The 130,694-nt window shown below is 41.3% G+C and overlaps 3 protein-coding genes and 1 non-coding gene across 20 annotated transcripts; 2 read left to right on the forward strand and 2 right to left on the reverse strand.

Annotated features, from left to right (window-relative positions):
• The first annotated feature begins 14,831 nt into the window (after positions 1–14,831).
• LOC131757927 (U6 spliceosomal RNA) lies at positions 14,832–14,938 on the forward strand. Its single transcript, XR_009336072.1, has one exon. It is a non-coding gene; the product is annotated as a U6 spliceosomal RNA (small nuclear RNA).
• A 13,837-nt stretch (positions 14,939–28,775) lies between these two features.
• LOC131757323 (acyl-protein thioesterase 1-like) lies at positions 28,776–29,468 on the forward strand. Of its 3 annotated transcripts, none has more exons than XM_067035364.1 (2): positions 28,776–29,141; positions 29,238–29,468. In XM_067035364.1, exons 1-2 carry the CDS (start codon positions 28,776–28,778, stop codon positions 29,466–29,468), a joined length of 597 nt encoding a protein of 198 aa, XP_066891465.1. The 3 variants fall into 3 exon arrangements, with proteins under 3 accessions (XP_066891465.1, XP_058920676.2, XP_066891466.1); XM_067035365.1 differs by having other exon boundaries at positions 28,889–28,904; positions 28,945–29,468; XM_059064693.2 differs by having other exon boundaries at positions 28,776–29,468.
• A 3,192-nt stretch (positions 29,469–32,660) lies between these two features.
• On the reverse strand, positions 32,661–63,674 carry NFKBIZ (NFKB inhibitor zeta). Of its 3 annotated transcripts, none has more exons than XM_067034718.1 (12): positions 63,350–63,674; positions 41,196–41,335; positions 40,643–40,673; positions 40,417–40,520; positions 39,538–40,319; positions 38,733–38,838; positions 38,197–38,343; positions 37,941–38,004; positions 37,481–37,650; positions 36,476–36,586; positions 36,178–36,345; positions 32,661–33,869 (listed from the first exon to the last, which is right to left on the reverse strand). In XM_067034718.1, exons 2-12 carry the CDS (start codon positions 41,322–41,324, stop codon positions 33,816–33,818), a joined length of 1,866 nt encoding a protein of 621 aa, XP_066890819.1. In that variant the 5' UTR covers positions 41,325–41,335; positions 63,350–63,674; the 3' UTR covers positions 32,661–33,815. The 3 variants fall into 3 exon arrangements, with proteins under 3 accessions (XP_066890819.1, XP_058920653.1, XP_066890820.1); XM_059064670.2 differs by lacking the exon at positions 63,350–63,674 and adding an exon at positions 43,470–44,024; XM_067034719.1 differs by lacking the exon at positions 63,350–63,674 and adding an exon at positions 42,615–42,688.
• A 3,680-nt stretch (positions 63,675–67,354) lies between these two features.
• Positions 67,355–120,270, reverse strand: NXPE3 (neurexophilin and PC-esterase domain family member 3). 13 transcript variants are annotated; one of them, XM_067034723.1, is made up of 8 exons: positions 119,227–119,339; positions 117,696–117,731; positions 115,809–115,996; positions 112,941–113,230; positions 91,233–91,987; positions 86,636–86,709; positions 72,492–72,698; positions 67,355–68,896 (listed from the first exon to the last, which is right to left on the reverse strand). In XM_067034723.1, the coding sequence occupies exons 4-8, from the start codon at positions 113,031–113,033 to the stop codon at positions 68,346–68,348; spliced, it is 1,680 nt and encodes a 559-aa protein (XP_066890824.1). In that variant the 5' UTR covers positions 113,034–113,230; positions 115,809–115,996; positions 117,696–117,731; positions 119,227–119,339; the 3' UTR covers positions 67,355–68,345. The 13 variants fall into 13 exon arrangements, with proteins under 13 accessions (XP_066890824.1, XP_066890825.1, XP_066890821.1 ...); XM_067034724.1 differs by having other exon boundaries at positions 115,809–115,993; positions 117,696–117,728; positions 119,227–119,302; XM_067034720.1 differs by having other exon boundaries at positions 115,809–115,993; positions 119,227–119,281.
• Positions 120,271–130,694: the final 10,424 nt, after the last annotated feature.

Raw genomic sequence — 130,694 nt, forward strand, 5'->3', positions numbered from 1 at the left:
GAATATATATACATATCTTCTTTTTCGTATTCTTTTCTATTATAGTTTATTACAGGTTACTGAATATAGTTCCCTGTGCTATACAGTAGGACCTTGTTGTTTATCTATTTTATATATAGTAGTTTGTACCTGCTAATCCCAAACTCCTAATTTATCCCTCCCTCACTCCCTTTCCCTGTTGGTAACTGTAAGTTTGTTTTCTATGTCTGTGAGTTTGTTTTGTAAATAAGTTCTTTTGTATCATATTTTAGATTCCACATATAAGTGATATCATATGGTATTTGTCTTTCCCTGTCTGACTCATTTCACTTAGTATGAAAATCTCTAGGTCCATCCATGTTGCTGCAAATGACATTATTTCCTTCTTTATTATGGCTGAGTAATATTCCATTGTATATATGTACCACATCTGCTTTATCTATTCCTCTGCCAATGGACATTTAGGTTGCTTCCATGTCTTGGTTATTGTAAATAGTGCTGCTATGAACATTTGGGTGAATGTATCATTTTGAATTAGAGTTTTCTCTGGATGTATGCCCAGGAGTGGGATTGCTGGATCATACGGCAACTCTATTTTTAGTTTTTTAAGAAACCTTCATACTGTTTTCCATAGTGGCTGCACCAGTTTACATTCCCACCCACAGTGCAGGAGGGTTCCCTTTTCTCCACACCTTCTCCAGCATTTGTTATTCGTAGACTTTTTAATGATGGCCATTCTGACCAGTGTGAGGTGATACCTCACTGTATTTTTGACTTGCATTTCTACAATAATTAGTGATGGTGAGCATCTTTTTATGTGCCTATTGGCCATCTGTATGTCTTTTCTGGAGGACTGTCTATGTAGGTCTTCTGCCCATTTTTTGGTTGGGTTGACTTTTTTGTTACTGAATTGTATGAGCTGTTTGGATATTTTGGAAATTAAGCCCGTGTCAGTTGCACATGACTCTTTACTTTTGTAAAAACTCATAGACCTATATACCAAAAATAATAAATTTTACTATATGTAACTTTTTTTAATTGGAGGGAAAGGCAAAAAAATTATGCAATTCTCAAAGAGAAATCAGTTTATAGCAACATGAGAAAGGAAACTTACTTACCCTTGTACATTCATTCATTGATTCAACAAATACACATTGGGCTTCCCTGGTGGCGCAGTGGTTGAGAGTCCGCCTGCTGATGCAGGGGATACGGGTTCATACCCCGGTCTGGGAAGATCCCACATGCGGAGCGGCTGGGCCCGTGAGCCATGGCCGCTGAGCCTGCGCGTCCAGAGCCTGTGCTCCGCAGCGGGAGAGGCCACAACAGTGAGAGGCCCACGTACTGCAAAAAACAAAACAAAACAAAACAAAAACAAATACATATTGAGCACATACTCCATGCCAGAAACCATGCTATGTGTTGGAGACATGGTGGGAAACAGGCCCCATGCAGCCTACAGACCAGTGGAAAACATACCCATTAAATAAATATTTCTGTAAATTCAATTACAATAGTGATAGGAAGAAATAAAGAATAACATATTATGAAAGCGTGTAACAAACATCCTTGAAGCAATGATATTGAAGTTAAACATTGAAGGATAAGATTGAGTTGACTGAAGGTGAAGAGGGGTAGTCAAGGGAAAGAACAGCATTTTGGAAGACCCTGAGATAGGAGCCCTCACATACACACACACACTCTCACATGCTCACATGTGCCCACAAACACCCTCACAAACTCATCTACTCATTTACACATTAAGACACGTGGTGTTTCTATGAAACTGAGTTGTTTGTAGTGAGGTGGATGGACCTAGAGTCTGTCATACAGAGTGAAGTAAGTCAGAAAGAGAAAAACAAATACTGTATGCTAACACATATATGTGGAATCTAAAAAAAAAAATCGTCCTGAAGAACCTAGGGGCAAGACAGGAATAAAGATGTAGATGTAGAAAATGGACTTGAGGACATGGGGAGGGGGAAGGGTAAGCTGAGACGAAGTGAGAGTGGCATGGACATATATACACTACCAAATGTAAAATAGCTAGCTAGTGGGAAGCAGCCGCATAGCACAGGGAGATCAGCTTTGTGCTTTGTAACCACCTAGAGGGGTGGGATAGGGAGGGCGGGAGGGAGACGCAAGACAGAGGGGATATGGGGATATATGTATACGTATAGCTGATTCACTTTGTTATACGGCAGCAAATAACACAACAATGTAAAGCAATTATACTCCAATAAAGATATTTTTTTAAAAAGACATGGTGTTTCTAAGATCCTTTATGCTGTATAACATTTCTATGATAGAAACTGGCAAAGGCTTTCTATAGACCTCCCATATCTACCACTTACCAGATGTGTCACCTCAGGAAAGTTTTTTAACCTATTAGTACTTCAATTTTCTATCTCCAAACAGGATTATTAATTACTAATTATAATATTCAGGTACTAATTAGTAATTAGTACTTGAAGATTGGGTTATTATAAAGAATAAATTGGTTAATAAAAATAAAGCCTTAAGAACAACATCTAGGGACTTCCCTGGTGGTCCAGTGGTTAAGACTTCACCTTCCAATGCAGGGGGGGGCAGGCTCGATCTCTTGTTGGGGAGTTAAGATCCCACATGCCTCTCAGCCAAAAAACCAAAACATAAAAGAGAAACAATATTGTAACAAATTCAATAAAGACTTTAAAAATGGTCCACATGAAAAAAAAATTTTTTAATAAAAAAAGAACAACACCTAGAACATTAAGTACTCAATAATAGTAACTTATTATTACCAAAACTACTACTACACAATTATTTTTAGAGACCCTCTTTCTATTTCTTAGAGAGAATAGATGGCTTTTAGACTCAATTTTTGGAAACAACATAGAGAAACTAAACTCGACCCTACTAGACTAACTTCCTGTGAATAGGGTCAGTGTCCTGAGCCATATGACGGGATTCATGACTATTAAAAATGCTTTTGGGGGAGCGAGAAGATGGCGGAAGAGTAAGACGTGGGGATCACCTTCCTCCTCACAGATACATCAGAAATACATCTACACGTGGAACTTCTCCTATAGAACACCCACCGAACGCTGGCAGAAGACCTCAGACCTCCCAAAAGGCAAGAAACTCCCCACGTACGTGGGTAGGGCAAAAGAAAAAAGAAAAAGCAGAGAGAAAAGAACAGGGACGGGACCCGCACCAGGGGGAGGGAGCTGTGAAAGAGGAAAGGTTTCCACACACTAGAAGCCCCTTCGCGGGCGGAGACTGCGGGTGGCGGAGGGGGAAGCTTCGGAGCCACGGAGGAGAGCACAGCAACAGGGTGTGGAGGGCAAAGCGGGGAGATTCCCTCAGAGGATCGGTGCAGACCAGCACTCACCAGCCCGAGAGGCTTGTCTGCTCCCCCGCCGGAGCGGGCGGGGGCCGGGAGCTGAGGCTCGGGCTTCAGTCGGATCCCAGGGAAAGGTCTGGAGTTGGCAGAGTGAAAACAGCCTGAAGGTGTTAGTGCGCCATGGCTAGCCGGGAGGGAGTCCGGTTGAAGTCTGGAGCTGCCGAAGAGGCAAGAGACCTTTTCTTCCCTCTTTGCCTCCTGGTGCGCGAGGAGAGGGGTTTAAGCGCGACGCTTAAAGGAGCTCCAGAAACGGGCGCGAGACAGCCACGGACAACAGAGATGGCTGTGGGACGTTAGGGTTGCTACTGCCGCCACCAAGAGGCCTGTGTGCGAGCACAGGTCACTCTCCACACCGCCCCTCCCGGGAGCCCGTGCAGCCCGCCACTGCCAGGGCCCCGTGACCCAGGGACAGCTTCCCCAGGAAAACGCACGGTGCGCCTCCGGCTGGTGCAGCGTCACGCCGGCCTCTGACGTCGCAGGCTTGCCCCGCATCCGTGCCCCTCCCTCCCCCCGGCCCCGGCCTCTGCCAGAGCCCCCCAATCAGCTGCTCCTTTAACCCCGCCCTGTCTGAGCGAAGGGCAGACACCCTCGGACGACCTACACGCAGAGGCGGGGCCAAGTCCAAAGCTGAACCCCAGGAGCTGTGCGAACAAAGAGGAGAGGGGGAGGTCTCTCCCAGCAGCCTCAAAAGCAGCAGATTAAAGCTCCACAGTCAACTTAAAGTGCCCTGCATCTGTGGAAAACCTGAATAGACAGCGAAATATCCCAAGTTGAGGAGGTGGACTTTGGGAGCAAGATATACTATTATTTTCCCCTTTTTTCTTTTTGTGAGTGTGTATGTGTGTGCTGCTGTGTGAGATTTTTGTCTGTATAGCTTTGTTTTCACCATTTGTCCTAGGGTTAGACCGACCTGGTTTTTTTGTTTGTTTGTTTTTTCTTTAATAGAAATTTTTCTTCTTAATAATTATTTTTTATTTTAATAACTATATTTTATCCTACTTTATTTTGTCTTCTCCCTTTCTTTCTTCCTTTCTTCCCTCCTTTCTTTCCTACTTCCCTCCTTCCTTCCTTCCTTCCTTTCTTCCTCCCTCCCTTCCTTTCTTCCTTCCTTTCTTCCCTCCCTCCCTCCTTCCTTCCTTTCTTTCCTTTCTATTTTTTTCTCCCTTTTATTTTGAGCCGTGTGGATTAAAGACTCTTGGCACTCCAGCCAGATGTCAAGGCTGTGTCTATAAGGTGGGAGAACCAACCTCAGGACACTGGTCCACAAGAGACCTCCCAGCTCCACGTAATATCAAATGGCGAAAATCTCCCAGAGAGATCCATCTCAACACCAAGACCCAGCTTCACTCAAGGACCAGCAACGAACAGTGCTGGACACCCTATGCCCAACAAAGAGCAAGACAGGTCTACAGCCCCATCCATTAGCAGAGAGGCTGCCTAAAATCATCATAAAGCTACCAACATCCCCAAACACACCACCAGACATGGACCTGCCCACCAGAAAGACAAGATCCAGCCTCATCCACGAGAACAGAGGCACTAGTCCCCCCAACCAGGAAACCTACTCAACCCACTGAACCAACCTCAGCCACTGGGGACAGCCACCAAACACAGAGGGAACTACGAACCTGCAGCCTGCAAAAAGGAGACCCCAAACACAATAAGATAAGCAAAATGAGAAGGCAGAAAAACACACAGCAGATGAAGGAGCAAGATAAAAACACACCAGACCTAACAAATGAAGAGGAAATAGGCAGTCTACCTGAAAAAGAACTCAGAATAATGATAGTAAAGATGATTCAAAATCTTGGAAATAGAATAGACAAATTGCAAGAAACAGTTAACAAGGACCTAGAAGAAATAAAGAGGAAGCAAGCTACGATGAGCAACACAATAAATGAAATGAAAAATACTCTAGATGAGATCAATAGCAGAATAACTGAGGCAGAAGGACGGATAAGTGACCTGGAAGATAAAATAGTGGAAATAACTACTGCAGAGCAGAAGAAAGAAAAAAGAATGAAAAGAACTGAGGACAGTCTTAGAGACCTCTGGGACAACATTAAATGCACCAACATTCGAATTATAGGGGTCCCAGAAGAAGAAGAGAAAAAGAAAGGGACTGAGAAAATATTTGAAGTTGAAAACTTCAAATGGAAAGTTGAAAACTTCCCTAATATAGGAAAGGAAATAGTCAATCAAGTCCAGGAAGCACAGAGAGTCCCATACAGGAGAAACCCAAGGATAAACACGCCAAGACACATAATAATCAAACTGTCAAAAATTAAATACAGGGGCTTCCCTGGTGGCGCAGTGGTTGAGAATCCGCCTGCTGATGCAGGGGACACGGGTTCGTGCCCCGGTCCAGGAAGATCCCACATGCCGCAGAGTGGCTTGGCCCATGAGCGATGGCTACTGAGCCTGCATGTCCAGAGCCTGTGCTCTGCAATGGGAGAGGCCACAACAGTGAGAGGCCCGCATAGCACAAAAAAAAAAAAATTAAATACAAAGAAAACATATTAAAAAGCAGCAAGGGAAAAACAACAAATAACACACAAGGGAATCCCCATAAGGTTAACATCTGATCCTTCAGCAGAAACTCTACAAGCCAGAGGGAGTGGCAGGACATATTTAAACTGATAAAGGAAAAAACCTACAACCAAGATTACTCTACCCAGCAAGGATCTCATTCAGATTTGATGGAGAAATTAAAACCTTTACAGACAAGCAAAAGCTGAGAGAGTTCAGCACCACCAAACCAGCTTTACAACAAATCGTAAAGGAACTTCTCTAAGCAAGAAACACAAAAGAAGGAAAAGACCTACAAGAACAACCCGAAACAATTAAGTAAATGGGAATAGGAACACACATATCAATAATTAACTTAAATGTAAATGGATTAAATGCTCCCACCAAAAGACACAGACTGGCTGAATGGATACAAAAATAGGACCCATATATATGCTGTCTACAAGAGACCCACTTCAGACCTAGGGACACTTACAGAGTGAAAGTGAGGGGATGGAAAAAGATATTCCATGCAAATGGAAATCAGAAGAAAGCTGAAGTAGCAATTCTCATATCAGACAGAATAGACTTTAAAATAAAAACTATTACAAGAGACAAAGAAGGACACTACATAATGATCAAGGGATCGATCCATGAAGAAGATATAACAATTGTAAATATTTATGCACCCAACATAGGAGCACCTCAATACATAAGGCAAATACTAACAGCCATAAAAGGGGAAATCGACAGTAACACAATCATAGTAGGGGACTTTAACACCCCACTTTCACCAATTTCAAGCTTTAAATGATACATTACACAAGATTGATTTACTTGATATTTATAGGACATTCCATCCAAAAACAACAGAATACACATTTTTCTCAAGTGCTCATGGAACATTCTCCAAGATAGATCATATCTTGGGTCACAAATCTAGCCTTGGCAAATTTAAGAAAATTGAAATCGTATCAAGTATCTTTTCCAACCACAACGCTATGAGAGTAGATATCAATTACAGGAAAATATCTGTAAAAAATACAAACACATGGAGGCTAAACAATACACTACTTAATAACGAAATGATCACTGAAGAAATCAAAGAGGAAATCAAAAAGTACTTAGAAACAAATGACAATGGAGACACGACAACCCAAAACCTATGGGATACAGCAAAAGCAGTTCTAAGAAGGAAGTTTATAGCAATACAATCATACCTTAAGAAACGGGAAACATCTCGAATAAACAACCTAACTTTGCACCTAAAGCAATTAGAGAAGGAAGAACAAAAAAAAACCCAAATTTAGCAGAAGGAAAGAAATCATAAAGATCAGATCAGAAATAAATGAAAAAGAAATGAAGGAAACAATAGCAAAGATCAATAAAAGTAAAAACTGGTTCTTTGAGAAGATAAACAAAATTGATAAACCATTAGCCAGACTCATCAAGAAAAAAAGGGAGAAGACTCAAATCAGTAGAATTAGAAACGAAAAAGGAGATGTAACAACTGACACTGCAGAAATACAAAAGATTATTAGAGATTACTACAAGCAACTGTATGCCAATAAAATGGACAACCTGGAAGAAATGGACAAATTCTTAGAAATGCACAAGCTGCCGAGACTGAACCAGGAAGAAATAGAAAATATGAACACACCAATCACAAGCACTGAAATTGAAACTGGGATTGAAAATCTTCCAACAAACAAAAGCCCAGGACCAGATGGCTTCACAGGCGAATTCTATCAAACATTTAGAGAAGAGCTAACATCTATCCTTCTCAAAGTCTTCCAAAAGATAGCAGAGGGAGGAACACTCCCAAACTCATTCTATGAGGCTACCATCACCCTGATACCAAAACCAGACAAAGACGTCACAAAGAAAGAAACTACAGGCCAATATCACTGATGAACATAGATGCAAAAATCCTCAACAAAATACTAGCAAACAGAATCCAACAGCACATTAAAAGGATCATACACCATGATCAAGTGGGGTTTATTCCAGGAATGCAAGGATTCTTCAATATACGCAAATCAATCAACGTGATACACCATATCAACAAACTGAAGGAGAAAAACCATATGATCATCTCAATAGATGCAGAGAAAGCTTTTGACATAATTCAACACCGATTTATGATAAAAATCCTGCAGAAAGTAGGCATAGAGGGAACTTTCCTCAACATAATAAAGGCCATATATGACAAACCCACAGCCAGCATTGTTCTCAATGGTGAAAAACTGAAACCATTTCCACTAAGATCAGGAACAAGACAAGGTTGCCCACTCTCACCACTCTTATTCAACCTAGTTTTGGAAGTTCAAGCCACAGCAATCAGAGAAAAAAAAGAAATAAAAGAATCCAAATAGGAAAAGAAGAAATAAAGCTGTCACTGTTTGCAGATGACATGATACTATACATAGAGAATCCTAAGGATGCTACCAGAAAACTACTAGAGCTAATCAATGAATTTGGTAAAGTAGCAGGATACAAAATTAACACACAGAAATCTCTAACATTCTTATACACTAATGATGAAAAAGCTGAGAGTGAAATTAAGAAAACACTCCCATTTACCATTGCAACAAAAAGAATAAAATATCTAGGAATAAACCTACCTAAGGAGACAAAAGACTTGTATGCAGAAAACTATAAGACACTGATGAAAGAAATTAAAGATGATACAAATAGGTGGAGAAATATACCATGTTCTTGGATTGGAAGAATCAACATTGTGAAAATGACTCTATTACCCAAAGCAATCTACAGATTCAGTGCAATCCCTATCAAATTACCACTGGCATTTTTTACAGAACTAGAACAAAAAATTTCACAATTTGTATGGAAACACAAAAGACCCCGAATAGCCAAAGCAATCTGGAGAACGAAAAATGGAGCTGGAGGAATCAGGCTCCCTGACTTCAGACTATACTACAAAGCTACAGTAATCAAGACAGTATGATACTGGCACAAAAACAGAAATATAGATCAATGGAACAGGATAGAAAGCCCAGAGATAAACCCACACACATATGGTCACCTTATCTTTGATAAAGGAGGGAAGGATATACAGTGGAGAAAAGACAGCCTCTTCAATAAATGGTGCTGGGAAAACTGGACAGCTACCTGTAAAAGTATGAAATTAGAACACTTCCTAATACCACACACAAAAATAAACTCAAAATGGGTTAAAGATCTAAATTTAAGGCCAGACACTATCATACTCTTAGAGGAAAACATAGGCAGAACACTCTATGACATAAATCACAGCAAGATGCTTTTTGACCCATCTCCTAGAGAAATGGACATAAAAACAAAAATAAACAAATGGGATCTAATGAAACTTAAAAGCTTTTGCACAGCAAAGGATACCATAAACAAGACCAAAAGACAACCCTCAGAATGGGAGAAAATATTTGCAAATGAAGCAACTGACAAAGGATTAATATCCAAAATTTATCAGCAACTCATGCAGCTCAATAACAAAAAAACAAACAACCCAATCCAAAAATCGGCAGAAGAACTAAATAGACATTTCTCCAAAGAAGATATACAGATTGCCAACAAACACATGAAAGAATGCTTAACATCATTAATCATTAGAGAAATGCAAATCAAAACTACAATGAGATATCATCTCACACTGGTCAGATTGGCCATCATCAAAAACTCTAGAAACAATAAATGCTCTAGAGCGTGTGGAGAAAAGGGAACACTCTTGCACTGCTGGTGGGAATGTAAATTGATACAGCCACTATGGAGAACAGTATGGAGGTTCCTTAAAAAACTACAAATAGAACTACCATACGACCCTGCAATCCCACTACTAGGCATATACCCTGAGAAAACCATAATTCAAAAAGAGTCATACACCAAAATGTTTATTGCAGCTCTATTTACGATATCCAGGACATGGAAGCAACCTAAGTGTCCATCAACAGATGAGTGGATAAAGAAGATGTGGCACATATATACAATGGAATATTACTCAGCCATAAAAAGAAATGAAACTGAGTTTTTTGTAATGAGGTGGATAGACCTGGAATCTGTCATACAGAGTGAAGTAAGTCAGAAGGAGAAAAACAAACACCGTATGCTAACACATATATATGGAATGTAAGAAAAAAAAATGTCATGAAGAGATTAGTGGTAGGACGGGAATAAAACACAGACCTACTAGAGCATGGACTTGAGGATATGGGGAGGGGGAAGGGTAAGCTGTGACGAAGTGAGAGAGTGGCAGGGACATATACATACTACCAAATGTAAATTAGATAGCTAGTGGGAAGCTGCCGCATAGCACAGGGAGTTCACCTCTGTGCTTTGTGACCACCTAGAGGGGTGGGATAGGGAGGGTGGGAGGGAGGGTGATGCAAGAGGGAAGAGATATGGGAACATATGTATATGTATAAGTGATTCACTTTGTTGTAAAGGAGAAACTAACACACTATTGTAAAACAGTTATACTCAAATAAAGATATTTTTTAAAAATATAAAAATGCTTTTTCAGTCCAAACAGAAGCTTTGGGGTCCCTTTGGGGATAAATCCATTCATCTTTACCTAACTGAATCCTTAAGAGCACATCTTGTAAATTTTCACTTCCAGATGTGGAGCAACTCATATTGGACTAGCCCTTCTGTTATAAAGAATAAAATTAGAGATGGTGCATGAGGCAATTGTTTTTAAACATTGGACAATAGAAAACACCATGCTGTGACCCTTGAGAAAGGAGAAATTCATAAAGTGAGCCCCATGATTTCCCTGGATCTCTACCTGGGTACAATTATCCAACCAGGACATAGCAAGCTAGAATCTAAGCAGAGCACAACGATCCTGCTGACCTGAAGAGGCAGAGGTCAGAGTTCAGGAAAGCTGAAGTAATCAGAATCTGCAGGGCAAAGCATCAGAAAGTAAAGCAGGTATGTAGGTGCCAGAGAGAAGGGAGAGACCCAGAAATTGTGCAGGAGGTTCTCTATGAATCCTAAGATGCACATGCCCATGGCAAGAGTACTTGAGGCTTGTAATAACTATACAGAACAGTCACCATAGAGACAAGAACAGAATAAAGATACTAGATACAAAAGAATGTTAGAAGACATGGAAGTTCTGGCCAAGCCAGAGTGGCAAGACCTTGTTATCAATTTATTAACACAAAAGGCATCTATCTAAGACACCAGAGAAGACTAGAAACATGCTTTAGGGTAAGGCCCACTCCATGCCCACCCTAACAAAGTCTAAAACCAAGCCTTTAAAAGATCTTCAGTGAAAGCTGAATTTAAAGGTTGAGACCTCCAAAGATAGAAGGCCTTGGGAAACATATTGAGTTTTCCAATAGGTGTCCCCTAGCAAAGCATAAAGACAAGCCTACAGAGTGCAAGGTAATCAACCAGTAAATGAGCTGCCTAATAGAAATGGTAACACGGGGCTTCCCTGGTGGCGCAGTGGTTGAGAGTCCGCCTGCCGATGCAGGGGACGCGGGTTCGTGCCCCGGTCCGGGAGGATCCCGCGTGCCGCGGAGCGGCTGGGCCCGTGAGCCGTGGCCGCTGAGCCTGCGCGTCCGGAGCCTGCGCTCCGCAGCGGGAGAGGCCACAGCGGTGGGAGGCCCACGTACCGCAAAAAAAAAAAGAAATGGTAACACTTCTCAAAGGAAGATAACAAAAGTACAGAGCCTATACAATGCACCAACAACAATGTGCAGTACACAATTTAAAAAATTACTAGACATAAAAAAGAGTCATGTACCACAATGTTCATTGCAGCTCTATTTACAATAGCCAGGACATGGAAGCAACCTAAGTGTCCATCGACAGATGAATGGATAAAGAAGATGTGGCACATATATGCAATGGAATATTACTCAGCCATAAAAAGAAATGAAACTGAGTTATTTGTAGTGAGGTGGATGGACCTAGAGTCTGTCATACAGAGTGAAGTAAGTCAGAAAGAGAAAAACAAATACCGTATGCTAACACATATATATGGAATCTAAAAAAAAAGGTCATGAAGAACCTAGGGGCAGGATGGGAATAAAGATGCAGACCTACTAGAGAATGGACTTGAGGACACGGGGAGGGGGAAGGGTAAGCTGGGACAAAGTAAGAGAGTGGCATGGACATATACACACTATCAAACATAAAATAGATAGCTAGTGGGAAGCAGCCACATAGCACAGGGAGATCAGCTCGGTGCTTTGTGACCACCTAGAGGTGTGGGATAGGGAGGGTGGGAGGGAGGGAAATGCAAGAGGGAAGAGATATGGGGACATATATATATGTATAGCTGATTCCCTTTGTTATAAAGCAGAAACTAACACACCATTGTAAAGCAATTATACTCCAATAAAGATGTTAAAAAAAAATTACTAGACATGCAAAAAACAAAAACAAAAAAAGGCAAAGTAACCCATAGTTAAGGGAAAAACACCAGTCCCAACATTACTGAGATGATGGATTTAGAAGTTAAAGGCTTTAAAGCAAGTGCTATAAATATGTTCAAAGAATTAAGAAAATAGGGACACATGAGTTAAAAAGTAGGGACTCTCAGCACAGAAATGTGAACAATAAAAAAGAGCTAAATGGAAATTTTAGAACTGTAAAATGACAAAAAAAAATCACAGTAGATCAGAGATGAGAGGAAAAAAGTCACTGGTGAATTTGAACATAGGAAGGCAAATCTATAGCAATTATCCAAGCTAATGAATAGAGAGAAAATAGATTGAAGAAAAATAAACAGATCCTTAGAGACCTGTAGGACAGCAGAAAATGGCCTAAATATATGTAGAGACCTGAAGGAGAAGGAGGTGAGAAGTAGGGCAAAATAGACCTTTTTAAGAAATGACAGGGGCTTCGCTGGTGGCAGTGGGTGAGAGTCCACCTGCCGGTGCAGGGGACACGGGTTCGTGCCCCGGTCTGGGAAGATCCCACATGCCGAGGAGCGGCTGGGCCCCTGAGCCATGGCCGCTGAGCCTGCGCGTCCGGAGCCTGTGCTCCGCAACGGGAGAGGCCACAACAGTGAGAGGCCCGCGTACTGCAAAAAAAAAAAAAAAAAAAAAGAAATGACAAAAAGGCAAGCTACAGCCTGAGAGAAGTTTTTGTAATATCAATACGTATATGACACTGGGCGTATAGCCAGAATATAGTTTAAAATTTTTACAACTCAATAATAATAATACAATCTAATTATTTTCTGATGGGCAGAAGACTTGAACAGACACTTCACCAAAGAAGATACATGCGTGGCTAATAAGCACAAGAAGAGATGTTAAACGTCATAGTTATAAGGAAACTGCAAATCAAAGCTACGATCAGATACCACTACATATTCATTAGATAGATACCACTCCACATCCTTTTAAAAGGCTGACAATACCAAGTATTGAAGAAGATTGAGAACAGTTGGTTATCTTGCTATTGAGGATGGACAATAGTACAACCACTTTGGAAAACAGTTTGACATTTTCTTTTAAAGTTAAACATACTTATCATATGAATCAGCTACTCCACTCCCAGGTATTTACCAAAATGAAAAAAGAACATATATCCACCCAAAGACTGTTCATAGCAACTTTGTTCATAATAGCCCAAAACTGGGACAACCCAAGTATCCACCAATAGGCTAACAAATTGTGTTATTAACACAGTTAAATACTATTTGGCAATAAAAATATAAATTACTGATAAGGCAACAATGTGGCTGAGTCTCAAAAATCTCATGCTGAGTGAAAGGAACTCAACACAAAAAATATGCATACTGTCTGATTCCATTTATATGAATACTAGAAGAGGAAAAACTAATCTATAGTGATAAAAATGAGATCAGTGGTTGCCTGGAGCAGTAGTTGGAAGCAGAGACTGACTGCAAAGGATGTACATGAGGGAGCTTTCTGGTGTGAGGAAATGTGCTATATCTTGATTATGATGACGGTGATGTGAGTGTATACATTTACTGAACTGTACACTTAAAATATATGTATTTTATTATACGTAAATTATATCTCACAAGGTTGACTTTTAAAAGACTATTTGCATAACTTTAAATTAGAAGGCTTATTTTCATCATCATCCTGTAATTAGTCATTTAACAATAAATTTTATAAGGAACAAGTTCTTTTTGAATCATACACAAGCACCCCAAATGAATGTCTAACCATTCGTTTTTGTTAACTGTGTGCGGCTGGAGAAACAGAAGCCCGTAAAACTAATAAAGCTCCTGCCCATCATCTCTGATTCTAAGCTTCAGAAGAAACTGTAACTTCAGTACTCATCTTTCTAAGCATCCTCAGTAACTATTTGTTGACCGGTTCCTAAAGTGAGTGTCTGGATTTATTTTATAAACAAGTTCCACCATCTAAAACCTTGGCTGCTGCAGAGTCTAGGGGAACGTTTCCTACAAAATCTGCGCCAGTCTCATAACAGAGGTAAATAGTCAGGGTCTGCATAGTGAACCAGTTCTACTGCTGCTCAGATAGGCTGTCCTAATCACCCTCCTCAAGGACCCTCTTATAGGACCTTCTTATACACTTTTTTGGAAACATAGGCAATAGGGAAGCTGGACTTTCCTTTTCTTGAAATTTTCCTATTTGTAGTGGGAAATTGAGGGACAAGAGAGAGGTGTCATAAACTAAGGGCACTGCTAGCCTGTGCAGTGACCGTGTGTGTTAAAACAAGTGCCTTAGTTTACTGGAAAACCTCTCTTACTGATTTGGAGCCTTAATAAAAATAGCAGGGGCTTCCCTGGTGGCGCAGTGGTTGAGAGTCCGCCTGCAGATTCAGGGCACGCGGGTTCGTGCCCCGGTCCGGGAGGATTCTGCGCGCCGCGGAGCGGCTTGGCCCGTGAGCCATGGCCGCTGAGCCTGCGCGTCCGGAGCCTGTGCTCCGAGACGGGAGAGGCCGCGACAGTGAGAGGCCCGCGTACCGCAAAAAACAAGAACAAATAACAACAACAAAAAATAGCAGGATGCTCACTTCAGCAGCACATATACTAAAGTTGGAACAATACGGAGAAGATTCGCATGGCCCCCGCACAAGGATGACGCACAAATACATGTAGCGTTCCATATTTTTATATATGAAGTCTAAAAAAAACCCCAGACTCATAGAAAAAGAGAACAGATTTGTGGTTACCAGTGGCAAAATGGTGGGGGGTAAGAGAACTGGGTGAAGGTGGTCAAAAGTTACAAATTTCCAGTTATAAGATAAATAAGTACTAAGGATGCAATGTACAACATGATGACTATAGTTAACACTGCTGTATGATATATTAAAGCTGCTAAGAGTGTAGATCTCAAAAGTTCTTATCTCAAGGGAAACCAAAAATTTTTTATCACTATATGAGGTGATGGATGTTAACTAAACTTACTGTGATAATCATGTCCCAATATATGTACGTCTAGTCAGTATACTGTACACTTTAAACTTATATAGTGCTGTATACCAATTATACCCCAATAAAACTGAAACCCAAAAAGAAAGAATAGCAGGAAATGTGTAAAATTTCACTACAAGATCAAACCCTGTGTTACCTACTGTATTCATTTTCTATTGCTGCATAACAAATTACCACAAACTTAGAAGCTTATACCACCCCCCATTTATTATCTCACAGTTCCACAGGTCAGAAGTCTGGGTGGACTTGGCTGTGTTCTCTGCATGGAGTATCACAAAGACAAACTCAAGTGTCAACTGGGATGAGCTCTTATCTGAGGCTCTGGGGAAGAGCTGCTTCCAAGCTTATTCAGGTTGTTGGCAGAATTCATGTCCTTGGGCATGTAGAACTGAGATCCCATTTTCCTTCTGGCTATCTAGAAACTACCTGGATTTCTTGGCTCATGGGCACCTTCCTTCATCTTCAAAGCCAATAATTGTGGGTTGAATCCTTCTTAGACGTAGAATCTCTCTGACTCCCTCTTCTATGACCAGCCAGAGAAAACTCCCTGCTTTTAAAGGGCTCAGGTGGTTCGATCAGGTGCACCTGGATAGTCTCCCTAGCTTAAGGTCAACTGATTAGCAATCTTAGTTACAACTGAAAAATTACTTTTGCCATGTAACACAATATAATCACAGGAGTAACACCAGGGGCAGAGGTCATGGGCATCTAGAATTCTGTCTACCATACTGATGCTTCATCTGTCCAGCACCACTGACCTTCATTATAACCCTAGTGATACCATTCACCCAAACATTGTAAAGTTATCTTTAAAAACAAATGCTGCTAGTCAGTGATTCTGAGTCCACTTTCCAGGTTACAGTAATTAAGACTGGGATACCATAAAAATATCATATTTAAAGTTATAGGAATTGAGTTTAAATTCCAAGAGTTCAGAGAAAAGTCAGTATGAACTGCGGAAAGCTTCATAAAGGAAGTGGCAGCCAAGCAGAGCTTTCAAAAATGCACATAATCTGGGGAGGCAAGAGCATGACTAGAGACAGGAATAAAAAGTGCATCTATTGAGCAGTGAGGAGACCCACCTGATAGCTTGTTGGGGAATAATGGAAGGTAACGTTAAACAGCTGAGGGAAGCTAAAGTAAGATGGCTTTGTGAACCAGGACAAGAGTGTGCACTTGATTCAACGAGAAATACTGAGCCTTTGAAAACCCTTTTAGGTTTCTGTAGGAGTATGCTAAATGGTTGGAAATTTTTGGATTGGTGAGAAAAATGAGATTACAGAAAGAATAATTAGAAAGCTATGGGGGACACAAATTTCTTACCTAGTAGAGACACACACTGACATTCTATGATGAGTGGGTTGGGCTTTAACATATTCCAGAAAGAAAATAAGGGGGAAGAATGGCAAAATGTTTATAATTGATGAAGCTTTATGCCAGGTACATGAGCATTCAGTATAATATTCTCTCTACTTTTGAGTATGTTTGAATTTTTCCATAATAAAATGGGTTTTTTTTTAAGCCAATTGTAGTAATCTGGGAAAACCTAGACATGGGTGGTGACAGGAAAAATAGAAAGAAAAAAAAAGACTGACTAATTCAGCATACATTTGACCTTGATAACAGATTTGATATAACAACTTCAGCTGAGGGAAGAAACAAAACTGACTGATTCCTATAGCCTTGGAAATAGAATAATGTCATAAAAGAGAACCTGTCAACTGTCTATAAATTCCTGAACTTTAAACAATGTACCTCATTGGACTGTATGATTGGAATGTGTATGGAAATTAATAAACTATGTGAGTTAAATTTCTGTCTATGGATCTCTTACTCTGTCTACTGCACCACATGGAAAAACTGGACAGATTTTCATCAAATTTAGAGGGTCTGTTTGGAAAAATCTACCTACCTAATATAGCCCCATTTGCTCTATACAAAAAATCATTTTGTGGGACCCTTTTTATTCTTAAGGTAATATAGTATATTATTTTTCAATTTTCTACAAGTTGAGTCCAGGAATTTACCCTTTTTTGTGTGTGTGTGGTACGCAGGCCTCTCACTGTTGCGGCCTCTCCCGTTGCGGAGCGCACGCTCCGGGCGCGCAGGCTCAGCGGCCATGGCTCACAGGCCCAGCCGCTCCACGGCATGTGGGATCTTCCTGGCCCGGGGCACGAACCCGTGTCCCCTGCATCGGCAGGCGGACTCCCAACCACTGCGACACCAGGGAAGCCCCAAGGAATTTACCTTTTTAAAAAGTTTTCCAGGGACTTCCCTGGTGGTCCAGTGGCTAAGACTCTGCACTCCCAATGCAGGGGGCCTGGGTTTGATCCCTGGTCAGGGAACTAGATCCCACATGCCGCAACTAAGAGTTCACATGCCACAACTAAAGATCCCACACGACGCAACAAAGATCCCATATGCGGCAACAAAGATCCCATACGCGGCAACAAAGATCCCGCGTGCTGCGACTAAGACCTGGTGCAGCCAAATTAATTAATTAATTTAAAAAATAGATAAATAAAGTTTTCCAGGAACCTGGAAAGATTTGAGTAGAAGCACCCAAAAGGTTCAAATCCTTGCTTGTTTTCCCAAGTGATATATTTAAAATTTTTTTAGATAGACATAAGAAGTTACACCAGACAAAATTGCTATCCTGAAGATTAATAATTCTCATTTCCATATATGCAAGAGCCTAAAAAGGATAATTTTTTGACAATTTTAAAGTAATTCTGGAAGGAATACTTCTTAGGAGCAGAAAGGGAGAGAGAGACTTTTTTTTAAATGAATGAAAGTGATATCTAATGTAAAAAACATTTGGAGCCGATTTGGAAAGAGAACCAATTTGGAAAGAGACAGGTCTTGTGGGCAGGCTCCCACTGAGATGACTGCCCAAACTAAAGAAACTTAAGTCCACAGAGAGAGGAGCAGTTCACGTGCAGAGCGGTGAGTCCCCAGAGGCTTCCAGGAAAGCCAGTCAGGAGGGACTCCACACCCTCATACAAGTACTTGAAACTAAAATCCTGCCTGAGAGACACTGGCTGCAAATACAGAGAGAAGGACATGTGAATTAAGAGACCAGGAACTGAGAAAATAAATAGCAATTTCAAGCTTAAGCCCCAAATCAATTAAGCTAAGGAATCTAGTAGTATTTCACAGTCTGAAATGTGTCCCTATTGTCAAGCCCAAAGATACTAAGCTGTTGCAAAAGGAAGTACATGCTGGATCTAACTACCATGTCCACAGAACCACTGAAATCTTTATTTAGAATAATAAGCAGAATCCTTTTCACTTAAAAAAGTAATATCTAGGCCTAAAAAAGTATATTTTATGGAACTTGGCAAAATGGATCAATATTTATTGTCTGAAATCATGGATTTCCTTGATACTTCTCACTTCCAAGCTTCTGCAGTTTCCAGTAAGTGCTTACTCTGGTGTTATCATTACAAGGTCAGATGGTCTAAAATGCAGGCATTTCATCTGGGATCATGTTGCTTCCCACATGGGCGACTCTAGATAGTGTGATCCAAGGTGAAGAGTAGCAGGTTTATTCATATGTGTGCCAGAGAGTAAAATGACTAATGATCATCAAAGAAGATTTGTTATAAGTTTCAAACAATTAAAGCTCTTTAAATCATTATGGGGGCTTCCCTGGTGGTGCAGTGGTTGAGAGTCCGCCTGCCGGTGCGGGAGACACGGGTTCGTGCCCGGGTCCGGGAGGATCCCACGTGCCGCGGAGCGGCTGGGCCCATGGGCCATGGCCGCCGAGCCTGCGCGTCGGGAGCCTGTGCTCCGCGACGGGAGGGGCCACAGCAGTGAGAGGCCCGCGTACCACAAAAAAAAAAAAAAAAAAAAAAAAAAAAATCATTACGGTAATTTTTAAAATTTTATCTCAATAATTATTTTATTGTTTCTATTAAAGTTTATCAATGGTAAATGAGTCTCCTGGTCAATGCCAGGTGTTACAGGTAATAAATGAAATGGAGATGACATATCATACATTCAATCAAAAATTATGTATAAGAGATATTCATAGATTCTGAAGACAGACTACAGGATTGCTCAAAAAGAAGTAGTCATCTCAGGCTTCCCTGGTGGCGCAGTGGTTGAGAATCCGCCTGCCGATGCAGGGGAGGCGGGTTCGTGCCTCGGTCCGGGAAGATCCCACATGCCGCGGAGCGGCTGGGCCCGTGAGCCATGGCCGCTGAGCCTGCGCGTCCGGAGCCTGCCTGTGCTCTGCAACGGGAGAAGCCACAACAGTGATAGTCCCGCGTACCACAAAAAAAAAAAAAAAAAAAGTAGTCATCTTAATCATTTTGAGAGAAATAATAGTAGCAGAAAAGATTATAAAAGCTCTTTCCCTAGGGGTTAAATGGTACCCCCCCCCAAAAAAAAAGATATAGTCATGTCCTAATCCTTAGAACCTGTCAATGTGATCTCAATTGGAAAAAGGGTCTTAGCACATGTAATTAAGCATCTCAGAATGAGGTCATCGTGGATTATCTAGCTGGGCCCTAAGTCCAATGACAAGTGTCCTTATAAGAGACACAACAGTGGAGGGACTTCCACGGTGGTCCAGTGGTTAAGACTCAGGGCTTCCACCGCCAGGGCACAGGTTCCATCCCACATGCTGCACTGTGCAGCCTAAAAGAGAAAAAAGGAGACACACAGTGAAAAACACGGGGAGAGGAGGAGAAGGCCATATGAAAATGGAGACAGAGATTGGAGTTATAATGCTACAAGCCAAGGGATGCCTGGGGCTGCCAGAAACTGAAAGAGGCAAAGAGGGATTCTCCCCTATAGCATTTGGAGACAGCACGGTTCTGACACACCTTGATTTCAGATGGCTGGCCTCCAGAACTGTTTTAGGCCACCAAGTTTGCGGTAATTTGTTACATAGTCCTAGGAAACTAGGACTAAAACCTGTGTATTAAAAGCCAGATGAGGGGCTTCCTGGTGGCGCAGTGGTTGAGAGTCTGCCTGCCGATGCAGGGGACACGGGTTCATGCCCCAGTCCGGGAGGATCCCACGTGCCGCAGAGCGGCTGGGCCCGTGAGCCACGGCCGCTGAGCCTGCACGTCTGGAGCCTGTGCTCCGCAGCGGGAGAGGCCACAACATTGAGAGGCCCGCGTACCACAAAAAAAAAAAAAAAAAAAAAAAAAAAAAAAAAAAAAAAAAAAAAAAGCCAGATGACCTTAGAAAAGTGTTTTCTGAGAGAAAAAAAGTTAAAAAAACAGCTTAGGTGACTCATGATCTCTCCTTCACAGCTAGTTTCTATACCACAGGATCAAACATGTCTGGCAGGTAGCAGGCATTCCTCAGTTTGCCACTTCATCCCCATGGGCATTCCAGAAACCCATTCTGTTACCACCATATAGCTACCGCCCAGCCACAGGTACTCTCCAAAGTCTGCATTTCCTAATTAATTTAGACTAAACTGTGCACTAGAATCATCTTCACATGTACCTGCTGGAAGCCCTAAAGACCCTGGAGATTCTGATTCAGGGCATCTGGGGTGGAGCCAAGGGATTTGCACAATTAACAAGCTTCACAAAAGCTTGGACTAACTGTCTAGCTACTCTCTACCCCAAAATCTTCTTGGGCTGATAGGCAAGAGGAATAGTGTAATGGAGGGAGCAGGGGGCAAGGGGTTGGAGGAAAAAAGGACACACATAGGAAAGCTAGACACACTGAGAGAAATCTCCACTTAGTCCTCCTGGAAATGGGTCACCCATGCAATGTTTCTGAGTCTGCAAAGGTAGAGTGAGGGGACTGAGAAGATAAAGTGAAACCAGACTTGGTGTATAGCTGAAGATAAGTCTTCTGGGATTAAATCATAAACTCCATGTGAATGATAAAATGTTTATACATTGAGGTATAAAATATACTGCGAAAATATAAATTAAAAAGGAAGTCATGAAATTAAATTCAATTTAAGAAGTATTTATTGAACATCTCCTATGTGTCAGATACTGTGCTAAGTACGGAGCCTCTGATGAAAATAAGATGGCCATTCGCCTCCTCTCAGGGACAAGTCCAGGGCACTAGCAGGAAAACCAAAAACCCATTAGTCTGGTTCTAACTAATGTAAAATCTTGTACCCAGGCCTGATCTCAGAGAGACAAACAAGAACTTAGTCATTGAAGTTGATTTCTTCCTGGAGTCCTGTTCAATACAGAACTGATGTTCACAGAAAATGAAAGTCGGTGGTACTGAGTTTAAGAAGTTGACATTTACTAAAGGTTAGAGGAATTTGAGGAAATTCTCCACTCCTGATTAAGTAAGAATATAGAAAGGATATTAAATGCGACTGATTTGATTAACAAATAGAGCTGAAGATTTGGTCTCTGACACTTGAGGGAATTCCTTAGTGAAACACCAAACTACATTATTAGAATTAATCCTTTGCACAGAAGGACTACCTGATTTTTTTTTTTTAAAAAGAGTGCCAGCTATTCCACTTTTAACATATCATTGATATCATTGTTATATGGCTGAGTTAAGTTAGGACGATGATAGATAGTCATTAACTCATTACTACTTTATAGTATATCAATGGCTTGAAACACTACTTCTCCCAAAACCAATGATCCCAACCAGGATTGGCATACATTCATTCACTCATTTAACCAGTACTTTATAAGTTCCTACTCTATGCTAGGCACTCTGCTAGGCACTGATGTTGCAGCAATGAGCTTGTAGTCTTGGCTTCTATGGGGGGGTCATTCTTTTTTTTTTCTTTTTTTAAAATAAATGTATTTATTTATTTATTTTTGACTGCTTTGGTTCTTTGTTGCTGTGCATGGCTTTCTCTAGTTGTGGAGAGCGGGGGCTACTCTTTGATGCGGTGCGCAGGCTTCTCATTGCAGTGGCTTCTCTTGTTGCAGAGCACAGTCTCTAGGCACGCAGCTTCAGTAGTCGAGGCACACGGGCTCAGTAGTTGTGGCTTGTGGGCTCTAGAGCACAGGCTCAGTAGTTGTGGCGCATGGGCTTAGTTGCTTCGTGGCATGTGGGATCTTCCCGGACCAGGGCTTGAACCTGTGTCCCCTGCATTGGCAGGCGGGTTCTCAACCACTGCACCACCAGGGAAGCCCTATGGGGGTCATTCTTTAAGGCACATTCCATTAAGAACCACCCTCTATACCCACACAGCAGATATGCGCTAATCAATTACAGTACCCTCTCCTGCCAAACCCCTAGACTGCCTGAAGATCTTTCTCAATGTGCTACTCATGAGAATATTACCAGTTAGAGGTAGAACACAAGATGAAACTTACTGGCCATCCAAATGCTAACCAAGCTACAATGAATCACTTGTGGTTTCTCCCAGAATACTATTGCCTTGGTTCATGTCGTTTGCTGTTTCATTCACCTCCCTCTCTGCTTGTATGAACATTCAAATGGACTCTTCTGAAGATACAGCTCAAATGCTCTACCTTGAAGTCTCCCTAGTGCTCCCCTTTCAGATATAAAGTCTTCCTCTTTAGAATCTTTATATTTCTTCCTCTTTTTTTCTAATATAGTACATGCCATGTCTCCCACATATGTATCTTAAGGATGAGAAATATGCCTTTTATGTCTTCGAATACCTCATACTATCTATCAGACAGCTTTGCGCGTACGCGCCTACACACACACACACACACACACACACACACACACACAATCACATACTTGCTAAGTACTGGTTCAGTTAATTAATTATGAGAAAATTTGAGATTAAGAGAGAACATATAAGCTCACTTGGGAAAAAGCTCACAGTATATCTATGTTCAATGGAGGTATGTCATTTCCACTGTTCTGGTAATCAGGTTGCATTTGCAATACAAACTGCTCTTGAGATTTCATTATAAAATTCATTATAAAATTATACTTGATGTACAGAAATAGAACTACAGTACATTCTTTTTTAAAATAAATTTATTTATTTTATTTATTTATTTTTGGCTGCATTGAGTCTCCGTTGCTGCACACGGGCTTTCTCTAGTTGCGGCAAGCAGGGGCTACTCTTTGTTGTGGTGTGTGGTCTTCTCACTGTGGTGGCTTCTCTTGTTGCAGAGCACGGGCTCTAGGCATGCAGGCTTCAGTAGTTGTGGCTCGCGGGCTCTACAGCACAGGCTCAGTAGTTGTGGCGCACGGGCTTAGTTGCTCCGCGGCATGTGGGATCTTCCCAGACCAGGGCTCGAACCCGTGTCCCCTGCACTGGCAGGCTGATTCTTAACCACTGCACCACCAGGGAAGCCCTACAATACATTCTCAACCTAGGAGTCGTGGGCCCCTGGTGGTTGTGAAACCCCTGATATCATCGTAAACAGCATTTGTGCGTATGTGCACACCAGATTCTCAAGAGTTTACAGGAACTAGAATACATGTGCAGTGATTGACTGATGTTGACAGATGCTGATGTGTTTACTCTCACTTGTCAAAATGGCATGTTGGGAAATGGAGGGACCCCATTTACTGCCCTTCCCAGGTTTACAACTCTCGGAATGATCCTGGTAATCTCCAAATCGTTTTTCCTATGTTCACTGCTCCCACAAAATAAAGTATGAAAATACAGTCATAAACATAAAGACATCTTTTTTAGCACATAAACTTCTATAGATCAACAATATCTTTTAAACTTCCATGATATTTTCAGAACCTAGAAAATCTCTACTACCGAACTTGGCAAAGAGATTTTTCATGTTAAATATTATATAACTTCAGGAAACTCATTCTAAAAAAAACCCAAATTAATATATATTGGCTAATTTAAAGGATTTAGATTAGTAATTAATAGCACTTTTCAACCTTGGGAAACATAAATAACGGAATAGGAAAAGAAAATGCATATCCTTAAGAATAATAGTATTACAGAATTAATGTTTATTTAAAGCCATGCATGAGTTTTTCCATGAGTGTGAATGGACAGATTCACATCATAGCCATACTTTCAGATACCAAATAACTATAACTAACTTTTTTCCATAAAAAAACCAGACATAACTGGGTCAAACAAAGTGATCAATCCAAAGGTTATCTTTTTTTCGAAGGATTTAAGCACTTAGCTACAAAGATGATTAGTCAGTAAATTGCTTATGAGACTTCTCATTTAAAAGAAAAAAAGGAAGGTTGAGGAAGATGGCAGAAGAGTAAGACGCGGAGATCATCTGCCTCCCCACAGATACATCAGAAATACATCTACACGTGGAACCACTCCTACAGAACACCTACTGAACGCTGGCAGAAGACCTCAGACCTTCCAAAAGGCAAGAAACTCCCCCACGTACCTGGGTAGGGCAAAAGAAAAAAGAAAAAGCAGAGAGAAACGAACAGGGACGGGACCTGTACCAGGGGGAGGGAGCTGTGAAGGAGGAAAGGTTTCCACACACTAGAAGCCCCTTCACGGGCAGAGACTGCGAGCGGCCGAGGCAGGGTGCTTCGGAGCCGCTGAGGAGAGCGCAGTAACAGGGGTGCAGAGGGCAAAGCGGAGAGATTCCCGCACAGAGGATCCGTGCTGACCAGCACTCACCAGCCCAAGAGGCTTGTCTGCTCACTCGCCGGGGCGGGCGGGGGCTGGGAGCTGAGGCTCGGGCTTCGGAGGTCAGATCCCAGGGAGAGGACTGGGGTTGGCTTCGTGAACACAGCCCGAAGGGGGCTAGTGCGCCACAGCTAGCCAGGAGGGAGTCCGGGAAAAAGTATGGAGCTGCCAAAGAGGCAAGAGACTTTTTCTTGCCTCTTTGCTTCCTGGTGCGCGAGGAGAGGGGATTAAGAGCGCTGCTCAAATGAGCTCCAGAGACGGGCATGAGACGCTAAGGCTGCTGCTGCCACCTCCAAGAAGCCTGTGTGCAAGCACAGGTCACTCTCCACACCTCCTCTCCCGGGAGCCTGTGCAACCCGTCACCGCCAGGGTCCCGGGATCCAGGGACGGCTTCCCCAGGAGAACGCATGGCGAGCCTTAGCCTGGTGCAATGTCACGCTGGCCTCTGCCGCCGCAGGCTCGCCCCGCATCTGTGCCCCTCCCTCCTGCCGACCTGAGTAAGCCAGAGCCCCCGAATCAGCTGCTCCTGTAACCCCATCCTGTCCGAGCGAAGAACAGACGCCCTCCGGTGACCTACACGCAGAGGTGGGGCCAAATCCAAAGCTGAACCCTGGGAGCTGTTCGAACAAAGAGAAAGGGAAATCTCTCCCAACAGCCTCAGGAGCAGCGGATTAAAGCTCCACAATCAACTTGACGTACCCTGCATGTGTGGAATACCTGAATAGACAACGAATCATCCCAACTTCAGGAGGTGGACTTTGGGAGCAAGATATATTATTTTTTGCCCTTTTCCTCTTTTTGTGAGTGTGTATGTGTATGCTTCTGTGTGAGATTTTGTCTGTATAGCTTTGCTTTCACCATTTGTCCTAGGGTTCTGTCCGTCCGGTTTTTTTTGTTTGTTTTTTTACTTAAAAAAATTTTTTTTTCTTAATTATTTTTTATTTTAATAACGTTATTTTATTTTATCTTTATTTTATTTATTTATTTTCTTTCTTTCTTTCTTTCTTCCTTCCTTTCTTTCTTTTTTTTCTTTCTACTTTTTCTCCCTTTTATTCTGAGCCGTGTGGATGAAAGGCTCTTGGTGCTGCAGCCAGGTGTCAGTGCTGTGCCTCTGAGGTGGGAGAGCCAACTTCAGGACACTGGTCCACAAGAGACCTCCCAGCTCCACGTAATATCAAATGGAAAAAATCTCCCAGAGATCTCCATCTCAACGCCAAGACCCAGATTCACTCAACGACCAGCAATCTACAGTGCTGGACACCCTATGCGAAACAACTAGCAAGAAAGGAACACAACTCCACCCATTAGCAGAGAGGCCACCTAAAATCATAATAAGGCCAGAGACACCCCAAAACACACCACCAGATGTGGACCTACCCACCGGAAAGACAAGATCCAGCCTCATCCACAAGAACACAGGCACTAGACCCCTCCACCAGGAAGCCTACACAACCCACTGAACCAACTTTAGCCACTGGGGACAGACACCAAAAACAACGGGAACTACGAACCTGCAGCCTGAAAAAAGGAGACACCAAACACAGTAAGATAGACAGAAAAAACACAGCAGATGAAGGAGCAGGTAAAAACCCAGCAGACCCAACAAATGAAGAGGAAATAGGCAGTCTACCTGAAAAAGAATTCAGAATAATGATGGTAAAGATGATCCAAAATCTTGGAAATAGAACAGACAAAATGCAAGAAACAGTTAACAAGGACCTAGAAGAAATAAAGAGGAAGCAAGCAATGATGAGCAACACAATAAATGAAATGAAAAATACTCTAGATGGGATCAATAGCAGAATAACTGAGGCAGAAGGACGGATAAGTGACCTGGAAGATAAAATAGTGGAAATAACTACTGCAGAGCAGAATAAAGAAAAAAGAATGAAAAAAACTGAGGACAGTCTCAGAGACCTCTGGGACAACATTAAACGCACCAACATTCGAATTATAGGGGTCCCAGAAGAAGAAGAGAAAAAGAAAGGGACTGAGAAAATATTTGAAGAGATTATAGTGGAAAGCTTCCCTAATATGGGAAAGGAAATAGTTAATCAAGTCCAGGAAGCACAGAGAGTTCCATACAAGATAAATCCAAGGAGAAACATGCCAAGACACATATTAATCAAACTGTCAAAAGTTAATTACAAAGAAAACATATTAAAAGGAGCAAGGGAAAAACAACAAATAAGGTTAACAGCTGATCTTTCAGCAGAAACTCTGCAAGCCAGAAGGGAGTGGCAGGACACATTTAAAGTGATGAAGGAGAGAAACATACAACCAAGATTACTCTACCCAGCAAGGATCTCATTCAAATTTGATGGAGAAATTAAAACCTTTACAGACAAGCAAAAGCTGAGAGAGTTCAACACCACCAAACCAGCTTTACAACAAATGCTAAAGGAACTTCTCTAGGCAAGAAACACAAGAGAAGGAAAAGACCTACAATAACAAATGCAAAACAATTAAGAAAATGGGAATAGGAACATACATATTGATAATTACCTTAAATGTAAATGGATTAAATGCTCCCACCAAAAGACACAGACTGGCTGAATGGATGCAAAAACAAGACCCATATATATGCTGTCTACAAGAGACCCACTTCAGACCTAGGGACACATACAGACTGAAAGTGAGGGGATGGAAAAAGATATTCCATGCAAATGGAAATCAGAAGAAAGCTGAAGTAGCAATTCTCATATCAGACAAAATAGACTTTAAAATAAAAACTATTACAAGAGACAAAGAAGGACACTACATAATGATCAAGGGATCGATCCATGAAGAAGATATAACAATTGTAAATATTTATGCACCCAACATAGGAGCACCTCAATACATAAGGCAAATACTAACAGCCATAAAAGGGGAAATCGAAAGTAACACAATCATAGTAGGGGACTTTAACACCCCACTTTCACCAATGGACAGATCATCCAAAATGAAAATAAATAAGGAAACACGAGCTTTAAATGATACATTAAACAAGATGGAGTTAATTGATATTTATAGGACATTCCATCCAAAACCAACAGAATACACATTTTTCTCAAGTGCTCATGGAACATTCTCCAGGATAGATCATATCTTGGGTCACAAATCAAGCCTTGGTAAATTTAAGAAGACTGAAATTGTATCAAGTATCTTTTCCAACCACAACGCTATGAGACTAGATATCAATTACAGGAAAAGATCTGTAAAAAATACAAACACATGGAGGCTAAACAATACCCTACTTAATAACGAAGTGATCACTGAAGAAATCAAAGAGGAAACCAAAAAATACCTAGAAACAAAGGACAATGGATACACGACGACCCATAACCTATGGGATGCAGAAAAAGCAGTTTTAAGAGTGAAGTTTTTAGCAATACAATCCTACCTTAACACACAGGAAACATCTCGAATAAACAACCTAACTTTGCACCTAAAGCAATTAGAGAAAGAAGAACAAAAAAACCCCAAAGTTAGCAGAAGGAAAGAAATCATAAAGATCAGATCAGAAATAAATGAAAAAGAAATGAAGCAAATGATAGCAAAGATCAATAAAACGAAAAGCTGGTTCTTTGAGAAGATAAACAAAATTGATAAACCATTAGCCAGACTCATCAAGAAAAAAAGCGAGAAAACACAAATCAATAGAATTAGAAATGAAAAAGGAGAAGTAACAACTGACACTGCAGAAATACAAAAGATCATGAGAGATTACTACAAGCAACTCTATGCCAATAAAATGGACAACCTGGAAGAAATGGACAAATTCTTAGAAATACACAACCTGCCTAGACTGAATGAGGAAGAAATAGAAAATATGAACAGACCAATCACAAGCACTGAAATTGAAACTATGATTAAAAATCTTCCAACAGGAGCACACGCCTGAGCGTGCGCCTGTGGGCAGGCTGGACTCAGCGCTCGCACCCCCTTGGGCCGCGGCACGGTGCCCGCTCTGCCTTCCGCTTCCGATGCGTGGTTGGTGGACCGGGTGTATGTGCGGCAATAACATGTCGGCCCCACTGCCCGCCATTGTGCCCACCGTCCGGAAGGCCACTGCCGTGGCGATTTTCCTTCATGGATTGGGAGGCACAGGGCATGGGTGGGCAGAAGCCTTTGCAGGTATCAGAAGCGCCCACATCAAATACAGCTGCCCGCACGAACCAGTTATGCCTGTAACATTAAATATGAACATGGCCATGCCTTCTTGGTTTGACATTATTGGGCTTTCACCAGATTCACAGGAAGATGAAAATGGAATTAAACAGGCAGCAGAAAGTGTAAAAGCTTTGATAGACCAAGAGATGAAGAATGGCATTCCTTCTAACAGAATTATTTTGGGAGGATTTTCTCAGGGAGGAGCTTTATCTCAGTACACGGCACTGACCACACAGCAGAAGCTGGATGGCATCGCTGCTCTCAGCTGCTGGCTGCCCCTGCGGGCTTCCTTTCCACAGGGTCCTATCAGTGGCGTGAATAGAGACATTTCTATCCTTCATTGCCATGGAGATTTGGATCCATTACTTCCCCTAATGTTTGGTTCTCTTACTGTTGAAAGGCTAAAGACATTGGTAAATCCAACCAATGTAACCTTCAAAACCTATGGAGGCATGATGCACAGTTCAGGTCAACAGGAAATGATGGATATCAAGCAGTTCATTGATAAACTCCTACCTCCTATTGATTGATGTCACTAAGAGGCTTTGTGGAAAAGTACATACCAGCATCATCGTCATAGAGTATAAAGATTTTTCTGTGCCCGATCTTGAAACCTCTGATGTGTGCAGTGTTAAAATGTTTTGCAAATACACACCAATGACACAGACTAAGTAAATCTCCTCATGGGAAATTTATGATCTTTTAAATTTCTATGTATGTATTTGTATAAAATGATACAGAATATATTAGTATTAAAATAGGTGAAGCAGCTAGCTTCTTTCTCTATGTAATTCAGCAAAATAATAAAATACTGCAACCAGATTTTTTATTATATCACTTGAAAATTATTAGTATGCTTAATGAAAACTTGTTCAGGTATAAATGAGCAGTTAAGACATAAAAAGTCTATGCATGCTGTGACTTAGACTTTGGACTTATTCCCAAATTACTTAGTCACCATGCAGTATCTGTACTTTTATATATGTGTTCATATGTACTTAATGATTATGATGCATAATAAGAATGAGGTGTTATTACATTATTCCTAATAATAGGGATAATGCTTCTAACTGTCAATAAAAAGAAATATTGCTGTCCTAAAAAAAAAAAATCTTCCAACAAACAAAAGCCCAGGACCAGATGGCTTTACTAGCGAATTCTATCAAACATTTAGAGAAGAGCTAACACCTATCCTTCTCAAACTCTTCCAAAATATGGCAAAGGAGGAACACTCCCAAACTCATTCTACGAGGCCACCATCACCCTGATACCAAAACCAGACAAAGATGTCACAAAGAAAGAAAACTACAGGCCAATATCACTGATGAACATAGATGCAAAAATCCTCAACAAAATACTAGCAAACAGAATCCAACAGCACATTAAAAGGATCATACACCATGATCAAGTGGGGTTTATTCCAGGAATGCAAGGATTCTTCAATATACACAAATCAATCAACGTGATACACCATATTAACAAATTGAAGGAGAAAACCCATATGATCATCTCAATAGATGCAGAGAAAACTTTTGACAAAATTCAACACCCATTTATGATAAAAACACTACACAGAGTAGGCACAGAGGGAACTATCCTCAACATAATAAAGGCCATATATGACAAACCCACAGCCAACATCTTTCTCAATGGTGAAAAACTGAAACCATTTCCACTAAGATCAGGAACAAGACAAGGTTGCCCACTCTCACCACTCTTATTCAACATAGTTTTGGAAGTTTTAGCCACAGCAATCAGAGGAAAAAAAAGAAATAAAAGGAATCCAAATCGGAAAAGAAGAAGTAAAGATGTCACTGTTTGCAGATGACATGATACTATACATAGAGAATCCTAAAGATGCTACCAGAAAACTACTAGAGCTAATCAATGAATTTGGTAAAGTAGCAGGATACAAAATTAATGCACAGAAATCTCTGGCATTCCTATACACTAATGATGAAAAAGCTAAGAGTGAAATTAAGAAAACAAAATTTACAAGCAATTCATGCAGCTCAATATCAAAAAAAACAAACAACCCAATCCAAAAATAGGCAGAAGACCTAAATAGACATTTCTCCAAAGAAGATATACAGATTGCCAACAAACACATGAAAGAATGCTCAACATCATTAATCATTAGAGAAATGCAAATCAAAACTACAATGAGATATCATCTCACACCAGTCAGATTGGCCATCATCAAAAACTCTAGAAACAATAAATGCTGGAGAGGGTGTGGAAACAAAGGGAACACTCTTGCACTGCTGGTGGGAATGTAAATTGATACAGCCACTATTGAAAACAGTATGGAGGTTCCTTACAAAACTAAAACTAGAACTACCATACGACCCAGCAATCCCACTACTGGGCATATACTGAGAAAACCACAATTCAAAAAGAGTCATGTACCAAAATGTTCATTGCATCTCTATTTACAATAGCCAGGAGATGGAAGCAACCTAAGTGCCCATAATCAGATGAATGGATAAAGAAGATGTGGCACATATATACAATGGAATATTACTCAGCCATAAAAAGAAATGAAACTGAGTTATTTGTAATGAGGTGGATAGACCTGGAGTCTGTCATACAGAGTGAAGTAAGTCAGAAGGAAAAAAACAAATACCGTATGCTAACACATATATATGGAATCTAAGAAAAAAAAATGTCATGAAGAACCTAGGGTAAGACGGGTATGGAGACGCAGACCTACTAGAGAATGGACTTGAGGATGTGGGGAAGGGGAAGGGTAGGCTGTGACAAATGAGAGAGTGGCATGGACATATATACACTACCAAACGTAAAATAGATAGCTAGTGGGAAGCAGCCGCATAACACAGGGAGGTCAGCTCGGTGCTTTGTGACCACCTAGAGGGGTGGGACAGGGAGGGTGGGAGGGAGGGAAACACAAGAGGAAAGAGATATGGGAACATTTGTATATGTATAACTGATTCACTTTGTTATAAAGCAGAAACTAACACACCATTGTAAAGCAATTATACTCCAAGATGTTAAAAAAAAAAAAGTCATGTACCAAAATTTTCATTATAGCTCTATTTACAAGAGCCAGGACATGGAAGCAACCTAAGTGTCCATCAACAGATGAATGGATAAAGAAGATGTGGTACATATATACAACTGAATATTACTCAGCCATAAAAAGAAACGAAATTGAGTTATTTGTAGTGAGGCAGATGGACCTAGTGTCTGTCATACAGATTCAAGTAAGTCAGAAAGAGAAAAACAAATACCATATGCTAACACATATATATGGAATGTAAAAAAAAAAAATGGTCATGAAGAACCTAGGGGCAAGATGGGAACAAAGACACAGACCTACTAGAGAATGGACTTGAGGATATGGCAAGGGGGAAGGGTAAGCTGTGACAAAGTGAGAGAGTGGCATGGACATATATACACTACCAAACGTAAAATAGATAGCTTGTGGGAAGCAGCCGCATAGCACAGGGAGATCGGCTCGGTGTTTTGTGACTACCTAGAGGGGTGGGATAGGGAGGGTGGGAGGGAGGGAGACGCAAGAGGGAAGAGATATGGGAACATGTGTATATGTATAACTGATTCACTTTGTTATAAAGCAGAAACTAACACACCATTGTAAAGCAATTATACTCCAATAAAGATGTTAAAAAAAAGAGTAGCCCCCACTCGCCACAAATAGAGAAAGCCCGTGCACAGCGACGAAGACCCAATGTAGCCAAAAATAAATAAATAAATAAATTTATTTTTTTTAAAAATAGGTTTTTCATGAATCAAATTTATTACAAAGAATTAATGTACAATCAAAGCCAAGTACATTCCTCAGGGTATGCCAGAGATAAGCAAAATAATATTATTAGAAAAAAAGTTACTAAAAAATTAGGCATTTATTTTCTGAATGGTAATATGAAGCACCATGGTACGTTATCATTATTTGACAATAGAAAACCAGTAAAACATGTTTCAATATTGACTTTTTGTTGTTCTTATAAAGGTAAAACAAACATTCCAACAGAGCAAGTAAATCATAAACTCTAGAAAGTGAGTCATAAAGAGGTGTTCTCTTTAACAGCATGCAATTCCCTACAAATAATGTATCTCATCTCAAAGCATATTTACAATGCAAACAGAGCTCTGCCAGCCACTAAAGGAACTACTCTCCATCTGTTTCATCTACAGAGATGGTGATTACACAGCTCCTTTGAATGCATATGATTTTTTTAAATACTGAAAATCCACTTGTTCTTTTCTAGTTTATTGATTTACACATTTCAAACGTGGCCATGTTAATGACCACATGTACAAATATTTGTACAAATATTTTAAAAGACAAAAATAACAATTATATACAGTTTGCAAAGATCAAACTTTAACCATGGTACCTTCCATCTAGTCCAAGGACTAGAGCCTTTCCAACACCAATAACTATCAGGTACTGCATCAGGCCAAACGAAGCCTCAACATTACATCCAGATTTATTTTTTAACTTCCAAATGCTTTCATTTTTCTTTAAAGAAAAAGTTTACAATTCACCTCCTTTTAAACTGGCAATAGCTACATAAGCAATGCCTTATGCCACAAATCAAAGCCTTCTCCTACCCAAAAGCTACTGTTAATTGAAGTCAATTTTACCACTCAGATTAAATTCAAATGTCTAGATCCCAGATACCTGGGTATGAAATATTAAAATCTGCCAAGAGGAATTAGATATTTTTCTTCTCTTCTTTTAACATAACCCACTATATAATAGTGAACTAAATATGTTTGTTTCATAGAAACAACTTACATCTGCCAATACAGAGCAAATGGTCTATGTACAGATACATTAGGACTGCCTAACTGACAGTGAGTATTGCTGACCAGGCTCCCAGCCAATGGAGCTAATACGGTGGAGCTCTCTGCTGAATGGACTTTCCCTTCAGGATACGTCGGATCTGGAAAGGAAACGAATAGGATTTGTGAGGGTGTTTTTCTACGATCAAAGTACCACATCTCCTTCAGTTTCTTTGTAAGTAAGTATATGAAGAAATATGCAACAGTACGTGTGAAGATTTTAAGGGGACAAAAAAAAAATACTACAACTCCTTTTAAAGTTTACTACAGACCTGCTATAATGATCTTTTTTTTTTCTTTTTTTTTTTTTTTGCAGTACGTGGGCCTCTCACTGTTGTGGTCTCTCCCATTGCGGAGCACAGGCTCCGGAAGTGCAGGCTCAGCAGCCATGGCTCACGGGCCTAGCCACTCCGCGGCATGTGGGATCTTCCCGGACCGCGGCACAAACCCGTGTCCCCTGCATCGGCAGGCGGACTCTCAACCACTGCACCACCAGGGAAGCCCTATAATGATCTTTGAGTACAAGAAAGTAAAGCATCTCCATTAAAAATTATCTGAGGTTGAAAATCTCCAAAAGTTTAACTAAGACCTATGTTCTTTTCCTAATCTTTACTCCTGTTATTTGTGAGAACATTTAATATAACACACTAATCATGGTTATTATAATATCTCACCTACCTTGATGTCAGCCTCAACCAAGAACCGAGAGCCCACCTTATACACACAAGTAAATTATAATGCCCTTCGAGTCAAGATAGCTGTCATGACATCCAAGAATTAAAGCATCTGTGCATGACTATTTGGATCACAGGAAACCCCCAGGCTCATTCAGAGTCTAGTAATTGATTTTATACCCCAGCCTGACAAATTTTATGATCTGTCTCTCAGCCCACAGCAGATTAGAAGCAACAAATTAGAAGAAAGAAGACTGGAGTAGGGGATGCAATTGACAGCTGCTAGAAGGAGACACAATGACCGTGGTCTGACAATAAAAGGAAAGGAAAAGACCCTCCCTCCACACACAGAGACGCAAAAAATACAAAAGCAGGAAGGAGAGTAATCCAAGAACATTTAGCAAAGAGTTAAACAGCTCTCCATGCTCAATACTCCCTGAGAACATCACTCTATGACTGCACGCCACAAACAGCAAACCAGAAGTGAACAGTGCGCTTAGGACTCTGCCATTTACTATTTAATGATGGTCCCTATGCCTGGACCCACTCTGAGTCTCAGTCTTCCCAGCTGAACCTTCACTCTGCAAAGTTTTCCTAACTATTAAGTGGTATAATATACAGGAAAACTCTATAAATCATAAAGTGATTCATTTTAAGCTACAAAGAGCTCCACAAATATGAGTTACTATATAACATTATGGTCAGAGCGAGGGCTGTAAATCAAAGGCAAGGCTAAATTGCATTCCATATATTTTATTTTGTGATTATTAAAGTATGTAGTGACCCACAGCCACAATCTCTCGTTTCCTCCAGGGAAAGAGTTTCATCAAAAATATTTTAAGTTCTTCCAAACGTATGGACACCAAGGGGGAAACTGGCAGTGGGGGGTGGTGGTGGAATGAACTGGGAGATTGGGATAGACATATATACACTAATATGTATAAAATGGATAACTAATAAGAACCTGCTGCTTAAAAAAATCAATTTAAAAAATATATTTTAAGTTCTTAAAAAGAGTCAGTTTTTGTTATCAAGAAAAGTTTAGTCATATGAAACTGTTCAATCCCAAATATAATACATTGGGTTGGCCAAAAAGTTCATTCAAATTTTTCACAACAGCTTACAGTGAAAACCGAACGAACTTTCTGGCCAACCCAGTAGAACCATGATGAGAAAAGCATAATTTTATTTAAAGTATAAAATATTTCTAGGTTCTAAATTACATAAATAACCTTCCAATTTTTTATTTAGGATCAGTTAGTAGATAGAAATCATTGTTAACAGCTAATGTTTACTGAGCAGCACCCACTTATGTGCCTGGGACTATTCTGAATACTCTACAGATACTGACTCATTTAATATGCACAATATTTGAAGGCTCATCACTTACTCACAAAACTAAGATTCTCTTTCTTTAGTGTGTGCAGGAACCTTGGTTCCTCCTCTTTCATCAACTTCCAAATGTCAAACCATTCTGACTTAACCCAAACCCAAGTTTGTGTCTTGGAAGAAAAAGAAAGACTACCTGACTTCTGACCATTTGGGGTCCATGGATAAACCCTCAAATTTCTTACTCTTCCTTTGGAGACAAAGCAATTGACTCTAAAGGGCTGCAGTGACCACTGTTGAGACACAGATGTTGATAAAGCTCACCTGAAGAGTGCCAGCTGGCCCCTGCCCCTTATGTTTCGGAACAATGCCTAAAAGTATTTCTTCTCCCTTATGTGGCCCTCACCTGTTCTCCCACAGGGCCATCAGGAACCAAATGCACTGGCTGTTCGTTCTCCAGGTTCCGAGTACTTGGGTCTGCTCCCTTCCTCATCAACAGGCGGACTGCATCCAACTGTGTCACCCGATATTGCAGGCTGGCAGCAACATGGAGGGCGGTGTTTCCATTGTAAGCCTAAAGACAAAGAGACAAAACGACACTCATAAGGAAGGGAGACTTTCATGAAAGCAGCTCAAAAGCTTGAAGAAGGTATAAAGAAGGTTATTCCAACTCTTGTGCAGTTCTTGAATACTTCTAAAAGTACCTTTGCATTCACAAAAGACAGGCAACTGGGCAGTTCCAAAAAGAGGCGAATGAGTTCCAGATTTGCTTCTTCAGCTGCCAAATGCAGGGCTGTGCGGCCACTTTTACGATCCTTATCAAAGGCAAGAGGGGGAAAAAAATGAACATCCAGAAACCATGCCCTGGATATGCTTCTCACCCAGTCTCTCATATGTCTGACTCACCCTTGAAGACTCACTCGGAGTACCCCCTTCTCCACAAACCCTTCCTTCAACCCAAGCTCCATGGAATCTTTCATTCCTCCGAATTCCCTTTTATCACATCTACCCTTGTATACCGGGTGGCCATAAAATGTAGAAACATAGACTATAACGTTTTATCATGTGCTATAATATAAGAAATCACTTACTGTGTATTCACCTATGTTTCCAGACTTGGTGGCCACCCTGTAGACTTATAATTAGCTATATCTCTCACCATTTCTACTAGACGGTAAGCTCCCCAAGGACCCAAGTGGCTTATGATTCAGGCATTTTCCCCTAGGGCCCCTAACTCAGTACCTCAGCCTTCTACATAGCAAATACTCAGCAAATAAACCTCAAATTTAAAGATAATAAAATATTTTCCAGTTTAAAAAACAGAAGATTAAGTCCAGATCCAACAACAATGAAGAAACCCTTACAAAATGCACTACCTGTAGTATCTGTGTATAACAATGGAAGCAAAATGAAAATATTAATTTCAAGCATTTTCTTTTCCTTTCAAATAAAGACATTCGTTTCACAGCTAAATGATCTTTTGAATAATAATCCATAGATTAAAAGCAAATCAAGAAAGCAGATGAGGTGATCTTTTAAAATCTAAGCTTCTTAACTATCCATATATTGCTACTCACTTCATTAATTTAAAAAGATGGCAAAAATAAAATAAAAAGGGGAAAAGTTTTAATCTATACTTGGGAAGAAGGTCTTCAGCTATAACCACGTCTCTCCCACATCCCATTTCCAAGCTCTTCTGTGAATTTTACCTTAGCTTCCACTGCAGCTCCCATTTGAATCAGACACTTAATTGTATCAACTAGACTCTTATTCTTCAGCAAAAGCTCCTGAACTTCAGGTGAATGGGGCTGTTGATTTCTCTGGAGTTCGTGAACCACAGCATTGTGGGCCACAACTGCACAGTGTAGAGGGGTCAAGCCTAGAAAAAAGCATAAGAAAGCAGTGGTTAAGCATCCCATCAATTCTTTTAGTTGTTCTATAATTACAAACCTTGAGGGTGGCCTCTCACATGACCTACATATGGGCTCCACAAGAACTAGTAAGGTAATCTGAGTAATCCCGCCATTGGGTCTTAGTGCTAATTTTATCTATAGAATATTTTAGCTTTAATTACCTCCCTTCCTTATTGGTATTGAACTTAATACCCTTAGAATTAATGGGCCCCTCTCTCTGAATGTTTCTTCACCCAATAATGCGTCAATCACTTACCATCATAGTTAGTTGCCTCCAGATCCACAAACTGATTGCTCCCCGCTGCTCCCTTCTGAATTGCCTGCAGAATTTAAAAACAGACATCTATCAGCAAAAGACAAACTACACAAATACTTATCTACTACTGTTCCAAGAAAGGAGTAGGTCAACTCAAAAGACAACATTGCTTCAGGCAATCTACATCCAACTCCTAATATCCAAGCTGTACCCCTTTGGCCCTGTGGTAATGGGAGCCTGGCTCGCTGCCTCTTACCTGAAGCACCTGGGAGTGGCCCTTCTCTGCACAAACATGCAGGGGGGTTCTTCCCCAGCAGTCAGTTGTATTCACCTGGGCCCCGAGGTTCACCAGATCCTGCACGATGAGGTGCTGATTGGCAGCCACTGCCACCTGAAAGGCACTCTGTGGACATTCAAAGCAAAAATATATTTTTTAAAACCCATAACACTATAGTAACAAAGAATATGAACCGAAACTAAGACTGAGGGGAAAAAACCACACACAGAGAAAATAAAGCCTGTTAATAAGCAATAAGATACTGTAACACAAGGAAACTAAAATAAGCTTAGGGTGCAGCTTTATTATACCCAGTTAGTCTTTCATCAAATAACTACAAAGTTAACGTTAATAACTTCAAGGTTGGCAGTGACAAAGAGTCAACATCCAGAAGTTAATATTAACTAAACTCTCTTGGTCTGGAACTCTGAAATGATCTACACATAGATATGAGACCAGCCGTCATCTTGTTCCCATGACCACACTTTGCCATTTTCCTCCGTCAAGATCCTCACCTGTCCATTGTGCTCTTTAATATCCAGCATGTGAAGCGCATTCATCTTTCTTGCAAGGACATAGGAAAGTGCCCTTCTCCCCTGGGCAACAGCAATATGGAGGAACCTGGGGGAGAAAAAAAGGAAAAAAAAGAAGTGAATTATTTATTTCACTAAGTTCATCCTTTAAAAAAAAAAATTCTTCCTTTAGCCCTTTCTTGATATGTTGGTGTACTCAAATCAAACAGTACAGAGCATAATTTGTCTTTTCTGCTATGCTGACAATACATCTGAGTTGCAACAAGACGAATTAGGTTACCAGAAAAAAGAAGTACGCCAGGCACCATGCTGATTGCTTTAAATCCATTATTTTTAATGTTCATAAAAACCCACTGAGGGAAGTATTATCATTTTACATGCCCAGGAACTGAGGCATAGAGAGATTAAACAACTTGCCCAACACCACAAAGATGTCAGGACATATCAGTATTCAATCTACAAATCAACTCACAGTTGATCATGACCAAAAACTAACAATGATCTAACTGATTTTGCTCTACAGACACAATCTATGCTAATCTTTCAAAACCAATTATTCAGACACGTACATTTTTATTAATTTAGAACAGGTAATTTGTTCAGCCAGAAAAAAAAAGGAAAACTCTCGCTTGAAATATGAGCTATCATTCTACGCCCACTAGTCATCTTGTTTAGCCAACCACTTACTCAGATCTAAGCTGGCATCCCCTAGAGAAATTCTGTGCCCACTGTGTCCAGCAAGCATGGCTTACCAAATTAGCTCAGTGAGATAAAGGGACATACTCACGTGTCACCATCTGCATCCTTTGAAAGAAACTGGTCTTGGGAGATATGTGCCAATTTCCCTTCTTCCTGCTCTACTTGCCACTGAAAAAATGACTTCCCTAACTGTGTGGTGTTCATTGGATTTCCGACAATGTTCGGGAAGGGCGGTGGTGTGCTTAAAGGGGCAGAGCCTGCATCATGCCTCGCCAGGGCCTCACAGGCACTGTGTGGCATCATGTTGAAGTTCTGCACGTGGGCATCATTTTGCTGCTGAACGCTGGGGGCAGTCTGTGGGGGAACAGCAATATTCTCAGATTCCCTGGGATCACTTAGAAGGGATGAAAAACTTTGGTTCGTGCAGAACTGTGGTTCTTGACCATCAAAGATGTTTGGTCCATAGCTGGGGGACTGGGAAGTTCTGGAATAAGGACTGTATTCCAGAGCTGGGTTGTGGGTGTAGTGCTGTGGTGGCAGCTGCTGCAGGTTCTGGTTCTGTGGAGAATACTGGTACATGGAAGCCTGATCCATCATGTGTGGGGAGCTGCTGACTTGGATGGGCTGGTATTTCTGAGGTGGAGAGAAGATCTGCCCTCCGTGGAAGTCCTGACCCTGCTCGTGGGGGGAGCTCGGAGGGACCCCCACAGGGCTCATCCAGCTAACTTGGACAGTGTTCAGGGAAACCAGGCTGCATTCATTCTTAATGTTGATAATGCTCTGAAGCAGATCAGCACTGCTGTCCTGTTTGGATTCATTGTGATGGACATCTTCCATGCTTTCCGCGGGTGTGGGTGTTTGAGGTGGCGTCTGGAAAGGGAGAAAAAATAAGTTGCGCACTCCCTTCCAAAATTATTCCGGGAATAATTTCCAAAGGGTATTCAGAGGAAAATAGTGAGATACGTACCAAAAACTGGGTATGTAACAAAGCTGGTCTTTTGCAAGCTGGTCCATCAGACAATAAATCAGGGCCTTTCCTTTTCCCAGTATATGATACTGTGTTCTTCAATTCTATACCCAAGAAAGGAATATGGAATCTGTGATAATTTTATTTCACAAATTTTTACGCATAATCATACTACACTGTTTTACCCTACAGCCCGTATGATATTATAAATAGAGGTAACCCTTACCTGTGAATTGCTCTCTGTTCACACCTTGTGTCTATAAGGAAAAAAAAGTTTCCAATTTAGTGTGTGATAAATGGTTTCCTGATTAACATACATCAACAAACAGACTTATCTCTACCCCTCTTTACAGTTCACCATAAACCTCTGACATAGCTATTCTAGCAATATTTATTTTCTATGTTAATTTCCATCCTATCTTGCAACTTCCCCCATTTGCACTTTCATCTTAGTTCAACTCAGGTCAAGATAAAATTAATAAGGCCACTTGAGTTTTCCCTTTCTAGTCAAAATGTTCCATTTTAACTGAACCACATTAATTTCCTTGCCCCCAACTTGCCTTCATTTATTTATTCATTAAATTTCTCTTGCACACCTGCCAAGTACCTAGCAGTGGGCCAAGTGACAGCAATATAGCAGACAGCAAGACATATATGTTCTCTGTCCTATGGACTTTGTGGTCTACAAAAGACTTGCCCAACCTAGGTTAGCAGAGAGTAATACACTGACAGGCTAACCTCCCTACCCCCCAACCCAAAACAAATAAATTAGATGCCACCTTAAAATCATCAATAGCTTGTCCGGAAGCCTTCTGTTTATGACTTCGGATGTGCAACAGGAGTTCTTTCACCGAGTTCTTCACGCGAACACCTTGAAAGGGTCCTCTCTGCTGCCTTCCAACCCCCATATGGGGCTCAACTGTTCAAAAAACAAAACAAAACAAAACATATCCCAATTAAGTGTCTTCACAGACATGAATATTAATAACCTCAAAAGCTTAGCTATCCCACGTGATAAATTTCCCAACCGACAGACCGCAAAGCCTTTTCAACTCGCTTGCCTGATACCTTTTCCTACCAGGAAGCCTAAGGAATTAAAGCTCATAAAAATATCGTTTCAGGGAACCCCAGAGCCGAGAGATAAACCCAAATTAATTCTCTGTCTCTCAGCCCTATCCACCCATGAGACAGGATCACGGATTTTGCCACCCTGACTCTCATAAATCTGTAATTATTCTAGACTTTTGAAAAACCTTGGGGGAGCAAGGAATAAATGATGAATTTTTAGCTTTTCAAACCAAAGGCTTTATGTCCACAAAGAAATTTTAAAGTCTATCAGTTCCACTCACCTAAGAAGGTACAAAACAAACTTCTTCCAAAGATCTCAATATACCAAAGCCTAACATTTAACAACGTCTCAGTTTATTATTTCCCTCAGTTCAGCTACGCCAAGAAAGCTACATAAATTCACTGAGCTTAAACGCATTTCCACATATACACACAGGATTTCCCCTCACCGACTGTTTTTGGATTGTTCACACGGCCCTTCTAAGTAAAAAGGAAATCATCTCATTTCATATTTAAGCTTTAAAATACACTTTAAAATGTAGTACATGAGTACAGCATTCTACTCTGACCACTAGTATGTCACAACCTCTTGGGATGAGTTGAACACAAAGTAAACACACAAAGAGTCAGGAAATGAATGATTCAGCAACTCCATTGAGAGTGGAAAAAAATAATATGGGACAAAAAACAAGGCATAATTTTAAATATATAGATATATACACATATATATATAAAATCAAATACATGAGAGAAACAACTCAATGATAGGGCAAACTAAACACTAGTTAGTTTTAAGTTTAAGTCTAAGAATATCTTGCCAGAATCTAACACGGCATTCCTCTGGAATGACAGTAGTTAATAACTCAACGTCACAGGGAGAAAAATTCAGTTTCAGAAATCCCCTATGGTAACCAAAGAACTAGCAAAATAGTTTCAGCCAGATGAAGGCCAAATGTGGAGGAAAAAAAGGGTCTAAATACACACAAAATTTTGGCATTTGCTACACACTTAACATACATGGAGCATGTTATACAACCTAGTGGTTTAAATCACTTTTTAAAATAAAAATGACAAATCACATTTTAAACTAAAACACAAACAAAACAGGAGTGGCCAGCCGTGGAGAATACCTGAAAGAGAACGCTCTTTAAAATCATGCTGATTAGATTTTCCAAAATTTGAGATTATCCAGACGTTCTTTGGTTCACCTACAGCGGCATCCTGTTTTCCCCCAAATTATGCAACTCCGTTCATTAAGAAAAGAAACAAACAATTCACAGCCGCAGAACGGAAACGTTACACCTTTCTCCGCTACAGACGGCTCAACTATTCTAAAGCACACAAAACAAAGACCGAAGAAATTCTGGGCAGACTTCGGAAAATCACAGACTCAAGGTATAAACTGGTTTTCAGTCCAGCTTCACCTTAAATCTTAATAATATCGGTTTATTTTCTTTATAAAGTCCTTTTACTTAAAATTTCCACAAATGCGTACTTAGGAAGAAATAAATCACGACCTTCAACCCAGTACCCAAACCCTTATCGCCGGCTACAGCCTTTCACTAAAACAGCCACAAGAAAAAGGTACACCTACATCAGATCCAAAACCTCGCCATAGTATGTGAAATTATAGCTTAATAAAAGTGTTTTTTTTAAAAAAGAGAAAACCCAACGTGGTCCATTCCCCCCACCCGAAGTCAGAGCTGTGTGTTTCAAGCTACCAGACCAGCTAGACGGCGCCCAGATTTCACAGACGATCAAAGGGCATCGAATGATATTCAACGCCCAGCACGGGGCAAGGCATCCAGTAGTGGCCTAATAATGATGGCCAGTGTGATTATGTACCGCCGCTAAAGCAGGCGCCGAGACCACCTAACACCTGGCCGAGGTACTACGCTCCTGGGCGGCCCAGACCCCCCACTCCCCGCGGGTAGGCCGCCCGCAAACGGGGGTCCTGGGGCCTCCCCACCGGGGCCGGTGGGTACCTTGCAGCCGCTCGGCACGGGCGCCGCCTCTCGGCCGGGACTCCACCGCCCCGCAGGAGGACACTGACGAGGCGGAAGAGAAGTCGGAGGAGTCGGAGCCGGGCGAGCCGGGCGCCGAGGGACCAGACGACGAGCAGCTGGCGTCGCAGGCGCCGGGGGCGGCGGCGGGCGGCGACGCGCCGTAGAAGTAGGCCAGGTTGAGCGGGCTGGTCATGAGGCCGCAGTCGCCGGCCGCGTCCAGCAGCCCCTCTCCGCCGCGGCTGTCGTCCAGCAGCTTGTCCACAATCATGCTCCCGGGCTCGGCACTCGGGGACCCCAAACACCTGCGCTACCGGTTCGCTGCGCGCGGCTGCCTCCCGACTGCGGCTGTGACTGTGATGGGGTCGAGGACCTATCGGCTGGAGGACGGCGCGGGCACGGGCGTGGCCCGGGGCTGCCCGACTATTTAACCGGCCTTCGAGGCCAGGGGCGGAGAGAACAGGCCACCGCCTCGCTGGCCTCCCCCGCGCCCGGCCGGGCCGTTGGCGGCTTCGGGGCCGCCTCCTGGCCCCTCCTCCGGATGCGCCCCGTTTCCAGTAAAATGTACAGGATGAGGCAATGTGCCCTCCGCCCTCGCTCCGCCCTCTCGGCCCCGCCCAGACCGACCGGTTGTTTTCCTGCCCTTCACCTAGAAACCCCGATGGAGCGCGGCTTCTTGGCCCTCGGTCCCCCTCCCCGGCTTCCCGCTGACGGATGTCGGGGCCGGCTCTGCCAGCCTGGCCTAGGCGCCCGGGAAGAGGACGCCTGGCGTGCGCCTCGCCCGCACTGAGCAGCGAGGAGGCGGGAGGCGGCGGTGGGAACGGGTTGGCGTGGTTCCGTGGCGTAGGAAAGTGCTGGAAGGTGCGCGCCGCGCAGCCCTCCCGCCGCCCTGCGCCGAGCTTCTTGCCAGCGCCAGCCAAGGCGTCTCCCAGACGAGGAGTCTCCTCTCAGTTTAGTAAGCGTTTGCCAACGTACCTTTTGGCCAAATCCCAAACTGAAAGAGATGTTGAAGACATTTTTTTCTATCCTCAAATTATAATCCGGGCAACAATTTTTTTTTGGGGGGGGGTGCAGCCCAGGAATAAAAAGCGGTTTCCTGTAAACTTCCATACTGAAACAAATACGTCTTAGCAAAATGACAAGTATACATACATGTATCTGTCTGTATTTACATATATGTATTTTTTTATGCTGCATAACTGTCCATTGTGTCGGGTAAGTACAGGAATTTTGCTCTTTCCTATCTTAAATACTTTAATTTTTGTAGTGAAGGCCAATTACTTGCTAAAACCGTGGCTAGGAGTTAGCAGGAGCTAAAGATGAATGATTATGTCTGTCCTTTAAAGTGCATTATAATCTTTTAAGAATGATAAGGTAAGTACACACATGCTATATTAAAAGAAACCGATTATGATTAAATATCATGAGGGATACAAAGTTCAGTGAGTGTCCTAAAAAGACAACGTCTAGCGAAGGGCAAGATGAGGTCATGAGGAAAATCTTTGCAAAGAAGGTGACATCTGAGATAGGCCCCAAAGGATGGGTGAGGTTTTAACCCACAGCATTTATAGGAAGAGGGAACAACATGAGCAAAGAATTAAAGAAAAGGGGTCAGATAAAAGCTTACAGTCCCTTCTAGGATAGTCAAGGGAAGACCATAACATTAAATGTAAAAGGTAACTTGGTGTTTTGGGGTGGACAGTAACAGGCTGACACACTGGGTCTTTAATAAACATTGAGTGAACATGAAAGAATTTGGGGAGGGCAAAATTAATCCGGAAGCAGCTCAAAGGAGGAGAGAAACCACTGTAACGGCCCAAGAGAGAACTGACCTGACCCTGGGGCAGAGGCAGTGGGAAAGAAGAAAGTAAACCGAAAGAAAACAGACCTGGGCAGCATTGCTAAGGCAGAATGCGCAGGTCGCACCGGGTTGGAGGTGGGCAGCAATGAAGGGGTCCCCAACCAGGCTATGGTTCGGGGCTGGATGACCATGTGAATAGGGATGCCAACTTCAGGTCACAGGGAAATCAGGGCAAGCAGACTGTTAGGGTCCCAGGAGGAAGAAATGAGGAAGGCAGGGGAGGAGGGAGACAAAGAGCTTGAATTGTTATTCAGTATTGATAGGTGGTACAAGATCCTGGTGCGGGTGCTAAAGTAAATATTTCCTTGTTTCTCATAAATGTTGTATTGACCCAGGAACTTCTTGCTGCCTTTCCCTCCTGCCAGTTTTTGAGTTTTGTTAAATTTTTTTAAAAATAAAAAGAAAACAGCTCCCCTGATGTATCTGCAGAAAACAAGGCTCCAGTAATCGCAGTTCCTCAGAAACCGAAATCACTTGAAAGATGCTCCAAATTAGATATTAGGCTTTCTCAATAAAATCTATTTGAATTTTTTTCCTTCCCACTAATATTTTATGTATAATAAAGGCCTTAAATGGCCATCCAAATAAATTCACGGCCAATATTATTTTTTACAAAATGAATTCTCCCCCTAAAATTATTTCCTGTTTCACTTGGTGTATAAAAATTCAAACTTCAAAATCATGGCTTCTGGAGAACTTAATATAGATAAATACGGTCAGTAGACTAATGTTACAAAATAAAGTTTTCTACGAAATGTCAAAGCAATCATACTGGTTTAAAAGACCACAACCCCCAACACACAGTCAAGAATGGTTATTTGTTAATATCAGTACAAAAAGTAACTTTAAATGCTCATTTAAATGTTGAAATATAAACTCAGTGTGGTCTATTAGGTTGAGTGATAGGACACTGCCACTGTTCTAATCAAACATAGTGTACCATTCACGCTGTGGAGATGACTAACCATGTTATGAGGACTCTCTGGAAAAGTCCACTGAGGCCAACAGCTATAGCACTAACTTGCTAGCCATGTGAGCGAGCCATTCCAAAAGCAGATCCTCCAGCTCCACATCTGGCCTTCAGATGACTACAGCACTGACCAGCATCTTGAAGGTAGTCGTATGAGTAACCTTGAGTTAGAAACCCCTCTTTCAAAGCCACTCCCAGATTCCTGACCACAGAAACAGCATTTGAAAAATGAGCCTTTAAGAATTTACACAGTTTACACTGCTCATCATAGGTGGAGAAGAGATTAAAATCCTTATCTGAGTCTCGAGCCCAACCTTTTGCTTTAGAAAGGGAGATCAGAAGACTCATCTCCTCAAGGCTCAGATGCACTGTCTACATCTAAAGATATAGAAAAAGATGAAAATGACAGATCAGAGAGTTCCCTGACTCATAAAAGGAAGAAAACTATTCCAAAGCAATTGGAAGGAACTATAAGTATAAAATAAAAATATGACGATGCTATCTTTTCCTTGGCTTTATAGATGTTCATAATTTACCTTATTGTGTCTTACATGCAACAGAACATTTCTGCATAGTAATATGATGCCAGTTAAGTTGTAACACCATTTTGAGACCAGTCATTCGGAGTTTTTAAAAAGGAACTGACGTTTTAAATGAAGATGTAATGAACTTTTGAGACGCCAAAAATTGTTTGGTGCAGCTTTTCAAACCTGAGGAGAAAAATCCGGTGAAGTATCTTACAGCATAACTGGCTGAAGAAGTGAACATCATAGGTGAGAGAACAGTAAAGCCTGGCAGAGTTTATCTCGCTGAATGCCTTCTAGAGGAAAAGTCAGCAAAAGAAACCATGGCACTGCCACTTTTCAATGTTATAGTAATTCATCAAATTAAAGATTTGACTGCAAACTTTAAAACTGATCTTTTCTGCAGAACTGCACTTTTGCCTTAGAAATGGATAGATCTGCTGACTGTCTGGACTTGCTATTTTGGTTGTGTTCATCAGGTATCAGCACCAGCTAATTATCAAAGATCTTTCATATGAATACTTGACAACAAACAAAGAGGTGCTGAATCGGGGTTTCCCTGGTGGCGCAGTGGTTAGGGATCCGCCTGCCGATACAGGGGACACGGGTTCGAGCCCTGGTCCGGGAAGATCCCACATCCCGCGAAGCATCTAAGCCCCTGTGCCACAACTACTGAGCCTACGCTCTAGAGCCCGCGAGCCACAACTACTGAAGCCCGCGCACCTAGAGCCCGTGCTCTGCAACAAGAGAAGCCACCGCGATGAGAAAACCGCGCACTGCAACAGAGTAGCCCCCGCTCGCTGCAACTAGAAAAAGCCCATGCGCAGCAACGAAGACCCAACGCAGCCAAAAATAAAATAAATAAATTTTTTTTAAAAAGAGGTGCTGAATCATTTGAAGTATACAATAATTGTTTTGAATCTCATCATTTATCCTGTAACAGTTGTGTTGACATTTGCACTGATGGTACTAAAACAATGGTGGGTAAAATTGCTGGTGCCTTACAACAAGTGAAGGCAATGGCAACAAAATGAACTAGTCATCATTGTATTCTTTACCACTACCCATTTGTAGAAAATAGGGGGAAAAGGAGAGAGAGAAGCCAGTTTCACTTAAGAAAGTCATAGATGAAACAGTAATAATTACTAACTGTATTAAGACTTGACCCTTGAAATATATATCTTTAATATTTTATGACAATTGTCTGGAAAGGCATTTGGTCTACTAGGTTGAATGATATGATATGACATTGCCATTTGTTCTAATCAAATACTGTTTGAGTTGTGAACTGAACTAGTCTCTATATTTTATGGAACACCAATTTTACTTGACTGACAAACTGGTTATTCAGATTTGGGTATGTATCAGTTTTCGGGTTTTTTTTTTTTTTTATGAACAAAGCAAGCCTGTCAAGAAACAACTGACAGTATTTATTCCCAATGATAAAATTCAAGCCTTCAAATGAAAATTAGAATTTGGGAAACTTCTGACACCCGAAGCTTGAGAGCTTCCCAATATTAGAAGACATTTTTGATGTGGTCAATTGTGATATGTTACCAACAAATATGATTTTTTCTGTATTATATAATGAAAGGCAGCAACATTACAAAATTTGAGTAACTCAATAGAGTAATATTCTCCAAATGAACAATGCAAGACCTTAAAAAAATCACACGTGGGTAAAAGATCCATTCAAGGTGCAAGAGAGACCAGTAGATATTAATGTATCAGAGTACAAAAGGTTCACTGATATGGTTTCAGATTCCATAGTGCATTTGTCCCTTAAGGAATTACCACTTATTTTGGTATAATATTAACAAAGAATATCCACAATTATCTTAAGTGACTATTAAAACAGTTCTTCTTTTTCCAACTACATAGCTGTATGAGGACAGATTTTCTTTATATACTTCAACCAAAACAACATATTGCAACAAATTAAATGCAGAAAAAGATTCACTCTGTTTTCTATAAAGCCAGACCTTAAGAGATTTGCGAAAATGTAAAACAATACTGCTCTTCTCACTATTTTTTCTAGTTTAGAAATTACAGTTTTTTAAATAAATTAGTAAGTAATGATTTTTTATTTTATTGGTAGGATGTATACAATATATCATTCAAACTAATAGTTCCATATTGGACCAACAATTGTTGAACACCTGACTCCAGAACCTTCCTCTCTTCTCCATTTCTATTTAAACTGTCCAAGACAGGACTTAATCTCTCACCTGAGCCAGATGATTGCCCATCTAGCCTATCCACCTCTAGACTGCCATCAGCATGCCATATATACACCCAAATCTAAAAATTCCTCAAATCTACTTAAAGATCCTTCAAATGGCTCCAATCATCTTTAGCATCGAGTTCAACCTTCATAGGATGGCAGGTGTCCAAGCCCTGCCTTCCTCACAAGCCTCATTCATCTTCCTCATTACTTGCAGTATTGCCAAACTGAATATAGTTTCTCACATATCTGGGACTTCGCTTCCACTGTTCCTTCTGTACAAAATGCTCTACCCTTCCTCACCTGGCCAATTCACACTCATCTTTCCCAAGACTCATTAATATACAACACCCTGGAGCCTTCCCTGACCCTCCCTCCTCCCCACCCTCACTCTCACCCCCAGACTGGCAAAAGGGCCCCTATTCTGCATCCACACACAGACTTCCATCATAGCTCTTAAGCTGTGCTGAAATTATCCATTTGGGTGAGTCTGTCTCTTCTGTTCCACTATAAATTCTGAGGATATGTACCCCTTGTAAGTAGCAAACAACCTTTTATGTAGTACACATTTAATTGACTGGTAGAAACAAATGTAAATGCTTCCAAAATTACTTATGTGCAACACCACAGACATCAAAATAGACACTTTTGCCCCTGAATTAGAATCCCTTCATTCTCAGCACCTGGATACTATAAAACTATTTCCTATATCTTACAAATATAAAAAGCTCAGCTCTCTTTGCCCAGGATTCTTTGGTTCATATCAACTTTGTAAAGAATGTAAAATGCTTTCAGGAGCTTTCAAAACAAATATATTATGTAATATATTGATTTTTTGGTGCTTTCTCTGAAAAATAATAATGTATTATCTCCATAGTAATGTAAAACACTATTTAACATCTCAGGAAACATTTAAACTTCTGGGTATTCGTTTTTTAATGCAGAGGAACAAATTAGACCATATATTTTTAAATTTCATTTATTCTTCAATATGATAGTGCCCTCTAAATGGCAGGTACTTTTCTAGGCACTGGGGCACAGTAGTACCTCAGACAAAAAGTCCTGTCTTTGTGGAGCTTATATCCAGAGGTATAAACATTCTGGTCATACACTCGGATGCTATTACTGAGATACATATACTCAGTTCTACTGAGACTCACATACTTCCTAGAAAACCTACAACATCTGACCTACCGAGCTATGGTGCAGACAGCTGTAGTTAGTAAGAGCCATAAACTGCTTCCTTACAAATGATGTCACACATTATTTTGTGTGTTTTTGCCTGGGAAGATGAAAAAATTATCTCTGGAAATAGTTTCCTAGGTCCTGTTTGCAGCAAATTATTAACATCTGATATCAAAGCACAGTATACCCTTATATTTCTGTTGAGGAAATTTCTCAAAGCAGGTAAATATACCTGTCTAGTAACCTAATCATTATGAGGATGAATTAGCAAAAGATATGCACATCTTGGAACACTCCTCAGTGCTGACAGAATGAACTTGTAACGCCTCTAAATACTGTAGGTACAGTATGCCCAACTTTGCATATTACGCACCAATTGTGTCAAGGCAAAATTAATGCTAGAGTGTCCCTGCAGACATCTCTCTGGAGCTTTTTCTTGCCTAAAGTACCTATGAAATGTGCCATGTACCACTCTGTCCCACAAATATTTTCTGAGTAGCTATGATGTCCATGATGTAAAGTAACTCCACTGCTTTCCAGTAGGTACCCAAGGCCTGTCCTCTAATGCATGGGCAGAAGAGGCTGCTTGTACAAAGCCAGGTCACACAGCTGAACATCTCAATCGATTAGATGCCCTGTAAACAGAGGTTGAATCACAGCAGTGCTACAATACCCTGAAATACCTTCCAGTCTAGCAACAGATTGAAATCCCAGTATGTAAACTGGAAGACAAATTTGTCTTCCCCCTTTTTTTTTTAACACTTCATTTCCAAAGAAATGAAAATTTTGTCCATTGGATTCGAGGAAATATTCACATACTATAACTGTGTGTATGAGTTGTGCAAAATCATATGCTATATATGATGGAGTAACGTTCAGTGTTGGTCTGAAGGGCTAGCTGGTATACTACAGTCTCTGATAAGTAATTATCCAAACTCACATAAAACACCCACATGAAACAAGTGCACTCTCCTAAAATTCACCCTTAGAGTAAATTGTTCTTAACTCATGAGGGTGTTTCCTGGTTTCTATTTATAATAATGAACTTTATCCATAATAGACACACATAGAAATATAAGGTGAGCTTTGTCTAAAAGGGCAGAGAATTACAAGTTCTGTGGTTGCTTCTGCTTTCTCTGCCTTGTTGACAATTCAGATATTTCATTTCCACACATACAAAAGAAACCACCGTCATATATACTGGATGGGGAATATTGTCAATTCTTGCCTGCCTTAAAGGTTACTAAAATCTGAGCTGCATGAAACAGAATGGTGAAGAAAGAAGAGTATCTTCACACGACTCCCCTTTTTCCTCTCCATTTTCCTTTCTGCCACTCTTTTCCCACACAAATCTATAGACTCCAGATGGTAACACATAGTCCAGAATTATCCTTCCCTATATATCCTTCTACTGTAAAAAAACTTCCATCCTCTGGGAAGTTAGCTCAGCTTTCAGGAAGAAAATGCTGATAACCGAATCACTTTGCTCTGCACCTGAAACTAACACAACATAGTTAATCAACAATACTCCAATATAAAATAAAATTTGTTTAAAAAAATAAAATGCTGATAAACTGATTCACATTGTAATATAAATAAATAACTTTGTTACCTTTCGTGGGAATAATTACTTTCTAAAGAGAAAAAAAATCTGAAGGCAATTAATTAAGCCCAAAGGACTGAACGTTTCATAGTTGAATAATTATGCAAAGAAGATTTTTGAGAGAAAAACCCTTCACTCTTTGTGTAAGATATTGGCCCATATGCATCTGCAAAGGCGTGAAGCTACGAATCTTCCCAGCATTATTCTACTTTCCTTTAGTTAATGACGTAAACCTTCTCTTTTCCCAGAAGAAAAGGTTAAATTTGAAAGGTGGGTTAAGTTGAGCTTAATGCCTTGTTAATATAGAAATAGGATACCATACTTCTAAATGCTCAGTACACAGTTGTTTAAAAAAACATGTTGATTGCACAGATTTATATGTTGACTTATCTTTTTCAAAATTTTCAGTCATAATCTTCTTTTCCCTTCCTTTTAAAACACAGGTGACACGTTTGTCAAATTAGATTAGGGCCTTATATGAAGAAGAATTTTATCAAGAAGAATTTTTCTTCTAGAACTTTTCATTCGGAATTTAAAACTTCAAGTTTGGGGGCTTTTGTTGGGGGAGGAGTTGGGGGGCTTGGTTTTTTCACATAAGTCTACAGGGATTTATTTTGAATTTCTATAAACAAGGACAGTAGTATGTACCAAATAGAAAGACTAATTATAAAAATGTTTAAGAGCTGAGAAGAAGACATTAACCTAGACCATGTACGGGAGAGACATCATTACCCCCCAAAATAAAAAACAATTATAGACCCACAACATAATAATACTTTCATTTACTGATAAGGTTAATAGTAACTACACCATGTACTGAATACTATGTTAGGTATTTATATATACTTTATCTCTTATGTAGTTAATGCCTGGGAGAATGGCCAAAGATTAAGGTGAAATACGCAGTTATGAAATTTTCCCGACCACCATCCACTTTAGCAGACAAAATATAACAAACATGGATTGCTGTGAATTGAAAGGATAATTTAACATTGGAATTCTTTAATGAGGAAATCTGAACTCTCAGTTACTAAAAGACTATGCAAATTTCATATAACATTAATGACAATTATTCATTCAAACAATCACCTCACCTCCCCCCAAATTGATTTTGCTTACTACTATGGCCTGCGGGCCAAACTGGCCTATTGCACAGCCTGTCTCTTAAGAATGGTTTCTACATTTTTTTAAAGTTACATTTTAAATGGTTATATAAGTGCTTACATAATATCCTCTATCTTGTCTCTTAGTCCACAAAACCTAAAATATTTACTATTTGGCTCATTACAGAAAAAGTTTACGAACTCTTGCTTTAAACAAAAGTGCTCAGAAGCACTGCAATGTCATGGCTTTGAAGCCTGCAAACTCAGCTCTAGCACTGACCAGCTGTGTGTTTTGGGGCAAGTCCTTCATCTCTGAGCCTCAGTTTACTCACATATAAAGTGGACTATTATTATCTAAATCAAATTGCTAAGACCAAACGAGGTAATGTACAATGTGTGTAAAGTATCTGACACATCCTAGACACTTCATGTTAGTTCCCTTCCAGTTCCCATAAATTATTATGACCACTGAGTGAGTCTCCAACCTACTTGTATGTGTATGGCTGAGAGAAGCAGGGAGAACAGATTACATATTGAACAAAAACTTTTCATACCTTTTGTCTGCATAGCATTTCCCCACAGAGTACTTTCCCACTGTGCAATCCAACTGTTAGGAAGAAACTCAATGTATTTTTTTTTAATAATAACTGTAGAAGTTGTAGGTCAGAAAACTATTATAATGAACAAAGATACACTAAATTAGACATGAGGTTCAGTAGACAGATTCTCCTGTTAACATCCTTCCACTTTTCTCTATTTCCAACAAGCATGCTCAAATTTCATCTCTTAACCTCATTCTGGATTACATGTTGCCCTGCAGAGTTTCTTCTTCCCATCAGCCTACATCATCCTATACAGTTTAAACATTCCATAAATGCTAGCAAACAGGGTCTGGGGGACCAAAAGACCAACCTGTGATAAAGAGTAGAGGATAGATAGAAACAAAGTCATCTTTTAGTTTCATGTGTTCTGTTCTAACTCTCAGAATCTTTGACCAGTGATTCTCAACCCCTTTCTTCCACCAGCACACCTGAGAGGTATGATATACTTCCACCAGAAAGGTTTTCTCTGGCCACTACGATTTTCAAAATGGGGTTGTATGGCCCTTGAAAACACCTCCCCAGTGATTGTGATAGACCATTAAGGAGAAATTCCGGATCTGTTGGACAACTATTGCTTTAAATTACTTTACCCAATAATTCTAGTGCCATAGAACACTCTATGACATAAATCACAGCAAGATCCTTTTTGACCCACCTTCTAGAGAAATGGAAATAAAAACAAAAACAAACAAATGGGACCTAATGAAACTTAAAAGCTTTTGCACAGCAAAGGAAACCATAAACAAGATGAAAAGACAACCCTCAGAATGGGAGAAAATATTTGCCAATGAATCAATGAACAGAGGATTAATCTCCAAAATTTACAAGCAGCTCATGCAGCTCAATATCAAAAAAATAAGCAACCCAATCCAAAAATGGGCAGAAGACCTAAAGAGACATTTCTCCAAAGAAGATATACAGATTGCCAACAAACACATGACAGAATGCTCAACATCATTAATCATTAGAGAAATGCAAATCAAAACGACAATGAGATATCATGTCAAACCAGTCAGAATGGCCATCATCAAAAAATCTACAAACAATAAATGCTGGACAGGGTGTGGAGAAAAGGGAACCCTCTTGCACTGTTGGTGGGAAGGTAAACTGATACAGTCACTATGGAGAACAGTAGGGAGGTTCCTTAAAAAACTAAAAATACAACTACCATACAACCCAGCAATCCCACTACTGGGCATATACCCTGAGAAAACCATAATTCAAAAAGAGTCATGTACCACAGTGTTCATTGCAGCTCTATTTACAATAGCCAGGACATGGAAGCAACCTAAGTGTCCATCAACAGGTGAATGGATAAAGAAGATATGGCACATATATACAATGGAATATTACTCAGCCATAGAAAGAAACAAAATTAAATTATTTGTAGTGACGTGGATGGACCTAGAGTCTGTCATACAGAGTGAAGTAAGTCAGAAAGGGAAAAACAAATACCGTATGCTAACACATATATATGGAATCTAAAAAAAATTTTTAAATGGTCATGAAGAACCTAGGGGCAAGATGGGAATAAAGACACAGACCTACTAGAGAATGGACTTGAGGATACGGGGAGGGGGAAGGGGAAGCTGGGACAAAGTGAGAGAGTGGCATGTGCATATATACACTACCAAACGTAAAACAGATAGCTAGTGGGAAGCAGCCGCATAGCACAGGGACATCAGCTCCGTGCTTTGTGACCACCTAGAGGGGTGGGATAGGGAGGGTGGGAGGGAAGGAGACGCAAGAGGGAAGAGATATGGGGACATATGTATATGTATAACTGATTCACTTTGTTATAAAGCAAAAACTAACACACCATTGTAAAGCAATTATACTCCAATAAAGATGTTTAAAAAAAAAAAATTCTAGTGCCTTTTATACCACTCAGACTACCTGAAAAAGAGGGACTAGATTTAACAAGTGTCTTCACCTGTATGAAATACAAGCAGATTCAGGTTTACCTTTGATTATGATTCCTTAGAAAATAGAATTAGGGTGGATTTGGTTTCAATGCCTAGCCTACCTATAGCTGTATTTTATGAGACACCATACCATAACCAGCAGCCCTCCTGTAGAAAATTATACAGAAAGGCGATAGGCTTACGTTTGAATGGACTGTTAGCACCCACATAGGTACAATGAGAGGTGAATTTTTTAATACAGGTGTGATGAGGAAAAGGAAGAGAGATCTGAGAGAAACAAAGGACTAGACAAGTAACCTTAATGAAAATTACAACAAAAAGAGTAGATGCAAACAGATAATCTGATAAGAGTAACCAGATTGCTGAAACACCTGGATTTTTAAAGAAAGTCACACCTACTTTCTCATAACGAGATTCTACTGCAGAGAAGGGACTATGTGATCATGATTTGCGGAAAGCAGAATTTAAGGAAAAACAGAAACAAAGCTAAGTTTTTAGCCTGTATATTTCAAGAGTCTCAAATACATGCGTCTGTGTGTTCATTTATCTAAAGATATTTGTTAAGGAAAAAAGTTTTATTTTAAGAGAAGATAAAAAGGCAATATCCAGCAATCTATCATCAGTTTAAATTCTATTGGACAGGACTTCCCTGGTGGCACAGTGGTTAAGAATCTGCCTGCAAATGCAGGGGACACAGGTTTGAGCCCTGTTCTGAGAAGAACCCACATGCCACAACTACTGAACAAAAACAGTCTATGCCCTCATGGAGCTTACATTCTACTGGGAAAGACAGACAATAATAAAATAGCTATACAAATATAAAAGGGAATTCCCTAGTAGTCCAGTGGTTAGGACTCCATGCTTCCACTGCCAGTGGCCAGGGTTCTATCCCTGGTCAGGGAACTAAGATCCCGCAAGCCGCATGGCATGGCCAAAAAAAAAAAAAGAAAAAGAAAAAGAATAAGAACATTTAAAATTTAAAAATATATATATAAAGCCAGGTTGTGATAATATGCTGTGAAGAAAAACAAAGCAAGGCAAAGGGAGACAGCCAGAGACTCTATTTTAGCCAAAAACGTCCTGGAAAACTTCTGTATTATCTTCCAAACCTATGTGATGGCAAAGCAGTTTGAGACCTGAGCGTTCTTGTCTCCTGTCTGTTTTGAACTCTGAGCAAGCTTCCCCACTCCCACAGGTTCAACTCTGACCTGTATTAAAAACTCCAGATTCCTATCTCCAGCTCTGACCTTTTCCTCTGAGTTCTAATTCCAGGATGCCAAGAGTATAATCGACAGAACAAAAACCGAACTAGCTCCCCCTTGGCTCCTTTACTCCCCACCAAAAGACTATCTTCATTTTTCTAGAACTGTCTAGAGGACTTAATGTTTTGTCTCTTTCTGCTCCTTTATTCCACTGTTAAAAAAAAAAAAGTACTGGGCTTCCCTGGTGGCGCAGTGGTTGAGAGTCCGCCTGCCGATGCAGGGGACACGCGTTCGTGCTGCGGTCCGGGAGGATCCCACATGCCGCGGAGCGGCTGGGCCCGTGAGCCATGGCCGCTGAGCCTGCGTGTCCGCAGCCTGTGCTCCGCAACGAGAGAGGCCACAACAGTGAGAGGCCCGCGTACCACAAAAAAAAAAAAGTACTAAAAGTTCCTTCTCCAAAATGCTTCCCACATATCCTGTAGTCCTCATTCTCACAAGCATCACATTTAAAAGCAGCTGGAAGTTTGTTTGGGAAAGCCCTGCTCGACCACAACTGGACCCTATGACCTCCCATATCAAAAGTAAATCCCTATGCGTCGTTTTCATACCCTTCAAAATGCAGCTGCCTCAGATCTGTTATGGACTGAATTGTGTACCCCCAAAATTCATATGTTGAAGCCCTGGTCCCCAGTATCTCAGAGTGTGATTGTATTTGGAGATAAGGGCCTTTAAAGAAATAATTAAGTTAAAATGAGGCCATTAGGATGTGCCCTAATCCAATCTGACTTATGTCCTTATTAAAAGAGAGACACCAGGGACATATGTGCAGAGGAAAGGCCATATGTGCACACGTGAGAAGGCAGCCATCTGCCAGCTAAGGAGAGAGGCTTCAGGAGAAACCTGCTGGCCCTTTGATCTTGGGCTTCCAGCCTCCAGAACTGTGAGAAAACAGATTTCAGTTATTTAAGCTGCCCAGTCTGTAATATTGTCATGGCAGCCCTAGCAGACTAATGCACTATCCCTTCATAGTTCTATCTACTACTCAACATGCAGTCTTACAAATGATCCTGGAAAACACTACACTAATTCTTGTCCCAAACTTTTATCCAAGCTAGAATTCTTGCCTGTAATATTCTTCACCCCTTCTTAAAAGCACAGGGTTTTGAAGTCAAACAAACCTAGATTCAAATCCCAGCTTCATTCACTTAACAGCCATGTAGCTTTAATTAATTTCTCTAAGGCTCTGTTTTCTCATCCATAAAATGGGTACATCACTGAATTCAGTCAGTATGTAGGTTAAATGAGGTAGTGTACATGACATGCCCAACACAATACCTGGTACACAGCATACATTCAATGGTGATAGTTGTAGTTGATATTCATTTTTCAAAGCTCCATTTAATACCAGATTGTTAAGCATTCTGGCCTCTTTGGACCACCAGCCCAACTTGAAGAGAATATAGAAGAGGAGAATCATGGAGTCAAGCTTGGAGCCCAACCCTACAGGGCCAGATGCCACCTGAGAATATTGGAGTTAATGTGATAAGCCACAGGGAGCCAGTCAGGGTTTTTGAACCGAGGAAAAGCATGATCGAAGCCATGCTTTAGGATGGATAAAGTGACAGCTGTGTGTAGATGATCAGGACAGACACCATGCAATATTAGAGGTGACAGGTCATAAAGAACTAAACTTGAGTGGTGCTTATAGGAATGGAAAGAGGGGAGAATTGTTTAGAGAAATATTTCAAACATATAGTCTACAAAACTGAACACTGAAAGGGAGGACAGAGTCAGAGGTCACCCCAAGAAAGGCCTTGAGATTGCTAGAGTGCTAGCACCATGAACAGAAACGTGGAGGCTGGGTGAAGATGCAGGAGCACAGGGGAGGCATCGAGCTTGATTTTAACCCTCACATTTCATTCCCTGTGCTTCTCCTGCCACTGCATCTCACCCCATATCTGCAGTCTGATCAGGTGCCCTTCTCTTCCAGTAAAACTGCAAGAAGGGATTTCAGAATTAATTTACACAAAGATATAAACGGTAACCTTTCTTAAGGGCTAATCTTCATTTTAAGACAGCCCCCGCTCCAAAGATGAACAAGAAACGTGGATAATTGACAAACATAAGTGAGGCATGGGATGGAGATAGCATGTCCTTTAGCAACTATTATCATTACACATTCCACCTCCTGCTGCTATGAACACTTTGGCTGCAATCTGGGGCCATCCCTAGATTTTGACATTAGTGTTGTGTTTAAGAACCACTTTCTTGGGCTTCCCTGGTGGCGCAGTGGTTGAGAGTCCGCCTGCCAATGCAGGGGACACAGGTTCGTGCCCCGGTCCGGGAAGATCCCACATGCCGCGGAGCAGCTGCGCCCGTGAGCCATGGCTGCTGAGCCTGTGCGTCCGTGAGCCTGTGCTCCGCAACGGGAGAGGCCACAACAGTGAGAGGCCCGTGTACCGCAAAAAATAAAAAAACAAAAACAAAAAAAAAGAACCACTTTCTTATCTTAATGCTGGATGCTGTTCAACATTGCAAAAAAAAAACAAAATTGTTTTCATTGGCTGTTTAAAAGCTGAGAAACATCAGCACAGAACAGCAGGGCTGGGAAGGTCCATGATACATCAGCATCGGCCATCCTTCAGATAGTTCCAGTTCCTCTACCCTGACACTAGAGATGCCAAGGGTAAATTCGGCAGCCTTGCCCAGTGCCCGTTTTCCATCTCTCCAAACCTTGTCTTCCACCGCTAATTAAACCCACCTCCTGGACTTCTCTGGTGGCGCAGTGGTTGAGAATCCACCTGCCAATGCAGGGGAAACGGGTTCAATCCCTGGTCCGGGAAGATCCCACATGCCGCGCAGCAACTAAGCCTGTGCGCCACAACTACTGAGCCTGTGCTCTAGAGCCCACAAGCCACAACTACTGAGCCCGCGTGCCACAACTACTGAAGCCCGTGCGCCTAGAGCCCATGCTCTGTAATGAGAAGCCACCGCAACGAGAAGCCCACGCACCGCAACGAAGAGTAGCCCCCGCTCGCCGCAACTAGAGAGAGCCCGTGCACAGCAACAACTTAGTGTCTCCAAGTATCCAGAAATTGCCATTGTAGAGATGATATAACATCTAATTGATTAGCAGGTTTTTGAGAAGTTTAATTTAGATATTTGGTATCATGTATAGAGAATGTAGCATTACCATTGTAATGGTAACACAACCATGACATAGTTTATTTTTCTACCTGGTAAAATGACATATGCAGATTTTATAGAAAAACTCCATAATTTTTCTTATTACCTGGAATTTAAGGAGCCTTATAATTTTGCTACTCAGAGTGTGGACCTTGCAACATCAGCATCACATGGAAGTTTATTAAAAATGCAGAATTACAAGCTCCACCCCAGACTGACAAACAGAATCTGTAATTCAATGAGATCGTGAGGTAATTCTTATGCACATTAAAGTTTGAGAGGGCTTCCCTGGTGGCGCAGTGGTTGAGAATCCGCCTGCCGATGCAGGGGACACGGGTTCGTGCCCTGGTCCGGGAAGATCCCACATGCCGCAGAGCAACTAAGCCCGTGAGCCATGGCCGCTAGGCCTGCGCATCCAGAGCAAAAAAAAATAAAGTTTGAGAAACACTGCCTTAAAAGACAAATACCATCCAAGTAGATTTATTTATTACTCCACTCATCCTATACTATGGAGCCTATAGGAAATGCAAACTGGAAAAGAATCATGCAAAATTTTTTAAAAAATCTCCAGATACAAAACATGCAAGTTTCTATCCTGGGGCCTACCCCCTCAAAGAAGTTAGTTCAGGCAGTTAACTCACTCTGCAATAGCAGGGATGGTTGAGAGCAGGTGAACGGGTTTGCCAGATGCCCGCAGCTCCTCTCTTCAGAAGCAGTAGCAGAGGGCCCTTCACCAGAGGTGTGATTAGGAATGTTCTTCCAAGCCTTAGCTTTTCGGCATGGAAGAAAACATCCTGACAGGAGCAAGGTGAGCAAGCAGCAGGGTTCCCCTTTCTTTATAATCCCAGCTCTTGTGTCCAAAAACGACTCAATAACTAAGAGGCTGCCTCTCCCCAAACATTAGCGCAACCACTCCCATTAATTCCACCATATAGCTTCACTCTTTGAGGTCTGAAAGATTTTCCCTGGGATCTTCTTAAAATATGAAGGGTTATGGTGGTTATCAACTACCCTAACTAACTACCAGTTAAAACTGAACAGGGAGTAGATGGTAGCCAGGTGTGAGCTAGGGAAAAGGAAGGACCCTAGGGAAATCAGAGCCCTGGAAAGAGGCTGACCTCTCCCCATTGTACCTCCGCTAATATCCCAGTGGCCTGGTGGCAAGGGCACCGGCTATGGGGACACAGCCCCTCAGATTCAAATCCAAGCTCTGCCACTTACGATCTGGGGGATCTTGAACCGTCGATCCCTCTGAACCTCAATTTCCTCATCTAGAAAATAAGACTAATTTGCCTGCCTCAGATGCCATTATGAGGGCTGAATGAGATCCTGCTTGTCAACTCCCCAAACGAGTGTTTAATAAATGTTAATTCCCCATCCACTAGCTCCCCCAAGAAGCAGTAGCGTATTTTCATCCACTTAGTTTGGAAGGAAAGTGTTTTACCTCACAGACAGTCCCAAATTCAAGGAACAGGAAGTGCTTTAATCAGAAACCACGTATGCAAGCTTTAATGACGGGCTTCACCAAAACTGTAGGGGGCATGATGCTCTCTGAGCCTGTTAGAGATTACATAACCCCGAAACTGCCAGTCAGCAGAGAGGTGAATTCCCCTCTTAGATGTATGCATGCGTCCTCTTCTCATGGAAAAGAGTGGAAATTCAAAATGGTTAAAAAGATGCTAAACCATCAAAAAAATCTTAGTGCACAAGAAATCACAGTAAAATGCCTATAAAGTTCATAGTAACTTTGAGGCAACTTCAAAAATTGATTAAGAGATCCAAGAATCATAGAAATTTTAGAAACTGCCCACTCTGACTACATCAGTCAAGGCCCAGGTAACATCTGGAATTAGGAATATCCACCTTTCTCACCATCAGGAGTTCAGCATCAGGCCAAGAAAGCCAAAAGGTGAAGTCAGCCTCCTGATCTTCCTATTAACCTGGGGGGAAAAATCAAGAGGCCACCAGATCAATGTCAGCTAAGAGCCAAAAGTAAATGGTTTTCTCAGCAGCAGTTCACTGTGCAACTCAGAATATTTAGAAAAGCCTCTCTCTCAGTAGTGCTCTCCACAGCTCTTTAACTTCTGAGAGGGTTTCTTTTGGTTCCGGACTTCTTTCAGGACAAAGTAGAATGAGAGAGGTTTGCCTCAACTTCCTCAATGAGGAAAAGTCTGTAGCTGCACAACTAAATCATACTGAGCATGGTCATCACCTCCATGCTGGGAAGGACAGTGCTAAACGTTTAACACGAGGTTTGTTGAGCGCCCACCTTTTTTTTTTTTTTTTTTTTTTTTTGCCATGCCGCATGGCTTGTCGGATCTCAGTTCCCCGACCAGGGGTTGAACCCAGACCCCAGCATTAAAAGCCTGGAATCCTAACCACTAGGCCACCAGGGGACTCCCGTGCACCCAGCCCTTGTGCTAACTCTTCCCAGACTGTCTCTCCTATAGCCTCTGTACCCTACCCAACTGTGTCTTTAGCCAAAGCAAAGTGATGTTATAATGAAGAGAGGTGGTAGATCACACATTGTACTCTGAAGCCAAATAAAAAGACTTTAGGGTTATCTGAATGTTTAAATGATCTGTGTGGTTGATCTCCTCATCTATCAGGGATTGTTGAGGGGAATGAATAAGGCTTTGAAAATTTTCTCCTCTTTTATTGTCTAAACAACCTACTGACAGGAGATGCAAAAAAAAAAAAATTATTCCACCTGATCAATAATGTATTTCTTTAGATGCCAGATTTAAAGTGAGGGAATATATATTACAAAGTGCTTATAATTTATATAATAAATGTCATCCTCTGAGACACCTCCATCCCATACGGCCAGTTCACTAATCTTCCTGGAGACAATCTCAATCCATCCTACCTAGAAAGGCACTTTTATTCACAGAAAATCCCAGATTGTAATAGATCTGGGGGTTCAGCCAAGTCATCAAACTTCAAGATTTCCTTTGTTCATACAATGGTCTTGTAATACATGTCTTCCATCTTACAAAGGTAATATAAGAACTACATGCTATACAACATTTTGATCTACTCAGATATATTTTTCCATAAAGATATAGTTCTATGCCTACCCTTGGTGAGAAAGTATACCTCTAAGCCCACACTCAAACTTCCTGGGAGATTTCTACCTAGGAGTATCAAAGGCTACTTCACTGGCTAAATAAAAGTTTTTACATTAGATTTATGATACTTTCATCACCCATCCTACCAACCTCTTCCATCAGCATCTTAGTCTTTCTGGGCCTTCAAGGCGAGCAGACACAATTCATAGTCATTCGCAAACTATAAAAACATCCCAAATTTTCCTTCCCCAAAATACTGCCCCCTAATATTTTTCCCCCAAACAAGTATGATCACCCAAATATCAGAAAGTGACTCCAAAGTAAAGAATCTGAATATGGGAAAAGAAAAAAAAAAAAAGCATTTAAGATACTTTTTCATACTAAATATCAAATAATAAAAATATACCTTTGTGTTTGAAGAGTCACGTCATACAAATACGTAAAGGCAAATCAACTGTTTCCAGCTGTAATCAGCGATAATAACCCAAGTACGTGAGAGCATGAGAAAGATGATCAGTTTCCCTTTGAGGTTACGTGAGAAGCAGCAGCGACAGCTAAGCAGCCTTTTTCTCTAAGAACTCGCCGGCGTCTGACCTCTTGGCAAGAGAAGGCCAGGCCCTCTCCCTGGCCCCCTTTATAGCGTTCGCTTGCTGCTCGCCGCTCTAGAAAGGGATGGGGGCAGGGGACGCTAAGGACCTGTTTCCTAAAATACAGAATACGGTCCAACTCTCATTCGAAAGGGGCTGCGTGGGCACAGAGGAGGGGCAGAGGAGGCGGGAAGGGAGCAGCAAGGACTTAGTGCGTGGACTTTTTTTTCTGCACCCTGGAAATTCCCAGGCCAGAAAGGTACCGACCCTAGTTCCGGACAGTCCCCTCAAGGGTCGGCTCCAAGACCTGGACTGGAACCGCGCAGAGGAATCAGAAGCAAATCTGTAAACAAAACGTGTTTTTTTAGGGATGCCTTTTTTAAACGTCTCAGTGAACTTACTGCCTGCTTTGGCCTTGCCCCCTCCTTACTGAGATTGACCTTCTCTGCTTCTTTCGCTTTTTCTGTAGAGCCTTTAATTGCGGGGGCTGAGGAGGGGGATGCTTTCTACAGCGCGGCTTTTCAAATATGGCAATCAGAAAGTAGTGTCTCCATCGTGTGCCTTCACTGACAAACTAAAGGACAAGGAATCTGCGATGTAAATAAAGCAGTGGTCCCGTAATATGAAGATTACATTATTTTCATGTGGGGTAAATTTAAACAGAGAATGAACCATTGCGCAACAGTGAAAGGATGTCTTCTACGACATTAGGTTTCACTGTGGCTTCTTTCTCTTTTGGGACACTTTCGACTGTCATCTCTGTACTGCTTCCCCTCCCCCCCCCCGTCCCCCCAAGGCAGTCTTACAATCCAGCTTTAGAATTAGACAGGAAATGTCTGCCTTTCCAATAGGAATGGGCATCTAGACCTAAACACCAGAAGATCCTTAAAACTTTAAAACAGCAGACGGTCCTACTTAAAAGAAGCCTGACTTCCTCTCATTTCATGCAGAATATTAAAAAGCAAAATGTAACACACTTAAGTTCACACGTTTTCTAAAAAGTTAAGCTGTAAGTGCACTTCTGAGACAAAGTGAACTTGAAGTGCATTTTGTGCCCTTCTACCTCCTGCATCCTATAAACTGATGCCCTCAACAACCCTCGGATTTTCCACCCTCACCCCCGTCCTCCCCCAGAATTCCTAGGCGCCCCTAGTACTCTGGGACTGTGGTCTCACTTTCAAAGAGGAAAAGAGCGCTTTCCAGACCTTATTTATTTATTGCACACTGAGGAGTCAGGCAAATGCACTCCACTGTAGACATAAACCCTGGAGAGAATAATGTTTAACACAAGAGAATGAATACACTTGGATTTCTGGCATGAGCGACTAGCTAATCTTTAAAAGCTGAATTTACCCAGATCTACAAAGATAATGCTGAGCAGCTTTTTTGGGGGGGTGGAGGGGGGAATGGAGAGGGGAGGTCTTATTTCTGTTGTTTCCCTTGGACGTTTATTTCCTAGTACTTTCTGGGTAACTGTTATTTCCTTTAATAGGGCCCAGAAGCAGACTCACCTCTGGCTTGCAACACAGGGATATAAAGGCTTACCATACACATTCTTGGCAAGCGCCCAGATGTATCAATCTGAAACTTAATACCTGAAGCTGGGAAGTATCAGTCAGTTGGTATTTAACAAAATGTTGGTTGTTCAGAAAGGTAAAATGGATCATATTGGAACAACAAACTTATATTTGCTAAAGAAAAGTTACTCTTAACTTTTAAAAATATAATTTTCATAGAAGAGCCTTATTATGGATACTCCCTTTCACAATTAGCATCAAATTAATCATTTAAGTTCTAGAATATGAGGAGATCCACTAAATGAAGTTAATGATGTCATTCCAAACTAGAAATTGATATTTAACCCAATGAAATTAAATATTAATCACCATTTTAATATTTTATTATAAATCTAAATGGCCAACCTATGTAAATAATGATATCATTTAGCTAAACTGTTAGGCAGACTTTTATAATTAAGTCATGAAAACATAGAAAAATATTTGTATGTTAAATTTAAAACCACAGATAAAAATTACATGACCTCTGTGATTACAGCTATGTGATTTAAAAAACCTAGAAGAAAATAAACCAAACTGCTAATGCTCATCACAGATGATAGAGTTACGGATTCTATCCATAGATTTTCTTTTTCTAGATTTTACAATATGTTTATTTAATATCCTTTACATTTATAATGGAAAATATATTTAAAATAAACTATATTATTTGGCTGGCATGCTAATAGTCACAACTCTGTGATATTGGCTTAAAATAAACTTTCCAGAAGAAATTAAAATATTGTATCTAATTGTTCTGAGAATGATTTAGGTAATATTCCAAACTCTACACTTAGCATTTTTTTTAACTTCCACACGAGCATAGAAAAACACATTAGAAGGATAGAGTGAATGAGAATACTTTAAGAAACTATGTCATCAGATCTTTAGGACATGTCACTAAATCAAAAATTAACGGGATGAGATCATGAGAAATCATTTGCACAAACAAGTAGTACCACTCCAAAACTCTGGAGAGGCAGTGGAAATTGAAATTCTCCTGGGAAGACATGACTCAGCCTCCTCCAGTGATCCTTGAGTAAATGCTCAAAAGTTCTTTCATAAAAAATAAAACCTCTTTACAAAGTCCAAAAAGTTCTACTTGAAAAGGGCTATGGACTCTCACATACCTTAGTTCAAATCTAAACTCAAGTTCCTCATCTATAAAATGGAGCTATTATCTGCACTATTAGACCATGATCAGAATTAAATGTTATGGGAAAAGTTCCTAAAATGATAGACAAAAAAATATTATTTCCTTAGTTCTATCTTCCCTCTGTGTTTCTCAAAATGTAGAATACCATCACAGCATCAGAACTCCTGGGCATTTGTCACTAAGATTGATTCCACAATTCCCAGAGGCATAGCCCCTAATTCTGCATTTTTATCAAATATTCCAAGTGAGGGACTTCCCTAGTGGCGCAGTGGTTAAGAATCCGCCTGCCAGTGCAAGGGACACGGGTTCGAGCCCTGGTCCAGGAAGATCCCATGTGTCACAGAGCAACTAAGCCCTTGTGCCACAACTACAGAGCCTGTGCTCTAGAGCCCGCAAGCCACAACTACTGAGCCTATGTGGCACAACTAATGAAGCCCACATGCCCAGAGCCTACGCTGAGCAACAAGAGAAGCCACCACAGTGAGAAGCCCACGCACCGCAACAAAGAGTAGCCACCGCTCACCGCAACGAGAGAAAACTCACACACAGCAAGGAAGGCCCTACGCAGCCAAAAAAAAATTAATTAATTTTTTAAAAAACAAAAAAAATTCCAAGTGATCCTTAGACACTAAAGATTAAAGGCCATTAAAATTAAGCCATCTTAATATATTTAACTACCTGCTCCACTTCAGACTCAGAAAATAATTTAAAATCATATTTATTTATTTTATAAACTTGAAGGTGGCCCTCAAGGCTAGGAAAGAAAGATCTTAAACTTTCTGTTTTAAGTTAAAAACCCAGATTCTTTGACCCATTTTTCTAAGGGTGTATTTTTTCATGCTTTAGGCATCTGTCTTCAACTCTAAAGCCTCCTCAGTTTCTTTACATGTTCATTTAGGGATAAACAAAAGTATATCTATTGTAACTCAAAAAGAAAAGAGTACTTACTAAATGGCACAAATTAATTTAAAATTAGTTAAAATTAATAAGGTAAAGACAGTCAAGTAAAATTGATAATTCAATTATTTTAAGAGAGCCAATAGGAACAGCACCTTTTACTTCCAAGCATGACAGAATGTATGTACCTTATGCCCAAATCAACCCATCACAGATTTCAATATCTAAATTTAATTTTTAATTAGATTTTAATTTCTAATTTGGGTATGCAATTCAAAATAACCTCCAAAAAAGAAATACTCGAAATGGATGGAAATAATTTCCACAACTTTATAACAAACAATAGCAATCTTTACATAAAAGTCAATTCTTAAAACCCTCAAACTTCAGAAGGCAAAAATAAATTTTTTTTAGATTTTCCGCTTCCAGCTCCAAAAGTGGTTATTTTAGAGTAAGTATTCATCCTGTAAAATTTAGCTGAATCAGATAAGTAGCAATTACCCAATGCAAATATCAATTCAATGCACAGATTTTATATATACTGCTTTCATATTTCCCTTTTGCTTCTTTCCTAGATAAAAGCTGGACACTGTAAATATTCTCATTAGAAAGTTCTGACCAAGGACACTGGCCTTTTCAAGTAATCCAGAAAAAACTGGATCATCAAGAGAAACTTCTAAGACACAGCAGTCTTCAGCGTGTTACAGGAGCCACTGATTACAAGCCTTGGGGTTAATTCACTTCCCGCTGAAGATGTACCAATTACGCTATTCATGTAGATGTGCTCAATTTCCTTTACCAGACAAGATACAAACACTCCAGTGCCAACCAAACTTGCCCCGTCCACTTAGGTCACAACATTTTTCACACTTTTCAGCACAGTATCCCCTCCCCTCCCAGGAGAAGCTAGTTCAAACACACTCATTAGTATCTTTGGTTACAAGGGCAATATAGTGTGTAAATGCTGTTAATAATCGTTCCCCCATGGATAAGTCAAGATGGGAAAAAATCCTATAGGTAGATATAAATGTAATCTGCATTTTCTAAGCTCCTTACAAGTCATTATATAAAGTCCAGCTCTTTTTTAAAATTTTAAATACATATCAATGGCAGCCATCTCTCCATAGCGCCACCCATAAACTTCCCGTAGTGCAGGTGATAGAGAAGGTCACTGAATGTGATTCCTCCAGTCCCCTGCAGGGCAGACTAACTCTCCAACGGGCACACAAAGGACAAGAACATGTCCAGTTGGTTCTTCACAATAACTTCATCTGGATGTAGCTTGTGGGGCAGATAATGGGCCAGGGTCATCTCCCAGGCATCAACGAGATATACTCCAACTCCTGAGAACATCTTCCGAAGGATGGTGTCCAGCTGAAAGTTATACCAGTCGCTGTTGAAAAGGCTCACTTCAGGTCCCAGCTCTTGGGCATTGGCTGTCCGGATGACTACCACAGTCTTAGGGCTTCGATCCAAGAGCTGGACCACGGCTCGACGGATGTTCCTGAGCCGCCGGATATACACTTCCAAGGGGAAGGTGCTGAAATGAGACCACACAGCTATGGCAACCACTGTGTTCTTCCCTCCCACGATGCCATTCAGCTCATTCGCCACATAACGGAGGTCATTGCTAAAGACGGTCGTGAAGCGGATCGGTGGACCGTGGCAGCGGTATTTGAGCAGGATGTTGTGCTTCTGGTCCACCGCAAGGAAGGGACCCACATTCTTGGGGCTACCCAAGTTAAACTCCACTAAATCTGAAACGAGGAAAACTCAGATTCATAAGAATGTTTAAACCAAGCGATATATTTTGATTATTCTTTAGTTAGTGGCTTCAAAGAGCAATTTTTTTAAATAAAACAACAAAAAGGTACAATACGAATGTAAAGGAAACACCTATTTCACTTCACCTTGGCCCCCTTGGCTTCAATGGACCTTTATATTTTAACATTTATTACTTAAATCACTCCATAAGCATGACATTACAAGTAATACCGTCAGCAATTGATTCTAGACCTGAGAAACAAAATAACCTGTTTACCTCTAATTATTAGGCCAAGAAATCTTCCTGTTTGCACTGACTGTTGAATATCTAAACATCGATTTGGCATTTACACATTACTGTTCTAACAGAGCAATATTATTTCTTCCAGGTCAAGAACTATAACTTCTGCTTTTTTACAAACACATAATAGTGACCAAATACCTCTTTTTGAAATAAGCAAAAGAAAGAAGCAACCATGCTTCTTTTGACTTTCAATTTCACCCTATGGATGGAAAACCCTGTTTATGTCTTAGAAAACTTCTCTCTCTCTGTCAGAACAAACACAGCAGCACAAGTTAGAATTCCCTTCTTTCCCTCTACTTTATCTAAGTTGTGTTTCCAAGTCCTGCTCCTCTGAAGATCCCAGGAATCAATAATTATTCTCCCTTATTACTCCTCAAAAAGGCTGTACAGGGCTTCCCTGGTGGCGCAGTGGTTGAGAATCCGCCTGCCGATGCAGGGGACACGGGTTCGTGCCCCTGTCCGGGAAGATCCCACATACCGCGGAGCAGCTGGGCCCGTGAGCCATGGCCGCTGAGCCTGTGCATCCGGAGCCTGTGCTCCGCAACGGGAGAGGCCACAACAGTGAGAGGCCCGCGTACCACAAAAAAAAAAAAAAAAAAAAAAGGCTGTACAATTCATCACTGAACATTTACCCCATGAGGAAAGAGGGTCTGTCTCATATCCCTAAATATTCCTATAAGTGCCTTATACAGACCAGATTAAGTCACGCTTGGCAGCCAAACTGAATTCACATTTCCTAAGCACCTGTTCCGGCCAGCACTATTGTGCTACAAGCCAGCAATGCAGGACTTTGCTGGCGGTCCAGTGGTTAAGAATCCACACTTCCACCGCAGGGGCCATTGGTTCAATCCCTGGTCAGGGAATTAAGGCCCCTCATGGCACGGCCAAAAAGAAAAAAAAAAAAAAAAAAAATCGAATAAAAAAATAATAAAATAAATTAGAATAGTTTCCCAGCTTTAAAAAAAAAAAAGCCAGCAATGCTCAGATGGGTAAGTCACAGTCCTTGCCCTCAAGGAGTTTACAGTCAATTCTGAAGAAGTACCATCAAACTGTAATTGTCTCATATTATTTACTCTTAAGGGTTAAAGTCAAGGTTTCACTTTTTTCTCCATGAGTTCCCAGGCTCCTCTTCTAGATTCTCATACCTAATTCATTACTACGTAGCATGTGGCCCCACTTAAATTGAATAAAAGCTCAATTAACCATTCTTTCTTTTGATTAAGATCAAGCCCAACACAAGGCTTTATAAAGATCTGTCTGCAAAGGGTAGGGTGGAAAATGCTCAAGACACGCAATGTGATCATTGCTATGAAAGGAAATACCAAGCTACGTCATTAGAACTTAAGAATCAAGCAACTGGGGCTTCCCTGGTGGCGCAGTAGTTAGGAATCCGCCTGCCAATGCAGGGGACACGGGTTCGAGCCCTGGTCCAGGAAGATCCCACATGTCACAGAGCAACTAAGCCCGTGCTCCACAACTACTAAGCCTGCGCTCTAGAGCCCGCGAGCACAACTACCGAAGCCCATGTGCCACAACTACTGAAGCCCGTGTGCCTAGAGCCTGTGCTCTGCAACAAGAGAAACCACCGCAATGAGAAGCCCTCGCACCGCAACAAAGAGTAGTCCCCACTCACCACAACTAGAGGAAGCCCGTGCGCAGCAACGTAAGACCCAACGCACCCAAAAATAAATAAATAAAATTAATCTATTAAAAAACAAGAAAAGAATCAAGCAACTACAGGCTCCTGGAGGGCCCTGCCTGGTCAGCACCGAACTGTGCCTAGCATCATGCCATACAAATGATTTCCCTCCTCCTGCTTTTTAACTTACGCTTCATCAACTAGAACTCTGCTATGTCTGTTTCAATAAAAAAGCAAGCAATTCAAAAATGGAATTAACTTTCTATTTCGGGGGGGTCATATCTACTTCCTCCTTTCCTTCTAAAAATTAAATCTGAAACTAAGTTGATGTAATAAATAAAAGAGAAAAAAGAAAAACATCACACACAACCACTCCCAACTGTGGGAGTTTTTTCATGAAAAGCCCTGTCCATAAACAGCCATCAAAAAAGCAGCCACTGGGCTTCCCTGGTGGCGCAGTGGTTGAGAGTCCGCCTGCCGATGCAGGAGACACGGGTTCGTGCCCTGGTCCGGGAAGATCCCACATGCCGCGGAGCAACTAAGCCCGTGAGCCATGGCCGCCAGGCCTGCGCGTCCGGAGCCTGTGCTCTGCAACGGGAGAGGCCGCAACAGTGAGAGGCCCGCATACCGCAAAAAAAAAAAAAAAAAAAAAAAAAGCAGCCACTGAGGCCCTCTGCCTCAATGTTATGTGGCAGCCTGGATGGGAGGGGAGTCTGGGGGAGAATGGATACATGTATATGTGTGGCAGAGTCACTTTGCGGTGCACCTGAAACTATCACAACAGTGTTAATCAGCTATACTGCAAAAATAAAAAGTTTTTTAAAAAATTAAAAACACACAAACCACCAAAAAACCCCGTTCCCACAGAACTATTCATCAGCTCTCTAAATTCTAAGCGGGGCCTTTAGTCCTGCTGCCCCGAATCCATCCCTCCTCACTCCATCCACACCACTTCCAGGAAGACGAAAGGCCCACTGTGAATAAGGGATGGCCCTCCAATGAGTGGGGTTTTATTCCAAGTCTGGCGAGCTGCCCCAGGGCCCAGCAGGGAGACCAAGAAGCTAAGAAGACTGAGACCGACCAGAATCTCCCTTTTGCTGGGAGGCAGCTCCACCTCAGAGTCACACCAATGTACGGCCCAAGGGGTGAGCAGGGATGGCTCTGCTGCATGGATGCATTAAAATGGGCGACAGTTTTGCCGCCTCCTTCCACTTAAATCTATGATAAACTTGGAGTTGGACCAAATAGAACTAGAAGAGAAACAACTGGAAATGTTCGCTTCTATCTCACAGCCCAGAATGCTAGAAGTGAAAGACACCTGTGAGGTGAGCGTGCCCTGCTGCCTCAGCTCACACTTGGAGAAGTGAAGCCCTGAGAAGCAGATGACTCGTCCAGGGTCACACAGCTCATGAGTGGTATGAACTTCAACAAGCAGCCAGTGCTTTCATCGATGCGTCACAGCCCCACCATTGATCAGAAACTATCACTCAACTCTCCAAGGTTAGGACACCTCTTCAGTCCTACAGAGAAATAACTGCTTCCTCATCTGATGCCTTTCTTCAGGCACCGGACTGGGTCTGCTTATTTCAAAGCTGAATTTTGTATGTGTGGGAAAGAGTTATGAAACAAAAAGCAAAGTACCAACCTGGAACAAATGTAGTGAGGTATTCAAACCATTGCCTGATTGTCGAGTCACCAAATAAATACACCACTTTTCTCTGTAGGCATTCTGTAATGTTGTCAGGGTCATTAAACTGGCGCATCTTAAACTTTCTGGGCCTCCACTGATTTTTGTAATAATAGCCAGAAGGATAAGTTCCTAAGCCTTGAGATAGCTCTAGGTTGTTGGTTTCTGGAAAAAAAAAAAAAAAAAAGATATTCTGAAATTCTCCTCCAACAAACCATACATAAAAAATGTTCCAAGAAACACAATTATGGCCCTATGTTTGTTAGCTTGCTGGCTACGGATAACATTTCCTGCCATCACATCTCAAAGAAATCCCAGACTTTCCCTCTCCTACAAAAAGTTCTCCTTTGCACAAAAATAGGAAGATCTGAAGTGGGTGTGAAGGTGTTTGTGGACACCCTCAAAGGGGAAAGGGGACATTGATCATTCCCTCTGATTATGCATGTTTTTCTCAAAGCCAAAAATAAAGGCAGGCAAAAACTAAGGAAATGTGTAGATCTAAGCATTGTCCAACATTATCCCAGAACAGGAGAAGAACTTCTCATCCAAATGCCTGTGAGGCAAGTAAAAATTTTAATTCATATTTTACATATGCATAATAATATTAGTACACACTGTTTCTCAGCCCATTAAAAAGAAAAGTTTCAATCCATGGGTCCTACAATCAAATATTAACTCAGAAAACCGCCATTGAATACAGAAAACAAACCAATGACACACATTCTAAAGATTTACTGCCCACAACACAAAAGGTTCAGAAGTCTTTATGCACAATGAACAATATTAAAATTGCCTCAGCAGTGTGTTTCATGGTTGTAGCCTAGCTACACATGATAACACAAGTGCCAGGATACCTTTCACAGGGAAAGTCAACACCTTTCTGCCCTAACACCTCCCTCAGAAAATGCCACTGCGAAAATGGCACGCTTTACATGCTTCAACAGGGATGCCTAATATTTCTTGCAGGTTTACTCTGCACCAGACACTGTTCTGAGCAATTAAATGTATTATCTCATGGGATGCTCACAATAACCCTTTAAGGTAGGTCCTGTTATCCCTACCTTTCAAAACATTTAAGCAACTTGATCCGGAGCTAGTATGTAGCAAAGCCAGGATCTAATCCAAGCCTGTGAGCCCCCAAGCCCATGTTCTTAACCACTGTGTTACATTGCCTCTCAAAAAGAGCTGTTTAGGGCTTCCCTGGTGGTGCAGTGGTTGAGAGTCCGCCTGCCAATGCAGGGGACACGGGTTCGTGCCCCGGTCCGGGAGGTTCCCACGTGCCGCAGAGCAGCTGGGCCCATGAGCCATGGCTGCTGAGCCTGTGCCCCGCAACGGGAGAGGCCACAACAGTGAGAGGCCATAGATATCTTTCTTTTTGGCTTTTTTCCTTAAAGTACATTTATTCATTTTTAACACTTATTATTCAAATCTGCAATCTTCAAAAAACCACCAATCATTTTATATCACTCCCTTACACAGACCAAAGTTGAAATCTTGATCATAATCCAGTAATTTTATAGTCTCACCTGTTAAATCACAATTTAAAATCCAAATGCTCAGAAATTTAAATTTAAATTTAAATATGACTCAGAAATTTAAATTTAACTGAGTCTCCTATTTGTGACAGTTTTCAGCTTCTTTGACTTCTTGATATTATCTCTATACTAAAAATTATTTTGGAAGGAGACCTTCAAGATGACGTTGAGGTAAGACGCGGAGATGACCTCCCTCCCCACAAATACGTCAGAAATACATCTACATGTGGAACCACTCCTACAGAACACCTACTGAACTCTGGCAGAAGACCTCAGACCTTCCAAAAGGCAAGAAACTCCCCACGTACCTGGGTAGGGAAAAAGAAAAAAGAAAAAACAGAGACAAAAGAACAGGGATGGGACCTGCACCAGTGGGAGGGAGCTGTGAAGGAGGAAAGGTTACCATACACTAGAAGCCCCTTCACTGACGGAGACAGAGGGTCGCGGAGGGGGGGAAGCTTCGGAGCCACGGAGGAGAGCGCAGCAACAGGGGTGCGGAGGGCAAAGCGGAGAGACTCCCACACAGAGGATCAGTGCCGACCAGCACTCACCAGCCGGAGAGGCTTGTCTGCTCACCCGCCGGGGTGGGCGGGGGCTGGGAGCTGAGGCTCAGGCTTCAGTCGGATCCCAGGGAGAGGTCTGGGGTTGGCTGCATGAAGACAGACTGAAGGGGGCTACTGCACCACAGCTAGCTGGGAGGGAGCCCAGGAAAAAGTCTAGAACTGCCTAAGAGGCAAGAGACCATTGTTTGGGGTGCACGAGGAGACGGGATTCAGAGCACCACCTAAACGAGCTCCAGAGACGGCCGTGAGCCATGGCTATCAGCGCGGACCCCAGAGACGGGCATGAGACGCTAAGGCTGCTGCTGCCGCCACGAAGAAGCCTATGTGCGAGCACAGGTCACTCTCCACACCTCCCCTCCCGGGAGCCTGTGCAGCCCGCCACTGCCAGGGTCCTGCGATCCAGGGACAACTTCCCCAGGAGAACACACGGCACGTCTCAGGCTGGTGCAATGTCACGCCAGCCTCTAACGCTGCAGGCTCACCCCGCATTCTGTACCCCTCCCTCCCCCTGGCCTGAGTGAGCCAGAGCTCCCTAATCAGCTGCTCCTTTAACCTTGTTCTGTCTGAGCGAAGAACAGACACCCTCAGGTGACCTACACGCACAGATGGGGCCAAATCCAAAGCTGGACCCCAGGAGCTGTGTGAACAAAGAAGAGAAATAGAAATCTCTCCCAGTAGCCTCAGGAGCAGTGGATTAAATCTCCACAATCAACTTGATGTACCCTGCATCTGTGGAATACCTGAACAGAAAACAAATCATCCCAAAATTGAGGTGGTGGACTTTGGAAGCAACTGTAGACTTGGGGTTTGCTTTCTGCATCTAATTTGTTTCTGGCTTTATGTTTATCTTAGTTTAGTATTTAGAGATTATTATCATTGGTAGATTTGTTTATTGATTTGGTTGCTCTCTTCCTTTTTTTTTTTAATATATAGTTTTTTTTCCTTTTTCTCTTTTTGTGAGTATGTATGTGTATGCTTCTTTGCGTGATTTTTCCTGTATAGCTTTGCTTTTACCATTTGTCCTAGAGTTCTGTCTGTTTTTTTGTTGGTTTTTTTTTTTAGTATAATTTTTAGCACTTATCATCATTGGTGGATTTGTTTTTTGGTTTGGTTGCTTTCTTCTTTCTTTTTCTTTTTTTATTACTTTTTAATTTTAATAATTAATTTTTTATTTTAATTTTTTCTTTCTTTCCTTCTTTTTTTCTCCCTTTTCTTCTGAGCCGTGTGGTTCACAGGTTCTCAGTGCTCTGGCCGGGTGTCAGGCCTGAGCCTCTGAGGTGGGAGAGCCGAGTTCAGGACATTGGTCCACCAGAGACCTCCTGGCCCCACAGAATATCAGTCACTGAGAGCTCTCACAGAGATCTCCATCTCAATGCTAAGACCCAGCTCCACTCAACAACCAGCAAGCCACAGTGCTGGACACCCTATGCCAAACAACTAGCAAGACAGGAACACAACCCACCCATTAGCAGAGAGGCTGCCTAAAATCATAATAAGGTCACAGACACCCCAAAATACACCACTGGACACAGTCTTGCCCATAAAAAAGACAAGATCCAGCTTCAACCACCAGAATACAGGCACTAGTCCCCTCCACCAGGAAGCCTACATGATGTACTGAACCAATCTTACCCACTGCGGGCAGACACCAAAAACAACGGGAACTACGAACTTGCAGGCTGCAAAAAGGAGACCCCAGAGTAAGTTAGGCAAAATGGGAAGACAAACAAACACACAGCAGATGAAGGAGCAAGCTAAAAACCCACCAGACCAAACAAACAAAGAGGAAATAGTCAGTCTACCAGAAAAAGAATTGAGAGTAATGATAGTAAAGATGATCCAAAATCTTGGAAATAGAATGGAGAAAATTCAAGAAAGGTTTAACAAGGACCTAGAAGAACTAAACAGCAAACAAACAATGGTGAACACCACAATAAATGATATTAAAAATTCTCTAGAAAGAATCAACAGCAGAATAACTGAGACAGGAGAACAGATAAGTGACCTGGAAGATAAAATAGTGGAAATAACTACTGCAGAGCAGACTAAAGAAAAAAGAATGAAAAGAATTGAGGACAGTCTTAGAGACCTCTGGGACAACAGTAAACGCACCAACATTCAAAATATAGGGGTCCCAGAAGAAGAAGAGAAAAAGAAAGGGACTGAGAAAATATTTGAAGAGATTATAGTTAAAAACTTCCCTAACATGGGAAAGGAAAGAGTCGATCAAGTCCAGGAAGTACAGAGTGTCCCATACAGGATAAATGCAAGGAGAAACATGCCAAGACACATATTAATCAAACTATCAAAAATTAAATACAAAGAAAAAAATATTAAAAGCAGCAAGGGAAAAACAACAAATAACATACAAGGGAATCCCCATAAGGTTAACAGATGATCTTTCAGCAGAAACTCTGCAAGGCAGAAGGGAGTGGCAGGACATACTTAAAGTGATGTAAGAGAAAAACATACAACCAAGATTATTCGGGCTTCCCTGGTGGCGCAGTGGTTGAGAGTCCGCCTGCCGATGCAGGGGACATGGGTTCGTGCCCCGGTCCGGGAAGATCCCACATGCCGTGGAGCAGCTGGGCCTGTGAGCCATGGCCGCTGAGCCTGTGCGTCCAGAGCCTGTGCTCCATAACAGGAGAGGCCACAACAGTGAGAGGCCCGCGTACCGCCAAAAAAAAAAAAAAAATTGTCAGAAGACCTAAATAGACATTTTTCCAAAGAAGTATACAGATTGCCAACAAACACATGAAAGAATGCTCAACATCACTAATCATTAGAGAAATGCAAATCAAAACTGCAAGGAGGTATCACCTCACACCAGTGAGAATGGCCATCATCAAAAAATCTAGAAACAATAAATGCTGGACAGGGTGTGGAGAAAAGGGAACCCTCTTGCACTGTTGGTAGGAAGGTAAATTGATACAGCCACTATGGAGAACAGTATGGAGGTTCCTTAAAAAACTAAAAATTGAACTACCATATGACCCAGCAATCCCACTACTGGGCATATACCCTGAGAAAACCATAATTCAAAAAGTGTCATGTACCACAATGTTCACTGCAGCTCTATTTACAATAGCCAGGACATGGAAGCAACCTAAGTGTTCATCAACAGATGAATGGATAAAGAAGATGTGGCACATATATACAATGGAATATTACTCAGCCATAAAAGGAAACGAAACTGAGTTATTTGTAGTGAGGTGGATGGACCTGGAGTCTGTCATACAGAGTGAAGTAAGTCAGAAGGAGAAAAACAAATACTGTATGCTAACACATATATATGGAATCTAAGAAAAAAAATGTCATGAAGAGCCTAGGGGTAGGACGAGAATAAAACACAGACCTACTAGAAAATGGACTTGAGGACATGGGGACGGGGAATGGTAAGCTGTGACGAAGTGAGAGAGTGGCATGGACATATATACACTACCAAACGTAGAGTGGATAGCTAGTGGGAAGCAACCGCATAGCACAGGGAGGTCAGCTCGGTGCTTTGTGACCACCTAGAGGGGTGGGATAGGGAGGGTGGGAGGGAGGGAGATGCAAGAGGGAAGAGATATGGGAACATATGTATATGTATAACTGATTCACTTTGTTGTAAAGCAGAAACTAACACACCATTGTAAAGCAATTATACTCCAATAAAGATGTTAAAAAAAAAATCTTACTTGAAATTCTCATAATCAAAAAAAAAAAAGATGTGGCACATATATGCAGTGGAATATTACTCAGCCATATAAAGAAACAAAATTGAGTTATTTGTAGTGAGGTGGATGGACCTAGAGTCTGTCATACAGAGTGAATTGTCAGAAAGAGAAAAACAAATAACGTATACTAACACGTATATATGGATTCTAAAAATAAAAATAAAAATATGGTTCTGAAGAACCTAGGGGCAGGACAGGAATAAAGACGCAGAGAATGGACTTGCAGACATGGGGAGGGGGAAGAGTAAGCTGAGACAAAGTGAGAGAGTGGTATGGACTTATATATACTACCAAATGTAAAACAGATAGTTATTGGGAAACAGGGAGATCAGCTTGCTGCTTTGTGACCACCTAGAGTGGTGGCATAGGGACGGTGGGAGGGAGAAGCAAGAGGGAGGAGATATGGGTATATATGTATATGTATAGCTGATTCACTTTGTTATAAAGCAGAAACTAACACACCGTTGTAAAGCAATTATACTCCAATAACGATGTTTTAAAAAAAAGGAAACAATTATTTTGGTTTTACTCCCTTCAAAGAAGATGCCCTATTTAACAGTGCATACTTAATCTTTTTTCTTAGGTATCTGCTAATGCCTTGCAGGTTCAGGGTCTAAATCGAAAAGTAAACAGAATTTTAAATGCTCTTTTGGCCAATGTGATTATCAAAGAAAAATGGGGGTTAGGGTAAACACTTGTTTGGCTTATTCAAAAGCAATTTCTTAACATGCTACCAAGTGTGGCTTTACCATGTCACCACACCTTGCCCAAAGCTCCTCACTGTATCATCACATCAAGGCTGCACAGGCCAGAGAGCTCCTGAGCAGACACCTGGGGCCCAAAGAAAACATTTACTGGAATGGGAATTAAAAGTGATTCTGAAGTCACAATATTTACCACAGTTAAGTCTGTAGACTCACCTACTGAGTCTACTGTCAAATAAGGGTCATAAAGAAACGGGTATATCACACAGGAAACAATTACCATTTCCATTCAAATGTTAATTATATTTACTATCAGAGTTAAGTCAAGCAAAGCAAATCAATTACTGAACCTGACATTAATTCTTTAAACATGCAGCGCTAGATAACAGAACATACTTTTAATGTGAAATGTGTTTACCTACATTGCCCTCTTATGGTCAACTGGGACAAAAACATTCCCTGGGCTTCCCAGGTGGCGCAGTGGTTGAGAGTCCACCTGCCGATGCAGGGGACACGGGTTCGTGCCCCAGTGCGAGAAGATCCCACGTGCAGCGGAGCGGCTGGGCCCGTGAGCCATGGCCAATGAGCCTGCGCGTCCGGAGCCTGTGCTCCGCAACGGGAGAGGCCACAACAGTGAGAGGCCCCGCGTACCGCAAAAAAAAAAAAAAAAAACAAAAACAAAAAACGTTTATTTCCTGACTAATATGATTTCAAGCAGTCTGAAGTTGTTTAAAAAGTCAGTGTTGCTTGGAGCTCAGAATGCATTTTCACATAAGATATCTGAGATATGAAAGTCCCTTAAAACAATAATATAACTCGTACTGTACAAGTGGAATGAAAATAATTAAAAAACAAAAATGAGTTATTACTCAATGTTATGGTTGTCTTGAACATTGACGGTGAAGGAAGTTTACAGGCAGGCGATTGTAAGAGCAAATATAAAGATCTTTATGCAAAATCAGGAGAGACAGTTTTGATTATTTGCAAGTAAGGTCCCCGCTTCTCTAAAATGTCCTGGCTTCTCTTTAAAAGCCCACAGCTTACATTTTCCTCCGGAGGGCACCATCCCATGTCATTCATTAGACATAATAAGGGCTATTTGGACCACAAATGGGACAAAATGAGAGAGAAAAAGGCAGAGATATATTTTCCTAAATGATCTAGAAAGAGCTGGATGAGAGGGATACTGTGAATTATGGGTGGGAGGTGTGCGCGCATGTGTGAACACAGGTCCCTTAATTTTCTGGCACGGAGCTAGAAGTAAGAACAGTAAAAGGCTGGTCAAAGGGAGAACGTGGTTCATGACGGGAAGGAAAGACAAGTCAGAGAAGAAATGGAGGCAAACAATCCCCTGACCGGGGAACGTGAGCACAGGAGTGCCCGGGCACCACCTCGGGGAGGTTAGGAGTGAGGATAGCGTGCCAAGCTCTGGGCATGCCCTGTCCAGTGCTGGGAACGTGAGGAGGTCCTCGCTACTCAGCCACCATACTGGCTTGAGTTTCCCCCCACAAAACCTTGGGAAATTGATTTTTTTTCCGTTCCATTTTAGTCCCCTAAAAACTATGCATTTTACAAAGGAAAGATAAAAATGCTATGTAAGGTAGAAACACCTGTAGATTCAGAGAATGTTGAAAGGGACCTCAGAGAATAGCTAGTCCAAATATCTTTTAGAGGTAAAGAAAGCAAGTCAGGGCTTCCCTGGTGGCGCAGTAGTTAAGAATCCGCCTGCCAATGCAGGGGACATGGGTTCGAGCCCTGGCCCAGGAAGATCCCACATGCCACGGAGCAACTAAGCCCATGCACCGCAACTACTGAGGCTGTGAGCCACAACTACTGAGCGCATGTGCCACAACTACTGAAGCCCGCATGCCTAGAGCCCATGCTCTGCAACAAGAGAAGCCACCGCAATGAGAACCCCACGCACTGCGACGAAGAGTAGCCCCCGCTCGCTGCAACTAGAGAAAGCCCACGTGCAGCAACAAACACCCAATGCAGCCAAATAAATAAATAAATAAATTTATTTTTAAAAAAGAGAAAAAAAGCAAGTCAGAATGACTTGCCAAAGTTTCTCAGAGAGTTGAGAGAGGAGGTAGCAGAGATAGGACCATTTACAGAGACCTACATTTATTATTGAAACGGCTGTGGGCTTCCTTTCCCCAAATGATATCAGTTTGCTGGATGTTATGTGTAGGATGTGAGTCCTTTGATTTCCTAAGTTAACTGGACCTGGACCTTGGTTTCTTTATCTGTAAAAGGGACAAACTACTAGTTATTCTGAAGGGCTGTTGTGAAAATTCGATACTGTAATAGTGTGAAAGTGCAGTTGTCACAATAAGGGGCCATACTGGAACGCTGGAAATATTCTATACACTGTAAACATTCTATATCTTGATGTGGGTGGTAGTTAATTAGTTTTCTATTGCTGTGTAACAAATCACCACAAACTTAACAGCTTAAAAACAAGAGGCATGGGCTTCCCTGGTGGCGCAGCGGTTGAGAGTCCGCCTGCCGGAGCAGGGGACACGGGTTCGTGCCCCGGTCTGGGAGGATCCCACATGCCGCGGAGCGGCTGGGCCCGTGAGCCATGGCCACTGAGCCTGAGCGTCCAGAGCCTGTGCTCCACAGCGGGAGAGGCCACAGCAGTGAGAAGCCCGTGTACCGCAAAAAAAACCAAACAAACAAGGGGCATTTATTTTCCCACAGTTCTTCACATCAGGAATCTAGGGCCTGGTATGGCTAGGTTCTCTGCTCAGGGTCTCACAGGTGGAAATCAGGATGTTAGCAGGGCTTTCTGAAGGCTCTGGAGAAACATCTGCTTCCAAGTTTGTTCAAGTTGTTAGCCAAATTCGGTTCTTTGTGGTTATAAGATTGAGTTTCTCATTTCCTTGCTGGTCGTCAGCCAGAGAATGCCCTTCAGCTCCTAGAAGCTGCCTACATTCCCTGCCCCATGGCCTCCTTCATCTTTAAAACCAGCAATGAAGAATCTCCCTCACATGGAATCCTTCTCACACTTTCAATCTCTTTCTTCTGGAAGAACCTGGTCTCTGTTAAGGACTTATCTGGTTAGGTCAGATCCACCCAGGAAAATCTCTCTTTTTTTAAAGTCAACTTTGTCATATAATTGAAGGGAAGGGTTTATATAAGGGCATGGATCACTGGGAGTCACCTTAGAATTCACCCTACAAATATATGTACACATGTAAAACTCCATCGTACTGTATGCTTATGATCTGTGTGCTCTATTGCATACAAGATAAATTTCAATAAACAGAGAAAATAGTAAAAAGCTCTAAAGATGTTGATATTTATTCTATTGCTATTAAACCTAGTCCTATCCTAAACTTTCAGTAAACTCCCCCCAAAATATGAGCTCTAGTTTAGTTGCTGATGAGGTTAGAAGCCATCAAGGTCCCAAACCATGAGGCTATAATGGTCTGAGGACCACAGTGCAGCTGCTTATGAAAATTCAGTAGTAATTCTGACACTGGAAAAGCCTGTCAGAAACCAGATGCTTGCCCTTGATAAGATAGTCTAGTCTAATTGAAAGCTGTATTTCTTTGCTTTTGACTGGAATTATGTGTGCATGGGGGTAGCACTGGCAATCTCAAGCAATCCACCAGACTCTAAATATGCACCTGAGAAGAGTTTTACCCTGTACGAAAATCATTTAACTAATATATAAATTATGAAATGTCATAGGGACAATAAAACCTTCAAAATATATGATTCATAAGTGAAATAATATAAGTGTAAATATTATGAACACTTCCAAGGCCTGGGCAAAGAAAATATAGGATGGACTTGAAATATCCTGTGGTACCGTAAAGTAAGGAAGTGCTCAAAAAAATAAGTGAATTAACTAAAAGAATGAGAGCATATCAAAAGAGCACAGAAGCCAAACTTAAAAAGTTCTCAACTACCAAAAGTGGAACAATTTGAACAACTGAATTGGGTTATAATCCAAAGAATGAAATAGTCAGGAGTCTATACTGATAGAATTAAATTAATGGTGAAGAAGGGACAACTCTTCCTTACAGAAAAATTTCAATTAATAAATGTCTTAAAAATGAGAGATAGAGCAAGTCACCATTAGAACACCACAAAAATAACTGCTGCAGGGAAGATTGAATGATGAATGTTAAAATTAGTAGATGAAAGTGTAAGCAGAAATAGAATGTTTGCAGTCTCTGTATTAGTTTCCTGTAGCTGCTGTAACAAATTACCACAAATTTAGTGGCTTAAAACAACACAACTTTATTCTCTTACAGTTCTGAGGCCAGGAGTCCAAAACCAGTATCCCTGAGCCAACACCAAGGTGTTAGCAGAGTCACGCTCTCTCTGGAGGATCTAGGGAAGAATTTGTTCCCTTGCCTTTTCCAGAGCTATATTCTTTGGCTCATGGCCCCTTTCTCCATATCTAAAGTCAATGTCATGGCATCTTCAAATCTCTCTCTGCTTCCATCTTCACATGGCCTTCTGTCTTCTGTATGAAATCTCGCTCTGCCTCCCTCCTAAAAGGACACTTGTGATTTCATTTAGTGCCCACTCAGATAATCCAGATAATCTCTCCCCAGCTCAAAACCCGTAACTTAATCACATTTGTAAAGTTTCTTTTGCCATATAAGGTATCATTCACAAATTCAAGGGATTAGGATCTGGATATATTTAGGGGCCATTATTCAGCCTACCACAGTCTCAAGGTACCTCCCCAGAATACTGAGTAAATAAATACAAAGATAAAAATAATTAGTTTAGGGAATTCCCTGGCAGTCCAGTGGTTAGGACTCCGTGCTATCACTGCCGAGGGCCTGGTTTCGATCCCTCATCAGGGAACTAAGATCCCACAAGCCGAGCGGCGCAGCCAAAAAAAAAAAAAGAAAGAAAGAAAGAAGGAAAGAAAAGAAAAGAAAGAAAGAAAAATAATTAGTTTACAGTGGAAAACCGGGGTAGACACCACTTTAACCAAGTGATCAAGGTTAACACTGTTAGCAATACATATCAACACCATGTACCCCCTCAAAAGGATACAACATCATTTCTGTCCTATTCTTTCCAAAAATGCATAACCTCATTCCAATCAAAAGAAAACACTAGACAAACCCAAGTTTAGAGAGATTCTAAAAACCATATGACCAATGCTCTTCAAAAGTGTCAGTCAGGGCTTCCCTGGTGGCGCAGTGGCTGAGAGTCCGCCTGCCGATGCAGGGGACACGGGTTCGTGCCCCGGTCCGGGAAGATCCCACATGCCGCAGAGCGGCTGGGCCCGTGAGCCATGGCCGCTGAGCCTGCGCGTCCGGAGCCTGTGCTCCGCAACGGGAGAGGCCACAACAGTGAGAGGCCCGCGTACCGCAAAAAAAAAAAAAAAAGTGTCAGTCATGGAAGACAATAAGAGCCTGAGGATCTGTCAAGGAGGGAAGACTAAGGAAACATGCAACTAAATGCAATGTGAGATCTGCACTGGATTCTGAAACAAAAAAGGACATTAGTGGGAAAACTGATGAAATCCAAATAAACTCTACAGTTTAGTTAATAACATTATATGGATGTTAAATTCTTGGTTTTGATAAGTGTTCTGTGATTTCTTAAGAAGTTAGCATAAGGGGGGACTTCCTTGGCGGTCCAGCGGTTAAGACTCCACACTCCCAGTGCAGGGGGCCTGGGTTCGATCCCTGGTCAGGAACTAAGATCCCATAAGGGAAACTTGGTGAAGGCTATACAGGAACTTTGTACTATTTCCACAACTCTTCCTTAAGTCTAAAATTATCTGAAAACAAAAGATTTTAAAAAGAGAAAGGCAGGGAGGGAGGGAAGAAGGAAGGAATTAGAGAAGGAAGAATGTGAGCCCTTCGTTTAGCATCTTTGAGTGCCCCCTACTGGTCACTAAGGTAAATTTAGGTGAAGTTCCCCCAAGCCGGACTTCATTGATTTATAAAGTAATTGTCCTTCTCTTTTCTTTCCAATTATTTACCTGCTCCGAGACAGTTTTATCAAAGCCAGGCTACCCTGCTCCTACTGATTCATGGTTTCTTTCTTCCTCTAAAAATCCATCAAAAGCCCCACTAGTTACTGAATCTTTCTTCTCTCTAAACAGAATGTACATCACAAACCCACAACCACTTCCTGGCTGAATCCCAAGACCTGTCAGGTGCAAGTAAGCCATCCAACGCTCCTCCCACTGGACAGCCAGGGACATCACAAGGTGGGTGAGCCAGATAACCAGGGCTGTGGAAGAGGGGGACAGATTTGGTAGTGGGACGGGGCCTCCGGAGGTGTCAGATGTGAGCATATGAGGGGTTCAGCACTACTGGGTGATCCCATGTTTACTGATATCTCGGCTGTGGGGTTGAGGGCCAGGCAGATAAAAGGTAAGCAATTTCTATTAACGATGTTTTGCATATGTAACCTCTAAAATTAGTAACTCACTGGGTTCAAGTAAATCAAATACAGCTCTTCACTAGGAAAAGACTGAGATTTCTTGTGGCACATGACAGTGAACACCAGAGATACAGACTGACAGTGTCCTGTCTGCATCTGGGCCTCAAATTTTATTTAGCCCACACAATAGTTTTAAAGTTTTTAACTGGATGCCAATGTTTTGAATCTGGAGATACTAACATTCAAAAATTGATTTCTGGTTTTTCATGGAAAAAAAATCTATAGATCTGGATGTTCTGGGTCTACATTTTTGCATAGCAACAATGTGTAGGGGGCTTCCCTGGTGGCGCAGTGGTTAAGAATCCGCCTGCCAATGCAGGGCACACGGGTTCGTGCCCCGGTCCGGGAAGATCCCACATGCCGCGGAGCGGCTGGGCCCGTGAGCCACAACTACTGAGCCTGCGCGTCTGGAGCCTGTGCTCTGCAACGGGAGAGGCCGCGACAGTGAGAGGTCTGTGCACCGCGATGAAGAGTGGCCCCCACTGGCTGCAACTGGAGAAAGCCCATGCACAGAAATGAAGACCCAACACAGCCAAAAATAAATAAATTTATTTTTTAAAAAAACAAACAAATAATGTGTAGGAACTGGGGGGATGCCCCCTTTAGATGGTCCTTGCTCTGCAGTTCCTTACCCACCACTTACACAAGGCATGCATATGGTCAATCCCCACACTGGTGGGTTCATATGTGTTATATACCTCATCCCTGTGGCGTTGGTGTTTGTACTATCTGCTCTGTAGGATACTACATACATGCTGTCAACAACTAAAAGGACCTCGTCTGCCATCTGCACTTGATCTTAGCCAAAAGGCCAAGGAGTGATCACTTTCCATCTGCGTAACCTCCTTAAATAATGTTCATCCTTCCTTTCTACAAGTCACTATAGCTCATTATACGTATTCTGCAAAAACAAAACACATACATTTACTCTTCTAAATTTCATTCTTTTACTCTTAATAATTTCCTACACCAATGGATCAGAATCACCTGGAACGTTTGTTAAAACACAGTTAAAACTGTGCCCAGCAGTAACCAGGGCATATTAAAAAGGAAAAAAAAAAAGGGCTTTGTAACATCAGTGTAACTACAGAGCCTCAACACACTTAGCAGGAAAAACAACAAATCATCAAGCTCATTCCTTTTTACCTTTTATACTCCTGGGAATCACAGTCACCCAGTCAGGTCCACTGGAGTTGATTGGCATTTTGATATTGACACCACTTGAAAGAGGAATAAAAAGAGTACAAGCTTAGATTCAGGAACATTTATTTTCTAATATGTATCTTTATTTGCAAATTTTTAAATGGACAGGATTTCACAAAGCTTTACTAAGATGAAATATTCTTATAAATGTTAATCAATAAAATTGATAATTAATAAACTAGGTATATTAAAATAAGCAGGTTATATGGATACATAAACTGAATAAGAATTAAACAAGTTTTTAATTTTTCACTGCTTCGCCCTTAGAGTGCAAACTCGAAAATGACAAATTCTGTTTGAATTACTTACTTCCCTTGGACTCGGAGAATGGCTCACACTGATAAGAATGTCTGTTTTGTCACTACTTAGTTTTCAAGCTGCAAGACTACGGAGCATTAAGTCATACGTCAGATTCCTTAGGCCTTGCCCAGAGCTGAGTCCTACCTAGGGACATGTGTCCCCAGATACGTGCTCATGCATGTACTCTGTTCTTCATTACTACGGCTCTGTAGTGTCTGTTCCCCTTAATAAAACATGTACTCCTCAAAGGCATGGATTATGTCCCATTCATCTTTCATCTTCAGTACTTAGCACAGGACCTGGACTAGAGTCCATGCTCAGAAAATATCTGATAGAGGGCTGTGTGAAAAGGTGGGGGACAGTGGAGTCCAGAAGTATACTGAAAACATGGTGTGACTATTCCAGAAACTGGCTCATAATAATTAGTCCTCTTGCACTTAGACCAAAAACAAACAAAAAAATAAAATGCTAACTTTCCCAACTCGATATGGGAACTTGCAGTCACGATATTTCATTTCATCAAAAATCAATTCAAAACAGATTTGTTCTTAAATAATTCGTAAGCTTCTACTATGTGCCAGGCACTATCCTAGCTACTAGGGATATAAAAGCAAACAAAACACACATCATTGGGAATTCCCTGGAGGTCAAGTGGTTAGGACTCTAGGCTTTCACTGCTGAGGGCCCAGGTTTGATCCCTGGCTAGGGAACTAAGATCCCACAAGCCAAGTGGCACAGCCAAACAAAAAAAATAAAAACAGCATCTCCTCCTTCATGGCACTGACATTCTAATGAATGAGGGAGACAGACAACAAGGAGGAAGGAATTATAGGGGGCTATGTTAGAGAATAACAGCAGTTCATGGATTATAAAAGTGACAATTAATATACATGACTTTAAGAGAGCACATATAAACTACTTTCATGAGTTTAAAGCTTTAAGGTAAGGAAAAGAAGAAACCTTCACCACTGTAATTTGCTTGTAAAAATGTTTACTCTCAATCTAATCATGCAGAAACAATAAAGCAGCAAATCCAAATTAAGCAATATTCTACAAAAACAGCAACATCAAAATTGTCAATGTCATAAAAACCAAAACAAGTGAGAGAACTCTTCTGGACTAAAAGATTAAAGAGACAACTAAACAGATTGTGTGTGATCAGAGATTCAGTTAAAATAAAAGAGATAGCAATAAAGGATATTATTGGGACAACTGGATAAACTTGAATATAGACTGCATATTAAATAACAATGTTGTGTCAATGATAAAAGGCCCAAGTGTGATCACTGTGTCATGGTTATATGTTGGAGAAAGTCCTAGGAGATGCATACGCCTAGGGTGCAGTGCCATGATGTCTGCACCTTACTCTCAAATGGTCTGAGGGGAAAGAATTATACACAAATACACACATATAAACACATACAAAGAGAGAAAGCAAATGCAGCAAAACATAACAATGGTGAGTCTAAGTTAAAGGTATATGGGTGCTCACTGTTGTTATTCCTGCAGGGTTTCTACAGATTTGAACTTTTTAAATACAAAGTTAGAAAGAAAAAAAAAGTATAAATCATGCTAAAATAAAAGGGAAGCTTTTAATGTGATGTCTTTCAAAAGACATTCTCGGGCTTCCCTGGTGGCGCAGTGGTTGAGAGTCCGCCGGCCGATGCAGGGGACACGAGTTCGTGCCCCGATCCCACATGCCGCCCAGCGGCTGGGCCCGTGAGCCACGGCCGCTGAACCTGTGCGTCTGGAGCCTGTGCTCCGCAACGGGAGAGGCCGCAACAGTGAGAGGCCCGCGTACCGCAAAAAAAAGAAAAAAGACATTCTCTTATTATCAGAATCTTTTAAGCAAAGTACTATGGTTCTTTCTAAAACCAACACTTTCTTTTTTTTTCCTTGAGAGATTAGATCACCTTAATTGTCCAACTGTCATTTGGGAACCAAAGACCAAGGCTAATCTTCTTAATCCTTTCTGAATTAAGCAACATTACGAGCCACCAAGGAAGAGAGGTAAAAATGACTATAGCTTAACATATTCAGGCCATGAGCTCAAAATACTACACTCAGAGATCCCTCAAATGATCAATTTCAATCTTTCTCTTTTTCTTTTCAGTTAGCCTAATGCAAAATTTCAGATTTTTAACATAGCAAACAATGCAAAAAAAAATCTGTTATCAGGACTCCGTCAAATGTTTGGTTTCCAAAAACTTATGCCACCTCAAACGCTTTCCCGGAAAACTTCCAGGTAAGTAGAATCTTTTTCAATGATTTTACTACAAAGTACCCTCAGCCAGCCTCATCCAGGATATGCAAGTAAAGGCAGGGGCAGACATTATTTCATCCTTCTGGATTCACAGGTGTTCTTTGGTTTTAATGGTAGGATTTAATGTTAGGAACATTTTAAATTTTACACTAACTTAATTGTCTAACCTTTTTCCCACTATTTTCCATGTGGAATTTCAGTAAATTACATGCTATGCTTCCTCCTCTTCGCTAAGCCACTAAGTAGACTCACAACACAACTCTAAAAAGGGAGTAAGACTTTAAAAAATGGTTCACATAAAAAACAAAATCTTAAAAAAAAAAATTATTTTAAATAAAATAAAATAACAGGGGGTAACTGAACAGTCTTCATACATAGGCAAAAAGTACACAGAAATAAAATCATCTGCTCATAGTCATTGATAAATAATGTGTCTAAGATCTGAACCCAAGAATAAAACTAAAGTCCTTTTGTACTGAGCCACAAAAAACTAGGCAGTCCCCGCAAGAACAGTACAGTAAATACACTGGGAGTAGTGCTCCCTCTGCTGGCCTTCTGAAAGCATGGCATCAAATATGTACTTAAAACTGTTAACGACCAAAAGCTGACTCAGGAAGTAAAAAATCAGTTTTATTTTAGAAGATCCTACAGACCACATATACTATGGTAGGAACTTTTCCCCCACCAAGTAATGAGTGGACATAAAACATTAAAAGTTTTAGAGTGCCCAGATACACTCAACAAAGATCCCTCTCTACAAGGGAATTTTTTTATATAAATTTATTTTTTTTATTTTTATTTTATTTTTGGCTGCGTCAGGTCTTTGCTGCTGCGTGCGGGCTTTCGCTAGTTGCGGAGAGCGGGGGCTACTCTTCGTTGCAGTGCGCGGGCTTCTCTTGGCGGTGGCTTCTCTTGTTGTGGAGCATGGGCTCTAGAGCACAGGCTGTAGAGTAATTGTGGCGCACAGGCTTATTTTCTCTGCGGCATTTGGGATCTTCCCGGACCAGGGCTCGAACCCGTGTCCCCTGCATTGGCAGGTGGATTCTTAACCACTGCGCCACCAGGGAAGCCCAAGGGAATATTTTAAAGTATAGATTTCATTTAAAAATAAAAAATGGGGCTTCCCTGGTGGCACAGTGGTTGAGAGTCCGTCTGCCAATGCAGGGGACACGGGTTCGAGCCCTGGTCCAGGAAGATCCCACATGCCGCGGAGCGGCTGGGCCCGTGAGCCATGGCAGCTGAGCCTGCGCGTCTGGATCCTGTGCTCCGCAATGGGAGAGGCCACAACAGTGAGAGGCCCGCGTACCACAAAAAAATTAAAATTAAAATAAAATAAAATAAAAAATGTTTTACATTCTTTCAAATAATTGTACTTTCTATGCTATTTTTCTTTTTATTCCTTAAGAATGTTATTTTATTTCAGAACTATATGGAATGCAATAATTTCAACAACTATTAACCTTCAAAAATACAGTTTGCTGTGGTATTCCTGGCTTCCCTTGCTTATCATTAAATCAGTTCAGCAATGTTACCATATTCATAGTCTTTTTCCTATCAATAAATGTTTATATGATTTTAACAACTAATAATATGTCACTTAAAACTTTCTTCAGTTTATTAGACATGAAGCTAAAACACTACCCTGACTATAAGACCTCTAGCAGCCCTGTTCTTGGATGATTTTTTTAATCTGTTCTGTGAATAAGTGATCTTGCTTATACAGATAATGCTATGCAATTCTGAAGTTAAAGATATTAAGGTAAAAGAACAAAAATTTAAGGTCATTAATTTGAACTGAAATAAGCACACTAATCACAAAATATAAATATTTATTTTCTTACCACCTCTCCTGAATTGGGCCAAGTTCAGAAAGATATAAGAAGCACATAACCAAAACAAGAAAGTCTCCTAAGTAGGACAAAGACAATGGAAAGGGACCTCTTAAATTACCCCCTAGAGCAAGGAGCATGTACATACCTCTGGAAGAAATCATTCTCTGCAGCAGTTAGGAGGCCCTTCAGGTATCCACCCTTGAAATGGTTAATTCTGCTACTGCAAGGGAGCTTCTTTGGTTTGAAGCAGAACCAGGGTTCTCCGGTATAGAGATCCGTAAAGTTGCACAGGGGAAGACTCCCAGGAAGACACACGTTACACTCTGTAGTTTCAGAAATTCTTCCTGAACGGAAGAGGCTCTTGAAATAGACCCTGTCTGGTTTCTCTTCCTGTAGATTCTGAAGAACTCTGATCCCTTCACTGGGGTGGACCAGAGATATGGACACTTTAACTCTGCCTGGCCAGAGCAGAGTAAAAAAGACCTTGTAAAACCCATTCTGGTAGTCCACCACTCTACCCACGGCCCCCGCCTGCAGCTTAGGGGAGTGGATTCTGGCCTGCAGGTAGTCTCCACCATACTTCTTGGGCTTTCTTTGAAAATCCTGTACATGAACCAGCACCTCTAGCTGGCTTCCCACCTTGAAGAAGGCTGCAGAGTTCAAGATGACAAAGTAGCTGGAAGAAGGGTCAGTGCTCTTCAAAAAGGGGACTGGGCCCACATTAGGCACCTGCCACTGTAAAGCGGCCAACAAGGAGTCCTCCTCCAGGCGCTCCCGGCTGGACAGAGTCTGGTGCTCATAGCCACAGTAAGGATTCCGGCTAATTCCTGTCACCTGGGAGAAAACAAACTGTCCACCACTGTCGATGAATGTGGCTGATGCAGTCTCATGGTCCAAGTACTGAAGAGAAAGACACAAACAATAGAAACCACAGCTACAATAAATCTCCTTATAGTGAACAAATAAATCGTTGCTTCAGCTTAAATTTTAATAAAACTTACTTAAGAAGACATTGTTTCAAAAACCACAGCTCACCATTACAGGTTCCCACAGCAAATATCAGAGAAAAATCCCTTTGGTGCTTCCAGAAGGAGAACGGGAAAATGAATCATTCTGAAGGACACTAGTCCCCCTTTATCCACAGGAGATACTTCCAAGACCCCCAGTGGATGCCTGAAACTGTGGGTCACATCAAACCCTATATATACGGCTTTTTCCTATACATACATACCTATGATAAAGTTTAATTTATAAATTAGGCACAGTAAGAAATTAACAATAATAATAAAATAGAACAATTATAATAATATACTAGAATAAAAGTAATGTGAATGAGGTCTTTCTCAAAATATCTTTTTTTAAAAATTTATTTGGCAGCACTGGGTCTTAGTTGCGGCATGCAGGATCTTTGTTGCCGTGTGCGGGATCCTCATTGCCGTGTGTGGGATCTTTCAGTTGCAGCATGCAAACTCTTAGTTGCAGCATGCGAAGTCTTCGTTGCAGCATGCATGTGGGATCTAGCTCCCCAACCAGGGATTGAACCCAGGCCCCCTGCATTCGGAGCACAGGGTCTTAGCAACTGGACCACCAGGGAAGTCCCTCTCTCAAAATATCTTATTGGTGTACTGTCCTTCTTCTGATGATGATGATGTAAGAGGATAAAAGGCCTATGTGATGAGATGAAGTGAGGTGAATGCTGTAGGCATTGTGACGTAGCATTAGGCTACTACTGACCTTCTGACAACACGTCAGAAGAAGGATCATCTGTGTCAGGTGATCATGGATTGAGCTACAATGATGTCAGTGGTTGAGGATCCTGGGTGGGAAACAGCAGGATGGCACAAGATTTCATCACGCTACTCAGAACAATGCACAATTTCAAACTGGTAAGTTGTTTATTTCTGGAATTTTCCATTTAATATTTTCAGATCATGGTTGACCATGGGTAAATGACACCACAGAAAGCAAGACAGTGGATGGAGGGACTACTGAATACCAGAGTATTCCATTCTTCTTAACAAGGCCTGCCCTCAAGACAAAACTATTTTACCAGAGCTTAACCTACTGAGGTTTTACCAGAGCCTAACCTACTGAGGTTTTACCAGAGCCTAACCAAACTGAGGTAAGGGACATACCCAACTCCAGCCCACTCTAATCATTCTATCCAATTTAAGGGTTGGGGGTAAGACTAAGAAACAATTCTGAAGTTCACAGATTCATTAAAAGACTGAGGATCATAGGACTATAAAATGTTTCACCTCCCCTACACCTCACCCCCACACCACTAAAAGCCTATTTATTGGAGTTTGTTTTACCCAGTACATCATGTCCAGCTTTCAACAAAAATTACAAGACATACTAAAAGGAAAAAAATACAGCAATTATCAAGGGACAGGAGGGAAGAATTAGGAATATTTTGTTATTAATAACATACCTGCACTACCCATGAAGCAGCATGGTATTATCTGATAGTGGACTTGAGTTGCTTGTAAATGCATACTTAAAACTCTAGGGCAACCACTTAAAGTAAAATGAGAAGTATAACTGATACACTAAGAAAGGAGACAAAATGTAATCTATAAAATGCTCAATTAGGGATTTCCCTGGTGGTCCAGTGGTTAAGATTCTGCCTTCCAACGCAGGGGATACAGGTTCCATCCCTGGTCAGGGAACTAAGATCCCACATGCCACGAGACAACTAAGCCCACGCCCCACAACTACTGAACCCAAGCACCTCAACTAGAGAGCCTGCATGCCACAACTACAGAGCCCATGCGCTCTGGACCCTGCGCACCACAACTAGAGAGAAGCCCGTGTGCCACAACTAGAGAGAAGCCCGCATGCCACAACTAGAGAGTTGCCCTCGTGCTACACGAAGAGCCTGTGTGCAGCAACGAAAGATCCCTCATGCCACAACTAAGACCCCATGCAACCAAAAATAAAAATAAATTAATTAAATAAATATATTTTTTTAAAATGCTCAGTTAAAACCACAAGAGTCAGAAAAAGAGCATAAGACAAAAGTAGGAACAAAGAACAAAGACAATGAATAGAAAACAGTAACAACTATGGTAGATATTAATCCAACTATATCAGTAATCACCTTGAACACCAATGGACTAAAGACACCAGTTAGAAGAAAGAGGTTGTCAGATTCAATTATATGCTGTCTCTAAGAAACCTACTTTAAATATAAAGACTTATATAGATTAAAAGTAAGTGGATGAAAGATATACCAGGCTAGCACTAATCAAAAGAAAGCAGGAATAGTTATATTAACTTCAGACAGAGTAGACTTCAGAGCAAGGAAAGTCATCAGAGATAAAGAAGGATATTATATAATAATAAAAGGGTAAATTCTCCAAGAAGACATAACAATCTTTAACATGTATGTGCCTAACAGCAGAAAGTCAAATATGTGAGGCAAACACTGATAGAACTGCAAGAAAAAATAGATAAATTCACTATTGTAGTTAAAGATTTCAATACCCCACTATCAGAAATGAATGGATCCAGCAAGCAGAAAGTCAGTGAGGACACGGTTGAACTCAACAGCACCACCAATCAACTAGGTATGATGGACATCTATAAACTACTTACCTAGCAACAGCAGAATACACATTCTTCTCAAACTCACATGAAAGATGCACAAAAACAGATCATATTCTGGGCCATAAAACATACCATAAAAAATTGAAAAGAATAGAAATCATACAATGTCTGCTCTCAGACTACAATGGAATTAAACTAGAAATTAATAACAGAATGATAGCTAGGAAATCCCAAAATACCTGGAGATTAAACAACACACTTCTGGGAAATCCCTGGTGGTCCAGTGCTTAATACTCCACGCTCTCACTGCTGAGGGCCCAGGTTCAATCTCTGGTCGGGTAACTAAAAAAATCCCACAAGCCACAAGGGGTGCCCAATAAATAAATAAACAAATAAATAAATAATAAAATAAAATAAATGACACTTCTAAATAAAACAAGGGTCAAAGAAGAAATATGAATAGAAAATTTAAATCTTTTTAGTTAAATGAAAATGAAAACACACCTTATCAAAATTTACAGGATGCTGTAAAAGTAGGTCTTAGACGGAAATTTACAGCACTGAATGCACATTATTAGAAAAGAGGAAAGATGTAAAATCAATCATCTAAACTCCAACCTTAGGAAACTAGAAGAAGAAAAGCAAATCAACTCCAAAGTAAGGAGAAGAAAAGAAATTAGAGCAGAAATCAATGAAACTGAAAACAGGAAATCAATAGAGGAAAGACAATGAGGCCAAAAGCTGGTTATTTGAAAAGATCAATAAAATCGATAAGCCTGCAGCAAGGCTAACTAAGGAAAACAGACAGGACACAAATTACCATTATCGGAAATGAAAGAAGAGACATCACTACAGATCCCATAGACATTAAAAGGATAATCAAGGGACTTCCCTGGTGGTGCAGTGGTTAAAAATCCACCTGCCAACGCAGGGGACATGGGTTCAAGCCCTGGTTGGGGAAGATCCCACATGCTGCGGAACAACTAAGCCCATGTGCCACAACTACTGACCCTGCGCTCTAGAGCCCGCGAGCCACAACTACTGAAGTCTGCACGTCTACAGCCCATGCTTCGCAACAAGAGAAGCCACTGCAATGAAAAGCCCGTGCACTGCAACAAAGAGTAGTCCCCGCTCACCACAACTAGAGAAAGCCCGTGTGCAGCAACAAAGATGCAACACGGCCAAAAATAAATAGGTAAATAAATTAATTAATTTTTAAAATAAAGATAATCAAGAAATACCACGAACAACTCTATACCCACAAATTTGATAACTGAGATGAAATGCACCAGTTCCTTGAAAGATACACTCTGCCAAAACTCATGCAAGAAGAAACAGATCATCTGAATAGGCCTATAATCTCTAGTAAAGAATCTGGATCAATAATTAATGACCTTTCAAAATGGACACCACCAGGTCCAGATGGGATTCATTGATGAATTCTACCAAATATTTAAGGAAGAAATTGTATCAATTCTCTACACTCTCTGTCAGAATATAGAAGCAGAGGGAATACTTCCTAACTCTTTCTATAAAGCCAGCATTACCCTAATACCAAAACTAGACAATGACATTACAAGAAAACTACAAATTTCCCTAATAAACACAGATGTAAAGTCATCAACAAAATATTAACAAATCAAATCCAACAATGTGTAAAAAGAAATATACACCATGACCAAGTGGGATTTATCCCAGGTATGCAAGAAAGTGCCTTAATAGAACTCCAGTGCTTCCCAAAGACCATGTATTACACCCTCTTAGAACTGGTCCTTAATCTTCACTTTGGCATTTCTGCTTAGAAGACGACCTTATAAGGACTTCAGTGTTTTCTAGTTTGGACATTAATTGTTATTTATATTGTGGCATTTTGCTCTATATACTGTACAACACAATGGCTTTCTAATATTTTGTATCTCAAAATTTTATACTCTGTCTCTAAATTTCAGATGTTTAAGCTCTTATTATTACTGAGCAGATCTGCCTGTTTGACAATAAAGTTTTCTACCAAAAAAAAAAAAAAAAAAACCTCACCTTAGAGCTTGTAAAATTTCACAGGTAAAGAAAAGGTCCTAATAGCTTCCAGAAAGGAGAACAATGTTATCAATAAAAAAACAAGAATTAGATTGGCATTAGCCTTGTCTTTTGCTATACTGGACACTAGAAGACAGTGGAGCAAAGTTGTAAGGTTCTGAGGGAAAAGGATTTTGAATACAGCATTCTAAATCCAAATACAAATCATACATGAGGGCAAAATAAAGACAGTTTCAGACATGTAAGCTTTGTTCCCATGTGCCCTTTCAGAAAAACATTATTTGAAGATTTAACCCAGTAAAATGGAAAGAAAAATCCAAGGAAGTGAAAGACATGAGCAACAGTGAAACCAACCCAGGAATTCAATGAAAAGCAAACTCAGAATAACAGCTGGGCAACGGGTCAAGACAATAATCAGTGAACACTGAAATAGGGAGATAGAGGGCTCTGAGGAAAAAAAAAACAAAATGCCTTCAAGAAGCAAGTGGAGGGACTTCCCTGGCAGTGCAGTGGTTAAGACTTCGCCTTCCAATGCAGGGGGTGAGGGTTCGATCCCTGGTCGGGGAACTGGGATCCCACATGCCTCGCGGCCAAAAAACCAAAACATGAAACAGAAGCAATATGGTGGCAAATTCAATAAAGACTTTAAAAATGGTCCACATCAAAAGCATCTTTAAGAAAAAAAGGAGAAGAAGCAAGTGGATTCAATTCAACAAATCATATGAAGGAAAAATCCTCAAGACATGTTACAGAAGGTGGTATTTTCTCTCATCAGAAAAAAAAGGCAATGAGCACTCCAGAAAAAAAAAAAAAAAGAAGAGGTATAAGAAAGTCATCATTAAAATATGAAGCAGGGCTTCCCTGGTGGTGCAGTGGTTTGGAGTCCGCCTGCCAATGCAGGGGACACGGGTTCGTGCCCCGGTCCAGGAGGATCCCACATGCTGCGGAGCGGCTGGGCCCGTGAGCCATGGCCGCTGAGCCTGTGCGTCCGGAGCCTGTGCGTCTGGAGCCTGTGCTCCACAACGGGAGAGGCCACAACAGTGAGAGGCCCGTGTACTGCAAAAAAAATAATAAAATAAAATAAACAAATAAAATATGAAGCAAATTAAAATGCAGCATGATTAAGCAACTGAGGTAGTGTATAAAAAAGATCCATTTGACCTTGATGTTTGGGAAATCTCCATCAAGAGATATAAATTTGGTTTCAAAGGATCATGTTCTATATTGACTAACATTTACATGATTATAATAATGTGTTTTTTTTTAAGTATAAGAATCAATCCAGGGCTTCCCTGGTGGTGCAGTGGTTGAGAATCTGCCTGCCAATGCAGGGGACACAGGTTCAATCCCTGGTCTGGGAAGATCCCACATTCCGCGGATCAACTAAGCCCATGCGCCACAACTACTGAGCCTGTGCTCCAGAGCCCGTGAGTCACAACTACTGAGCCCACGTGCCACAACTACTGAAGCCCTCACGCCTAGAGGCCGTGCTCCACAACGAGAGAAGCCACCGCAATGAGAAGCCCGCGCATCGCAACAAAGAGTAGCCCCCGCTAGCCGCAACTAGAGAAAGCCCGTGCACAGCAACGAAGACCCAATGCAGCCAAAAATAAATAAATTAAACAAATAAATTTTTTTAAAAATGAATCAATCCATAAAGATTGATATAATTAAGGTTACATGTTAGCCTTAATTATAGTTAGAGCAATAAAACTAAAGATTATAAAGCCTGATGATGCAAAAGTTATATGCTAGCTAACAGAAGTCAAATGTAAAATAATGCAGAAGTGATTTTCTTCCTCATTTACAGGAGGGAGTTAAAATGTACTATCTAATGCTACTAGGGAAAGAAAAGCTCTAAATACATTATTTTAATGCACAGAAATAAAAATAATTTTATAAAGTTTAGAAAGAGAGTAACAGAAAGTGTGAGTCAGCAGAAGACCTCATCTTTCATCATCTTAACAGGAACAGCAGTATCAACCAATATCTACTAAGCACCTAGTGTGCCGGACACTCTTGAAGACTTTACATAAATCTTTTAATGCAATGTTTAAATTATCCCATGAGATAAGTCCTATTACTATGCCATATGATAGACAAGGAAACTGAGGCAATGAATGGCTTGATAATTTGCCCAAGGTCACATAGGTTATAAGCAGCAAACCTGGACTAGAACCCAAGCAGTCTGAGTTTGGTCTGTGTTTTAACTTAACCATCCATGCTGTACTGCCTGATGTGGAAAGGTCAGAAGGTACACTGTAAAGCTGACAAAACAAGATATAACTGTGTAATGTGTAATTAGTGATAACTAAGCAAATAATTAAAAACAAGCAGTTACATCCAAGAAACAACATTGAGAGTGATGACTGGGGAGGGAATTCAATTATGTACTTAATACCACTCTCTATTCTTTCAAGTGTTTTATACTTTTCATTAATTATTTTCTTAATAGACAGAAGGACAGATGAACACATGGATGGGAAAAATAGCTATGTACCTGCAATACTGTGATTTGTAAGAAATATACATTTGGTCTTCATCCACAGTTCCTGGCTCACAGCTCCCAAAATCCTTGACAGCTATAAGAGCAGTGGGAGCATCTTTTGCTGTAATATTTGGTTTCATTTCCTCAGTTCCTGAAAACACTTCAGAGTCATAAAGGGGAAATGGGTGCCTTGTTCTTCGTTCCAAGCCCCTTTCCACCACAGCAGGGTGTATGTTACTATGGTGGCTTTTGGAAAACACCTGAGGATGGGGGCTGGTTGGGTTGTCAGGAGAACCAACCATGATTAGAGGGTTGGAACTTTCAGTCCCACCCTGGACCTCCACCCCTGGAGGCTGAATCAATAACACCTATGGAATAAAGCCTCCATAAAAACCCAAAAGGGGAGCTTCCCCGGTGGGCGCAGTGGTTGAGAATCTGCCTGCTAATGCAGGGGACACGGGTTCGAGCCCTGATGCAACTAGGCGCCACGGAGCAACTGGGCCCGTGAGCCACAACTACCGAGCCTGCGCGTCTGGAGCTTGTGCTCCGCAACGGGAGAGGCCGCGACAGTGAGAGGCCCGCGCACCGCGATGAAGAGTGGCCCCCACTTGCCACAACTAGAGAAAGCCGACGCACAGAAATGAAGACCCAACACAGCAAAAATTAATTAATTAATTAATTAATTCCTACCCCCAACATTTTCAAAAAAAAAAAAAAAACCAAAAGGATGGGGTTTGGAGAGCTTCCGGGTTGGTGAACACATGGAGATTCAAGGAGAATGGTGCACTCAAAGCATGGAAGCTCTATGTCCTTCCCATGTACCTTGCCCTATGCATCTCCTCCTTCTGGCTGTTCCTGAGTTATAATTGTTTATAATAAACCAGTAATCTTGTAAGTAAAATGTTTCTCTGATTTCTGTGAGCTGCTCTAGCAAATTAATTGAAGCCAAGGCAGACACCATTGGAACTTCTGATCTATAGTCAGTCAGAAGCACAAGTGACAACCTGGACTTGTGACTGGCATCTGAAGTTGGGGTCTTATAGGACTGAGCCCTTAACCTGTGGGATTTGATGCTTTCTTCAGATAGTGTTGTTACCAAACCAAACTTGGGTCCACTCGCCTGCTCCCAGTAAAGCCAATCTACTGACACCAGGTTGTGGGGAAGTAAAGTGCAGCATTTATAGTAAAGCGCCAAACTAGGAGTCCAGGGCAGCTAGTGCTCAGAAACACCCCAACTCCCGAATGGGTTTCAGGGAAGCATTTTTTTTTTTTTTTTTTTTTTTTTTTTTGCGGTATGCAGGCCTCTCACTGTTGTGGCCTCTCCTGTTGCGGAGCACAGGCTCCGGACGCACAGGCTCAGCAGCCATGGCTAACGGGCCCAGCCACTCCACGGCATGTGGGATCTTCCCGGACCGGGGCACGAACCAGCGTCCCCTGCATCGGCAGGCAGACTCTCAACCACTGCGCCACCAGGGAAGCCCCTCAGGGAAGCATTTTTAAAGGGAAGGTGAGGGAGAGGAGTCACAGAGTATATGATCAGCTTGTGCACAATTCTCTGACTGGTTGACAGCGTGGTAGCAAGGCGGTGTCACAGGGGTTAACATTATCAGTCTTCAGGTTCCAGATGGTCTGGGGGCTATGTGCTCATGATCATCAAATAGTTAACTTCTTCCATTTTGGTGGGGGTTTTAGCATCTGTAAAACAACTCAGGAATGTGTATCAGATACTCTTATCTATGTATTTCAGGGAGGAACTATAGATACTGTGACTGCCATGTGGTTAATTTACTGTTTCAATTGTTACCAGTTCTCCTGGCCCAACTGACTTTTGTCACGATATTGTCCTTTCAATCATTAATTCTTGGGCCAGGCTTTTGTGACTCTCGGGAGGCCTGAGAAACTACAGCTTTTCTACAAAGGAGAGGCAGGCAGAGGACCTGGGGGAGGGGGGTCTGTCCAGGAAGGGCCCATAGGGTCCTACTCAGTTACAGTGTCAGAATTGATTTGAACTGTAGGTCACCCTGCTGGTGTCCAAGAATTGCCTGGTGGTATGGAAAAATCCCCCCACCCACATTGGAAATTGGGTGCAGGACCTATTTAGTACCTAACCCAAGGAACTGCATCTGACATTATGCAATAAGTTAAATTGCAAGGGAAAACAACAACAGCGAAGCAAAACTGAAAATCACTCTCCTCAATAGCTAGTATTACCTGCTATAAACCACTTAAACAAGGCCTCAGGCTCCCCATCTACACCAAATCACTTCAAAATCCTATACGAGGTAAACGTAATGCTAAACAGGGTAAAAATAATTCCAAAATACAAAAGGATTTTTAATGATCTTCTTAGATTCTGTATTTTTTCCCTTTCATATTACACTTGCATCCAGACACTCTCAATTGGAAGAATTTCATTAGGCTCCTTCATTTTAAAGGAAGACACAGTATTATTTGTTCATTAAAAAGGATAATAATGACTTTGAAATTTTTTCCCTAGCAGAGTTGACATCAATGTCATGACATGGCATAAGACATTCCTCCTTTTTTGTCCCCCTTTTTAACAACAATTAGGCACCCATCCAAAAACAAAAGTGACTCTGTGGGAATTGTGGGATCCAGTACCACATGCCAAGGGACCTAGGAGGAGTCTCGGCCACATGTGTATCTGGTAATAGGCTGATAAATCTCAGTGAAGACAGCATAGCCAGTGAACTCGTCCCAATTCCTCTTGGCCATAGTCACAGAAAACCTGGAGCGTGCTGACCCAGGCAGATACCAACAGATGAGAAAGAATTTGTAGAAATCCAGTCTTCCCAAGGGGAAATCCCAGAAACAAAAAAAATACAAGTTTGGATGTGACTAAGAGAGTACGAGGAACTTTGCGAGCACTGCCCCTCCCCACACATAACAAGCCCAGGGCTGAACAACCCAGGAGCGCCCTCTTCCAAGAGGGAAAAGGAGAGTGGCAAGTTAGTGCCCAGCTACCCCCACTGTGAGAGAAACCCACTTAACTCAGCAGCACCCCAAGTACTGAGATGGGATCTCCATGACTGAAGGGAGGGAAGGGATCAGGAAAGAGGCAGAGAAGAATACCAAAGGGCACTGAAGGGATGCAGTTCCTGCTAACTGTGCTCAGGACTTTAGCAGGGAGTCTGCCCATGAGCCCATGGGAGACCCTCACCTGACAATCTTTCCACAGAGCCCACAGGCACTCCCAATGCCCTGAGTGCTAAACCCACACCTCCCCACACTCTGGAACCAGCAGCTCCTGTGCATGCTCCCAAATGAGGCAGTAAGTGAGACTCTGCTAAACAGAACACTATTAGTTTCTGCGGACAAGGGAGAAACACAAACTTCAGCCATAGTGCCTCCTTCTGGAAAACAAAAGCTTAACAGCAGCTAGCCTGGTGGATTGTAAGAAAAGGTTGAGAACTGTGCCACAAGAAGAAGCAAGACATGGGAAGCAAGTGTACCCGTACAAGGGCAGAAAAAAACACAGATAAAACAGGACTAATGAACATTTTATCCCATCCAAAGGCAACTAGTAAGACAGGAGGAGGTATCTGCTATTTCAAGTGTGAAAGCAGCAATGCAAATGTACAAGGAACATAAAGAATCAAGGAAACATGTCATCACCAAAAGACAACAATAATCCTCCAATAACCAAGCTCAAAGGCACAGAATTAACAACCTAGAAGATAAAGAATTCAAAATAGCTGTTTGAGGAAACTCAATGAGCTACAATAAAACATAGACAAACAAGTCAAAATATACATGAACAAAATCAGAAACGTACAAAGAGATAGAAATCATAAAGAAGCAAATGGAAATTTTGGAGCTGAAAAATTCCATGAAAAAAATGCAATAGAGAGCATCTATAGCAAAGGAGATCAAATGGAAGACTGAATAAGGGAGCTAAAGGACAGGAACTTTGAAATAAACCAATCAGAAGAGAACGCAGGAAAAAAAATAATGAAAAAGAGCATAGAAAGCTTACATGATCTATGCGATGCCACCAAATGTACAAATATTATAATAATCAGGGTTTGAGAGAGAGGAGAGAGGGAAAACGGGGCAGAGTTTATTTAAAGAAATAATAGCTGAGAACTTTCCAAATCTGGGGATGTACTTGGACAACCAAGTTCAAGAAGCTAATAGATCACCCTATTATCTCTATGCAAAAAGACCTTCTCCAAGACACATTATAATGAAACTGTCAAAAAACAAGCATAAAGAGAGAATCCTAAATGCAGCCAAAGGAAAAAATATTGTAATCTACAAAAGAATGCCCATTCAGCCCTCAGTGGATTTCTAAGCAGAAAACCTACAGGCCAGGAGAGAGTGGATGACATAGCCAAAGTGTTGAAAGAAAAAAACTGCCAGCCAAGAATACCCAGAAAAGTTATCCTTCAGATGTGAAGGAAAAATAAAGACTTTCCTTGACAGGCAAAAGCTGAGGGAGTTCATCACCACTAGACCTGCCTTGCAAGAAATGCTGAAAGGAGTTCTTCAAGCTGAAATGAAAAAGATGATAGTGACAGGAAAACATACAAAAGTATACAACACACTGGTGACGATAAAGATACAGATTTAGAAAACTCTAATTCTGTAATAGGATGGTGTGTTAACCACTTAACTATAGTATAAAGGTTAAAGAAAATAACTACAGCTACTATAACTTGTTAACAAATACACAGTACAAAAAGAGGTAAACTGTGACATCAAAAATATAAAAGGGAGGGAATAAAAAGGTGGAGCTTTGTGTGCAATTGAAGTTATGCTGTTATCAGCCTAAAATGGTCTGCTTTATCTACGAAATGTTTTATGTAACCACGAAACAAAAACATAAAGAAAATTCACAAAAGTGAAAGAAATGAAAATAGAGCATACCACCATGGAAAATCACTAATTTACAAAAAAAGGAAGGCATAAACAGAGGGGAAAAGAAGCAATGAAAATGCAAAACAAATAGAAAGCAATTAATAAGATAGCATTAATAAGTCCTTATGTATCAATAAATACTCTAAATGTGAGTGGATTGAATTCACCAAAAGGCAGAGTGGCTGAATGAATAAAAAAATAAGACCCAACTACACGCAGCCAACAATAGATTCACTTCAGATTTCATGACACAGAAAGACTAAACATGAAGGGATGGAAAAAGACATTACATGCAAATAGAAACCAAAAGAAAGGGGGTTATCTATACTTATATGAGACAAAATAGGCTTTAAACCAAAACCAGTAACAAGAGATAAAGATCATTATATGGTGATAAATGGGTAAATACATCAAGAAAATATAACAATCATAAATCTATACCTACCCAATGTCAAAACACCTAAATCTATTATGCAAATACTAACAAAACTGAAGGGAAAAATAGACATCAATATAGTAATAGTAGGGGGTTTCAATACCCCAGTTTCAGCAATGGATGGATTCCCCCAGATAGATAATCAACAAAGAAGCATTGGATTGGAACCATATATTAGATCAAATGAACCTAAAAGACATTTATAGAACATTCAATCACAGCAGTAGAATACATATTCTTCTCAAGTGCACATGGAACATGCCCCACTTTAGATCACATGATAGGCCACAAAGCAAGTCTTAGCAAATTTAAGAAGAATGAAATCATACCAGCTATCCTTTGTGACCACAATGGTATGAAACTAGACGTCAACAACATGAGGAAAGCTGGAAAATCTACAAATATGTAGAAATTAAACAACGTATTCCTGAACAACCAATAGATCAAAGAATAAGTTGAAAGAGAATATTTTTAAATATCTCAAAACAAATGAAGCTGTAAATAACGTACTAAAACCTATGGAAAACCTACCACAAAACCAGTTCTGAGAGGGATGTTCATAGCAATAAATATATATATTAAGAAAACAGATCTCATGCAACCTAACTTTACACCTCAGGGAAGTAGAAAAAGAAGAACAAACTAAGACCAAAGTTAGCAGAAAGAAAGAAATAAAGATCAGAGTGGAAATAAATGAATTAGAGACCAGAAAAGCAACAGAAAAGATCAACAAAACTAAAAGCTGGTGTTAAAAATTAACACCAAAACTTCTCAAACTCTTCCAAAAAATTGAAAAGGAGAGGACACTCCCAAATTCACTTTATGAGACCAGCATTACCCTGATACCGAAGCCAGGTAAGGACACTACAAGAGAACTAAACTACAGGGCAACATCCCTGATGAATACAGATGCAAAACTTCTCAACAAAATATTAATTCAACAATATATTAAAAGGATACATACCATGGCCAAGTGGGATTTATCCCTAGGATGCAAGTATGATTCAGCATACACAAAACAATAAATGTGATACACCATATTAATAGAATGAAAATGTATTTGATAAAATACAACATCTTTTCATGATAAAAACCTCTCAACTGGGCTTCCCTGGTGGCGCAGTGGTTGAGAATCCACCTGCCAATGCAGGGGACACGGGTTTGTGCCCCGGTCCGGGAAGATCCCACATGCCGCAGAGCGGCTGGGCCCGTGAGCCATGGCCGCTGAGCCTGCATGTCCACAGCCTGTGCTCCGCAACAGAAGAGGCCACAACAGTGAGAGGCCTGTGTACCGCAAAAAAAGAAAAAAAGAAAAAAAACTGTTGGAACTAATCAACAAATTCAGTAAAGCTGCCAGATATAAAATCAACATACAGAAAGAAATTGCATTTCTATACACTAACAACAAAACATCTGGAAAAAAAATAAAGAGAACTATCCTATTCACAGTAGCATCAAAAACAATAAAATAATTAGGAATAAATTTAACCAAGGAAATGAAAGAGCTATACAATGAAAACTTTGATGAAAGAAACTGAAGTAGACATAAACAAATGGAAAGAGAGCCCATGTTCATAGATTGGAAGAATTAATATTGTTAAGACACCTATACTAACAGAGTCATCTATAGATCCAGTGAAAACCCTATCAAAATTCCAATGGCATTTTCCACAGTAATAGAAAAAACAATCCTAAAATTTATGTGGAACAACAAACGATCCCAAATAGCCAAAGCAATCCTGAGAAAAAAGAACAAAGCTAAAGGTATCACACGTCCTGATTTCAAACTGCACTACAAAGCTATAGTAATCAAAACAGTATGGTACTGGCATAAATACAGACATATAGACCAATGGAATACAATCAAGAGTTCATAAATAAACCTCCACATAAACAGTCAACTAATATTTGATAAGGGAGCAAAAAAAAATACTCAATGAGGAAAGCATAGTCTCTTCAAAAATGGTGCTGGGAAGACTGGTTAACCACAAACAAACAAATGAAATTGAACCCCTATCTTACACCACTCACAAAAATGAACTCAAAATGGATTAAAAACAAACATAAGATCTGATATTGTAAAATACTAGAAGGAGAAGTGCCTTGGCATCGGTCTTGGCAATGATTTTTTTTAAATATGACACCAAAAGCACAAGTAACAAAAGCAAAAATCAACAAGGGGTATTATATCAAACTAGAAAGCTTCTGCACTGCAATAGATAGCTCCAATAAAATGAAAAGATAACCTATGGAATGGGAGAAATATTTGCAACCTATATATCAGATAAAGGGTTAATATCTAAAATATAGAGAGAACTCATACAACTCAATAAGAATAAAAACAAAATCTAATTTTAAAAATGGGCAGAGGGGGACTTCCCTGGTGGCGCAGTGGTTAAGAATCCGCCTGCCAATGCAGGGGACACAGGTTCAAGCCCTGGTCCGGGAAGATCCCACATGCCATGGAGCAACTAAACCCATGCACCACAACTACTGAGCCTGCACTCTAGAGCCCGTGAGCCACAACTACTGAGCCTGCGTGCCTAGAGCCTGTTCTCCGCAACGAGAAGCCACCGCAATGAGAAACCCATGCACTGCAACAAAGAGTAGCCCCCACTTGCCACAACTAGAGAAAGCCTGTGCACAGCAACAAAAACCCAACACAGCCAAAAATACATAAATAAATAAATAAATAAACGGGTAGAGGAACTAAACAGACATTTTTTCCAAAGAAGACATCCAAATGGTGAACAGGTACATGAAAAGATGATCAACATCACTAATAATCAGGGAAATGCAAATCAATACCATGATAAGATATCACATCGCACCTATTAGAATGGCTATCATAAGGAAGATAAAGAGGATAGGGAGAGAAGGGAACCCTTATACACTGTTGTTGGGAATGTAAATTAGTTCAGCTGCTACAGAAAACAGCATGAAGGTTCCTCTAAAAATTGAACTATCATATGATCCAGCAATCCCATTTCTGGGTATATATCCTAAGGAAATGAAAAAAGGTATAAAAAAAGATATCTGCACACCCGTGTTTACTGTAGCATTATTCACAATAGCCAAGATATGGAAAGAACCTAAGTCCATTGATGGATGAATAAAGAAAATGCAGTATGTGTATATACACACACACACACACACAAACACACACACACACACACACACAATGGAATATTATGCTAAGTGAGATGAGTCAGACAGAGAAAGACAAATACCCCATATCACTTATATGTGAAATCTAAACAAACTGAACTCCGCAATTCCCTGGCAGTCCAGAGGTTAGGACTCCATGCTTTCACTGCCAAGGGCCCGGGTTCAATCCCTGGTTGGGGAACTAAGATCCCACAAGCCACATGGTGTGGCCAAAAAAAAAAAAAAAAAAGGAATAAAGTGTTAAAAAAAAAAGTTGAACTCGTGAAAACAGAGAATAAAATTACCAGGGGCTAGGGGATTGGGGAATTAGGGAGATATTGTTTAAGGGTACAAACTTGCAACTAGTAGATAAATAAGTCCTAGAGATCAAACGCATAGCATAGTGACCATAGTCAACAATAGTGTATTATTGTATTAATATAAATATAATAAGTTTATGTAACAAACTTCAAAGTTGCTAAGAAACAAGATCTTAATTGTTCTCACCATAAAAAGAGATGATAATTATGTGGCATGATAGAAGTGCTAGCTAACACTACAGTGGTAATCATATTACAATATATAAATTATCAAATCAACACATCATATACTTTAAACTTACACAACGTTATATGTAAATTATACCTCAATTTTTTAAAAACAGAAAAATTTCCCTTACCTACTGATTACCTTTTAGGAAATATTCCAGCCTCCCTCTCCTTTTTAGTTGTTGTGAGGCTATGACAAACCACTAAGGACCAAACCATGCACTGTGTGCTCACAGCATGCCTCCTTCTCCTTTCTTTTTTTCCTCTCTTCCTCTCCCACGGTCACTCTTCTTCCTTGAGCAGCCACCAGCTACCAACTCAAGGCCAGCAAACTGACCCATACAGCCCAATCCAAGAATCACCAGATGCTTGGTGCTAAGTCACCTGAACTTTACTTAAAAATGAAAAAGAATGCAAAAAATGTCAATTTACTTAATTTTCCCAAATGATAATCCTATTCTGGGCCAGTAACAAGGGCAGCTTCAAGGTCTGCCATCTTTGTAGATTCAGAGCCAAGATGAAACACTAATGGTCACTCCTGGAGCCACTGTAAGGTGTGGACTGGAATGAACACTATGCTTGCCTGTCCCACAGGCACTCCTGTCTACTGAAACATGACACTGCTGTTTACTGACCTGTCAGCTCAGGGGTGGGCCTGACTGATCAAAGAATAAACCCAAGTGACTGATTCAGGAATGGGCCTGTGACCCAGTTCTGTGCTATGAAAAGCTGCTGCATGTTTCTGATGGAGTCATGCACCCGAATGCAGACACCACCAGTACTCTGGGAACAGCTCTCTGAATTTTACTTGCCAATGAAAAAAATGCAAGTAACTCTTGAGACTATTTTGAGGGGAAAAAATTGTATCTCAGGCTGGACATGTACAAGAAAGCAACCACCTGTTGCTGTGGCAGCAACCTAAAATCCAACCATGAAAGAGGATGCCATAGACAAAGCTAATGCACAGAGGGCACAGCTGAGAGACTTACAAAGAAATGGAGCCTGAACTATGCTCAACATAGCAAAATGAATTATGCCCAACTATACCTCCTGACTTCTATTCTAAATGAATATTATTCCTTAATATTAAAGCCAGATTAAATCAGCTTTATTTGCAGCCAAAAGCCCTAATACACTGGTATTGTTTTCATAATCAGAAAACATATATATTTAAAATATCAATGAATAAGGAAAAAACAAATAAACACAGGCCATGCTCAATGAGAGGTTATCAGAGATCTAACAGAATTTTCCCTACAAAGTTTTGCTAGATATCACATATCTCATATGTGATATTTTTTCTCCCATGGTTTCTACCTGCATCATTCTAATCTCTACTTCCATCATCATATCACCTCCACCTTCTTGCCACTCTCTTATAAAGACCCATGTGATTATACTGGGCCCACCCAAATAATCCTGAACAATATCCTTATCTCAAGATTCTTAACTTAAACTTGTCTGCAAAGTCCCTTTTATCAGATAACATATTCACAGGTCCTGAGAATTCATACACTGATATCTTTGAGGGCTTTATTCAGCCTACCATATATACCAACATGATAATAAGTCCTTTACATTCAGAGACGTCTAGAAATTCAGAAATCTGTGAATTCACTATAGAAGTTGCTCTACTCACAATCATCTAACTAGAGAGGTTTTGCTAGTTTGTGGATCTTATTTGTTCCTCTATTTGTTTAACTGAATTTGGCCAAATCTTAGGAAATGTGGGGATTTGGGTGTGATACATCTGAGATGGAGCAGGCGGGATGTCCTAGGATTTGTATTTTTTAAACCCCCATGAATTATTTTGAATTTATTCAACTTTCATTCAAATCTTTATTAATGTTTCAGAAGCTGAAGAATTTAAAGTATCTAACCACATTTTATGTTGAAAAACTAAGTAAAAATGTAATAGTCCTGACAAAGGAAATATTCCTTTCTTAAATTTCAAAGAACTGCGCATATACAATATAAGGGAGACTAACTTGAGCATGAGATGAGGAAACAAAGCCATGAAGGAGACCTGTTACCAATGGAAAGAATATTTGCTGCATTTAGTGCTGTTTGTTTATCTTAACCAACTCTGAATTTGGCATATTTGAAAATGCTTTTTCTCCCCTTACCACCTGTGATGGTTAATGTTCTTATGTGATATTTTTAAGTAAAATTGAATCTGTGCTTTTTAGAAAATACTCAGACACTCTAGTTGCAAGGAGAGTACAACCAGGATCAGAAGCCTAGGAGAGACCAGGGATTAAGGGACGGGAGACGGCCAAGGTTCAGAGCCTTTCCCACCCCCCACTCCCCACGCCAACCTTCTGTAACAATTATCATCATAGTAATAAACTGAACAGTTTAAAAGTCATAACAATACTCTCAGCCTGGACAAGATAACCTCTTTAGACGAGAAGTATCTCACCACACTCCACTAAAAGATCTATTTATATTTTCAATATTAAAATTGTCCTACATCATTTATATTACTGGCACCTCTCTTCTCCATTATTGTTCGGTTTGTGTTCGTGCAGATAGCTAGAGCTGTTAGCGGACATTCTCCAGAAGTTTCCAAGAACTACAGCAGGACTACTAGGGGAATTCCTAACAATAATTCTTAACATTCCTTCCTATTATAATGACATTAACAATGTGGGACTATGGCCTAACCTCTCAAGTCTCTCTTTCTTCTACCTCCTCGGCCATCCTAGACCTACACAACTATCCTCTCTTTTTTTACACCCAGGCTGTTGAACGTGGTAAAACAAAACACACACTCACAAAACCAATGCAAGTAAGCGCCATGCACACGTATGATCTTGAAAGTTATTGCCCCTCTATCATCCTGCAGGGTCAGCTCCATCTTCTACCCCCATTCTTTCAAGCCCCTCGTACCAACCTCCTGGGATCCACCCTCCTTCCACCGTCCGCCTCCTCTCTAGTCAAGAACTCCCTCAACGTCTTACCTTCCAGCAGCAAATGTATCTACACTGCCAACCATTATGACATTTTTCCCTCTTAGGTCAGAGGAAGGAGCATGGCTCCTCCTACATAACTAATAATAAAATAACAAGAACACTCACAATGTACCATGTCCCTCATTCTACATAGTTATTGCTCCATCTGTACTCTAGGTCCCATCCTCTCCTCCTCCCCTTGGTCCATTAATCCTTCTCTCCAGCTCCTCTATGAACTCTTTCCCCTCAATTGCAAGTCCCTCAGACTTCCACTTGCAGCCAAGATACAGAAACAGTGAGATTTACTCCTCCACCTGACACAGTGGCTTTCCAGACACTGCACATCAGACAACAAAAGACATGATGCCTGAAAGATGGGAAATAAAGGAAGTGATTCCTATGACTGATTGCCCTTTGCTTACAGCCTTGAGAGCATCTCCAGGCTGCAGCAGCAAGAGGGGAACCCAGGTGGAGCCTGGAGAACCCCCTAAATTGAGGAGATGAGCTGAGAGTCTTAAAAGACCAAGCTGATTAGAATCCACAGGACAGTAACAGTAGGAGACAGCTGCACACAGAACTCAGGAGATCTACAGAGAGTCCTAATTAAGTATTCAGCAGAGTACTGAAGAGCACGTGTGTGTAAGGAAACTCCTGGAGGCTGGGGAAAGAACCACACGAAAGCATGAGAGAAAACAGTAACCTGAGCTCCCACAGGGCCAGGATGTTTGAGAGACACAAACATTCAGTCTACAGCAAAATCCAAAAACCAAAAAAATACCGTAATTAAGTTGGACCTATAACCTGAGAAGTAACACAAGCCAACACAAGTAAAAGGATAGCATCGGTTTAGATAAAAAATACTCCATAAATTTTGGTGATATGTGAGTTCATGAAGGGAATGGAAGAGAGGGGGAGAGGCGACTACTACTAAGTACCTTCTCAGTGCCAGTCACTTGTGAGGGTTCAATGAGACATGGTCCCTGCCCTGAGCACCACACCCAGTCTTCAAAACAGACTCATTGGGCTTCCCTGCTGGCATAGTGGTTAAGAATTCGCCTGCCAGTGCAGGGGACACAGGTTCGAGCCCTGGTCTGGGAAGATCCCACATGCCGCAGGGCAACTAAGCCCGTGCGCCACAACTATTGAGCCTGTACTCTAGAGCCTGTGAGCCACAGCTACTGAGCCCGCGTGCCACAACTACTGAAGCCCCCACGCCTAGATCCTGTGCTCTGCAACAAGAGAAGCCATCGCAATGAGAAGCCCGCATACCACAAGGAAGAGTAGCCCCTGCTCGCTGTAACTAGAGAAAGCCTGCATGCAGCGACAAAGACCCAAAGCAGCCAAAATTAAATTAATTAATTTTTTTAAAAAAACAAACAGATGTCATCATCTCCCTCCCCTGAAATACTCCTTCAGCTTTCTGCCAGGAGTCAGCTAAAAGGTCCCCTCCTTGAAAAGACTTTCTTTCATCACTCTAAATCTACTCTAGAGAACCCACTTTCTTTTCTCTACAGTACTTCTCACAATTTCTAATTATCATTTATTATTATATTCTATGATTACTTATTACTCTTATTTTCTCCCATGCACATTTAGAATACGAGCTCCATAGTGAAGAAACCACTGCACCTTTGGTGACTAGAACAGTATATAACCATTGAAGACACTCAAACACTTATTGAATGAATGAAAACAGGAACTGTGACTGAGATACGTTTCCTGATGATCAACATTTTCCAGGCTAGTTAGCCCCCGAGGCTAGTTAACCTCGACTTGGTTCCCTTAGTTATGAAGCAGCATGCTGAGTACTCACCTCTACCTGAGTGACATTGATGACCAGCACTACCACCATCAATACTGCAAGCAGACAGCAGAAAAAACGTAGTTTGAAGAAACTGATCCACATTGTCCGGCTGTGTCTTGATCACCCATGGCCGACACCATGCTCCCTTCACTCCTTAAAACTCCATGTCTTTGTTTTTCTGAGCTGCAGATGAGCTTTCAGTTTGACTTGCTTTTTTTCCTGCTGGTTTCCTTATGAGTTCTTTGTATAAAAGAGCAACTGGGGTTGATTTAAGAAGCACATTTTTCTCCAAAGGACTCCTTCAAAGAGGGGAGATGAGAAAACAGATTACCAATTACAACAGCTTAGAGTGGAGTAAAAGGAAAGACACCATATTTCCTCTTCCTTAATCTTACTGAAGACCCAAAGTCATAAGAGAAAGCAATGAAACAGAGCACAGTTATCTATTCCATATCTGGACAATTTACTTAAACCCAGCTCCAGGCTTCTGTGTAAATACAGAGATATTTGTCCTACTACCTATTTAGGTTTTAACTTTTAAGAGAGCAAAGAAGAATATCTTCAAACCCTTAGAAATTACAAAATTCAAGTGTTAATTTTCTAAAGAGGTCTAAGTAAATAAAACCACTTCCCTTCCCTTACAGTTTAAGTTTTATTACATTACTAGGGTAATTATATTTAAAGAGCAGTGAGAAGAAAACCTGTGGTTTTATGAGAAGATCTGGGATTAGGTGCAAACCATTCTGATAACCTCTGGAAAACAGGGATGCCACCCCTCTGTATGGCAGGAGATAGGAAACACCCTTTGGGTTTCTGGCTCCTTCACCACACATGTGATTCTAATGCTCCCTCAGCTGAGTAACAAGGCACAGGAGGAAAGATACCTGCTCTGAAGATGTAGGAGAGGAAAGCTAAGCTTCAGGAGTAACAGCTCACCCAAATCCTTCATCACACCTGCTAGAGGCAGAGGACTTGAGAGTATGTGGCTCCTAACTGTTCTTCCATGTAATTATTTTAAAATGCTCTCCCCAGCTGCTTTTATGATATAGGTAAGCAGTGAGGCTTTCCATGGAAGGCAGGATAGAGAGATAAAGGTGAAAAGGGTGCATAACCACAGTGTAGAGGACCTCAGACTCCCTCAGCTGCACCAATACTCCTACAGTTTTGTGTTGGACCTGGCAAGCCCCCTCTTCCCTCACTCCTCCACTCTTCTGGTCTAATCCATTCCCATACCACAAGCCCCATACCACAAGGACATACAACAACACTTCCTCACCCCAGCTTCATAAAGGAGACAAGGCTAAGCTATTCCAGTATGCTTTCCATCCTCAGAATTCCCGCAGCACTTACGTTTTTCACTTCTCAGCTGATCTCTGTATTTCTATGTATTTCTCGTCTCCCCAACTACTCTATACCAATTAAGACTATATTAAAAAAAAAACAGAAGCTACATATCAGAGAAAAGCAACTTAAGGATAACAATGTGTCATACTTTTGATTCCTTCCCAGTACTTAGCTCTTTACATGATATATGTTGATTCAACAATCCACACAATAAATAATTATGGAGGCCTACTCTGTACTGCACATTGTACTAAGTGCCAGAAATTCCCCTGGCAAAGCTTACACTCATGTTAGGCAAGAGGTATTTCTCTCCTAAATTAAAGAGGAATAAATCCCCCACTCCTGGCCACCTCCACAGGGATGCCAAGTACTGTGCAAGACTGAACTTAACCATTTCATAGCCCCCCGACATCACCCCTCTCCAACACCCAGCTACCTACCCACCCTGAAGTGCCTGTAAATTCTAGGAAGGAAATGGCTGTGAAATAAAGGAAATAACTCTGTCCCCGGGGCCCCTCTGCTCCTCTGCAGAAACCCTTCTCAAGGAGCTGGCCACAAGAATCATAGTTTCCCCTGATGGCCAGAGAGGGAAGACCAAAGATAATACTCCACAGGAACTCAGCTGCACCATGGTAGCCATGGTCTACGTACTGTGGAAAGGCCAGCAGCTCAGAGGACGTCAGTGTGGTTCAGAGCTGCTCAGCAGCAGCACAGCAATGGTCAGTGGCGAAAAAGGATGGCACAAGGGTAGCAGACTTCAGAGCTAAAGGAACGAAAGGCCTTATAGGCAGCAATGCAAACATGCAAGAAGCCCCTCACAGCCAGGGACTTGTCATAAAAATCATTATGGAAGGTCATGCCAGGAAAAGATCTGACTTCCTCCTACAAGTAGGTGGAACACTGAGATTGAGAGATCCACCTGTACACCTAAGTAGATACAGCTTGAGGTGTACTAGACAGGCCTCTCTTTGAAAAGACACATACTAAAATGTTGATAGCTGTCACCTCTGGGTGGTTTTTGTTTTTCTCCTTCATCTTCACCAGGAAATAAAACTCACAAATATAAAGAAAAAAGCTGGTTTCTAAAAGTAATAATTAAAGATGAGCTTATACGCGGACCGGCTAGGCCCGTGAGCCATGGCTGCTGAGCCTGTGCGTCCAGAGCCTGTGTTCCGCAACGGGAGAGGCCACAACAGTGAGAGGCCCGCGTGTCGCAAATTTAAAAAAAAACAAAAAAAGATGAGCTTATAAGGAGAAACAAGGCATTAAATCAGATATGAGCAAACAAATTTAAAATGAAAGACTCCAAAGTGAAAAAAGAAATCTGTAACAGATTTCTGGGTTTTTCCTACAAATATAAAACCTAGGCATTATAGCAAGAAATCTATTTGCAAAGAGAGCAGGAAAATATCATTTGGTATCTCAAATTGCCTTAGAATTGAGTAAGAACAATAGTGCTAGATAGGAATGACTCTAAAAAAAAGTTTCCTAGATCAACCAAAAAATAAAAATATATAATTGAATTTAATTTACCTTTTTTTTTTTTTGGAAATTTCCAGTTCCCAAGAAGAGATACTTATTAGAACGAAGAAATTAGGGTTTACATCTAACTTTCCTTCCAGTGTAAAATCTGAACTCAAGCAATTGTGAGAGCCCTTATTCTTTTCTTGTCACATTCGAAGCACATGTTGATGTTTTTCATTTTTATACCATTCTTCCTGCTGCAACAGAGATAAGCACATGAGATACAGGTTAAAGAGACTGAAAATGAAGCAAAGGAAAATATATTTGAAATCAAGAATACAATTTTATAGCAAAGAGATGTACATAGCTTTCAGTACAAAGTAGTGGGCGGAATAAGGATAGGAACATTTCCTTTCCTAGTAATAAAAAAAAAAAACAATAAGTGGCTATTTATATTCATGAACTTACACAGGGAAAATCATTCTCAGATCTGAGCTAAAGATCAAAACCTTATAAACAGCAACATAACTGGAAAAAATATAAACCACAGATAAAAGCTCCATATGTTTTTTTTTTTTTTAATTTTTATTGGAGTATAGTTGATTTACAATGCTGTGCTGATTTCAGGGGTACAGCAAAGTGAATCAATTATACATATACATATATCCACTTCTTTTTAGATTCTTTTCCCATATAGACCATTACAGAGTATTGAGTAGAGTTCCCTGTGCTATACAGTAGGTCCTTATTTTCTTAACGACTAGAATAATCATGTAGTTCAATGATCCATCCTACCACTAGAGAAAACAAGAAGTATCTGGACGCATCTAAAAGTTGTGATCACTCCATGAGGAATCTCAACTTGAGCAGTCTTGTTTTCAAATCTTTCTGAAATGTTAGTGCACCACTTACTCATGCTTCATATTTATGTTCAAATGACAAGCAAAAAGTAAAATCCATGGTCTGCTGGGTCTGTTTTGCCAAATTTTGATTAAGACTACTTACCAGCCAATCTAAATTCTTTATGGCCTGTGGCAACAACCCTATACCACCATTAGGTACCTGACCTCCTACCCCCATCTCACAAGAGAATTACAAAGTGATTGCTTATGTCACTTGGAATTACAATTGTCAGCAACACAAATGAAATACTTGAGTTCAGTACTAAAAAGAAAATTAGGGGCTTCCCTGGTGGCGCAGTGGTTAAGAATCCGGATGCCTGCCAATGCAGGGGACATGGGTTCCAGCCCTGGTCCGGGGAAGATCCCACATGCCGCGGAGCAATTAGGCCCTTGTGCCACAACTACTGAGCCTGCGCTCTAGAGCCCTTGTGCTAAACTGCTGAAGCCCGCTCGCCGCAACTAGAGAAAGTCCGCAGCAGCAACACAGACCCAACGCAGCCAAAAATAAATAAATAATTTTTTTAAACAAATTAGGCAGCAACCCCACCCTCTGGGGGGGGGGCTAACGTTCTTAGACAACCACTACACAAAAACAATACATTACTGAACAACCACACACCCAGTTTCTGGAACAGTCCCCATCCTAAATACTCTGACCTGCCAGCCACACAGATGTACTTGTCAGAGCAAGTATCTGGAATTTTAATTCAGAATACAAGGACCCCACACATAAAAGACAAAAGCACAGATTTACATGGAATATATCCCGACTCAAATGTTCGTATCTCGAACTTTCCAAAGATCAGCTGTATTTCATAGGGTGCTGAGTAAAACGTTGAAACTTAACAGGGGACTGTCTAGAGAAAGAACTGGGGACTCATCCAAGACCATGATGATGATGATGGGTCAACCAAATAAGATCAATCCTTGGATAAAAATGAAGCAGGGACAGAAGTCTACACAGGGACAGAAGTCTACAGGACTTGTTTCCCCATATTCCATTCCATTTCCCTTTCATGTACCCCCATCTCACATGCCCAAAATGCTGACTCACCTAGGCCTTCTCTTCTTTCAAAGCAGCACCCCACTGCTTTCATAATACCCAGGGAGTAGGGTGGAGGCGGGGGCAGTAGGGTAGAGAAATAAACAAATCAGTTAAATAAGTCACAAAGCAATAAGTGCTATAAGAAAAAAATAGGGCATGTTGATAGGCGGTGGTCTTTAACCTTGCATGCCAATTAATATCATCCCAGAAGCTTATAAAAATACCAATGCCTGCGTTCCACTCAACCAACTGGATCAGAATCCATAGGAGTAGGGCCCGAGAAACAGTTTTAATTTAAGGTCTGCAGATAATTATAATACACAGCCAGGTAGGAGAACCAATGGTATAGAGTGGCCAGAGGGTCTTATTTGTACAAATTGGTCAGGGATGGCCTTTCAGAAATGATGCTCAAATTGTAACTTACGTTGTCCCTCCAGGACAATCCGATTCTGGGTCAATGGGGATAGCCAACCCTACTGCAGGGATCTATCCCTTCGTTTCCTTTCTCAGTTAACAAATAACTGCACTGTATCAGGCCCAGAGAGATTGTGAGGATGAAAGACACAGAAGATATTAAATACAGTCAAAGGAAAGCGGAGCCCAAACACTATGGAGGAACAGTGTGCTGTTCTACTGCGTGGACTGAGATAGTTATCAGGGTCTGGGAGTGCCGCCAGCTTCAAGAGCACACGCTGATGTTCCAAATGATAATTAAGCACAGTGAGAAGGGGAGAGATCCATCAGAGCAGCGTGATCCTTTATTCTTTAGAAAATGTGGCAACAATCCTCCTTTAGAATAAATAATGAAAGCAAGGAAAATTTTACAGACAATTACACATTTTTATAAATCCTGTGAATCCCTCTAACCACCACACTAGTGGTCTTTGATCAAGTGGAGATGAGCGACAGGCCAGGCAGAGAGTCTCCACATCACACCTTGTAGAGTCACACTTTACCCAAGCGACCTCAATCTGATGTCCCAAAACGACAGCTCAGTAAAACCAAAATAGTCCAACGCATGAGAGGACCGCCAGCCAAGAGGCAGCTGGGTCTCAGAGCAGCGATGAGACTGGAGATGCGGGCAGAGGAGGGAGGCGTCTCCAAGTTCCCCGCACTCGCTTAGAAAAAGGTGTTAGGGGAAGGGGTCTTTAGCGGCCCGGAAGTCTGGGCTCCGCCGCGCTGCGGCTGCTCCTGCGGGTGTTGCAGCAAGTCGAGAAAGCTGAGGATGGAGATGCTCGCGCCCAGCCCCGCCCAGGGACCGGCTACAGCTCGGGCTACTCCGGACCAAGGCTGCGGCAGCCGGGGGCTTTAACTCTGCCCCGCCTTGGGCCGGAGCCTCCCGTTCCAGGTTCAGATGCCCCAGCCATGACCCCGGGGCTGCAGCTCCTCTGCACCGGGCCGGGAGCTCGGGAGCCAAAGCGCGGAGGAAGGGGCTTAGCAGCTGAGAGGCGCCCGGGAGGAGCCAGGCAATGGTTCGCTCTGGCGGCAGAGGCCCGGCCCGGCCCCGCCCCTGGAGCACAAGCCGCAGGCTGGCACTCACCTCCGCTCTGTCCTCCCGACGTGTGCTCTCCGGTGGCCGAGGACCCCGACGCCCTGATCAGTCGCAGCTGCACCAGGCCGCCTGTCCCCGGCTTCCTGGACCAGCTGTGTCGCCTCACCCCCGACCCCCGGCTGCGATTGGTTGAGCTCTGGGAGGGGCGGACCGAGGGCGCTGACTGACAGCCGCGGGCTTGGAGCGCAAGCGTCGCCCGGAGCAAGGACGCGGAGTAGGTGCCTGTCGAGCTCCACACCACCAGGCTCACGCGCGAGGGTGTCCTGCTGCTGTCGCCCTGTGGTCTGAGCTCTGGCCCCTATCAGGACCCCGGCTCCTGTCGCCTTCAGACATCAGGGTTTCCCCAGGGAGCATCCATTTCGAAGCTTTTGTCTTCTCAGCTTAAGTGACCAAACCCCAGATGCCTCTACTTGGGCCGTCTTTCTGCTCAGTGGCACAATGTTTTGTTCCCTGCACCAGAGAAATAAGATTTGCCAAGCTGGGGCTTCCCTGGTGGCACAGTGGTTAAGAATCCACCTGCCAATGCAGGGGACAAGGGTCCCAGCCCTGGTCCGGGAAGATCCCACATGCCGCAGAGCAACTAAGCCCATGCACCACAACTATTGAGCCTGCGCTCTAGAGCCTGTGAGCCACAACTACTGAGCCTGCATGCTGCAACTGCTGAAGCCCGCGTGCCTGGAGCCCATGCTCCACAACAAAGAGAGGCCACTGCAATGAAAAGCCTGTGCACCACAACAAAGACCCCAGGCAGCCAAAATTAATTACTTAATTAATTTTTTTAAAAAAAGATTTGCCAAGCTCCAGCAGAGAGCCATTGGGTCCTTGAATCTTTGCTTGCTTGAAATTAGTGGACGTATTCTGTTAGCCCTTAAAACAACGCTTTTGCTTTTACTCACCTTGTACGTGACATGGGTCTTCCAGCAAAAAGGCCTGAATACTCCCCACAAACACACCCGAATTCTAGGTAATCCTATTTTGGACTTTCTTCTAAGCAGTAAAACATCTGTAGCAACTATGTGAAATTCAGGAACTGAGAGGAGTCCTTCGAAGACAGAAGCACTTGCTCAGGAAACCGGAAGAGATGGCAGGGGTGCTCCGTGTTCCTCAGGGCTGGGAACACAGGGAGGGGTTAACCCCAGTTTATCCCTGCAAAACGCAGCCTCTAAAAGTAGACTGCCCTACCCATGAGCTCTAGGGCCCTCCCTTGCCAACTACTGAGCAGGTGTGCTGCAATTACTGAAGCCCTGGCCCTAGTGCCCATGGTCCACAACAAGAGAAGGCACCACAGCAAGAAACCCGACACCGCAACGAAGAGTAGCCCCTGCTCGAAGCAACTAGAGAAAGCCTGCGCACAGCAACAAAGACCCAACACAGCCAAAAAGACAAACAAACAAAAAACAAAAAGAAACAAAAGTAAACTGCCCAAGACTATTGTTCCAAGGTCAAAATATTTGACATTTACTGACCACAATGGACTTTATGTGCTCATTCAGAAGTTTTCATGGCAGACCTGCATGCATGGGTGACCCGTATGACTGGAATAAAAGGAGGTTCTACATGGGGCAGTCTCTTCTGGAGTAATCATTTCATTCTTCTTTCTCGAGGATCAGCCTTTTGTACTCATAAAAGGTGGTTTCCATTGCCTCTGTGCCTAATGATCAACAGCCCCATATAACAGACTTCTGCTTTAAGTCCCATCTTCCAGTAGGTGGACTCCCTGCCACTTGTCTTTCACAGTTTGGCTGTCTGGCAAGTGGCTAATACTTAAACAGAACATGCTGACTCCTAGTCATGATTTTGGACCATTGGTGAGCCTTATTAACCCCCATTCACACAGGCACTCAGTACCCCAAGGCATTTTAGTGATCTTATATTTTACAGTTATTACAGACACATACAAGATTGGTAAGGACCAGAGATGCCTGTCCATCACGACTAGATTCTTAAAAGATCTCTGACTGCAAAGTCACCACACTCCCAGTGGAGAGTACTACTGTACAAAAAAAAAACATGTACTTTGGATCCTAGCCTGACTCAGTCTAATTCACAGCTTTGTCTCTTATGAGCAGTGCCATCCCAAACAAAGTACTTAACTTCTCTGAGTTCATTTCCTCAACTGTAAATTAGGGGCAACACTCCCTGCACTTAGGAATAAGTGAGAAGACAAATGAAAAGTACCTAGAAGAGTGTCCCAAATCTCTTCCTCTTGAATTCCCTATCTCAGGTTATGACGTAGCATAAGGAATTTCTAAATGTTGCATTTATGATAACCTAACTTTGAGCTGGGGAAAGAAAATGAGAACATAGGTTTGTATATTTTGATATGAAACCAAAGGAACTGGTCATTTCTGACCTGTCTGCAGAAATGGTTTAGATGCTAATGTTACTAAACTTTATTTCTCTAAGTAAAACAAAGAACGGATCCTAAGTTTAGGTAAACAAAAGCAAATTAAGCTTGTTTATGATGCAGCTAACTTGAGGGGTATTCACCAGCAAGTCTGGCTCCATCTCTGATGGCAGAAGCTTGCTAGATAAGCACTCCTGAGTCCATGTCAGCTCCTGATTTAGTTCCTTTGCTTCCTCCTTTTGAACAAGTGACTGAAATTTGGGCCAGAAGAACCATCAAGCCATTGTTCAAAGTAAGTGACTGCTGTCACATTGGATTCCAACCACCCTATTCCAAAACACCACGGACAGTGAGAGGATGCTGCCAAGGGTGGAGACTAGAAGAGGTATTTGGGGCCTGTATTAGTCGGCTCAGGGTGCCATAATAAAATACCATGGGCTGAGTGGCTTAAACAACAGAAATTTATTTTCTCACAGTTCTGGAGGCTGGAAGCCCCAGTTCAAGATGCCAGCTGATTCAGTTCCTGGTGAGAGTTCCCTTCCTGGCTTGTAGATAAACACCTTCTCAATGTGTCCTTACATGGCAGAGAGAATGAGAAATCTCTGGTGTCTCTGCCTCCTCTTATAAAAACACCATTCTCATCAGGTTAGGGCCACAGCCTTAGGACCTCATCTAAACTTAATCACCTCTTGTTGGGAAAAGCAGTCTTTCAGGCATGAGGCTTTGGCTTGGAACACTTCCTGACCAAGAGATAAAAGCTCGTGGCTTGTGCTGAGCTTGTTGCCTCGTTTGGGAATATTTTTCCCTGTTTCAGACTTAATGCGTATCCCTTTGTTCCACTCTCCGCAGAGGGTTCCTTCACCCCTTCCACCATGTGATGACACAGTGAGAAAATGGCCATCTATGAAACAGGAAGCTGGCCCTCACCAGACACTGAATGCCTTGTTCTTGGATTTCCAGCTTTCAGAACTGTGAAAAATAAATTTCTGTTGTTTATAAGCCACCCAGTCTATGGTATTCTGTTATAGCAGCCCAAACGGACTAAGACACTTACAGTATACAATCAAAACAATTTTCCAAAGTTACTTAGGTCATCTCCCTTTTTCCTATCCCCTTCAATGAGTCTATGTCATACATTTGTAAAACATATTCATTTGTCATAGTCCTCATTCCATCTTGAGATCCCCTGATATCCTAGTTAAGATTTGGGGGGTAAAATTTGCATATAGTAAAACTTCAGTCTTTGTGTACTGTTGCATAGGTTTTGACAAATATCTAGAATCATGTATCCACAGCCACAGTACTGTATAGAATAGTTTCATCACCTAAAAATTCCCACAAGCAGCCTCACCTGCCCTCAACTCTCGGCTACCACTAATCCTGTTTTCTCTCCCTATAGTGTTGTCTTTTTCCAGAATGTCATATAAATGGAATCATGCAGTACGTACTCCCAATATTTTGATTAGCAAAAAGTTTGGAAACCATTACTCTTGCTGATTCAGATATATCTAAAACAATTACCAATATCCACCTAATCACCAAATTGGGAGTCAGCTTCAATTTATGGCATTTTAAAAGGACTCTTCTCTCAGCTCTGTATGTTAAATTATCTAAATTTGGAAGAATCTTTTTTTTTTTTTTTTTTTGGCCGCACCATGTAGCATGCGGGATCTTGGTTCCCCAACCAGAGATCGAACCTGTGCCCCCTGCAGTGGAAGTGTGGAGTCTTAACCGCTGGACCACCAGGGAAGTCCCTGGAAGAAACTTTTTTGAGGTGCAAAAAGATTTTCTTTTCCTTCAAAGACAAAAGAGAAAGTACACAGAAAGCCGTGTTATTCTGCTGACTTGCTTTCAATCCCCTCTGTTTTCTTTTTTTTCTTTGCCTGTGTTGGGTCTTTGTTGCTGCATGTGGGCTTTCTCTAGTTGTGGTGAGCGGGGGCTACTCTTTGTTGCAGTGCATGGGCTTCTCATTGTGGTGGCTTCTCTTGTTGCGGAGCACAGGCTCTAGACACGTGGGCTTCAGCAGTTGCAGCGTGTGGGCTCAGTAGTTGCAGCGCACGGGCTCTAGGGCTCATGGGATTCAGTAGTTGTGATGAACAGGCTCAGTAGTTGTGGCGCACAGGCTTAGTTGCTCCATGACATGTGGGATCTGTGTAGGCTGAGGTCCTTTGACCCCCAAGGCCCTCCTGGTTCACTCACTCCTAGGCTCCTAACTTTTACCATGGGCCCTTGTTATCTGGACCTGTTCCCCCTGGTCACCAGTCTCCCCTCAGATATCCACAGGATATCATGCAGCTGCATCCATAGATAAGAGACCTTGCACCCTGCCTGCTGAGTAGCCCAAGGAACACACAGAGGTCAGCCTGAGGCTGCACAATCCCCTCCCCAAGGCAGTAGGATTCATTACTTCCACTTTGGCCAGATTAGGCTGCTCAGTCTTCTCTGATAAGCTCTGAATCTTCCCCACTGCCTCATCCAGTGGCTGCTGTGTCATCCTTCCCTGTGCTGCCAGAGCACACGTCCTGAGCCTCTCTTTGGTCCTTATCACAGGCTGCACTGTGTTATTGTCCATGTTCTGACCTAGCCTAGGCCTCTGCTAGGCTGTGAACTCCTTGAGGGCCAAGTTTGTCTGACTCCTTTCTGCATCCTTTTTACCTTGAATCACAACGACTTATTCATAAATATATTTTTCTATTATATTCTGAATTCCCTTCAAGTAAGGACTGTGTCTGATTCCTCTCTTTGTCCACTGCACCCGGCACAGGGCCTGGCATAGAGTAGACAGCAGTGAAGTTATACTGAATGAACAAAGGAGTCAAAGGCCCTTGGCCTTCTGGAGCTAATTGAGAGGCCAGGGCAAGTTTCCACATGGGAGAAGCAAGTTGTGTCCCTCTGTGGCTTGCACTCTCAGCCTGCTGAATACTCCTAAATGAGTCTTCTCTGTGGGGACCTGTATCCAGACCAGTCACAGTACTTCCTGGGAATGAGCTGCTCTCTGGATTGAGCTTGGTCCTGCCTGGAAGTCCCAGGATCACAGCCCAAGTCTAAAGCCAAGACTTGACCTGGGGTTCTCATTTCACTGGCATTTCCCCTCTGTCCCTGATTGGATTTTCTATAACTGTCCACCTCCAGGGAGATGCTGGGGCTCAGCGTGTTTGAGTGTGCCTTGGCTCTGTGCTACCACGTGCCAGAAATTCTCTCTGTACTGTAAGAACTACCATGACTCTTTGAAACAAGGAAGATGAATAAAGAGCTTTATTCTGATGGCAATAAATAAATAAATAAATAACCTGGCTTCAAGACTTAGTATAAAGCTACAGTAATCAATATAGTGTAGTACTGATATAAACAAATAAATAATGGAACAGAATAGAATCTAGTTATATTTTAAAAACAAAAAAACAAACTCATGGAAAAGGAGATCAGATATGCAGTTACGAGAGGCAGGAGGTCAGGGGAGGGGGTGTTGGATAAAGATGGTCTAGTTATAAAATAAGTAAGTTCCAGGGATGTAATTAATGTGAACACTGCTGTATGTTATGTACAAAAGCGGTTAAAGGAGTAAATCTTGAGTTCTCATCACAAGGAAAAAGTTTTTTTCTTTAATTTTGTATCTATATGGATGGATGTTCAAACTTACTGTGACAATCATTTCACCATAAATGTAAGTCAAATTCTTATGCTGTATACCTTAAACTTATACAGTGTTACATGTCAATTATATTTCAATAAAACTGGGAAAAAAATTTTTCCAGACAAACAAAAGGTGTGTGAGCTCATCCCCACTAGACCTGCCTTACCAGAAATGGTAAAGGGTGCTCTTCAAGCAGGAACAAAAGGATGCTGACATCGTAAAAACTTGAATGTGTAAAACTCACTGGTAATGCTATAGTCAAAATAAGATTCTCTAATATTTCAATGTTGTGTAATTTACTTACAACTGTAGTTTAAAAGTTAAAAAGGAGGGAATTCCCTGGTGGTCCAGTGGTTAGGACTTGGCACATTCACTGCCATGGCCTGGGTTCAATCCCTGCTCAGGGAAATAAGATCCCACAAGTTGAGTGGTGCAGCCAAAAAAAAAAACAAAGTTAAAAAGGAAATGTACTGGGCTTCCCTGGTGGCGCAGTGGTTGAGAATCCGCCTGCCTATGCAGGGGACACGGGTTTGTGCCCCGGTCCAGGAAGATCCCACATGCTGCGGAGCGGCTGGGCCTGTGAGCCATGGCCGCTGAGCCTGTGCGTCCCGAGTCTGTGCTCTGCAACGAGAGAGGCCACAGCAGTGAGAGGCCTGCGTACTGCAAAAAAAAAAAAAAAAAAAAAAAAAGGAAATGTACTAAAAATGACCATAATGACAAAACAAAAAGACAATCCACTGAATGGGAGAAAATATTTGCAAGTGATATGACCAATAAGGGATTAATATCCAACTCAACATCAAAAAAACCAAACAAACAAATTAAAACATGGGCAGAAGAACTGAATAGACATTTTTGCAAAGAGGAGATGCAGATGGCCAACAGGCATATAAAAAGATGCTCAAGGTCACTAATCATCAGAGAAATGCAAATCAAAACCACAATGAGATTATCACCTCTCACCTGTCAGAATGGCTATCATCAAAAAGAACACAGGGGGCTTCCCTGGTGGCGCAGTGGTTGAGAATCCGCCTGCCGATGCAGGGGACACGGGTTCGTGCCCCGCTCCGGGAAGATCCCACAGGCCGTGGAACGGCTGGGCCCGTGAGCCATGGCCGCTGAGCCTGCGCATCCAGAGCCTGCGTACCGGAAAAAAAAAAAAAAGACTCTGCACTTCCACTGCAGGGGGCATGGCTTTGACGACTGGTCGGGGAACTAAGATCCTGCATGCTGCACAGCGCAGCCAAAAAAAATAAAAATAGAATAGAATAGAATAAAATACAAATATGATACTTCACATTTATATATACAGTTTACCCTTGAACAACACGGGTTTAGACTGCATAGGTCCACTTATACACAGGATTTTTACAATAAATACATACTACATATTACGCAATCCTCAGTTAGTTGAACCCTCTGAGGTGGAACTGTGGATACAAAGGTCTGACTGTAAAGTTATACTAGGATTTTTGCCTTTGCAGGGGGGTTGGCACCTCTAACTCCTGTGTTGTTCAAGTGTCAACTGTATATAATTATTATATATTATATATGATATATATAATAATTATATATAAATATATACAAATATATATAATTTATATATAAACATATAATTTAAACATATATAATTTAAAATATAAATGTGATACATCACATTAATAGAATGATAGACAAAATCAGATGATCATTTAAGCAGAAAAAGCATTTGACAAAATCAACATCTATTCATGACAAAAACTCTCAACCAACTCAGTATAAAAGGAACATACCTCAGGACTTCCCTGGTGGGGCAGTGGTTAAGAATCCTCCTGCCAATGCAGGGAACTCGGGTTTGAGCCCTGGTCCTGGAAGATCCCACATGCCACAGAGCAACTAAGCCCATGCACCACAACTACTGAGCCTGTGCTCTAGAGCCCGTGAGCCACAACTACTGAGCCCACGTGCTGCAACTACTGAAGGACGCATGCCTAGAGCCTGTGCTCCGCAACAAGAGAAGCCACTGTGATGAGAAGCCTGCGCACTGCAACGAAGATTAGCCCACGCTCGCCGCAACTAGAGAAAGCCCACGTGCAGCAAGGAAGACCCAACGCAGCCAAAAAATAAATAAATAAATTCCTTTATAAAAGGAACATACCTCAACATAATAAATGCTACATATGACAAGCCCACATCCAACATCATACTCAATAGTGAAAAGCTCAAAGCTTTTCCTCTAACATCGGGAATAAGGGTGCCCACTCTCACACTCCTATTCAACATAATACTGAAGTCCTAGCCAATGCAATTATGCAAGAAAAAGGAAATAAAAAGTATCCAAATCAGGAAAAAGTAAAACTGGCTGTTTGCAGATGACATTATCCTATACAAAAAAAACCCCTAAAGATGCTACCAAAAAGCCATTAGAACTAATCAATGAATACAAGTGAAAAGTTGCAGGATACAAAGTCAACATACAAAAATCAGCTGCATTTCTATACACTAATAACAAACTTTCTGAAAAAGAAAAAAATCAATCCCATCACAATAGCATCAAAAACAATACAATGGTGTGTTAGTTTCTGCTGTAAAGCAAAGTGAATCAACTACACATATACATACACTTTGGAATAAATTTAACCAAGGAGGTGAACTTCTTTACGCTGGAAACTGTAAAGACTTCCCTGGTGGCACAGTGGTTAAGAATCCACCTGCCAATGCAGGGGACACAGGTTCAAGCCCTGGTCTGGGAAGATCCCACATGCCATGGAGCAACTAAGCCTGTGTGCCACAACTACTGAGCCTGCACTCTAGAGCCTGCGAGCCACAACTACTAAGCTCACATGCCACAACTACTGAAGCCTGCGCACCTAGAGCCCGTGCTCCAGAACAAGAGAAGCCACCATAATGAGAAGCCAGCACACCACAACGAAGAGTAGCTTCCACTCGCCGCAACTAGAGAAAGCCCATGCGCAGCAACAAAGACCCAATGCAGCCAAAAATAAACAAATTTTTAAAATTAAAAAAAAACCTGTAAGACATTGATGAAAGAACTTGAGGAAGACACAAACAAATGGAACGATATCCTGTGTTCATAGATTATAAGATTAATATTGTTAAATATCTAAATTACCCAGAGCCATCTATAGATTGCAATCCCTAATGAGATTCCAATGGCATCATTTTACAGAAGTAGAAAAAATAATCCTAAAAGTCATATGGAATGACAAAAGAACCCAAAAAGCCAAAACTGAGGAAAAAGAACAAAGTAGGAGGCATCACACTTCCTGATTACAAAGCGATAGTAATCAAAACAGTATGGCACTGGCATAAAAACAGACACATAGACCAATGGAACAGAATTGAGAGCCCAGAAATAAACCTTTGCATATACAGTCAACTAATATTTGACAAGAGCCAAGAATACTCAATAGGGAAAGGATATTTTCTTCAATAAATGATGTTGGGAAAACTGGATATCCATATGCCAAAGAATGAAACCAGACCCCTATCTTACACTACTCACAAAAATTAACTCAAAATGAGATTTAAACATAAGACATGATACCATAAAACTCTTTGACAATTGCTACGAGAATAGATCCTAGAAGTTCTCAACACATACACACACACAAAAAAAATTGTAACTGTGAGGTAATGGATATGTTAGCTAACCTTATTGTGATAAATATTGTACACCTTAAACTTACACAATGTTATATGTCAATTATTTCTCAATAAAACTGGAAGAAAATTTTTAATAAAGTTGGAAAAAAAACTCAAAAACAAATCATAGCAAATATGTACAATGGAATATGGCTCAACAATAAAAAAGAATGAACTATCAGGTGAATCTCTAAATAATTATGCTGAGTACAAGAAACCAAAGCAGAAGGAAGGGTTATGAAATGATTTATCTTTCAGGGGTGATAAATATGTTCATTTTCTTGACTGTTGTGATGGTGTTATGGGCATGTGTCAAATGTATCGAAGTGTCCACTTTAAATATATGCAGTTCATTTTATGTCAATTATATTTCAATAAAGAATTTTTTTTAATTTTAAGGTATATATATCATCTTTTATTTCCTGCTCTAATCATTTTTAATTAACCAACTGTATTATTGTGCTTAGGATGCCATAATAAAATTCCACTGATTGAGTGACTTAAACAACATAAATTTGTTTTCTCGTATTTCTGGAGGCTGGAGTCCAAGATCAAGGTGCCAGCAGGTTTGGTGTCTGATGAGACCTCTCTTCCTGGCTTGCAGATGGCTGCCTTCTTGCTGTGTCCTCCAATGCCCTTTCTTCTGGGCATGATGCCCAGACAATCTCTTGTGTCTCTTCCTCTTCTTACAGGGATACCAGTCCTATTGGATTAGGGCCCCATCCTTATGACCTCATTTAACCTTAATTACCTCTTTAAAGTCCTTACCTCCAAATACAATCACTCTGGAGGTTAGGGCTTCAACATATGAATTTGGGGCAGGGGGATACAATTCAGTCCATAACACCAACGAACTACAATTCTAACTGTGTCAAATGAGAAGGCTTCTGCTATATTTACTCCCTCCCTCCCTAACACTTTCAGCACCCACTGTTTCAACAGCAACTGGCAGTGTCACCTATGCTCTTTGAGGGATATCTGCTCTTCTCTACCCAGAGAATTCTGGTAAGTACCCTGGAAATAATGAAATTTATACCAAACTAAATTAGCATTCCTTTCATAAGGTTAGGACTGTTTTATAGTAAATTCACTTATATAACAATACTCTGGACCTTCCTTAGAATTTGTATCTGCCGGAGTTCCCTAGCAGTCCAGTGGTTAGGACTCCAGGCTTCCAATGCAAGGGGCATGGATTCAATCCCTGATCAGGGAACTAAGATCCCGCATGCCACACAGTACAGCCAAAAAAAAAAAAAGAATTTCTATCTGCAATATGTTCTGAATTTTATTTAAGTTCCCAATAATTACAAGCACAATGAGTAACAAATCGTTACTACTAATCACTATAATAAACAGACGAATCACTCAAACAAATGTATAAACTTTTTATTTAGAATTAGAGACTCAAACACAAATTAAATAAGTATAATATAAATTAAGCCTTCATAAAACAATCCACAACCACTTTAAATCGTCTACTATTTCTACAATAAAATTAAAGAGAAATCTAAAAATAGTGAAAAATCAAATTATTTTTAAACTCATACTGTCAACATTAAAATTATTACAAAACATTCAAAGAAATTTAATTAGAAAATGAACAAAGCCACTACAGAGTGTGATTCCTGTTATCGACTAAAATGAACTAAGGAATTAAATTATAGTATGATTTCTACTCATACACAAATAAAAAGCACCTCATTTTTAAAAGTTTATTATCTGTTAAGTGAGGACTACTCTGTTTACTTGACCTTTAAATTTAATATGGCACAATAGGTTTGATCAATGAAAACAGTATCACTAAAAATGTTTAGACTGTTCCTTTCAGAC

The sequence above is a fragment of the Kogia breviceps genome, chromosome 5, assembly GCF_026419965.1.
Source record: "Kogia breviceps isolate mKogBre1 chromosome 5, mKogBre1 haplotype 1, whole genome shotgun sequence".
NCBI classification, from domain to species: domain Eukaryota; kingdom Metazoa; phylum Chordata; class Mammalia; order Artiodactyla; family Physeteridae; genus Kogia; species Kogia breviceps.

Coding starts and splice junctions, on each gene's coding strand:
- LOC131757323 (XM_059064693.2), top strand. CDS start 28,776: ATGTGCGGCAATAACATGTCGGCCCCACTGCCCGCCATTGTGCCCACC.
- NFKBIZ (XM_059064670.2), bottom strand. CDS start 43,758: ATGATTGTGGACAAGCTGCTGGACGACAGCCGCGGCGGAGAGGGGCTG. Junction 38,005..38,196: donor GCCACTCCCAGGTGCTTCAG/GTAAGAGGCAGC, acceptor TAAATTCTGCAG/GCAATTCAGAAGGGAGCAGC. Junction 36,346..36,475: donor TGTCTTTTGTGAATGCAAAG/GTACTTTTAGAA, acceptor CTTTGTCTTTAG/GCTTACAATGGAAACACCGC.
- NXPE3 (XM_067034725.1), bottom strand. CDS start 113,033: ATGTGGATCAGTTTCTTCAAACTACGTTTTTTCTGCTGTCTGCTTGCA. Junction 86,710..91,232: donor GAGAATGATTTCTTCCAGAG/GTATGTACATGC, acceptor TCCTCTTTCAAG/TGGTGTCAATATCAAAATGC. Junction 68,897..72,491: donor CCTCACTACATTTGTTCCAG/GTTGGTACTTTG, acceptor TCCTCGTTTCAG/ATTTAGTGGAGTTTAACTTG.